We start from the raw sequence: 143752 nt of genomic DNA, 5'->3' as shown, positions 1-143752 counted from the left end.
CCCTCCCTAATGTGCGTGGGCTTTATCCAATCAGTTGACGACCTGAATAGAACAAAAAGGCTGACCCTCCCTCAAGTAAGAGAGAATTCTTCCTGGCTGAATTCTTTCAAACTGGGACATCAACTTTTTATTTTTTTCAGACTTGAACTGGAACATCAGCTCTTTTGGGGTCTTAGGCCTCCTAGCCTTTGAATGGGAACTACACCATCAGCTCTCCTGGGTCTCTAGCTTGCTTACTTACCCTGCAGAGCTTGGGACTTGCCTTCCTCCATAATCATGTGAGCCAATTACTTATAAGGAATAAATAAGTAAATGAGTAAATAAGTAAATAAATAATTCCTATTGATTCTGTTTCTCTGGAGAACCCTGACTAATGCAGAATAATATTGTCATGATTGGTTCAAAGCAGTTCTGTCCAATAGAAATATAATGTGTCACATGTTTAATTTAAAATCTTCTAGTAGCCACATTAAAAACATAAGGAGATGAAATTACTTTTAATAATATATTTTATTTAAACAAATCTTTTCAAAATATTATCACTTTGACAGGAAATGAATATACAAATGAATAAGGAGATATTTTACTTTTTCTGGCATTCAATCTTCAAAATCTGTTGTGCAGATTTATACGTACAGCACATCTCAATTCAGACGAGCCACATTTCAAGTGCTCAATAGGTACATGTGGCTAGGTCTTACCATATTTACCAGTGTAGGTTTAGACCATCAAGATACATTACCTAGGGCTGGGCATATTTCTACCCCAAGGAAAGTTGGGAGCATTGTTAGGATATTGGTCATGAAACTAAAAGATGAACTTCAGATATTCAATATGTATTTGTTGATTTAATAAACACAAATTATCCCATGATTTCTGTACCCCTAGGCAATGGTAACTTCCTCTCTATCTTCCACATTTTGCTGAACGTAACAAAGGTAAGATTCACACACACACACACTTCTGTCAAGATGGACTGGATTTATAGTCCCACCTGAAACAACTAAAAAACTTGAAAAAATATGAAACAATGGCTCTAAAGACATTGAACATTAAACAATAAAGGACAGTGATCCTTGAGAAAGAGGAAAGAAATTAGTGACCACATTATTGTCTAAAGATAGTGTCCAGGCTGCAATTCAGGACACTAGAACTTGCCCAACAAAGCCTAAAGGAAGACCTGAAAATATCAAACCATTTCTAACCAATTTAACTATATCCAAGAACAAAACTCAAGAAATTTCCAGATGTGCTAAAAATCTGGGGAGATGACCCATTAAGGAGGGAAAAAATAAAACCAACCCAGAAAAACACAGATAATAGAATTAGTGGACAAGGAAATTAAAATAGTTATTGTGATTGTATTCCATATGGTAAAGAAACTAGAGGCAAGATTGAACATGATAAGTAGGGACATAAAAGATATTAAAGAAATGCAAATCAAATTTCTAGAAATGACTACTACAATGTCTGAGATGAAAAAGGCACCAGATATGATTAATGGTAGATTAGATACTGAAGAAGAAAATTTTAGTAAAATTGAAGACATAGAAATAAAAACTATCCAAAAGGAAACAAACAGGGGAAAAAAGGACTGAAATTAAATAAATAGAGCATGAGTGAACTGTGGGACAACTTTAATCAGCCAAATATATGTATAATTGGAATCCCTGAAGGAGATGACTGAGAAGAGGGAGTTGAAAAGATATTTGAAGAAATAATGGCCAAAATGTTAAAAAAAAATGACAAGAACTAAAGGCCTCAGATCCAAGAGCACAATAAACCCCAAGCAAAAGCAGCATTAATAAAGCTACACTAAGCATACCACAATCATATTTCTTTTTAAAATAAATTTATTTATTTATTTATGTTTTTAATTTTTGGCTGCATTGGGTCTTCATTGCTGTGGGGGGGCTTTCTCTAGTTGTGGAGAGCTGGGGCTATTCTTCACTGTGGTGCACGGGTTTCTCATTGTGGTGGCTTCTCTTGTTGCAGAGCACAGCTCTAGGCATGCGGGCATCAGTAGTTGTGGCTTGTGGACTCAGTAGTTCTGGCTCATGAGCTCTAGAACGCAGGCTCAGTAGTTGTGGCGCCTGGGCTTAGTTGCTCCACAGCATGTGGGATCTTCCTGGACCAGGGCTCGAACCCACATCCACTGCATTGGCAGGCAGATTCTTAACCACTGCACCACCAGGGACGTCCCATAAGCATATTTCTTAGAAGCAGTGATGAAGATAAAATCTTAAAAGCAGTTAAAAGAAATAAAAAGATACATAGCATATGGAGAAATAAAGATAAATTTTAAAGCAGATTTCTGGTTGGAAACAGTGCAAGGTACAAGACAGTAGATTAACATCTTTAAAGTACTGAAAACTTACCAACCTAGAATTCTTTTCCCAGAAAAAAACATATTTGAAAAGTAAAGACAAAATACTTTTTCAGATATACAAAAGCTGAAAGAACTTTTCACCATCAGACCTGCACTACGAGAAATATTAAGAGAAGTCTTTCAGGCAAAAGGAAAATGGTGCCAGATAAAAACCTACACAAAGGCATGAAGAGCACTGGAAGTGACAACTACATGAGTAAATACAAAGACTTTAAAAAATATTGTTTAAACCTTTCCCTTTAAAAGATAATTGACTGCTTAAAGCAAAATAAATAACAATGATTGTGGGATTTATTACATATATAGAACAAAATGTATGACATTTCCAAAACACTGAAGAGGGGGGACTACTTCCCAACTAATTCTCTGAGGCCAGTATTATTCTGATACCCAACCAGGGACTGATATTACAAGAAAAGAAATGTTCAGACCAATATCCTCATGGACATGTATGTAAAATTTGTGTTAAAATTTCAGCAAAGCAAATCCAACAATATGTAAAAACAGTAGTAGATCATGACCAAATGGGATATTTAATAGGAATGCAAGGTTGGTTTAACATTAGATTGTCAATTAATCTATGACAAAGGAGGCAAGAATATATGATGGAGAAAAGACAGTCTCTTCAATAAGTGGTGCTGGGAAAACTGGACAGCTATATGTAAAAGAATGAAATTTAGAACATTCCCTAACACCATACACAAAAATAAACTCAAAATGGATTAAAAACCTAAATGTAAGACCAGATACTATAAAACTCTTAGAGGAAAACATAGGCAGAACATTCTTTAACATAATTGCAGCAATACCTTTTTGGATCCACCTCCTAGAATAATGAAAATAAAAACAAAAATAAACAAATGAGACATAATGGAACTTAAAAGCTTTTGCATAGCAAAGGAAACCATAAACAAAATGAAAAGACAACCTGCAGAATAAGAGAAAATATTTGCAAAGGAAGTGACCAACAAGGGATTAATCTCCAAAATATACAAACAGCTCATGCAGCTCTATATATTTAAAAAACCCCAATCAAAAAGTAGGCAGATGGGGGGGTGGGATAGGGAGGGTGGGAGAGAGGGTGAAAAAAAAAAAAAAAAAAGTAGGCAGAAGATCTAAATAGACATTTCTCCAAAGAAAACATACAGATGGCCAAAAAGCACATGAACAAATGCTCAACATCACTAGAGAAATGCAAATCAAAACTACAGTGAGGAATTACCTCACACCAGTCAGAATGACTGTAATCAAAAAGTTTACAAACAATAAATGCTTGAGAGGGTGTGGAGAAAAAGGAACCCTCCTGCACTGTTGGTGGAATGTAAATTGGTGCAGCCACTATGGAAAACAGTATGGAGGTTCCTCAAAAAACTAAAAATAGAACTACCATATGACCCAGCAATCCCACTACTGGGCATATATCCAGAGAAGACCATAATTTAAAAAGATACATGCACGGACTTCCCTGGCAGTCCAGTGGTTAAGACTTTGCCTTCCAATGCAGGAGGCGCTGGTTCAATCCCTGATCAGAATCCCACATGCCTCAGGGCCAAGAAACCAAAACATAAAACAGAAGCGATATTATAACAAATTCAATAAAGACTTTAAAAATGGTTCACATTAAAAAAAAAAGATACTTGCACCCCAATGTTCATTGTAGCACTATTTACAATAGCCAAGACATGGAAGCAACCTAAATGTCCATTGACAGAGGAATGGATTTATTACTCAACCATAAAAAGAATGAAATAATGCCATTTGCAGCAACTTGGATGGACCTAGAGATTATCATACTAAATGAAGTAAATCATACAAAGACAAGTATTACATGATATCACTCATATGTGGAAAATAGTTAAAATTTATACAAATGAACTTATTTACAAAACAGAAACAGACTTACAGATATCCCAAACAAACTTATGGTTACCAAAGGGGAAACATGGAGTGAGGGGAGGGATAAATCAGGAGCTTGGGATTAACATACACACACTACTGTATACAGTAAGTCCCCTACATACGAACCTTCAAGTTGTGAACTTTCAAAGATGCAAATGTGTGCTGAAGACCTGATGGAATTGGAGGCCCAGAGAAAGGGTGAAGAGAGACAAGAGGAAGAAGCAGTGACTGAGAACTGAAGAGATTCATGACACAGGAAATGGCAAGGGGATTTTCTTTATTTGAGGAGGCACTGTTAGGTTCTGAGGCACAGGACCTGAACATAGAGTGGTACATGAAGGTTGCAGCAGCCGTTCAGAGTGCAATCCAGTGCTACCGTGTCATCTATGATGAGAAAAAAAGAGCTACTACCCATATATCACTGGATTCTTTTTTCAAGAGGGTAGATAGAATTGAATCCAGCAAGGAACCAGAACCTGTGTTATCAGTGTCAGGCGTGAGTGAAATTGCAGCTTGCCCTCCAAATCTTATTGCTGACGATCCTTCAGCTCTACCATCTCCCACCTCCTCTCTCTCCTGCAGTCAGTAACTCTTCTTGCCTGTTCACTCGGTTCCAGATGGTGTGTCCCAGCTGTTGTACTGTACTACTGTACTTTTCAAGGTACTGTACTGTAAGATTAAAAAGGTTTTCTTTACTTTTTGTGTTTGTTTTTAATGTATTATTTGTGTGAAAAGTATTATAAACCTATTACAGTACAGTACCATAGAGCCGATTGTGTTAGTTAGGTACCTAGTCTAACTTTGTTGGACTTACAAACAAACTGGACTTACGAACGCACTCTCAGAATGGAACTAGTTTGTATGTAGGGGAATTACTGGTTAAGATAGATAACCAACAAAGAACTACTGTATAGCACAGGGAACTCTACTTAATATTCCATGATAACATTTATGAGAAAGAATCTGAAAAGAATGAATATATGTATATGTTGTATATACATATATGTATATATGTATATAACTGAATCACTTTGCTATACACCTGAAACTAACACAACATTGTAAATAAACTATACTCCAATAAAATTAAAAAAATTAGATTGTCAATTAGTGTAGTTCACTATATAAATAGACTAAAAAAGAAGAAATATATGACCATTCCAATAGATGAATAAAAAACGTTTGACAAAACCCAACATCTATTGCTGATAATAACTCTCAGAAAACTAGAAGTAGAAGGGAAATTCCTCAACCTGATAAAGTGCATCTATGAATAACTTTCAACTAATATCATACTTTGTTTTAAATAATAAATACTTATAATAAATACTTAATAATAAATACTTTCTCCCTAAGCTCAGGAACAAGACAAGGATGTGTTCTTTATTTCTCCTTGACATTGTGTTGGAGGTCCTATTCAGTGCAACAAGGCAAGAAAAAAAGACATACAGATTGCATAGAAGTAAGGCTGTCTGTATTTGCAGATGTTAAGTCATCAAGTTATCTGATTGTTTACTTAGAAAATCTTATGGAATCTACAAAAAAACTACTATAATTAATAAGTGAGTTTATCAATTTTGTAATATACTAGATCAACATAAAAATCGATTTTATTTCTCTACTAGCAATGAACAAGAAGAAATTGAAATGAACAAAAACAAAACCACTTACAATAGGCATCAGGAATATGAAATGCTTAACGGCTAAATCTGACAAAAGATGTGCAAGACGTGTACACTGAAAATTACTTATAAGAATTAGTGGACGGCTTCCCTGGTGGTGCAGTGGTTGAGAGTCCGCCTGCCGATGCAAGGGATATGGGTTCGTGCCCCGGTCCGGGAAGATACCACATGCCGCGGAGTGGCTAGGCCCGTGAGCCATGGCCGCTGAGCCTGCGTGTCTGGAGCCTGTTCCCCACAACGGGAGAGGCCACAACAGTGAGAGGCCCACGTACCGCAAAAAAAAAAAAAAAAAAAAAAAGAAGAATTAGTGGAGCGACATGCTGTATTCCTGACTTGGAAGACTTGATATTGTTAACATGTCACTTATCTCCAAATTGGCCTGTAGATTCAGTACAATACCAATAAAAATCCCAGAGAAGTTTTTAAAAATAGAAATTGGCAAGCTTATTCTAAAATTCATACAGAAATACAACAGTCCTAGAATAACTGAAACCACTTTGTAAAAGAAAAACAAAGTTAGAGGACTTACACTACTTGACTTTAAGACATAAACTGACATTAATCAAGACAGTGTGGGATTGGCGATAAGATAGGAAAACAGATCACTGGAATATTATAGAGTCCAGAAGTAGACTTACACATATCTGGTAAGTTGCTTTCTGACAAAGGTACAAAGGCAATTCACTGGAGAAAGGATGGTATTTTCAAAAAATATTGCATGACCAGTTGGATATCCATATGCAGAAAAATGAACTTTGATTCATACATGGCAACATAAAAATATGAACTCAAAAGTGATGAAAGCCCTAAATTTAAAATTATAAAATGATTAGAATAAAACATAAGAGAAAAAATATGTGACTTCGTGTTAGGCAAAAAATTTCTCAGAGAAAAACACCAAAGCACAATCTGTTAAAAAATTTGTTAAGTTATACTTCGTCAACATTAATAACTACTGCTCTTTGAAAGACACTTTTAACAGAATGAAGGCAAGCCAAAAACTGGAAGAAGAATATTTTCAAATTACATAACTGATAAAAGACTTGTATTCAGAATATATTTTTAAAAACTCTTAAAACTCAATAATAAGAAAACCAAGAACTCAACAAAAAATGAGAAAAGATATGAACTGATACTTCACCAAAGAAGAGATACAGATGACAAATAAATGCATAAAAAGATGCTCAACACTCAACCTCATTAGTCATTAGGGAAGTGGAAATTAAACCACAATGAAATCTCACTATATATCTATTAGAATGACTGAAATAAAGAGAAAGACCATACCAAGTATTGTTGAAGGTGAAGATCAACTGAAACTCTCATACAGTGCTGTTGGGGATGAAAATGGTAAAACCACTTTGAAAAAGAGTTTGGCAGTACCTTAAAAGGTTAAATAGTACTTCCCTGGTGGTCCAGTGGTTAAGACTTCGTGCTCCCAATGCAGGGGTCACAGGCTCGATTCCTGCTTGGGGAAATAAGATCCTGCATGCTGCAGGGTGCAAACTAAAAAAAAAAATCTGAAAAAAAAAAGGTTAAACATATACCTACCATATGATTAAGCCATTTCATTCCTAGGTATTTACCCAAGAGAAATGAAATGTTCATACAAAGACTTGTATGTGAATATTCATAGCATCTTTATTTGTAATAGGCAAAAATTACAAACAACCCAAATGTCCATCAACAGATGAATGGGCAAACAAATTGTTGTATAAAATGGGATACTGCTCTGGAATAAAAATAAATTATTGATACCTGAAAAAACATGGATGAATCTCAAAATAATTTTGCTGAGTGAAAGAAGCCATATTAAAGAGGACATTTAAACTGGTCCAAGGTGACAAAGCTATGACAGATGGAGAAGGAGGTAAGGTATGCATCTTAAAGAAATAGCCTTGGGGGTCATGTGTGGAGTTAAGACTTTAAGGGCAGGTCCTGTAAGATACGATCCCCTTAATGGCAGCTCAATAATAGATCAAGTCCAAGTGTAGATTTTGATCCATTCAGAGTGATAATAAACATGATCTGTTTGCTCATTTTCTGGCTTCATATCTCTTACTATGAGGATCTAACAAGACTGAAGCTAGAGCAGTAATTCTTACACTTGGCTGTACACTAGAACCATTTGGGAACATTTAGAAATTATTTTGCCATCTGCAGAGATTCTGATGTAATTGGTCTGGGCTGCAGCTTAGGCATCAGATTTTTAAAAGCTCCCCAAGGGAACAACCGTGTTTGAGACCATGGCTCTGGAGGATGGTTAGAAAAACTATGCCTGGACCCTGAAGGAAAGAGAAAGAAACAGTTAAGAAGACCCTCAAATCTAGAAAACACTGTTGGCCCTAGACATGGCAGAGAAGGAAAGAACCTAAGAAGTAGGTTAAAATGTTCAAACCCAGCTGGTGGCCTGTTCCTCAACAAACTTTCATATGATATTTTGAGCATCCATTGGAAATCCTTATTCTAATTATTTTACTGGGGGTTGCAGGATTGTTATTTACTTATTCTATCAGTCCTTTGACATTTGTTTATTATTAGTTGAATTCTTCTTTACTTTCTCTTTTGTTTTGAGTATCACTATGAATTCATGGATTTTTTTAAAAAAGAATGTTTTATAATCAATTATAGTTATTCTTTTTGATACTTAGAATGTTCCAGAATTGGTCAATGGAAAATCCCTTCAAGCTAACACCTTTACCTTTTCAACATCACTCCATGGATTTTTGAGCACTTCCTTGCTCTCTGCACTAGGAGATGCCAGGTCCAGTGGGAACAGAGCATTTATGTGATGTGAAATTAACACCCCCATCACTTTTTAAATTGTTATGGGAGAAGCATTCCTATACATTAGAAAGATCTGGTGGTCACCATCTGTATTCACTTTCTAGGTCTGTCTAACAAATTACCACAAACTGGATGGCTTGAAACAACAGAAATTTATTCTCTCATAATTCTGGAAGCTAAAAGTCTGGAATCAGGAGGGTTGGTTTGTTCTGGAGGCCTTGAGTGAGAGTAAGTTTTGTGACTTCCTCTAATTTCTGGTGGTTGCCAGCAATCCTTGACATTCCTTGTCTTATAGATACCTCACTCCTATACCTCTGTCATCACATGGTGTTCTTTCTGTGTGTCTCTGTGTTTTTGTGTCCAAATTCCCTCCGATTTTATAAGAATACCAGTCATGGATTAGGCCCAGTCTAATCCAATATGACCTCATTTTAGCATGATTACATCTGTAAAAATATTTTTCCAAATAACATAACATTAACAGGTACTGGAGATTAAGATTTCAAGACATTTTTGGGGGGGCACACAGTTCAACTCACACCACCTTAACTAGTGATCAAACTTAACATCATTTGTAGTCAGACCACTGAACATTGTGAGTGATTCTCCTGATATAATGCAATACGATGTCATAGTACCATCTTTGAAATACTCTTGCTAAAACTGTTTAGCCCAAATCTAATTAAGCCTATTGAATTAATTTCTAGATTATAAGAAATATAGAGGGTAGAAAGATAAGGTAAATGACACCATGAAGAAGGAGTCTAACAAGCCTGGAATGGGGACATTCTGTTAAGACAACTAGGCTGGTGTCCTCAAAAAGCCAATGTCACAGGTAAAATAAGGTGGTGTGTGTATGTTCAGCACTGTCCAATAAAGTGAACCACAAATGTGAGTCACGTATATAATTAAAAATTTTCTAGTATTCACACTAAAAAAGAAACATGTAAAATTAATATTAATAATCAATTATTACCAATTATTAGTATTAATTAACAATAAATAAGTATTCCAATGTAGTAGTTTTCTACTGCTGCTATATCAAATTCAGTTCCTTAAAACAACACAAATTTATTATCTTACAGTTCTATAGGCCAGAAGTTGAGTATCACTGGACTAAAATTAAGGTGTAAGTAGGCTCTCTGGAGATTCTAGGGAGAATCCATTTCTTGCTCACTTGGGTTGTTGGAAGAATTTAGTACCTGCTGTTAAATGACTGGGGTCCTAGTTTTCTTGGTGGCTGTGAACTGAGGGCCATTCTCAGTCTCTAGAGGCCACTGAATTTCTTGGCGTCTGGCCCTTTTTCTTATCTCTGAAGCCATCACTGTTCATGTTGAATCACCCTTACTCAGTTGGGAAAGGTTATTTGCTTTTAAGGATTCATGTGATTAGATTAGACCCACTTGGCTAACCCAGCATAATTCTTCCACCTCAAGATCTTTAACTTTAATCACATCTGCAAAGTCCCTTTTGCCATGTAAGTTTCCAGAAATTAGAACATGGCCGTCTTTGGGGGCGTTATTCTGCCTGCCGTACTAATATATCTCAAAATGTTATAAATTCTACATACATATAGAATATGTATATATAAAATATAAAAATAAATTTAATAATGAGATATTTTACTTTTTTGGTACCACTGTGCACTTTACACTTACAGCATATCTCAAGTTGGACTAGGCACATTTCAAGTTCTCAATAGCCACTTGTGGCTAGTAGTTACTGTACTGAATGATGCAGTTCTAGATTAAAAGAGACTAAAGAGAAAGAAACTAAATACAAACAATGATTAGGTCCTCATTTTTAAAGACCAATGCGGCTATAGAAGATATTTTGGAGATAAATGGGAATTGTATATAGACTAGATAACCAGCACCACTTACTGTTAATTTTCTTAGGATTGATATCAGCATTGGAGTGATGTAAGAGAATGTTATGACTTTTAGGAGATGCGTGTTGTTGTGATTACCCCACAGATATAGGGTGGACTCCCCTACCCACCCACAGTTTTGTACTTATGTTGAGATTGATGATGCTGTACATCAAGAAGGTATGAAAAGGTTTATTACTCATATAATGAGAGCAGGGCAGGTGAGAGAACTGAAGTGGTGACTGGCTTGGTGTTTTGTGTGTGTGTGTGTGTGTGCGTGTGCATGTGTGTGCGTGTGCGTGTGTGTGTGTGTGTGCATGTTTGTGTTTGGAAGTGAGGGTGGGATGAGGATTCCTACCCATGGGCTAGGGCTTGCATGGGTTGAACTTTCTGCCGGCACCTAGGGAGGGCGCACCTGGACGTTTTGATTGGATTGCTCAGATGTAAGGCAAGTGGGGTAAAGGGAGAATGGGTCTCCACAGTTGTCAACAATGAAACATCAAAAATGGAGCCAGACTCTTTGTTACCACTCACCTTTGATGTGTGACTGATGACTGAAATATGCCATGTTTCATTTGATTGAATTTGAACTTAAGTAAGCCATTATGGTGCTCTGTGAGACCTGCAGTCTGAGGCTGATAAGGGATGTGAAAGTTCTGTTGGATGTCTTATTTAAGAGTCCAGTGTTCATTGTCACAATTAAAAGTGTTTGTGCCTCAAAGGATACCAGAAGAAAGTAAAAAAACAACCCACAGAGTGGGGGAAAAATTTTGCAAATCATATATCTGATGAGGGATTTATCTAGATATATAAAGAACTAGAATCTTTATTCTAGTATCAAAAATATAGAATCTAGTATCTAGACTATATAAAGAACTTTTACAACTCAATAATAAAAGACAAATAACCCAATTTAAAGAAATGAAGACTATCAATAGAGTGAGAAAGCCACCTATAGGAGAAAATATCTGTAAATCATGTAAAGGTCTCATACCCTGAATATGTAAAGAACTCCTGCAATCCAACAACGAAAAGACAAATGACTCAATTTAAAAATGGGCAAACAACTTGAAAAGACATCTCTCTAAAGCAGATATACAAATGGCCCATAATTACATGAAAAATTGCTCAATATCATTAATCATTAGAGAAATGCACAACAAAACAACAATGAGCTACCATTTTACACACACTATGATGGCTGTAATTTAAAAAATGGAACATTACAAATATTGGTGAGGATGTGGAGAAATCGAAACCCTTGTGCATTGCTGGTAGAATGTAAAACGATACAGCCACTGTAGAAAACAATTTGGCAGTTAGAATTACCATATGACCCAACAATTCCACTCCTAGGTATATACCCAGAAAAATGAAAACAGGAACTCAGACAAATAATTGTATACGAATGTTCATATCAACATTATTCACAATAGCCAAAAGGTGAAAACAACCCAACTGTCCATCAACAGATGAATGGATAAACAAAATGTTGTATATCTATACAATGGGATATTATTCAGCCATAAAAAGGAATGAAGCACTGATACAGGTTACAACATTGATGAACCTTGTAAACATTATGCTAAATGAAATAGGCTAGATACAAAAGGACAATATTGCATAATTTCAATATTGTATGATGGGTGAAGTAAGTCAGACAAAGACAAACATCATATGCTATCACTTACATATGGAATCTAAAAAAAATGATACAAATGAACTTATTTACAAAACATAAATAGAGGGACTTCCCTGCTGGCACGGTGGTTAAGAATCTGCCAGCCAATGCAGGGCTCAAGGGTTCAATCCCTGGTCCAGGAAGATCCCACATGCTGTGGAGCAAGTAAGCCCGTGTGCCACAACTACTGAAGCCCTCAGGCCTAGAGCCCATGCTCCGCTACAAGAGAAGCCACCGCAATGAGAAACCTGCACATCGCAACGAAGAGTAACTCCCGCTCACTGCAACTAGAGAAAGCCCACGCACAGCAACGAAGACCCAACACAACCAAAAATAAATAAATAAATTTATTTTAAAAAACCAAACAGAAATAGACTCACAGACATAGGAAACAAACTTATGATTACAAAAGGGGAAAGGGGGGAAGGATAAATTAGGAGTTTGGGATTAACAGGTACTACTATATATAAAATTGACAAAACAACAAGGATCTACTGTATAGCACTGGGAACTATATTCAGTATCTTGTAACAACCTACAGTCGGAAAGAATCTGAAAAATTAAAAAAAATACATATATAACACTATATGCTGAGAGAATTAATAAGCAATTAAATTTTTAGTAAATTTTGCCACTTGAAATAACCTTTTTTTGGGTAAATGTAAACTGGTTACATTACTCCCAGTAATCTTGGTAAGAATAAACACTAAGACAGCAAATGTGCACTTATTACTGCATGTGAAAAGGGAATTCACCCGCTGTCTTTTACCAAAGAAATACTCACAAATCAGTGTAACTGAAATACAGCTCCCATCTGAATTAGTATCAACTACAAAAGCTACCAGGTATTTTCTGAGCCTCAGAATGGGGCATTGTAAACCATAGAGCTATTTAATTTGAACTTTGGTTTGGAGACATCTCTTTTAACTATGGCAGTGTTTGCCAGAGTTAACTGAACATGAAAAAAATTTTAAAGTAATAATTTACTGATGGAAAAGTATCAGGAATTAATAGTTCTATGTACACTTGAAGCAAAGAAAACTAGAAAAATGATCACATTGATGAAATAATTAATACATAATTTACATATGCTTAGGAAAATTTTATAATGATAAAATAACGAATTATTAGAATTACATCATTTTCTGTTATTAAATACAAAAGCATTTCCATGCAACTTACAGGTATTCTTGTGTTTGGTATACCATGTCTTTCTTAAAAGTGCATTCTTGCATCATAACAACATAAAGACATTATGTTTTTTTATGTATTTATAAATATATTTTATTTCAAATCTATCAATAGTGTATGTAGCTTATAACACATTTTGGGAAATGTTAGTTTATATGGCAATATTGTTTTATTTTGGATTGTTTTGGATTGATTAAAATAAAGTTAGAATGAAATTAGGAGCCCAATATAATGATTAAAATAGACATCCTCTTGTATAGTATTCTTTAAAATGGTACCCCATTGAGTCTTGAATAAAATGGAAGATAAATAGAATTTTAAGAGGTATGTACGATAGATTTTCTATTTGAATAAAAACTATTATTTTCAAAAGTGTAAAATAATTGTATGACTGTATGTAGTTTGTATAAAAAATATAAAATATGTAAATTCATAGAGGCAGAGAGTAAATTAGAGGTTTCCAGGAGCTAAGGGGAGGGGTAAACAGGGAATTATTGTTTAATGGGTACAAAGTTTCTTTTTGGGTGATAAAAAAGTTCTGGAAATAGTGATGATGGTTGTTCAACATTATGAATATACTTAATACCACTGAATTGTACCTTTAAAAATGACTAAAATGGTAAATTTCATATTATATAATTTTTACCACAATTAAATTTTAAAAAATAGGCAGAATTGAATAGACATTTCACCAAAGATGATATACAAATGGCCAGTAAGCACATGAAAAGCTGCTCAACATCATTAGCCATCAGAGAATTGCACATCAAAACTATGAGATACCACTTCACACATATACAGGTGGCTGTAATAAAAAAAGATAGACAATAACATGTGTTTATGAGGATGTACAGAAATTAAAATCTTTATACACTGCTGGTGGGAGTGTAAATTAGTGCCGCCACTTTGGAAAACAGTCTAGCAGTTCCTCAGATGATTAAACATAGAGTTATCATATGATCTAGCAATTCTTACTCCTAAATACATATTCAAAAGAAATGAAAATGTACAAACATACAAAGACTTGTACATGAATATCCACATCAACATTATTCATAATAGTTATTCACATTGAGTTGTGAATGTCCATCAACTGATGACAGGATAAGAAAAATGTGATACATCCATACAATGGAATATTATTTAGCCATTAAAAGGAATGAAACCTAATACATGCTACAGTATGGATGAAACTTGAAAACATTACACTATTTATATATAAAGAATTCATATACAAAAGACCTCATAGAGTATAATTTCATTTACATGAAGTACGCAGAATAGACAAATCTATAGAGACAGAATGTAGATCGGTGGTTGTGTAGGGCTGGGTGAGGGATGAGGAGATAGAGGGGTGATGGCTAAGGCATACAGAATTCTTTCTGGAGGAATGAAATGTTCCAAAATCGATTATGGTGATCGTTGCACAAATCTGTGAATATACTAAAAGCCATTGACTTGTACACCTTAAGTGGGGAATTATATGGTATGCAAATTAAACACCTTAATAAAGCTGTTTGTTTTTGTTTTTGTTTTTAAAGCTGAGTATTGTGTATTCTGAGAAGAGAAATGGGTAGCTTGGTAACTATCAATGATGCCTGAAATTCCTAAGGGGATAAGGAATGTTTTGATGAGGCATTGTAAACTTGTGGTTTTAGTGTGTGTAGAAATATGTGTGACTTTGATTTACATTTTGAGTATCTGTGAGGCAAGAAAGTCTCAGAATTCTTTATCCCAAAGGGGGGTGACCTTGGATAAGGAATTGTTGCTGCCATTGGTTAGACCAAATAGCAAGACCACTGGCAGTGGTCCAAGAGTCTTAAAAAGTGTGTAGATAGGGCCAATTGTTGGCCAAAGTATCCAGTGCTAGGATGAGTACCTGAAGTTTGGCCAACTGTGCTGACCCTTGAGTCCTGTCCCTTATCAGGGTTATCCTGGTTAAGGTATGAAAAGCAGCAACTTTCCATTAATCTCTGTTTTGTGTGATGGTGGGATGGTGTCTTTAAGATATATGGACTACCTTTCCTATTTATTCATTCGATTCCATGGGCTGACCAGGTAGCCAAGGGGTGACCTCATTCAGCATCATGGCCTTTGGCAAGGGACTGAGGACAGGGGCGACCACTGCCTCCTGCAAGTAGTACTCACCAGAGGGCCCCAATTTAGCTCTATTCTTTAGGTACCATTTCTGTTTTTGTAAGAAGGCCTCGGTAAGTTATGCTGAGCTTTTGGGGGGGCTGCTTCCATGACCCAAAGCATAATGGGCAGCTGGGTATGGAGGGTCACAGGCTCAGGGTCTGTGAGAGCCTCTGTTTCCAGAAGAGTTCTGTATGCAGCCAGCACTTGCCATTCTAATGGAATATGGGGCAAGGGAGGGCAATGCATCAAAAAAACCCCATGTACAATTCATGACCATTGTGGTTGGTCCAGAGACTTTGGGAGGCATGAGAAAGCCTCTATAGTGAAGGAGTCTTTGGGGGAGGGTTATGAAGAGGAGTGCCTGTTGTAATGCAATTTGGACATGTTCTAGAGCTTTTTTGTTGTAGGCTTCTCATTCAAGGTGGGCTGATTTGTGAATAACAGTATACAGGGGCTTAAGAAAAATTTGTCAATGAGGAATATGTTGCTTCCAGAATCCAAAAAGACATAAAAGATATTGGGCTTCTTTTAATGTTGTAGGTGCTATAGAGTCAATAGCTGTTTCTTAACAGTGTCACGGACAAGGTGATCTTTGGATGACCAGATAAATTCAGGTGATGGGTCTTGTACTATGTGTGGGGCAATGGCCTATTCCCTTAGTTGTGAATTCCTTTGTATTTTTATGTTCTGAATGAGTGTGTCAAATGAATTTCCTTGGAGGAGGAGGATGTCACCAGTGCGATATCATGCCTGTGCTCCTGGAAAAATTGGATGTGGTTAAGATCTTGCCTGGAAAGATTGGGTGTGATGGCAGAGCTGTGGAGGTACCACCTCGGAGCCAGGTAAGGGTGAATTGTTTCTCTCTGAAGGGGAAGAAGCTGTTGAGATAGGTACTGAACATTAGCCAAATCTCTAATAGCAAAATATGTTCTAGTTGCTGATTGGATTTGGTCAGTAATTTAAATATTGGATATGGGGGTCTTATTGGGCAAGACCACAGTATTAACATTATGGTAATCCACTGTGAGGGACCATTAATTCTTTCTAGGTTTATGAACAGGCTGTTAAATGGAAAAACAGTGGAGAATCACCCCTTCTCTAAAAAAGTCTTGTATAATGGGTTTTAAAAAAAATTTATTTATTTACTTTTGGCTGCATTGGGTCTTTGTTTCTGTGCACGGGCTTTCTCTAGTTGTGGTGAGCGGGGGCTACTCTTCGTTGTGGTGCATGGACTCAACTGCAGTGGCTTCGCTTGTTGCAGAACACTGGCTCTAGGCGTGTGGGCTTCAGTAGTTGTGGTACGTGGGCTCAGTAGTTGTGGCACCTGCGATTAGTTGCTCCACGGCATGTGGGAATCTTCCCAGACTATGGCTCAAAACCATGTTCCCTGCATTGGCAGGCAGATTCTTAACCACTGTGCCACCAGGGTTAGGGAAGATGGAAGTATATTGGGTTCCATTTTGCCAAGCTGATTGTTAAGTGCCAAAGACTTAATTAAATTGTATCAGCCATTGGGTGAGAGCATCCATGCCCACCATGGAATATTTTAGGGCAGTGGGTGCTATGACTGTAGAAAATTTAGTCAAGGCAATGGTTAAGGTGAGGCATACCTGTTTCTACTCTTTTTTTTTTTTTTTTTCGGTACACGGGCCTCTCACTGTTGTGGCCTCTCCCGTTGCGGAGCACAGGCTCTGGACACGTAGGCTCAGCGGCCATGGCTCACGGCCCAGCCGCTCCGTGGCATGTGGGATCTTCCCGGACCGGGGCATGAACCCGTATCCCCTGCATCGGTAGGCGGACTCTCAACCACTGCACCACCAGGGAAGCCCTCTACTCTATTTTATGTTTAGTGACTGCCCCTAAGATTATAGAGGGTATCTCATTTAAATTTAGTGTGATTCCCTGGTGTAAGTATAATCTGAACTCTGGTCTTAAGGCATGAAAGTTTGCCAGTTGGTGATCATCAGCAGATGTGAAAGTTAATTCAGAAATCATGTTGCAGACTTGCAAAAACCTATTAGCGCCCTTATATCTTTTTACTGTATATATTCTTTTTTTCTAATCATTTTTATTTCATGTTAAATTCTTTAAAACTATTTTCAACTATGAAACATTTTCAACATACATAAAAGTATAAAAATAATATAACAAATACCTTTGTACTCACCACTGAGATTAATAGAGGTCAACTTTTGTCATATTTCCCTTAGAGCTTTTTTAAAAATAAATTTATTTTATTATTTATTTTTGGCCGCATTGGGCCTTTGTTGCTGCACGCGGGCTTTCTCTAGTTGTGGCAAGCGGGGGCTACTCTTCGTTGCGGTGTGAGGGCTTCTCATTGAGGTGGTTTCCCTTGCTGCGGAGCCTGGGCTATAGGCTCGCGGGCTTCAGCAGTTGTGGCTCATGGGCTCTAGAGCACAGGCTCCGTAGCTGTGGCGCATGCGCTTAGTTGCTCCGCGGCATGTGGGATCTTCCTGGACCAGGGCTCAAACCCATGTCCCCTGCATTGGCAGGCGGATTCTTAACCACTGCACAACCAGGGAAGCCTGCCTTAGAGCTTTTTACAATAAAAATACTGAAAGTCATCCTCTTCTCCCTCCCTTTCTCTTTCCCTCCCTAGGTGTTACCATTACCCTGAAATTCCTGTGTCATATCCATGCATGTTTTACGTTTACATTTACTTTTTATATTTACTTAAATGTACTACATTTAAATAATATAGATGTGAAATTTTTACATAAAGTATTTTACATTATATGAATCGTTTTGCAACTGTAAACAATGAAAAATGTAAAGCATCTAATTGTCCCTCAGCAAACAAAAAAGTAAGCAAACTATGATTTAATCATACTATAGAATGTTTAATAGTAGTTAGAAATGAATGAACTAGTCTATTTTAACAACATGATAAATGAAAAAGGCAAGTTGTGTGTATTCTTTTAGCAAATTTTGGATTTCCAGTAAGGTCATTTCCAATTTGGACTTATGTTTTTGTTTTCTCCCCCTGTATCCAGGTATCTTGGGGGAGAGGTGGTTAGTGGGGCAGATCTCCTCTACCCTTCTCATATTTATAAGTTTCTTCCTCTAGAGAGCCTCAAATTAGCATCATCAGGGTTAGAGGCCTCCTCCCGGGCAACTGTCACCTTATTGGCTAAGGAACCACAGCCTAAGCAGGGAGCAGAGTTGTGTTGATAAGACATCACACTCAGTTGATGCCAGAGTCTTTTTTGGTCCCTTTTACAGTTGTTCAATAGGGTCATGGTATCCTCTAGCCCTTTAAGAGGGGCAGGGATAAAGCATTTGAGGCACTTTTCACAAGGGTTTGTGCCTTGGGGTGCCATGGTGTCTTCTCCATCACCTTTTGCACTGACAGCAGCAGCAGAAGCACTTGAAGCTCATAGGTCCTAGTGAGCCACCTGCTTTTAGGAATGTGGTCCTCAGCAGGCCACATAGTGACTGTCCTCTTTCACATGAGAGAGCATCACTGGTTCTGACTATTGCACAGGCCACTGGTGACACAACCAACAGTTACAGTGTAAGAGTCATTCCCCTGAGCCTAGTGTCAGCCGTGGCTTTTGCTGGAATTGAGACACATATCTAGGTCCAGGCCAAGGTACACAACCCAGTACCATTTTAAGGAGGGCCCCAATCTCATACCTCTGTCCCTAAATGCCAATGATTGAAACTTCCCAACATAGGCTGGTAAAATCTATAGCTGGTGCTCATTAGGACTCAGCAAATGAAGCACAAACACCATAGCTCAAAACACAAGCTAAAAAGCAAGCAGCAGAGCCAGTTAACATGCCAAAACAAGAGAAGAGAGACCTCCTGTAGTTGTGGTCATCACTTATACACCCTGCTTGCTATTCTATGCTGGGGTTCATCCTGACTCCCTGGGTTGACAGCACATGTTGAAATATTGAGGAATGATGTGTCATGATGTCTGCAACTGGCTTTGAAAAGCTTCACCCTGAAGGCAGTGGGGAGCCATTGAGGGCTTTAGGCAGAGGAGGGACAGGTTGATTGGGCCAGAGAAAAATCACTAGTGGAGGGGAGCAATGTTCTGCAATGGGGAGGAAGGGATGGAAGTGGGAGAAGTGTGGTGGAATGAGTTTCAGGTACCATTTGAAGAGTCCAAGAAGAGCTGAAGAAGCTCCCACTCTGTGGTGGTGGGTGATGGGGAGGGAGGCAGTACTGGGGAGGGAATGAGGGCAAGACTCACTCATTTTGGGGAACATAGTACTAGTGGCTCAAAAAAAAATGTAGCTTGGAGCCAGACTACTTGGGTTCAGGCAGCAACTGGGCACATTATTTAACCTCTGTGTGCCTCAGTTTCCTCATTTGTTAATGGGATGTATTCATTTACAAGGGCTGCCATAACAAAGTACCACAAACTGGGTGGCTTAAGCAACATAAATTTATTTTCTCACAGTTCTGAAGGCTAGAAGTCTGAGTTCAAGGTGTCAGTAGGCTTGGTTTCTTCTGAGGCCTCTCTTGTTGGCTTGTAGATGGCCATCTCCTCCCTTCTCTTCATATGTTCCTCCCTCCATATGTGTCTGTCCAAATTTATTCTTCTTATAAGGACACCAGTCATATTGGTTTAAGGCTTACCCTAATGACCTCATTTTAACTTTAACATTTTTTTTGATGTGGACCATTTTTAAAGTCTTTATTGAATTTGTTACAATATTGCATCTGCTTTATGTTTGGTTTTTTGGCCCTGAGGCAGGTGGGATCTTAGCTCCCCCAACCAGGGATTGAACCCGCACGCCTTGCATAGGAAGGCAAAGTCTTAACCACTGGACCTGCAGGGAAGTCACCTCATTTTAACTTAATTACCTCTTTAAAGACCCTATCTTCAAACACAGTCACATTATGAGCTTATTGGAGGTTAGGACTTCAAATGTGAATTTTGGGGAGACACAACTCAGCCCATACAGGAGGATAATAACAGAATTTACTTCACAGACTTGTGAGAATTAATTGAATTAGAACATGTAAAGTGCTCAGAACAGTGATGAAAAATGTTTTCTATTGCTAAAGATGACATATGAAATGACGTGGAAATGAGGCAGCCATTTCACAGATGCCCCAAAGCTCCTGCCCCCTCTGGAAGTGGCTGGTTTGAGTCCTAACAGTTCTCAGAGCTCAGAACCTTCAGAAGCATTCCCCGTTTGCTTTGGATGTCTCTGAGATTGTAGCTCTCAAGGGTCAAAATCCTCTTTAATCCCCTTTTTCCCACAGGGCAGCCTGACAGGGTAGTCCCTTGAAAGCAACTAAGCCTGTGGTTCTCAAAGTGTGGTTTCCAGACCATCAGCATCACCTGGAAACTCGCTAGAAAGGCAAATTCTTGGGCCCACCTCAGACCTACTGAGTCAGAATCTCTGTGTTTTAATAATCCCTCCAGACGAGAACCCTCCAGGGTCGCTCTAAGCGCAGTTTGAAGGGATCAAATCTGTTGAAATACCACTTGGGGGCAGCACAGCACTGTGAGGTAAGCACAGGCTCATTAAAAGCAACCCACTTTTGCTTTTAATGCAGGAGCCTCCCCATGCCTTTCCTGACCCCAGTCTTGCCCCAAGCCCCACTCAGTTCCCCCCACAAGGCCAGAGAAACCTCTAGAAACCTCAAACCTGATGGTGACACTGGTCAGAATTCTTCAGCAGCTCCCTATGGCACTAAAGTTCTTTTACTTCCCAGTAGCATCTCCTGTCTCCCGCATCTTGCTCATCCTCATGTTCTCTTTGTATCTTCCCTAGAGTCGGACTGACCTGGGTTTGAATTTCGGCTCTGCCATTTACCATCTGGGTGTGGCTTGGGCAAGACACATCATTCTGAGCCTCAGTTTCCTCATTGGTGAAATGGGGGCAATTAATAAGACTTTTCTCATAGGGCTATTATTAGAGAGAGCTTGTTTATAAAGGAATTCTGGCCTAGGGTCTCACAAACAGGGCTCAGTATGCAACATCTCTGCTTCCCCTCATGTACTGCCAAGCACAACATACAGTCAGACTCCACAGGCTCAGGTGCAGTGGATGTTATCTGAGCCCCACTCATTTCCCCAATGTTATGACTGCCACCAGCCAGCACCTGTATCTCTGTCTGGGGCTTTTACTGGCTTCTGTACCCACTGTGGTGCCAAGACCATAAAACTTTGTACAATGGAGGTAATACTAGTGCCTACCTCATAGCACTGCTAGGAGAGCCTTGTTAGTGCCTTGCATAGAATTTTGCTGTTGGGGAGACATAGCACTTGCTCTTCTCTTGCCCATCTCTGTACTCCCCTACCCACAGGAGTGGCCGTGTAAACACATCAGGCAGTGAATGAGGGATGGGAGACCTGAAGGGGTCTGGCTTTCTGGTGGCTCCTTGCTCTACCATTCCTGACCTCCTGCCCTTGGGCCACCCAGGGTGGCTCCTGTCTACCCCCTTTCAGACACCTAAGATGCTTGAGTTGTGTCATAGGATGTAAGAGGACCCCAGGCACTGGGGGCTGCCAAATAACCCTGGCACCCTTGGCAAGGCAGTTAGTGCTGTGTGCGCTCTCAAAATATGGACAATCTCAGGCTGAAAACCTAGAGGTGATACAGCCCCTCAGCCCACAGCCTGCAGGGCCAAGGGCACACCACCTTCTCCAACAGTCACTGATATCAGGATGCCACTCTTCTCTGTGGCTGCCTCCCGGGGTTTGTTTTGCCTTTGGTCTTCATGTTCTTGGTGGAGCTACCCTGGATGCAGTAGGCATGCATCTACCTGGCCTACAAGGGACTCCAAAAGCATACTCCCCACCCCCAGCCTAAATATCTCCTCTACCAGCCTGTCATATTCTGACTCTGCATGAAACCCTGTGGGTAAGCATTGCCCTCTTCCAGGTACTTTGAAAATGTTAGCAAACTGCACTCAGGACCAGCTGTATAATTTGTGGAGCTCTGTGTAAAATGCAAATGCCTGGGTTCTTGTTCAAAAATTATGAAGAATTTCAAGACGGTGACAGTGGAGGGTTAAGCCACGTGCAGGGCTTTGTGTGACTGTACAGATTACACACACATGAAGCTGCCTCTGATTGCAGCCCTTACTTCTTAGTGTGATGGAGCTTGTCAGCAACTTTACTTGTACCAAGGAGGAGCCCTGGAGCTGCTCAGAGAAAAAGTCAAAATGTGTCCTTTACTCAGCTCAGGACACCTATTGTCTCCGAGATACTTGAATCAAGTGTTCTCTGCCCACCTAGCCTTTCTCACTGGGCTGCCTCCCAGGCTCCCGGAGTACTGGTAGCATATAGGGCCTTTTCTGCCTCTGGCCTGGCTGATTCCCAGGTGGGTCCTTACTCACCTTTCTCTACTGCTGTGTTTGCCTTGTCTGCTCTGGGATGTGGGTCTGATCCCTTGAGTTCCCGTTCCTCTGGACTGGCCACCATACCTCTGGATTTAGATCTTAGCAGCCCCTGGAGAGTACCCCCAGACAGATTCCCCATGCATAGGGCTCCTTTAGGCTCTCTCCAGGCCTACTCCCTCAGCTTCTCACAGCCCAAGAGGCTGATCTGTGTGACTACTCCAGTGGGCTGCCTTTACTCTGGCTTCTGGTTGGGTGTGACTAATCCTGTCAGCAGCAGGAAATTGCAGGGAGGGAGAAATGAGAGAAGTGGAACATTTATTCCCCTGGCTCCCTCCTGGAGCCTCCCGGGCCCTGACTGTGTCCCTCTCCTAGGTCACAACTTCTTGTCAGGCAGCCATCTCCATGTAGCCCTCTCTGCCTCCAGGTTTTAAACCTCCTGGTTAACAACTCCCTCCCCTTGGCCTGTCAGGACCGGGGTGGGGTGGTCGTAGAATCCAGCTGTCTCTACTGTTCCTTCCCTTGAGATTTTCCCATATGCTGCCTAAACTTTTGTAAACAGTCCCTTTATTAAACTCTCCCAGAATTATCCTAATTTGAATTTTGCATCTATTTCCTTCTGGGACCCTGACTGATACTGAAACTGAGTGCCCCTAAAGCGGAGTTCCTCTGCTGAGTTTATGGTTAACCTCTCTATCCAAAACTTTATTCCCTTTCTTGTCCTGCACCTGTTCCCCTCAAGATTGAGGAGCATCAAAGGGTGGATTGAAACTGAGCAGGACCCCTCGGGGCCCTCCCATATATAAAAGCCTTTCCATGACCCCCGTGTCTTGTTTCTAGGAAAAAGGCTTCAGCCTCCTAGACTTTCTCTAAGTTCCAAAGGGCATAATTAGGGGAGGAAGAGAATGCAGAAACAAAGGAAAAGCAGCCAAGAAAAAATAGTGCAGCGATAAAGGAGAGTCCAAGTTCCTTCTCAAGGGATATACAGAACAATCTGATACTTGCCTTTGAGTTGTTCTGCAGCAACTATGCCCCTCCCGCCCACCCCCCCACCCCGGCCCCGGCCAGGTGGAGGAGGTAACTACATGCTGAGACCCCAGACTGGTTGGAACCAGAAGGTTGATGACTGAGATTGCTGGAACACCACCCTGTTACCTCACCACCAACCAATCAGAAGAAAGTCATGTACCCTGCAGCCTTGGAGAATTTCGGGTCTTTTGAGCTTGAGCCACCCTTACAGTAAGTCTTCTACATACGAACGAGTGGCATTCTGAGTGCGCGTTTGTAAGACCAATTTGTGCATAAGTCCAGCAAAGCTAGACTAGGTACCCAGTTAACACAATCAGCTATATAGTACTGTACTATAATAGGTTTATAATACTTTTCAGACACAAACAGCTCAATATCAAAAAAACCAAACAACCCAATCCAAAAATGGGCAGAAGACCTAAATAGACATTTCTCCAAAAAAGATATACAGATTGCCAACAAACACATGAAAGAATGCTCAACATCATTAATCATCAGAGAAATGCAAATCAAAACTACAATGAGATATCATCCCACACCAGTCAGAATGGCCATCATCAAAAAATCTACAAACAATAAATGCTGGAGAGGGTGTGGAGAAAAGGGAACCCTCTAGCACTGCTGGTGGGAAAGTAAATTAATACAGCCACTATGGAGAACAGTATGGAGGTTCCTTAAAAAACTAAAAGTAGAACTACCATACGACCCAGCAATCCCACTACTGGGCATATACCCTGAGAAAACCATAATTCAAAAAGAGTCATGTACCACAATGTTCATTAAAGCTCTATTTACAATAGCCAGGACATGGAAGCAACCTAAGTGTCCATCAACAGATGAATGGATAAAGAAGATGTGGCACATATATACAATGGAATATTACTCAGCCATAAAAAGAAATGAAATTAAGTTATTTGTAGTGAGGTGGATGGACCTAGAGTCCACTCTGTAGAAGGATGGACCTTCACTACAGAGTGAAGTAAGTACAGAAAGAGAAAAACAAATACCATATGCTAACACATATATATGGAATCTAAAAAAAAAATTGGTCATGAAGAGCCCAGGGGCAAGATGGGAATAAAGACACAGACCTACTAGAGAATGGACTTGAGGGGATGAGGAGGGGGAAGGGTAAGCTGGGACAAAGTGAGAGAGTGGCATGGACATGTATACACTACCAAACGTAGGGTGGATAGCTAGTGGGAAGCAGCCGCATGGCACAGGGAGATCAGCTCGGTGGTTTGTGACCACCTAGAGGGGTGGGATAGGGAAGGTGGGAAGGGAGGGAGATGCAAGAGGGAAGAGATATGGGGACATATTTATATGTATAACTGATTCACTTTGTTATAAAGCAGAAACTAACACACCATTGTAAAGCAATTATACTCCAATAAAGATGTTAAAAAAAACACAGAAAAGAAAACACTTTTAATCTTACAGAACAGTACCTTTTCAAGGTACTTTTCAAGTACAACAGTACAGTACAACAGCTGGCACACACGGGCTGGCATCAAGTGAACAGGCAAGAAGAGCTACTGACTGCAGGAGGGAGAGGAGGTGAGAGATGGTAGAGCTGAAGGATCATCAGCAATAGGAGATACCAGCTATATCACCGCTGCTACATCTTAACAGTACCAGCTACATCACTGCTGCTTTTACCCTTGCTTCCGGACATCGTGGGCTTGAAATAAAGATACTGTACTACTGTACTCTATACAGTACTGTACAGTAAAGTACACAAAAGCACAGCCACTTGCAGAGGATGCATGCATGTGACAGTGTATGCCAGACATGTGAACTAACTTACATGATTGAACACATGAATGCACGTTTGCATCTTTGAAAATTCGCAGCTTGAAGGTTTGTAAGTAGGGGACTTACTGTACTCCTAGCTTGGTATGTGCAATAAATCCTATACTTTCCTCACCATAACCCGGTGTCAGTAAATTGGCTTTGTTGTGTGGCAGGTGAGTTGACCTAATTTTGGTTTGGTAACAGTACAAGGACCTTTGTTCTCTGTTGTATCCCCTATCTATCTTTGTAGCACCCAATCCCTAGAAACAGCCAAGTTAAAGTGTGAGTACCCAGGAACTCAGTTACTTGGAAAGCACCCAAGGAGAAGTGGGGACTCTCCCTCATGTTGCCCCAGACTTGTCTACCATACCTTCCATCCGTAGCTAATTGAGAACCAGGGCGCTAGACGTCGTGTCTTTTCCTTCTTCAGCTTCAGGGTCTAAGGGAGACAAGATGGGTCCTTCAACCAGAGCACCCTACCCCCGAACAGGTCCCCTTTGATCAGGCTAACCTGATCAAAGGTAACCAGACAAGCAGAGAATTAGAAAACAAGACCACCAGATAACCAGACAACCAGGCAAGCAGAAAAGTAGGCAGCATTCTCTGAGGTGCATATCTGCTGGTTTTGCGGTTCCACTTCCATTCTACCTTTTCCTAGTAGAAGATTTTCCCTTGGGGAGCCTCTCTTTCCTCACTCTCAACTCCCTAGCTCACCTTCGACCTAGGCCTAAGCCAGTTAGCCAGTCAGGCTTAACCAAAACTGATCCAGGACCTGAGTAACCAGAAAGTGTTTCTTTCTTGTTGGATCTGCTAAGAGGCAGTGAGATCTGGAGCTGCAGCCACCCTTTTAAATCCAGGGTGGGAGCCAACCTGGGGGAAGGCAAGGCTGAGAGACAGTCATTGTTTGAGCCCTGATTAAGCCATTCCTGAAGCTGGTTACCCTGGAACCTTTCAGTTATATGAATCAATGAATTCCCTTTTTGCTTAAAGCCAGTTTATACAGAGTGTTCATTCCCTTGTGTGTGATAAGAAATATACACCCTTGAACAACAAGGGTGTAAATCCAAGTATAATTTACAGTTGTTCTGAGGTTTCTTCACATCCTCGGAGTCAACCAACTGCACATTATGTTGTCCTGTAGTATTTACTATTGAAAAATATCCACGTATAAGTGGACCCACACGGTTCAGACCCACGTTGTTCAAGGGTCAACTGATCTTTGTTCCTGGCACAGAGCTCCTAAAACCTCTGTAATTTCCTAAGTGATGAGTGTCTGTTGTTATTAATAACAAGCCCTTTCTATCACACTTGAGTTTATGTTAATGAGGTAACTTAGGGTAGGGTCCCCACAGAGTCTCTGGATAGGGAATATTTCCTGACGTCACCCAGTGTACCTCTTCATCTGATTGTTCATTTCTATCCTTTATAATAACCCAGTAATCATAAGTGTTCCCCTGAGTTATGAACCATTGTAGCAAATTATAAGAACTGAGGAGGCAGTTATGGGAACTCCCTATTTATAGCCAAAATCCATTAGAAGTATGGGAGACCTAGAGTTGCAATAGGCATCTGAGGTAGAGAGTAGTCTTCCCCTCCCCACCCCAGCTTTATTGAGATATAATTAACATAAAACATTGTGTAAGTTTAAGGTGTACAATGTGATGATTTGATGCAAAATGATTATCACCATTTGTAGCCAACACCTCCATCCTGTTATATAGTTTCTTTTTTTTTTTGTGGTACGTGGGCCTCTCACTGTTGTGGCCTCTCCCGTTGTGGAGCACAGGCTCTGGACGCGCAGGCTCAGCGGCCATGGCCCACAGGCCCAGCTGCTTCACTGGCATGTGTGATCTTCCCGGACCGGGGCATGAACCCGTGTCCCCTGCATCGGCAGGCGGACTCTCAACCACTGCGCCACCAGGGAAGCCCAAGTTTTTTTTTTTTAATTGGAGTGTAATTGCTTTACAATGTTGTGTTAGCTTTTGCTGTACAATGAAGTGAATCAGCCATATGTTTACCTATATCCCCTCCCTCTTGGACCTCCCCCTCATTCCCCCCATCCCACCCATCTAGCTCATTACAGAGCACTGAGCTGAGCTTCCTGTGTTTTATAGCTTGTTTCCACTAGCTATATATTATTTACAATAGCCAGGACATGGAAACCACCTAAATGACCAACAACAGATGAATGGATAAAGAAGATGTGGTATGTATATACAATGGAATATTACTCAGCCATAAAAAGGAACATAATTGGGTCATTTGTAGAGATGTGGATGAACCTAGAGTCTGTCATACAGAGTGAAGTAAGTCAGAAACAGAAAACCAAATATCATATATTAATGCATCTATGTGGAATCTAGAAAAATGGCACAGATGAAGCTATTTGCAGGGCAGGAATAGAGATGCAGATGTAGAGAATGGACATGTGGACATGGTGAGGAAGGGGAGTGTGGGGATGAATTGGGAGGTTAGGATGGACCTATATACACTACCATCCTGTCACATAGTTATCTTTTTTTTTTGTGGTGAGAACATTTAAGATGTACTCTCTTAGCAACTTTTAAGCATACACTATAATATTATTAGCCATGCTGTACATTAGGTCCCCAGAGCTTATTCACCTTACAACTGGAAGTCTTTGACAAACATCTCCCCATTTCCCCCACACCCCAGCCCCTGGCAATCACCATTCTACTCCCTTTTTCTCTGAGTTTGGCTTATTTGTCCTTCTCTGTCTGACTTATCTCACTTTGCATAATTAATGTCTCAAGTTATTGCAAACCGCAGGATTTCCTTCTTTCTCATGGCTGAGTAATATTCATTGTATATATATGAGCAATATCTTCTTTATCCATTCATCCATTGACAGGTAATTAAGGTTGGCTCCATATCTTTCCTTTTGTAGGTAATACTGCAATGAATATGGGGGTGCAGATATCTCTTGGAGATCCTATTTTCATTTCTTTTGGATATATAATCCAGAAGTGAGATTGCTGGAACCCGCAGTAGTTCCATTTTTGACTTTTAGAGGAACCTCCATACTGTTTTCCATAGTGGCTGCACCAACTTACATTCTGAAGTAGGGGGCACAGTCTTAACCTGTGGGGTCTGATGCTATCTCTAGGTAGAGAGTGTCAGAGTTGAGTTAAATTATAGGACAACCAGTTGGTGAAAAAACCCACACATCTTGTGTCTTAAGTGTTCTTTTTTGGGGGGAGTGGTGTGGGATCTTAGTTTCCCGGCCAGGGATTGAACCCAGGCCACTGCAGTAAAAGCGCCAAGTCCTAACCACCGGACCGCCAGGGAATTCCCTGTTGTCTGAAGTGTTCTGTGTGAGAATGTAGAGAAAGTTTTCCCAGATCTTGCAAAGGAAAGAACCCTGGATGGGATGAGAGCCACTGAAACTTTGCTCCACCGACCTGCTGTTGAGTGTGAGAAGGATCAGGACAAAACTACACACATGAGAAGAGACCTCTCCATGCTTGTGGGAGTCTCTTGGGAGGCTTGGGCTCAAACCTGGGTCTGCTTTTAATGAGCTGGGTCAATGGACATGTCCCTTCTCCTCTCAGGGCCTTGGGCTTCTCACGGGTAGCCAAGGGGGAGACCTTCCTTCCCTGCTTTGCCAGTGCATTGGTCTGAGTGTATCATTCCCTGGGAGCCGCTGGTGGGGTGTGGAGGCCAGGAGCAGCTGAATCAAACCTGGCTCTCAGATCATGAGGCCTTGTTCCATTTGGGAGAGGAGCCAGGGCCCTCCTGCCCCCATTCTTTATTGAGAAAACTTGGGCTCCCAGCCAGGGTGAGAGCCTCATGCTGTGGCAGCTGAGCCTTCTTCTTTGCTTCTGGCCTTTCTCTCCTCTGTGCTCTTTCCCTAAATCCTGTCCTGAATCAGTGGTCAGGGAAGCTGAGCACAGGATGTTAAGAATGACTTTATCAGGAAAGCCCATCTGCTCTCACAACTCAGCCTTTAATTATTGGGAATTGCCTGTCTCACATGCGAGAGCAGTGGTTCTCAAAGTTTGGACTCCACACCAGCAGCAAGAGCAACACCTGGGAACTTGTTAGGAATGCAGGTTCTCAGGTCTCATCCCAGGCCTTCATAATCAGGTACGCTGGGGGTGCAGCCCAGCAACGTATGTTTGAAGGAGCCCTCCAGGGGATGCTCCCTCCAAGTGTGAGAACTACTTGGATCTCTTCTAGAACTAGCTTGGAGCTGTTGCTCATACAAAAGATGCAGGAGGGGATGGTCTGGTACTTGCCTAGATCCATTTTAGCTGCAGATACGCCATTCCTCAGCTACTATGAATGAGGCTGGCTGCTAAGGCCTCCAGCTGGCCCTTCTCTTGAGCATTGCCTTGTGCTAAATCCCTATGCCTAGAAATATCTGAGAGATTATGTACTTACCCATCATATGTGGGCCACAGCCAATGACTGATGGATGGGGTATAACAGGCTGACCGCTTGTCTTAAGATGGGGCATTCTGGTGTGAATTACTCTCTGGAGCCCCTCTGTGAATTAGGTCAAGTCTAGACTTTAATTGCTCCAAGTTGCTGCTTATCCCAAATCCCAGGCTCTTGTTAGTACAATAGGTATGAATTACCACACAAGACCCTGGTGTAAAAAGAAAATGTCACTTGGTTTGCCTTGGAAAACTAAAAATAAACCTAGCTCTGAAGCCCTGTTTGCCAAGATGTCTATGCTTGGTACCCTCCTTTGAATGCTTGTTTGCAGTCAGCCAGGAGGGCCTCCTGAAGTCCGGGAAGCTGAGGAGGGCCCTGGATCACAGGCCCTGGTGGCCACAACTGCGATGGGCCCATTTTCCTCTTGGTCTTAAAGAATCAACTCACCTACCCTTGATCCAGACATCAGGGACATGTTTCATAGGGAGCCCAGGAAATACAAAAAAATTGTCAATGATTTTCCTCCCCAAACTTTCCTTCCTGAGAGGAGAGAGAAGGAAAATATTTACTTTTTGTCCTCAATAGAAAAAAAAAAGGCAAGACATGAATTAATTTCCCCAGTTAGCTTCTGGGAGTTTCAGAGCAGATGGCAAGTGTGTGTGTGTGTGTGTGTGTGTGTGTGTGTGTGTGTGTGTGTGTAGGGGTATGTTTGCATATTGTGTACACAGAGATGTGTTTGCATGTGTGAGACTAGGACTTGGGTTCCAGTACTGAGAGACAGTAACCAAGGCCAGAGACCTTATCACTCCCTGAGAAGGTGTCCATCTCTCCCCTAGTCCCAGTTTTCTGCCTCAGGCCTTACAAATGATACAGCTCTCATCTGCAACCCTCTTGGAGCCTATTGGGAGCAACAGAAAGTGGCACTGGACAGGACAGTGGGATGACTTGTCTAAGTTCTAGCCACCTCCCTGCTTTGGCACTTCAGGGATATGGGGTTCTGACTCTTGTTGTTTGCTGTTTTTGCTGTTTGGGAGACACAACAGCAAAACCTGGGTAATTATGGTAATATAGTAAAACATTTACAGCATTTTTTCCCCTTGGGAGCTGTGGTTATGGGTGGTTTCTATTTGATGTGTTTGTGTTTATTTGCATTTTTGAAACTTTCTACAATTGACATGAATTATGTGTATAATAATTAAAAATGAAACCATAGAATAATTATAAACACCTATTCCTTGAGTGTCAGCTTCCTCTCCACCCACATCATCAATGGAAAGCTTGTATTTCCTCAACTTTGTATTATGAAAATTTCTTGGCATACAGAAAAAATTGGAAAGAACAGTATGACAAACACCTATATAAATTTTCAATATACCTCACCACCTAAATTCAAAATTGGAAATATATTTTTATATTTGATATATTTATATATATTAAAACATATACTTTTTTTCCTGAAACATTCTGAAAACAATGAAAACATTCTAAAACAATTTGTAAGTAAATTGCAGATATCATGATATTTCACTTCTAAACACTTTTGAATGCATCTCCTAAGAGTAAAGTTTCCTGAGAATCCATCTCAGTTTCTTGTGGAATGTCCTACAATCCAGCTTAGTCACTGTCGGCCCTCTCTCCTGGGCCACTTCCCTCCACGGAATGTTTCCCTGCATGGCTTCACCTGCCCAGACTGTCTGCAGATTCAGGGTCTATTGCAAACCTCACCTCCCTGACATTATCACTTACTCTCCTCTTTTGTTATATCACTGTTCATTCTACATTTCATGAGTAGAACAGTTCAGACCAAGATGCAGTTCTGCTCTCAGGGAGCCTGCAGTGCAGGTGTTGGGGGCACGGAACAGGTAACTCTGCAGTGTGAGGGGCTGAAGGAGGCACTGGGACTCGGTACTCTTGGAGGTAGAGGAGTTGTGTCTCCCTGAGGTTGGGGGTGGCCAGAGAAGGCATTTCAGGGAGGCAAATGGTGTCTGACCTGGGAGCTGAAGGGTACGTGGGAGCAAGTGGAGCCGGGGCAGATCAGGATTGGTACAAGGTGCCTCGGTTAGATTTTCATGTCAGGAAAATTTCTCTGCCCACATAAATTTCTCTGCTCTAAGAAATATTGTTTGAACAAATGAATCACTGAATGGAGAACGGATTGGAGAAAAACAGGGACTATTGGGGAGCTATGGCAGTAATCTGAAAGACAATCACAGTGTAACTTGAGTAGATGGATATTAGGGTTCTTAAGGGGTTACAATCAGCAGAGTTTGGTTATTGAGTAGATGTGGGAGGATGAGCAAGGAGATAAGTCAAAACTGGATAAAGCAGCCGAATTTCTGGCTTGAGCAACTGGACCGACACTGGTGCCTTCAATGAATCAGGTAATTTGAAAAAAGAAATAAGATTTTACGACTGGGTGGAGGAAATGAGCTTCCTTTCTCACGTGTTTTGTTTGAATTTCCTGAGGCTTATCCAAGTGGAGACATCTGATAGTTGGGAGTTTATATGAAAGGTCAGGGGACTCAACTAGAACCAGGATACAGACTTGTGGGGCTTCAGTGTATGCATGGCAAATGACACCAGACCTAGGAAATGAGTGTGGCTTGAGAGGAGAAGTGAGCTGAGCCCCAAACCTGTAGGAACCGCCCCATTTAAGAGCTAGTCAGAAGAAGACTGAGGTGTGGCCAGAGAAGTGAGAGGAAAGCCACAACCTGGTGCCAAAGAAACCAACAAGACTACCAAAGAAGGATGAAATGGTTAGTGAGCCAAATGATCCCAAGAGGGTAAGACAGATGAGGATGTACAAAGGTCCATGGAAGATGATATCATTGAAGGACAGTATCATTAGAGTGATAAGGGCAGAAAGATTCCAGGGGCTTGGGTGATAAGCAGAACCCAAGGCAGGGAGATACCAATGAGGGTATGCTTTGTGAGCAAAAGGAAGGAATTGGAAGCAGTGGATGGGTGGATGGAGGAAGGGAAAGCTCTTTGAAATGGGGTCTCCAGCTAGTGAGAGCAAAGCTGTGATGGGACCTAGGAATGGAGGAGGATGGTGGTAACTGCCAAATAAACACACCATCCAGGGAAACCAGCCAAGGCTTGGCCCAGAATCTCTGGAACGGAACCCATCTTCCGTCTTCAGCAGGAAATGGTGTTGGGAGCTGAGTTTACTGTGGAATTTCCGAGCAGTGAGGATGTTCCTGGTGAATTCTTTTTATTTATTTATTTATTTATTCATTCATGAAAAAGAGTTGGAATTAAGTCATCAGCCACCCCCCACCCCCCAAAAAACCCCATTCCCTCCCACAGAGGAAGTGCTTAATTTAGCCTTATGTTCCTGTCAAAAAATATCCCTGACGTTTGGAAGATTCTGCTGGTTGTTTGTCACCCTTGAATATGGCAGGATGTTAAATGCATATGGCAAGATTGGACTCTTTGTGCCTTGATTTCAGCTGCGGTCTGAAGAGAATAGGTGGCACCATCCCAACCTCCACACCAAGAGGAAGTCCTGTTCAACCATCTATGCAGGATGTGGAAAGACTGTCTCTAAAACCAGCTTTAGGAACCTTAGATGACCCTTCCCTCTCTGGCCCATAAAAGAGGTCAGCACGGCAGAGAAAGAGAGTTGAAATGAGTGCTATGGGTCTATCTCCCTTGGGCTGAGGTAGGGGGTGCTATCCCTTATGTAGAGTCAAATGAGAGGGTCTTCGATTGCACCACTCAGAAAGCTTGATATGTGCCCCTGGAGCTTGCAGGACATAGCAGACTGGCATCTGATTCACTGAAGAAGGTTGATCTGTGAAAGACTGTGCCTCGAACTGACTGCCTGAGATCTAAATGGAAATGTGACTGTGTTTGGGAAATAACTGCAGCCTGTGAGGTGGTGGGTCAAAGGAACTAGTCTTTTTGTACCAGATGTAGCCACACACAAGAGGCAAAGAGGATTGTTTAGGTCCTTCTCCAAGGGCTACCTGGCATAACAGGGTGATCCCAGCATAAGGAGCCTGAAGGTAAACCACCCCAGAACATGGGTATTTAAAGGAGGTGGCTTTGAAAAGACATTCTAAGCAAGTGTTAAGACTGGGACCCCAAGGCTTTCTCAAGCATTTATAGGAAGGGTTCTTGGCTGTACAATGAACATCTGTCTAGCAGCAAAGATCAGAATACAGCTGTTGCCTTCATATCTGTGATACTGTGATTTAACATGGAAAGTATATATTTGGTCTTTGTCCCTGGTTTCTGGTTATAAAGCTTTGAAAACCTTTGGGATTTCTTAAGTGATAAGAGCAATAAAGGTATCTTGATATTCATAACAAACCCCTTTCAACTTCACCTGAGTTTATGTTAATTAGGTGACTTTTGGAAAGCCCCTAAGGATGGAGGAGGGTTTCCAGGGCAACCAACTTTCAGTCCCATCCTCCCTGACTTCCAGAGAGGGGAGAGGGGCTGGAGATTGAGTTCGATCACTAATAGCCAATGATTTATTCAATCACACCTGTGGAGATGGGGAGAGTGGCATACCTGGATAGGGCATGGAAGCTCCTCACCCTTTCTCCATACCTTGCACTATGCACCTCTTTTGTCTGGCTGTTCTGGAGTTATATCTTTTTATAATAAACCAGTAATATAGTAAATAAAATATTTCCATGCATTCTGTGAGCAAGAACTTAATCAGATCCAAGAAAGGGGTTGTGGGAACCTCTGATCTGTAGCCAGTCAGTCAGAAGCACAGGTGAAAACCTGGACTTGCAACAGTTGGTATCTGAAGTGGGAGGGCGGCAGTGTTGTGGGACTGAGCCCTTAACCTGTGGGATCTGACGTTATCTCCAGGTAGATAGTGTCAGAATTGAGTTGAATTGTAGGACACTCAGTGAGTGTCCTCCACGAATTGAAGAATTGCTGGGTGGTGTTGAAATAAACACACACATTGAAAAATCCAAGTCTATTGTTTCATAGGCCTTAGGGAACTGCCATTAAGCTAAATAACAGAGGGTGTCAGAATACAGAGGCCAACGAATAAAAGTCAAGAGTTTTCAAATGTAAAAATAAAAAAAAGAAGGAAGAAAGGTTGTTATTTGGTTAAGTTTAACATCAAATTGAGTGTGGATAAATATACACCTGAAGGCTTCTAAAGGTTTGATGGGACTGGACTGCTAAAGAAATTCCAAGCCTGGTCTGCAACCCTTAAAGCAACATCAGACCTGCTGCACCAGTCAGAAGCCAGTTGTGAAAGGTATGCAGAACCCAGGGAGGGCACATGCTTCAAAGTCCGTTTCATTATTTATTTATTTAGGCCATGCTGTGCAGCATGCAGGATCTTAGTTCCCCGACCAGGAATAGAACTCATGCCCCCTGCATTGGGAGTGTAGAGACCTAACCACTGGACCACCAGAGAAGTCCCAAAGCCCATTTTAAAATGGAGAAAAATTAATCTCCAAGTGGCAATTCCAAGGCCAAAGAGGAAAAGTGCAGAGGCAGGTGAGCGAGCCGAGAAACTCAGGGCAGAAATTTCACAGCTCCTGTCCACCAAGTGCGGCTTGATCATAGCTTAGACCACTGACTGCTGAGCAGGTTTCCCATTCTCCCATTTTTCAAATGAGAGTTTTTGTTGCAATTATCCTATTTCTACTTCAGCATTGTATACATCACCATGTGTGGTGGGGCTGGATGATTTGTCTTTTATTTTATAGGTCACTGAATGCAGAGAAATTTATCCAGATCTGACGGGGAAAGCAGCACATCTCCCCTAGACCTGGACTTTGAGCTGGAATCATTCATTGGATAGGACTTTGGGGTCATCTTCCTTGGGGAGAGGCAAAGGTTTTTCCATGTATGGGCAGAAGGGTTTACATGGCCAAAGTGGTGGGCAGTTAGAAAGATTACTAAAATGTACCCCATATTCTCTATTTTCCTTTTATTTTATGGCAGTAGAAGTAGAAGTTTTTGCTAGGCACTTGATTGCTCATCTAAGACCCCACTTCCCAGATTCTCCAGCAGCTAGATGTGGCCATGTATCCAGGCCTATGGGATATTTGTGGAAGTGATGCATATAATTCTCTGGTTGTACTATTAAAACAAAGTTTACTTGTGTTCATTCTAGTTTAATCTTCAATTCTGAGATGATATTTTATTTCAAATTCTCTCTTGAGTGCTCTCACCTTATTTCTAAGTTTTTCTATTCTGATTTATGTTGCTATTTCCTATCTTATATGATCTTCTCATTATCTTTTAGCTCATTTTGGTATACTACATTACATTTTGAAATCTACTTTGTGGACACGTCCTTCTGGCTCATGTTCATTATCTGTAGGGATGTTACTTTGCTCCTTATCCTCTTTTTTTTTTAAATAATAACACTGTATGGGATTTGGCCTTGATAATTTTCTATTGCTTATTTCTATGTGGAGTTAGTTTTCCTGAACTTTTTGAAGGAGGCTGGCCAGGACTTCCTGTACCAGCTGAATACAACCAGTGACTGTGGGTTTTCTTGTATTATTCTAGAATTTTAAGGGTAAAAATTTAATGTTTCTCCATTAAGTATGATTTTTTTAAAAAGTATTTTGGTAAATATCTTTTACCAGGTTCAGGTAGTTCCATTCTGTTTATTTATTTATTTTTTAACATCTTTACTGGAGTATAATTGCTTTACAATGTTGTATTAGTTTCTGCTGAGTAACAAAGTGAATCAACTACACGTATACTTATATCCCCATATCTCCTCCTTCTTGTTTCTCCCTCCCACCCCTCTAGGTGGTCACAAAGAACCGAGCTTATCTCCCTGTGCTATGTGGCTGCTTCCCACTAGCTGTCTATTTTACATTTGGTAGTGTATATATGTCAATGCCACTCTCTCACTTCATCCCAGCTTATCCTTCCCCCTCCCCTTGTCCTCAAGTCCATTCTTTACGTCTGTGTTTTTATTCCTGTCCTGCCCCTAGGTTCTTCAGAACCATTTTTTAAGATTCCATATATATGTGTTAGCATACGGTATTTGTTTTTCTCTTTCTGACTTATTTCACCCTGTAGGACAGACTCTAGGTCCATCCACCTCACTAAAAATAACTCAATTTCGTTTCTTTTTATGGCTGAGTAATATTCCATTATATATATGTGCCACATCTTCTTTATCCATTCATCTGTCAATGGACACTTAGGTTGCTTCCATATCCTGGCTATTATAAATAGTGCTGCAATGAACATTGTGGTACATGACTCTTTTTGAATTAAGGTTTTCTCAGGGTATATGCTCACTAGTGGGATTGTGGGGTCATATGGTAGTTCTATTTTTAGTTTTTTAAGGAACCTCCATACTGTTCTCCATAGTGGCTGTATCAATTTACATTCCCACCAACAGTGCAAGAGGGTTCCCTTTTCTCCACGCCCTCTCCAGCATTTATTGTTTGTAGATTTTTTGATGATAGCCATTCTGACCAGTGTGAAGTGATACCTCATTGTAGTTTTGATTTGCATTTCTCTAATGATTAGTGATGTTGAGTATCCTTTCATGTGTTTGTTGGCAATCTGTATATCTTCTTTGTAGAAATGTCTATTTAGGTCTTCTGCCCATTTTGGGGTTGGGTTGTTTGTTTTTTTGATATTGAGCAGCATTCCTATACACTAATGATGAAAAATCTGAAAGAGAAATTAAGGAAACACTCTCATTTACCATTGCAACAAAAGAATAAAATACCCAGGAATAAACCTACCTAAGGAGACAAAAGACCTGTATGCAGAAAACTATAAGACACTGATGAAAGAAATTAAAGATGTTACAAACAGATGGAGAGATAAACTATGTTCTTGGGTTGGAAGAATCAACATTCTGTTTTTAGATAAATAAGAATTTTTATTTTTAATGGGTGTAAGTTAAATTTTTTAAAATTTGAGATAATCTTATGCATTAAAAAAATTTAACAATGTGGTGAATATTTAATACATTTTAATATTTAACCATTTCTGAATTCTGGAGGTAAATCTAACTAGGGTATGATGCATTGTTGCTTTAAATACATTGCTGGATACAGTTTGTAGAATTTTATTTTGAATTTTTATATCTATGTTTATGAGAGATATTGGTCTGTGATATTTCTTTCTCATTTCATTCTTGTTTGATTTGGACATCAAGGATTTTCTAACCTCATAAAATGAATTGGGGCATGTTCTCTTCTTATCTTCTGGAACAGTTTGCATGAGATTGGAATGATCTGTCCCTTGAATGCTTTGAAGAAACTGCCTATAAAACCATCAGAGACTATTTTCTAATGGGTAGATTTTTAAACTTTTGACTACATTTTTCAAATGGTTACCAAATTATTTAGCTTTTCTATTTCTTCTTGAGTCAGTTTTGGATAGATATAAAATGAGGATGTCACCCATTTCATCTAAGTTTTCATCTATGTTTAGTAACAAAAAGTTGTTCATAGTTTATAGTTGTTTGTAGTTTAAATTTCTGTTTTTTCTATCATTATGCACCTTTTTCATTTTTAATATTAAGTTGTGCCTTTTTCTTATATATTGTATATGTATTTAATTCCTTAATTTTATTATTTAATTCCTTCTGCTTCCTTCAGATTTATTCTATTATTCTTTTCCTCTTGTCTAATGTTGGCTGATTAACTCAACAATTTTCAACCTTTCTATATGTGGAATCTAAGAACTACCACAAACTAGTGAATATAACAAAAAAGAAACAGACTCACAGATACAGAGAAAAAATTAGTGGTTACCAGTGGGGAGAGGAAAGGGAGGAGGGGCAATATAGGGGCAGGGGATTAAAAGGTACAAAATTATTATGTGTATTAAATAAACTATAAGGATATATTGTACAACACAGGGAGTATAGCCAATATTTTATAATAACTACAAATGAAGCATAAACTTTAAAAATTGTGAAACACTGTATTGTACACCTGTAACTTATATAATATTGCACATCAACTATACTTCAACTAAAAAAACCCAATTTTCAGCCTTTCTTCTTCTCTAATATTATCATTTATGGTTATATATCAATCTTATGCCATGTTTCCTAGAAGTAGAGCCTAAGAAAGGGATTCTTGTATACACGATTTATTAAGAGAGGGCTCTAAGAATAACGGAGCTGAGGGAAGCTGGATAAAGTAGAGGAATGAGCTAAGCAAGGATGTGGGCTCAGCTGGTCTACTTGGGCCTGATATATGGGGAGTTCTAGAGCATGCCTGGCCATAGAACTGTTCCCACCTTGAGGCAAGTGGGCTGGACATTTGTACTCCTATTTGAGTCAGTGATTGGCTACAGACTGCTGGTGGGAGTGGTAGATGGGGGCATAATCTCCCAGGTGAGATAGATCCCATGAACTGAGTGAGGGCAATTCACTGGATAAGGGGCAGACATGAGCTGCTAGTAGGATACTCATAGACACTGGAGATGGGCACGTTGACCTGTTAAAGGGGCATCAACAGCAGCTACTACATCCAATAATATATAGGTAACATTTTTATTATTTCATATTTGTACTACTATATGATTTTATACTAAATTTATTTTATCTATAACTGATTTAGAAATGAGTTGAAAATAATTTATAAATGTGGTTTTTAGTTATCTCTGTCAGATTTATAAATTAATTGCTTTGTATTAAGATAACATTTATGATACTCATTCTTTGCCATTAGTTTTGAAATGCTTTATTCTGTGATCAATTTTTTTGTAAATATTGTATATGTGCTTGAGAAGAATGGTGCTTTTTTTATCTCTTGTTGGGTGCTAGATTCTACATATGCCTTAGATCAAGCTTACTAATACTATTGTTCAAATCATCTATATTCCTTAAAAATGTTTAATCTACTTTTTTCTCAATTATTGAAAGAAGTTTGTTAAAAAATTTACCCTAAGATGATTGATTTGTTAATTTCTTCTTATAATGCTATAAAATTTTGTTTCATCATATTGCATCAATTCTAAGATGTACATTTTTTTCACATTTTAACATTTCTGTTATTGGGATACATTTCACAATTGAAGGTAAATTGTGATTGCTTTTGGCCTGGTGGAAGTCATGATGAAGTTGTCATTGTCTGAGTATGGATGAACTTGGGCATCGTTATTCCTATTGCCATCATTTCACTTGAGTGACATGCATGTTGGCATATCATGTGTGGAAGTTAATGTCCATTTTACATTGCCTAACAATATTTTATTAACTCAGCATTGAAATAAAAAGTTGTGTACATTCTATGTGCAGAAAGAGAGCAGTAGGCAAAAGCAGCTAAATGATGTTGAAGTAATTATCATAATTCTTTTTTTTTTTGAAAAACAACAACCAGAGATTTTATGAAATAAAATGAAGATATCCATAAGCAGATGAAGCTGTGTTATGACTAAAAAGCTTGCCTGTCACTCACCAAGCAATGTAATGAAAGGCAGGAGAAATTCCCAAACCCCTCAAATTGGATGAAAGATGTTTCAAAACAGTGAGAAACTGGTATGACTGATGTGTCACGTGGAAATTATTGCTAAAGCTTTGGAAATTAGTTTCCCAGAAGCTTTCTGCTTTGAATAGAAGCTGTTTAATTTCTTGTTATGTGATTCAGTTGGGAAAAAAGATGAAACTATGAATTTAGGCAAATAGAGAATGATGGCAAAATCCCACATTCTTTAAATACCTCAAAACTGTATTGTCAATTCTAAAAGTACTAAAGAAATTAATATCATAAGCATAGGTTACCAAAACAAGGAAATCACTGTGATGTTATATGTAGCTGCTGCTAACCAAAAGATGTCAATATACTTAATATGAATAAGGTGTTTAGATGTGTAAATTTCCAAAATAGAATACTTCAGAGAGTAAAAGAGAGAGTTATGGATTCCTCTTTAAGGATAGCAAGGACTGTCCCAAGTAAACTGGGTCACCTTAATTTTAAATTATAAAGCAATTTCTGAGGATATTTTCTCAAAAGATGCATAAAATAATGGAAGGATGCTGGCTGGGCCAATGGAGAATGAGCTAAAAGCCATCTAGAACAGATATAGAGGAGCTGTGGGCAACCAATCCACTTAGTACTTTAGTCTTGATGCATTTTGTGGGCATTTATTTGAACAGTGATATAATAAGCTTAAGAGATGAAAACAATGAAAATATAGATGAGAGGGCCAGAGACTGAGAGAACACAGTGAGAAGTTCTAATATATATTTAATCAGAGTTCCTGAAGTTGAAGACCAAGATAGAAGATGGGGACAGAGGCAATATTTGAAGAGACAGTAGCTGAAAATTTTCTGAAACTACTGAAAGATACCTATCCACAGATTTAAGAAGCTTAGTTCCAAACAGTCTACATAAGAAGAAATCTTCACTTAGATACATCATAGTGGTGCTACAGAGAACCAAAGACACAGAGAAAAATCTTAAGAGCAGCCAGAGAGAGAAAAAAAAGAGAAAGATTACTTTTAGTTAGCTGACAATAGAAGTGAGAAGAAAGTGGAATGATATTTTCAATGTGTTGGGGAAAAAACCCCCATAGAATTCTATATCCAGCTAAAACATCTTTCAAGAAAGGTGAAACAAAGTCATTTCCATAAAACAGAACATCTAAATTATGAGTTTATCCCCAGCAGAACTTTACTAAAGATTGTTCAGTCAGTACTTTAGGTAGAAGGAAAATGAACTCAGATGAAAGGGTTGAGATGCAAAAAATAGATGAAGAGAAAAAAAGTAAATGTGCTCATGTGTTTTTCCATTGTATTCACTTCCCAATATCATATGCACTCTCTTGTTATGGCTTTCCCACTTGCCCAATTCTTATGAGCTTCTGAAATGGAAAATAAAACCACTGCTACCAAATGCATTTAGGGGGTTGAGAGAAAGTCATTTCAAGGCCAGAGTATTGGCTGTCTTCAGAAAGATTATGACTATGTTTATTTTGAAATTTGTGATGGAAACCAGAGAGAGAAAAATATGGCTTTAAGCCATATTTTCCTTTAAGGAAACACATTATGGAATCATTTCAAGGCTTTTTTACTGTTTAAAAAATGAAATCTAAAAGGAGCTCTCAATTCAATGATAAAACAAACAACCCAATAAAAAATGGGCAAAGGATTTGAACACTTGTAAAATACCCTGAGGAGACCTGCATTTTTTCCTCTTTTTTTAAAGGTATAAATTCCATATAGGAATGCTCACTCTTTTTCATGTGCAGTTTTGCAAGATTTGAAAAACTCACTACCGTTATGTTATCTCCACCACAATCAACATATAGAACAGTTTCCCCACACCCTTTGGTAGTCAAACTACCAAAGTACTACCTTTGACTACCTTTGGTAGTCAAACCCTTCCCCTTGCCACACGGCATGCCACACGGCATGCACATTAGAAGATACTCAACATCTTTAGTCATTATGGAAATGCAAATTAAAGCTACAATGATCTGTAACTAAATACCTACCATATGACCCAGCAATCCAACTTCTAGGGATTTATGCAATACTGGATAAATCTGTTCACACATAAATCTATATGGAAATGTTTTATTCATAATCTCCCAAACAAGAAATAACCAAAATGTCCATCAACTAGTGAGTGGATATACTGTGATATAGCCATATAATGGAATACTACTCAGCAATAAAAAGGAATGAACTATGAATATACACAACATGGATGAATGTTATATGTATTAGGCTAAGGAAAAAAAGCCAGTCTCAGGGGTTACCTGCTGTAAGATTCCATTTTTTTCCAGAAGAGGCAAAACTATAGGGACAGAAAACAGATCAGTGGATTCCATAGGTGGGGCAAGGGGAAGGGTTTGACTACCAAAGGGTGTGGGGAAACAGTTCTATATGTTGATTGTGGTGGAGATAACATAACTGTAGTGAGTTTTTCAAATCTTGCAAAACTGCACATGAAAAAGAGTGAGCATTCCTATATGGAATTTATACCTTTAAAAAAAGAGGAAAAAATGCAGGTCTCCTCCGGGTATTTTACAATCTCCCTCTCTTTGATGGAAATAAATGCTGTTCATCTCTCTCTCTCTCTCTCTCTCTCTCTCTCTCTCTCTCTCTCTCTTAAACACACACACACACACACACACCCCAACCCCCCCCCCCCAAAATATTGGTCATTGTCCTGTCAAATTTCCAGAATCATTTCCACTGGCCTTCTCTCTTCTTTTAGCAGCTGACTTTCCCACCTACTGTACCAAACAGAATTGGATTAGATGAACACATCTGACCTTTCTCTCCTCCACCTCAAGTTGTTTCTTCTTACTCATGTGAGGGCATTTGCATTCTAGTATGAAAAATAATTTCATTTATTTATTTAAAAAAAAATTTTTGGCAGTGCCACACGGCATGCAGGATCATAGTTCCCTGACCAGGAATCAAACCTGCGCCCCCTGCATTGGAAGCACATAGTCTTAATTGCTTGACCACCAGGGAAGTCCCAAAAATAATTTTTAAAATTATTAAAAAGTAGAATAAGCTCAGAAGAAAGTATAATGACTTGGTGGTATGACCAGACACTGGCATCTCTTGGTGTTCAAGATTATATGAGGACTAATTAACCATTTAAGGCTAAATGGAAGAAGTCAATCTAAAAATGTTACATACTGTATGATTCCCACTATATAACATTGTGGAAAAGGCAAAACTATGGAGACAGTAAAACGATCAGTTGTTGCCAGGGGCTTGGGAGGAGAAAGGGGTGAATTGGTGGAGCACAGGGAATTTTTAGGGCAGTGAGACTATTATTCTGTATGATACCATAATGGTAGATGCATGTCATTATACATTGGTCAAGCCCATAAAATGTACAACACCAAGAGTGAACCCTAATGTAAACTATGGGCTTTAGTTAATAATGATGCATCAATATTGGCTCATCAATTATAATAAATGTACCACCATAATGCAAGATGTTAAAAACTGGGAAGATTACGAGAAAGGGTGAGGGGGTATATAAGAACTCTGTACTTTTTGGTTAACTTTTTCTGTAAACTTAAAACTGTTTTAGAAAGTCTATTAATTTTTTAAAAAGTGATACAGAAGAGTTGAACTTCAGTTGTGAAATTTTAGGAATAACCAATTTTACTTCGCTTGAAATTTATTCATTGGTTCTAAGACACACATTAAATAAATCGCTGAATCAGGACACATCTTAAAATAGATGGCATTTTAGATTTGATGAAATATGGTTTGATGAAATATATATGTCTAAATACGTCTAAAGGAGTTCTCAATACATTTGATAAAATAAAATCTAAGATTAGAACATATTTGTTTCGTAGTTTAATTGGTGCCGTTTTTCTTTTTAAACAACTTACAACTGATGGTGTCTCAGATTAGGTGAAATATAGTATAAGTGCACACTATTAAAATTGGCTAAATGATGCATATTTAATTTATCTATTGTTGACTCTGGTGGTGGGATTAAGAATTGTAATGCTTTATTTCTTGTATTTAAAAATGCTAAAGCAACTGACATAAAATGTTAACAATGATTAAATCTGAGATGTAGGAGCATGGTATTATGTCTTTTTTGGCTATCTTATTTTCCATATTTAAAAATTTTAAACAACAAAACAGAAATAACTGAAAAAATAAAGTTGAAGAACAACAGCTCAGAAACTTATTTGCTCCGAAGGGGAGCAACTGGGGGATAGTAGCACTTGAGGGAGGAAAAAGTTGGGCAGGCAGACAGAAATATTACATGATTCCACTTATATGAGATATCTAATAATAGTTAAGTTCATAGAAACAGGAGAATAGTGGTTACCAGGGGCTAAGGTGAGAGTGGGGGTGGGGGGAAGAGAAGCTTTTATTGAACTGTTTGGGATGATGAAAAAGTTCTGGAAATGCATAGTGGTGTGGTTATACAACATTGTAAATATACTTAATGTCACTGAATTGTACACTTAAAAATGGTTAAAATGGTGCATTTTATGTTATGTATATTTTCTCTCACACACACGCTAGTTGGGCGGGGGAAATCAAGTGTTTTATTTTGGGTATGTTGAGTTTGAGATGCTCAAGGTAGTTGGACAAAAATCCAGGCATGGGAGAAGTGATCATGGGCTATAGATGCAGATTTAGCAGACACCATGTTGGAGCCATGGGGCTAGAAAGAGTGTAGGGAAGGGAAGGTGGTCAGTTCCAAGACTTCCAGCACTCAGGAGGCACATCCAGTGAGGTAGGAGGAAAACCAGGGGAGGGTGATACCAAAGAAGCCAAGAGCTGAAAATCTCAGCAGAAGGCAGTAGTCAGCAATCTTGAATATTTCTGAGAGATTAAGTGAGTGAGGACCACAGGATTTGGGAATGAGGGAGTCATTGGGGTTTCAGCAGAGTGCAAAGGAAGGAAGGCAGACTAAAGTGGGTTGAGAAAGGAGGAAGTGGTGATGGGAACCATCCATAATATCTTGAAGAAGTTTTGCTTTGAATATTAGGTGAGGAATGTTGTGGTAGCTGGGGGCAGATACAGAGGTCTAGGAAAGCCCTTCATCCCCCCTCCTTTTATTTAAAGATGGGAAACGCTGGAAGATGTCTGTATGCTTGTGAGAATGGTCCACTATTCCCATAAGAGAGAAAGTGAGGGAAGAAATAGGAGAGGAGAGAGAACTAAAGGAGGAGGGACACAAGTGATGTGAATGTTTTTTGATGTGTGCAGGACCTCCCCTGTGTCTGAGCAGGCTGGGCAGAGAGAGTGGGCCCTGAAGGGGGTGGGTCTGATGATTTAGTGGTGGGAAGAGGGTGGTGTCTGCTTCCTCAATGAAGAGTGAAGTGATGAAGAGGTTCGTGTTTGTTTCTTCACTAGGTGGGCTGGGCACACGAGGGGGTGTTGGAGGTTTGAGGACAGAGGAGAAGGTGTGAACCAGTCATAGCAGAGAGTGGGAGAGGCAATATGCACAGGAAGTGCAGTGTGCCCAGCAGGCAGTGCAGAGTGCCCTGTGGCCCTGGATGTGAAGGGAGACCAGTGCCTAGACTGAGTGACTTTCCCAGCAGCACTAGCTATCCAAGTTCTCTGGGGTGTGTGCAGAGAGTGCAGGCAGGTGCAGCTAACTCAATCAGTTATTCTCAAAATGTGCTTCATGAATCAGCAGAATGAGACTCACCTGGGAACTTCTTAAAAATGTAAAACCTATTGGTGATCAGGCACCACCCCAAACCTATTGAATCGGAAACTCTGGGGTAGAGCCCAGCCATCTGTGTTTTTCACGGGCTTTCCAGGTGATTCTGAAAGCTTGAGAAGTTCTGAACTAGAGTGAAGGAACTTGAGGGCACTGGGGATGATCTGCAACTTGTAGGTGAGAATGGCTACCATTCTCTGCGGCAGAAGTTCCTAGTGCTGTGAGCTCCAGAGTGTCTTCTCTCTTAACTAGTGACAAATCTATAAACGAACACTGCGAATTGCCAAGAACAGAATGCTCTTTAAAGGAGCTCTGATCTTTCAGATGAAAGATTATTTCACAAGGCAAACACATCGTTCAAATGTACTTTTTATTTTTCTGAGTCTGAATTTGAATGTTTTGTGTATCTTAATCTTTGCTCCTGCCACAGTGTTTTGGAAGGACCCTGGACTCTCCTTTCTCTCCCCAGGTCATGTCTTCCAGGGTTGTCACAGGGACCTGCTCCACCTTTCCACATGGCTCAATTCCAGCTTTCAAGTCTGTGGGGAAACAATGATGAACTGGCCATTATCCTATGTGTGAGGCCTTTTCCTCCTCCACTAAATAAAGACAAGGATGAGTCAGTCTCTGCCAACCTCCAGGATCTCCCAGTCCTCCCAGTGACTCAGAGGATGGTCTGTTTCATGGGTAAGTGATCCTCCCAGGAAGTTGGCAGCCCCAGCCTCCACCTACCTGAGTCACCAGCCCTGGGTGCTCCTATTAAGACACAGAGACCCAGAGAGGCAGGCCACGAAAGACCAGGGATAAGTGGACCAGGAAAGAGGATAGGAGATGAAGGGTTAAAATGCAGGAGGCTAAATTTGTTCATTTTCTGGTGGCCCTGGGTGGAACAACAAAGGGCTCAGTGTCCCTATTTGAAAACGGGAGAAATTGAGTATCCTACAATATTAATAGACTCAGCAGTGGCCCAAAAGGAGAGAGTTGAGTCCTCCAGGAATATATCTGGCTGGAGACAGACACACTTTGGAACTTTTCTGTGCAAAAGGGAGGGAGCCCTGGAGGTGGTTTATCCTCAAGGATTTCTAGGACAAGCTATAGCCTGATCAGGGCCTGCAGGAGGGTGGGGAGGCCTGCATGGGAGGAGGGGCAGGAGGTCAGATGTGGGAAGGCAGGCCTGAGGCAAGGGAGCTTGGCAAGTAGGGGGACCTCTGGGGGCACAGAGCAGCTGGTGGAAACACAGCAGCCCAAGACTTTGAATTTGGTACTGCCTATGATGCTGGCTCTGGTTTTCTTCTCTCTGTTTCCTTCAGTGCCTCTCTGTCCATCTTTGTTTTTCTGTATCCATTCCTCCCCTCTCTCCTACAACACAGAGAGTAGTGAAGGTTCCCCTCCCCATGGGTTGAATGTTTTCTTTCCTCTTTAGATGGTGACTGGCATCTGTTTATGGAGGCAGTAATCAACCCATCCTGTTTACTTGTCATTGACACAGTGCGTTGTGGTCAGCAATGCTGTCTGCCACAGCCCCCCAGGGTGGGGTGGGGGCCAGGATGCTGACACACACAGGCACACACACTCAGCCATGACCAGGTCAGTCTGCCCCACCAGAGCTATGAGGTCCTGGGCTGTCCCACTCTGATGTCTGGGATGTTGTGAGACTGTCACCTGGACTGCGCTTGGCACAGACTCAGGGCTCAGAAAATATCTCCTGACTGAAGCTGAGTGCACAGTGCACAGCTCTTTAGTGGGTGAGGGAGGTCTCAGAAGCCAGAAGGGCAGCCCCCAGAGGGGATAATGTTAGAGGGCATCTTGCTCAGAGCTCCCACTTCTATATGAGGGCATTAGGACCAGAGATGGCAAAGAGCCTGGAAAATGGTTCACCCTTAACCACGTCCCCTCTCTGCTCGCCTCTCTTGACTAGTTCATGTGATTGAGATACACATCTTTGTTTTTCTTGGTTTCCCCAAATCCTGTGCAGTGGCTACTATACAGGGTTAGGCTGGAGATTGACAAGGTTTCTAGGGGTTGGTGGTACGAGTGGGGAAAGGGAAGGAGTAAGGCTAGATGTGTGGGGGACAGATGGTGGTGGAGGCATGGAGGAATCGAGGCCAAGAAGATGGTGCTCTGTTTTCAAGGTGATTGCCTAGGCTTCGACCGCTAAGCTCTGAGCACAAGAACCCAAGTAGACAAAGATGGTCAAACAAACAAACAAACAAATCCAAGGAACAAATAAAACCCACATAAGCTTAGAGTCTAGGTGGATGCCCTTTGATGCTTTGCAGAATTCCTGAGGTCATCTGGAGCTCGCCAGAGTCTACGTCCTGGCCTGACTGCATCCAACTATGATGGTGAAGAACCAGACAGACATGGGTTCAGGGGCACAACTCCATCACTGATTACTGTGTGACTCGGGCCCATGCTTCCACGAAGAAATGACTCATTGTCTGAAATTCAGATTGAACTGGGTGTCCTAAAGTTTTATTTGCTAAATCTGGCAACCCTTCCAAACCCTCCAAAAGTCGGCCCCCACCTCCAACCCGAGGCCATCGGTAGCAGACCCTGAATTACTTTGAAGTCTTGGATTTCATCTAAAAAACTCACATAAAATTTAAGTTCATCTCCATGTTTCTATCCTTGTTTTGATATAAAACAGGTATTAAACTATTGGGTTAGAAAGCAAGTATATTTCACTTATTTACACCTGGTTGTGGAGTTGTTAAGGCCTTCTCATCTCAATGGCCAACTTTCCAGGTGCACAGAAGGAGGCCCTGGACTGCACGCGGGGCCCTGGGATTCTTTGCACCAGGTACCAGTGAACTAGGAAAGGAAGAGCAGGAGGGTGGGACTTTCACAAGGTCATGTTTGTTCAGTTTAAAGGACTTCATTTTTGTCTTCTTATTTTACCTTTTTGATTGGTGTTTAACTGTCTCTTCTTTCACAAAATGGGAATAATTTTAGTTAAAAAAAATTAGATTCCCTTACTTGGTTAAGTAAAGGGTAGGCAGGCAAGCAGAGCCAAAGCCTCCAGAAAAGCAGGGAGGAGGCAAGAGGGCACAAACCCCCCTGAAAACAGCAGAGGGTGTTTTCAGAGCAGTGGCTACACATTGGAATAATCAGGATGCCCAAGTGGCACCCCAGACCCCCTGCATCAGAACCTTTAGGGGTGGGACCCAGGTGTCAGTGCTTTTTAAAACTTCCTAGGTTTGTTCCATTATTCAGCTAAGGTTGATACCTTTGCTTTGGAGCTTTGCTACTAAAAGTCTGTCCTGAGGATCAGAGGCATCAGCTTCACCTGGGAGCTGGTTAGAAATGCAGAATCTCAGGCCCCACCCCAGACATGCTGAATCAGAACATGCATTTAACAGAGTCCCCCAGTGCTTTGTACGCAGTCTGAGAGAACCTGCTTTAGTGGATCTGTCAGGAGCCTCATTTTTAAAAAAAATTTTTAAATTTTTTAATTTTAAAAATCTTTATTAGAGTATAATTGCTTTACAATGGTGTATTAGTCTGTGCTTTATAACAAAGTGAATCAGCTATACATATACATATATCCTCATATCTCCTCCTTCTTGCATCTCCCTCCCACCCTTCCTATCCCACCCCTCTATGTGGTCACAAAGCACCAAGCTGATTTCCTGTGCTACGTGGCTGCTTCCCACTAACTACCTGTTTTACATTTGGTAGTGTATATGTGTCTATGCCACTCTCTCACTTAGTCCCAGCTTACCCTTCCCCCTCCCCGTGTCCTCAAGTACATTCTCTATGGCTGTGTCTTTATTCCTGTCCTGCCGCTAGGTTCTTCAGAACCAATATTTTTTTTTAGATTCCATATATATGTGTTAGCATATGGTATTTATTTTTCTCTTTCTGACTTACTTCACTCTGTATGACAGACTCTAGGTCCAGCCACCTCACTACAAATAACTCAATTTCATTTCTTTTTATGGCTGAGTAATATTTCATTGTATATATGTGCCACATCTTCTTTATCCATTCATCTGTCAATGGACACTTAGGTTGCTTCCATGTCCTGGCTATTGTAAATAGAGCTGCAATGAACATTGTGGTACATGACTCTTTTTGAATTGTGGTTTTCTCAGGGTATATGCCCAGTATTGGGATTGCTGGGTCGTATGGTAGTTCTATTTTTAGTTTTTTAAGGAACCTCCATACTGTTCTCCATAGTGGCTGTATCAATTTACATTCCCACCAACAGTGCAAGAGGATTCCCTTTTCTTCACGCCCTCTCCAGCATTTATTGTTTGTAGATTTTTTGATGATAGCCATTCTGACCAGTGTGAGGTGATACCTCATTGTAGTTTTGATTTGCATTTCTCTAATGATTAGTGATGTTGAGTATCCTTTCATGTGTTTGTTGGCAATCTGTATATCTTCTTTGTAGAAATGTCTGTTTAGGTCTTCTGCCCATTTTTGGACTGGGTTGTTGTTGTTGTTGTTGTTTTTAAACATCTTTATTGGAGTATAACTGTTTTACAATAGTGTGTTAGTTTTTCCTTTACAACAAAGTGAATCAGTTATACATATACATATGTTCCCATATCTCTTCCCTCTTGCATCACCCTCCCTCCCACCCTCCCTATCCCACCCCTCTAGGTGGTCACAAAGCACAGAGGTGATCTCCCTGTGCTATGCGGCAGCTTTCCAATAGCTATCTAATTTACATTTGATAGTGTATATATGTCCCTGCCACTCTCTCACTTCATCACAGCTTACCCTTCCCCCTCCCCATATCCTCAAGTCCATGCTCTAGTAAGTCTGTGTTTTATTCCCATCCTACCACTAATCTCTTCATGACATTTTTTTTTCCTTAGAGTCCATATATATGTGTTAGCATATGTTATTTGTTTTTCTCCTTCTGACTTACTTCACTCTGTATGACAGACTCCAGGTCTATCCACCTCATTATAAATAACTCAGTTTCATTTCTTTTTATGGCTGAGTAATATTCCATTGTATATATGTGCCACATCTTCTTTATCCATTCATCTGTTGATGGACACTTAGGTTGCTTCCATGTCCTGGCTATCGTAAATAGAGCTGCAATGAACATTTTGGTACACGACTCCTTTTGAATTATGGTTTTCTCAGGGCATATGCCCAGTAGTGGGATTGCAGGGTTGTATGGTAGTTCTATTTGTAGTTTTTTAAGGAACCTCCATACTGTTCTCCATAGTGGCTGTATCGATTTACATTCCCACCAGCAGTGCAAGAGTGTTCCCTTTTCTCCACACCCTCTCCAGCATTTATTGTTTCTAGAGTTTTTGATGATGGCCAATCTGACCAGTGTGAGATGATATCTCATTGTAGTTTTGATTTGCATTTCTCTAATGATTAATGATGTTGAGCATTCTTTCATGTGTTTGTTGGCAATCTGTATATCTTCTTTGGAGAAATGTCTATTTAGTTCTTCTGCCCATTTTTGGATTGGGTTGTTTGTTTTTTTGTTATTGAGCTGCATGAGTTGCTTATAAATTTTGGAGATTAATCCTTTGTCAGTTGCTTCATTTGCAAATATCTTCTCCCATTCTGAGAGTTGTCTTTTTCTCTTGTTTATGTTTTCCTTTGCTGTGCAAAAGCTTTTAAGTTTCATTAGGTCCCATTTGTTTATTTTTGTTTTTATTTCCATTTCTCTAAGAGGTGGGTCAAAAAGGATCTTGCTGTGATTTATGTCATAGAGTGTTCTGCCTATGTTTTCCTCTAAGAGTTTGATAGTGTCTGGCCTTACATTTAGGTCTTTAATCCATTTTGAATTTATTTTTGTGTATGGTGTTAGGGAGTGTTCTAATTTCATTCTTTTACATGTACCTGTCCAGTTTTCCCAGCACCATTATTGAAGAGGCTGTATTTTCTCCATTGTATATTCTTGCCTCCTTTATCAAAAATAAGGTGACCATATGTGCGTGAGTTTATCTCTGGGCTTTCTATCCTGTTCCATTGATCTATATTTCTGTTTTTGTGCCAGTACCATACTGTCTTGATTATTGTAGCTTTGTAGTATAGTCTGAGGTCAGGGAGCCTGATTCCTTCAGCTCTGTTTTTCTTTCTCAAGATTGCTTTCAGGAGCCTCATCTTGATGGGGTGGTCTTAGCTGCAGCTGGCCTCCTTTAATGAGAACCTGAAGGCCACAGGTGCTGGTCCCTCCATTAGAGTCTGCTCAGTATCTCCCGCTGCTGGGTGTACAAAGTTGAAGACTTACTTACAGCAATGGAGCTTGTATCCTTTGGCTGTGTCTGTTAGTGTATTTTCATTAGTGCATCATTATCCCATCAGAACAAATGTACAGTGACCAAGGATGTTGGCTGAAGATCAGGGAATCCTGTCCTGGAGGAGAAACCTAAGGACACCAGTCAGGATGTGTGGCGAGGACAAGATAAAGTATACAGTTTGGCCTTGACTTCAGATGCAATATTCATATACTGCATGCCCGGTTTTGAGCCAAGTACTCTCTTGTTTTCAAACTCTTTCTTCAATCAGATGGAATTGACATAACTTGTAAAAGGATGGGGGTGGGGAGCGATGATACTCTCTTTTTGTCCTTCTATATCAGCAACTATTGCCACAACAGTGCTGTGCAACAACCATGAAACCTCGGTGGCATACAACAACTAGTATTTATTTCTCATGTGTATGTGGGTTGACTGAGATGACTGTTGATCTCTTGTATCTATAAGTTGGCTGGGTCCTGGCTTATCTAGGCTTGCATCAGACAGGCACTTCAAGATAAGTGGCCTTAGGGAGTTTGGCTCTAAGTGCTGGGTTGAGCTCTGGTCTGCTTCTTGTGTCTTCATTCTGTGGCCCCAGACTGAAGGGCAGTAGTTATCCAGGGGAGCGTTTCTAATGGAGATGGTGAAAGCATAAGAAGGAAGCAGAAACATGCAGGAACTCTTAAGACTGAGGCTCACAACTGACACACTACCACTTCTACCCCATTTCATTGACCAGAGAAAGTCATACGGTCAAGCCCAATATCAGTGGGTGGGAAAATATACTCCACCTCCCTGAGTCCATGGCAATAATATGGGAGCACAATACTACACAGGGAAGTGAAGAATTATGGCCCATACGTCAACTCACTGCATCCTCCAACCAGAAACTATACTGCCTTGGGAATATGTGACCCATCCCTCCTAGAACCTTATAAACTCCCCCATGGAAGAGGCTGATGGATGTTCACCAAAAATCACTTTTCTACCCTTCCTGGGCTCCCAGCTAGAACACATTTCCCAGCCTTCCTTGTATTTAGGTGTGACTATGTGACTTGTTTTGGCTAATGGTATGTGAGTTGAAGTAATGTCATTTTTCAAGCTAAGGCTTTCCTCTGCTGCTGGCATTGTGCAGATGACTATAAGGCTCTAATGGTTGCTGAAGGCACAAGCTGAAATGAGCCTAGATCCCTGAATCACTATGTGGAGGAAGGCCATTATGAAATGAAAACACTTCTTTATCATGTGGGTAAGATATACATTTCTATTATGTTCGAACCACTGTACTTTTGGGTCTCCTTGCTATAGCAGGCAGCATTATTGTTACTAATACACTTCTTAAAGCCCTTTTCAAGGGCTCTGTTCTCATAACACAGGGAGACCCAACTCCCTGTGATGGTGGGTATGGAAGTACCTTGTAAACTGTGAAGTTCTCCACACACATGAAGTCTGACTATGATTAATGCTTCACTAATGTTTCAACTCAAAATGCAGTGTAAGTCGGCTGTAGTGACGTGGCAGTGACTGATGTTAATAATTACTGATATCTAGAGGGGGGCCTGATGGTTTAGACATCAGTTTTCACATCCTTTATTCTTTTAAATTTTCACCACAACCCTGAGAGACAGGCTTTTATCACTACCCCCATTTAAAGGATGACAAAAGGGAATCTGGCAAACTTGCTAAAGGCCTCACAGTTGGTCAGGTGCCTGAGCCTGACCTTCTTCCTCTTGTCATTCTGGGAGAAAACAATGAGGAGCTGTCTTACCTCCAGGCCACTTTGCACCAATCAGGCTCCAAAGTCTCCCTTGGGGGGGACAGGAAAACAGGTTATACCCAAGGCTGATGCTGGTGGCTTGATTTATAAGGAGAATTTAAAGTTCCAGGCCCTAGTTAAAACTGCCTACCCAAGGAATCTGTTCTTGAAAATAAGAGAGAGGTATTTCTTGGGGCTTCTGCTTTGTGGTAGATTATCTGCAAAGATGGTTCCTAAGGATTCCTTCTATTCCTGTATGCACATTTGTCACGGGTTGAATTATGTCCTTCCCAATAGACATCTTGGATATGTTGGAGATATATTGGAGTCCTAATCCACAGGACCTCAGAATGCGACCTTATTTGGAGATAGGGTCTTTACAGAGGTAATCAAGTTAAAATGAAGTCATCAGGGTGGGTGCTAGTCCATTGGTGTCTTTATAAGGGGGAATTTGGGCACAGAGATAGGCATAGGCACACTGGGAGAACTCATGTGAAGATAAAGGAATGAAGGCAGAGACTGGGGCATTGCATCTACAAGCTCAGGAACACCAAACCATCAGAAGCTAGGAGAGAGGAATGGAACAGATTCTCTTTCTCTCATAAAAGGAATCAACCCCCCTGACACCTTGGTCTCAGACTTCCAACCTCCACAACTATGAGACAATACATTGATTAAGACACCCAGTTTGCGGGACTTTGTTGCAGCAGCCTTAGTAAACTAATATAACACCCCACTTCCTCGCATCAAGAGGTAGAGTCAGTTTATCCTCCCCTTGAATCTGAGCTGGCTTTGTGACTTTCTTTAGCTAATAGAATGTGACAGAAATAATGAATTGGCAGTTTTAGGCCTAGGTCTTAAGATGCCTGGAAGCTTCCATTTTCACCCTCTGGGAAGCCACGCTGTCATGTTGTTAGTATATTCTGTTGGAGAGGTCACATGGAGAGAGAAGCCATTTGGATTGTTGCAGCTCCAGACAAGCTTCCAGTTGATGTCCCTAGTCAACACTGAATGCAGCAGAAGAACAATCAAGCTGGGCCCAGTATGCCCAAAGAATTGTAAGGAAGAAATCATTGTTCTTTTAAGCCACTAAGTTTTGGGGGTTTGTTATACAGCAATAGACAACTGAAACGTGCGCTTTCATTTTTTTTGGCAGGTACTCCAGCACCTCTGCCACTGTTGCTCCTAAAGCCAGGTGCCACCAGTACCATTCTCCTCCTGAATGGATTCTGGGTGATTCCTGTCTCCAGACATTGCTCACTTCCATATGAAAATTTGTAATAGTGCATCTGGTTGGCAGGAGTTGGATGATGCCAGGAGATTGGGAAAGAGTGTTTCTGGCTTTGAAAGTAGGTGGTGCAGGAAAGCCTCCCAAACATAGAAGAATGTTCAAAAGGTAGTGGGCACCCCTGAAACATAATGAAGGTCTTCAATAATGGCCAATATTTTTTTGTGAACCTACTGTGTGCTTGGCACACAGTTTGGGGTCCATTCATCTTCTAATGGTAAACAGTGCCCTGACTTCACCCTTCCTCACTCTCCATCCCTGTGGTTTAGATGGGGTCAACCCCAGGGTTGGGCTTGTGATTCAGGCCCCAACAATGACATGTGACCCAGTCAGAGCCAACTTGGTGTAACCTTTGCTTTTTTCTGGGACAGCTGAAAGAAATGAGGACTTGGGCTGTGAGGATGGAGCCCAGAGCTGCTGGCAGCCATCCTGCTGCTGCAAAGAACAGAGATGAGAGATGAGAAGAGGAAGACCAAGTCTTGATATTTTTTGAGCTTCTTGGTACTGGATCAGTCATACCATTGGAGTCTTCTGTTATGTGAGCCTGTACATTTACTATTTGCTTACAACAAGTCAATTTAAATAGTTTCCCATCATTTGTAATTTGTGAAGTCCACCTTTTTCTTTTTTTTTTTTAAAGAGTGTAAGATTTTTATTTTAATGAATTTATTTTATTTATTTTAGTTTTGGCTGTGTTGGGTCTTTTGTTGCTGCGCACGGGCTTTTCTCTAGCTGTGGTGAGCAGGGGCTACTCCTCGTTGCGTTGCGTGGGCTTCTTATTACCGTGGCTTCTCTTGCTGTGGAGCATGGGCTCTAGGCATGCGAGCTTCAGTAGTTGTGGCTTATGGACTCTAGAGTGCAGGCTCAGTAGTTGTGGCACATGGGCTTAGTTGCTCCATGGCATGTGGGATCTTCCAGGACCAGGGCTCGAGACCGTGTCCCTTACATTGGCAGGCAGATTCTTAACCACTGCACCACCAGGGAAGCCCTGTCAAGTCCATCTTAATCTTGTTTAATACAAGTCTTTGGAGTAGAGACCATTTTACGGATGAGAAAACTGAAACAGGTTAACTTCCTCAAGGCCACATGGAGGCAGAATCTAAACCCAAGAAAGCTAATCCTGAGAGCCCACTTACAAACATTCTTCTCTCCTTGGTGACAGGGAAGGATTCACAAAGGAGGGTGTGACATTTAACCTGACATTTAACTCCAAGGGGACACAGGGGTTTGTTAGGAGCAGGGAGAAAGGCTTCTAGGTGGAGGGAATAGCTTGGGCAATGACAAGGACTTTGCACTAAGAAGAAACCTCACCTGAAGTTCACCTTGTCCCTGGCCTGCTGTCTGTACTCAAGAGTGTCCCTCTTTCAGGGGAGCATCAAACTCCATTTCTGCAGGAACACCTCTGTCTTCCTGGCCTCTGGACCCATGTGGACCTATGCTCTGCACTGGGGCCTGGTGGGTTCACTGTGGGGTCCAGGTTAGGTGGGGCACCCTCCTCAGCTTGAAAGACAGTTCAGGCGGGGACCCAGCTTCCACAGAAGGCTCGTCCCCGTTGGACTGGATCTCTATCAGCCCTAGGAAGCCCTGGAGATGCTCATAGGTTAAACAGAATGAAATTGTCAGAGACCACTTCCCCCTACCCCCCCCCCTTAAAGTAGAACAAAGAAAGACTACCGGGGAGCAGAATCTCAAATAGAAAAAGAATAAATAAATAACCTCCAAATCTTTGTGTGTTTTTTGTTTGTTTGTTTGTTTTTTTTTTTTCGGTACGCGGGCCTCTCACTGTTGTGGTCTCTCGCATTGCGGAGCACAGGCTCCGGACGCGCATCCTCTGCGGCATGTGGGATCTTCCCGGACTGGGGCACGAACCCGTGTCCCCTGCATCGGCAAGCGGACTCTTAACCACTGCACCACCAGGGAAGCCCCTTTGATGTTTTTTTAAGGAAAAAAATGACCCTCATACTTACAGTTGCTTGGGGTTTTATTAAATTCAGGACGAGGCAGTAGGTACCAGTGAAAGATATTTCTTACAGAGGCCACCTCCGCTCAAGGTCGTGGCTGTGAAGCGACAGGCTCCAGCGATTTGAATGCCCCCTTTTCCCTTGCAGTTGAAGGTTCGAGATTAATGCGAGGAAGGGAGGGGGTGGTGGTGGCTGGGTGCAGCAGTAGTGTTGCAGAGAAAATGAGGTTGGAGGTGGCCCCCTGGGGACGAGCCCTCTGACCCCAGCTGAGATCCAGTGGAGGGTCTGCCGGAGTGAAGGCAGATCCGGGAGGAGAGAGAGGCGCCCCTTCCTTTCAACAGGAGGGTTTCGAGTTCTGCGGGTAAACTGAGGCCTGCATTCTTGCTCTGCTCGTCGCCTGGCAGGCAGCTTCGGCTCCACGTTACGCCCAAGCACAGGGCGCGCAAGGCTGGGCTGCCTGCTTTTCTTTTGGTGACAGGTGGGGACGTTCGGCGCCCAGCTTGAGGAGGGGGCCGTGGAACCCAGGTGGGGACCGCTGGGCCCGGTTCCCTCCGCAAGGAGGGTCACTGAGGTTCTCTGCCAACGCAGCCTCCAGCGTCCCCACCCACGGCGGGGCGGGGCGGGGGAGGAGCTCGGCGCGTCCCCGCCCCGAGGCGGGGCGGGGGCCGGGCCTGAACAGACGGGCAGGGGTGGGCCGGGGACGCTAGGCGGAGCGGCGCCCCACACAGGCCGCGGCGGCTGGCTCGGGCCCCTACGGTCCGGCGGCGGCTGGAGGAGGAAGCCAGGCGGCTGAAGAGAAGGGGAGGAGGAGGAGGCCGAGGTGGAGAGCCGCTCGTCGCAAACTCACTTCCCCGGCTCAGCAGGGAAAGGTACCACGCGTGCCTGCTCTCGGCTCCCCGACCGCCGGCCCCACTCGAGCGCAGGATGGGGCTGCGTCCGCCGCGGGAGGGTGAGGGGCCCGCCGCGGACCCGAGGGCTCGGCCGGCCCGGGGATCCGGCAGCCGGAGAGGCGCTCGGGCGGGAGGGCCAGGGTAGGGTGCCCGGCATTCCCGGAGGCCGGCGAGGGCGGTGGGCGCCGCGCCCCTTCGCTCGCGTCGTGGGAGGCGGCGGTTAGGCAGGGTGGCGGTGGTCCCGAGGCGGGGGGCTGTCGGAGGGTGGAAGGCAGGCAGGATCCTGGGGCTGCGTGCAGCTGGGGAGCGCCCGCGGCGCCCGGCGGGCGCGCTCCGTGGGCGCAGACAAAGCCGGGCGCGGACGCCCCGCGACGGCTTGGGCCGCCCAGAGCATGGGCACTGGGGAGGGAAGAGGAGGCGCCGGGGCTACGGCTGGGACAACGAGAAGAGGCAGGGCCGCCCTCCCAAAGGGCGTCCAGATGGTCTCCTCGGGGTGGCCCCCGGACAATGTGGGGAGCAGCTCTCTCCGAAGAGCCAACTAGGGGCTCACGGGCTGCGCTGGGCTAGGCGAGAGCCAGGCTCGGAATGGGGTAGGGAGTGACGAATGCTCAATTTGGTGGAGGGACTCAGAGAAGCCACTGCCCAGGGGTGGGCGCTGGGGCTCTGGTAGAGCCGGTGAGGGGCCTGGGGACCCCCTCGGAGCTTGCACCAGGAAGCGGGGTATGGCCTGATAAGAGAAGCGCCGTGGCTGGCACCTGTGGTGAGATGTGTCCACAGGTTGGTTGAACAGTCTGACGGTGGTGGCACATCCCGTGCCAATCCGCGGAGGGGGTGGGTAACTTGTCCGTGTTTGGAGCAGGCAGCAAAAACGGCAAGTGTCTAGGGGGGTCACTGGAATGAGTAGGCGTGCATCTGAAAGTGTGTATAGTGAAGGCCCCACATCTGCGTTTTGCATCTTTGCCCCCCTCCCCTTTCCTCTTGTTAGCTGAGCTCCTGCCACAGGCCAATGCCTAATTAGGGTTCCAAGATGGTCTGCTCCCTGTCCCCCATTCTTCAAGTTACTTCCGCTCTCTCCAGTATTGAAAGTGGCTACTTTCCCCCTGGATCATTCATAACAGTGTAAGAACATGCTTTGCCACCCCTCCCCTCCATTTTATGGCCCCCCCTTTTTGCCTTCATTCCTCATTCTCCCCTAGCTACAGACACACTTCTCCACTTCCCTTCACAGCAAAACTTCTCCAGAGAGCTGTCTGTACCTATGGTCCCTGGGTTCTTCAGATCACCTGACCTGGCTTTGGTCCTACCGATTCACTGAAACTACCCAAGTAAAGGTCTCCTGTGATTTACACTCCCCCACAAGTAGGTCTTCTTTGACTTCCCTTGGTCTTGATCATTCTCTCCCATATCCTTTCTTGGCTTCTCCTGGTTTTCTTCCTTACCAATCCCCCTTTCCCCCCACCAAAACCCTTCCTTACTTGTCTTTAAGGACAACTCCTTCACTCACTCTGAATGTTGGAGGATCCCTGGGCTCAGTTCTCAGCCCCCTCCTCTCCCCTGAGTCCCTTCTATTTACATACCCCTCAAGCTCTCATTTTTTCTTATAATTTTAAAAATCAAACATTAATTTATAAACACAGGTCTTAAGTGTATATCATTTTCATTCTCATGATTTTAAGTAGCAAATTTTATCTCCAGTCCCAACCTCTCTATCCAGCCACCCATCTGATGACTTATGGTGTCATAGGTATGAAAAAGTTAATATGGGTGAAACAGAACCCTGACTGCACTCCCCAAGCATGACTCTCTGCAGGCCTTCCCATCTCAGTAAAGGGCCCGTAAGCCACCCACCATTAAAGACAGGAAACCAGGTGGCATCATCTCCTCCCTTTTCCTCCCTCTCCACATCTAGTGCTACAGCAAGTGCTTTTGGTTCTTTTTGCCAAATCTATCTCAGGCCTATTCTTCATGCTCTGACTCCACTGCTGCTGCCCTAGGCTACTGCCCCAGGCCAAGCCACATTTTATATCTTTCCTGAATATTGTAGTAGCTTTTGCCTGCTTTCCCTAAGTCTGCAATTGCCTCCTCAAATCCATTTTAATAGAGCAGCAAGAACAATTTAGAAAAATATTTAGTCTCATTCTTCTAAGACCCTCGATAGCTCCCTGTTGCACTTGGAATCAAATTTCAAAGCTTTCCCCTGGCCTTTCAGACCTTCCAAGGTCTGGTTACTGCTGACCTCCCCCAGCCTTATCCTAACACTGTCCACTTTTCATCTTCCTGACAGCCACACCTGAATCACTTCTGCCCCTTGAACACCTAAGCTTTTTCCTGCCCTGTGTCCTTTGCCTGTGCTGTTTTCTCTGCCTGGAATGTTCTTCCAAGGTTTTCTACTGGGCTGGCTATGCTCCTTCTTATTTTTCAGGTCTCAGCTTAAATATGCCTTTCTCATATGCCTTCCCAGTCTTGGTAGAAGCCCATCATTCCCTGTAATTCATAGTAGCACCTGGTTTACTTTCTTCATTGTATTTATCACAGTTCATAACCATTTGTTGCAGTTGTCTGTTTACTTTTTCTGGCTTTCTACGGGCTGGAACCTTGACTGAATGGCCCACTGCTGAATCTAGAGCATTTAGCACAGTACCTGGCATGTAGCTGATACTCAGGAAATCTTGAGCCAGGTGGAAAGGTCAGGGCAGTGCAGGAGCCCCTTGTAAACCTCAGGTGATCCTAAGGATTTTTATTTTCTTTCCATGAAAGCAGTTGTGCAAATCACTGCAAGAATCTGAGGGGGTCAGTGGGAAAAAGGGAAGGCTCAAAGGCAGGCCTGTATGCCTAGTGGGAGATTGGGTGGGTCTGGGGTGTGTGTGGAGTTGCTGTGGGTTGCTGTGGGTTGGGGAGAAAGGATTTCCTTTGCTCTCTTTGGTGGAAATCCAGACTGGGTCAACAGAGGGGTGTGTGCCTGTGTGCTTGTGTGTGTTTTCTAACTCATGAATTGGGGATGGCCTGGGCAGCTAGAGCTTTATTTTACCCAATCTCTTGGGTGACTGCTGGGCCTAGCCCTCAGGGCAAGGAGTTGAAGGGGAGGAAGAATCTGGAGTTGGGGGTCTCTATAGACCCTTGTCTTTCCACCCACAGCTCCCCTTTTTGCACAGAGGAGCCAACTGAGAATTGAGCTGTTTGGCTAGTGCTCTCAGAATGGAGAGCTAAGAACTGAGGGACCTCAGATCTGGGAGAGGGAAGCTTGGCCCTGGACAGGGGGACTGGTGATGGACCAAGGTAACATTGGGAGGTGAGCGCTGGAACTAGGGGATCGGGGTTCAGATCAGGGCTGGGCTGGCTCACCTAGGAAAGGCTTTGAGCTAGGATAGATGGAAGAAAGGAGGGTGTCCTGGGTGGGAGAAATCAGGCAGAGGCCAAGAGGCTAGGCCAGGGCCCTGGTATACTCACTGCGTGTCAGGCAGTGTTCTAAGGACTTTGCAAATATTAGCTCCTTTGATTCTCTTTTCTTTTTAATAAATTTATTTATTTATTTATCTTTTTATTTTTGGCTGCATTGGGTCTTTTTTGCTGCACATGGGCTTTTTCTAGTTGCAGCAAGCGGGGGCTACGCTTCATTGTGGTGGCTTCTCGTTGCAGAGCACGGGCTCTAGGTGCATGGGCTTCATTAGTTGTGGCATGTGGGCTCAGTAGTTGTGGCTCGTGGGCTCTAGTGCACAGACTCAGTAGTTATGGCACACAGGCTTAGTTGCTCCGTGGCATGTGGGATCTTCCCAGACCAGGGCTTGAACCCGTGTCCCCTGAATTGGCAGGCAGATTCTTAACCACTGTGCCACCAGGGAAGTCCTCCTTGAATCCTCTTAACAGCTCTGTAAGGTAGGTCTTATTCCCATTTTACAGACTGGAAGACTGAGGCACAGTCATACAGCTCGGTAGTAACAGAGTAAGGATTTAAACTTAGGCAGCCTGGCTCCAGAATAAATGCTCTAAGACACTCTACTCTGGCACTTCTTTCATGCCTCTCAGATATGTGCCAGCTGAAGTCTTCTTAACAAATGTTTTTTCCTGACCCGCAAAGGTGCCTGGCCTTGGGGCTGGGGAGGTAGGAAAGAAGTCACACCCTGTAAGGTAGAAGGGGTCCTCATTCAGAGTGGGCAGCTGAGTCTCTCTGTTTCTTCGAGGAGGGGCTCTGGGCCCAGGCCAGGTAGTTGGGTGTCATGCACACTGTGATTTCCGGGAGCTAGGGAGGACACCTACTTCTCGTACAAAAACAGCTCCCTGCTTGAGATGCCACCATTGGAATGTCATTTCTCTGGGTTCAGCATTGCCACATTGCCCTCTTCATCTGCCTCTGGAGAGCCCAGAGGGGTCAGGTAGGAACTCTGCAGATAAACTGGCCTGTTTTGTATTCCATCTAGGACGTTGTGAGGTGGAGCTTCAGACTTGGCCTTGGGAAACCTGGATGGGGGTCTGAGTAGGGCTGGACTGAAGGTGGGAGCAGAGCTGCGGGAACAGAGAAATGGGAACTGAAAAGAGCTTAATCCACTTCAGTATTGGCCCTATCCTTACCCCTTTTTGTCTGTCTATAAAATGAGATTAGAGAGACTTTTGTTTTTTGCTCCCCAGAGGTTGTAGAAGCCAGGAACTCCTTGAGGTTACATGCTTGAGTACCTTCTTGCAGACCCAGGGTAAAGAGTGAGGACTCCCCATGGGATGCCCATCTGTAGGAACTGGGCCAGGAAGGAGGGAGTGGGGAGGAGGGTGTGGCAGCCTTATCCTTTGAGGCTTTCCTGTTTGGTCATGAGGACACCTCTGGGCAGGTGACTTGGCCTCCCAGGGGCCTGGCTAATAGTCTGAGAAAGGGTTTGCTGACCACACAGGGCTGGAGTCTCTTTGCTGCAAATTCTGACCCCAGGGTTTAGGGGATCTGCTCATCTATCTCAGATCCTCCCAGCCCCCCAGGAAAGGGAGGCAGACTCAGTGGCATTCTCTTCTGCATTTTGGGAAACTGAGGCCCAGAGCAAGCACATTGCTGCTGGAAGCTCACTAGGCCCATGTTTCTGAGGAGTGCTCCTTCTCTGGAGTATGCAGGAGGCTTGTCCACACTGCTTGAGTCCTTGTCTGCTGAGTTGAGGTGAAGGCTGTGGCAGAGCCTGAGTCCAGCAGGCTAGAGCTGAGGGTGGACTTTCCAACAGCTGGACACTGGGCCTTGTTATCTGTGGTTGGCATCTGGCATCTTCTATGCCCCACCCTGGTGTTTGGGGCCACTGGAAACACAGGACAGGGTCCCCACTCACCAGGAAATAAGAATGAGCCATGCTAGATGTGATGTAATGAGGTTCAGTTCAGACCAGCTTCTTGGAGGAGGTGGTGCTTTTAGATGCTTTTAGAGTGCCCTGAAGTCTTTGGTAGCTTTGACCGACACAGGAGGGGATGGCATTCCTGAGGTGGAGGGGGAGCCCTGGACAAGTCAGTCAAAGCACTGATTGTCAAGCCACTGAGTCTAGACTTGATTCACTAGGCCGTAGGGAGCCATCGAAGCTTATAGGCCATAGGTACAAAGAGTTGATTAGAGCAATGGTCTATAAAATTACTTCCCAAACTCTAGCATACATGTGGACAGCTTGTTAAAATTCAGGTTCCAATTCAGCAGGTCTGGTGTGGGGCCTGAGACTCTGTGTTTCTAACAAGCTCCTGGGTGGTGTGATGCTGCTGGCCCATGGGTTATCTTTGTGTAGTGAGGGTTGAGACTGGGAACTTTGGGCCAGGCAGGTACAGGGATGGGCACAGATCAGGTGAGACCCGAAACGGATAAAGGGGACTGTCCTGGCTCCTGTGAACTGTGTTGGGGGAGGTGTATAGACTGCTTGTATGGGGGCAGGGCAGAGGGGAGCATGTGGAGGGTATGGGATGCAGGGGCTACTCTGTTGGGGGGGTGGGGCTGGGTGAGGTGCTTCTGGGGACTTGGGTCTCAGGCTGGGAGCACAGGCCTGATTTCTAGGGTGCCTGACTTTGAGGAGCTCCCAAAACCATGAGAAAGTGTCTTAGGCGACTGCCCCAGGGCAGGGTGACATGCAGGAGGCATGTAGGGCATCTTATCTTTCCCCACAGCCAAGCCCAGCCCTGTGGTTAGCCAATCTGGGGTGAGCACTCTTCCTCCAGCCAGGGTTGGGCCAAGGAGATTGGGGAAACAGCTGACTCCAGCCTTAGACCTGCCATCTTCTCCTGAAAGCCCCTGAAGTCCCCCCAGCTGCTGAGCTCTCACCCCCAGCGAGCATCCCTGACCCCCATCTGGCCTGTGTGAGTCCTTGTAGCTGCCCTGATGGTTGCATGAACTGCTGTTGGGGTCTTATCCCACTCAGGCCACCTCCCCAGTGCACCTGGAAGTGGGGAGGCCTGGATGCTTCATTCTGCTCTGCCCCTGGCTGAGACACTACAGGCAAGTGTCTGCTCTGCTCTGAGGACTCAGTTTCCTCTAAATTGAGGGATTCAGTCCCCTCTGGGGAGCAGGGGGGAGAGTTTCAGGGTTTGTTGAGTAGAGCACTGCATCTTCCCAGAATGGCAGCTTAATACATTTTAATTTTGGTTTACTATCGAAACTTACGTGCTGATGATGGAGTAGAATGAGCAGTTTGCCCAGAAGAGCTGTCCAGCTTGATTTGGGGATCTCCTGAGACCCCTTGTTCTCTGGGCTTTGCAGAGCCTGAAGGGTGGTATCTGAGACCACTGGTCAGATGAGGTCCCTCTAGACCCTAGCAGGAGGGTAGGCAGTCATCTCACCCAAAGAAAGGTGGGAAGGGCAGACACTAAAGGGAGAAGTTCTGTTGCCCTGGGCAGTGCCAAGAGGGGCTTTCAGACTAAGCTCTCAAAATGTCACTCATAACTCCTAAAAGGATAACCCCCCCAACCCCCCCCTTGATTCCTACCCATGTGCCCCCTGCTGTGCCAGGCTGTCCTGAGGGGGTGGGAGGAGGTGGCATTTCTCAAAGACTGTTCTGAGAAACCTCAAGGGTTCAGGGAACAAACAAGGGTAGAAACTGGAAAATCCACTCCACTATCCTATGGGAGATTCAGAATGCATTTAAGAGAATTAAAGGCTTTGACAAGTCCTGTAGAAAAGAAACTGGTGTTTTCTAAACTGATTTGACCATAGACAATTATTTTTTTTGAAGACATCCTAATAATGACCAACTGACCAATAGAACACCTGGTGGGAAGGGCTGATGTGGGAGGATGCTGCCCCATGAGAGACTACAAACACGGGTGATGGGTGGGCCCAGAAGTGCCAGGGAGGGAAGGTAGGATGGAACAATAGCTTCCTGGGGGAGGTGGACTTGGTGGGATGGGTACATTTGGAGAGTTAGTGGAAGAAAAGGGTACTGTAGAGGGAGGGATGGCCTGGAGGGGTCTGGGGCCCAGAACCAGCCCTGGGTTCTAGTGGCAGCAGCTTTGCTTCACTGGGTGGGTGGGCAAGGGACCCAATAGTAGCCAGGCCTGGGTCTTCGGATTCTGTGAGGGCCTCCTACCCTATCCTTCCCTCCCATATTCTTGCCCTGCAAGTTCTTTCCCAGCCTCTCATCTCAGAGAGTGAGGTTGTGATCCCTGGGCAAGAAGGTAAAACCTCTCTGTGCCTCACTATCCTCATTTGTACCATGGGGATAATGTTACCTCTCTCATAGGGTTGTTGTGACACCCAGATTCTTGTTGGCTGCTCTTAATGTGATTGACATGGCTGCAGGCAGTGTCTCCAGGAAGGACCCAGGGAAGGGGACACTCGTCAGGAATTTGAGAGGCACAGAGGTCAGCAGAGAGCGAGTAAGGCTCAGGGTAGGGTCTTGATTAGAACAGAGGGGTAATTTTCCAGAATGGCAAGAACAGAGTGAGGACTGACTTCCTGGAGGAGTGGCTAGCAGGGTGAGGATATCTGGGCAGAGTGAGGAGATTTCACAGGCCACCCTGGGCCCTGTGGGCCTAGTCTGGGTATGGGAGTCCTGGGGTCCAGTGGGTATATGTAGGAGACAGGGGGGCTGAGGGCAGGGAGGAGGTGTCAGGGACCTGCCTTCATTCATTAGGCCGCTGGGAGCCATTGAAGGTTTTTGAGCAGGGCAGTGGTTTGACCAGATCAGTGGTTTAGTGAGAAAAGTGGCAGGATGTGATGGTGGGTTGGGGGTACAGGACCCCTCCCCCTCATTGGGCTTCCTCAGAGAATTGCTGTGTGCTTTCATGTCTCAAGCATGGGGAGGGGCGAGTTGCTCATATGACCCTCAGATTATCAGAGCTCTGAGTCATTTTCCCAAAAGTTTAGGAATCTCACTCTTGTCATCTTCCTGGAAGGGTGTCTAAAGTGTAGGACAGGGAGAGTCCCCGGGCTTGTGCTCCTCCTGCCTCCCCTGTCGCTGGGAGAGAAGGTCAGTGAGGCCACTCTGCCTTGCCCCTCACCACACCTCATATCCTCTGAGGTGTGAGGACTCTGTTCAGCAGCTCAGGTGGAAGTGATGGGGTGGCAGCATTTCAAACAGTGACCCAGAAGTTGCTGTAATGGTGCGATGTGGGTAACAGGCCTATGTGGTGGCAACAGCCCTCAGGGAGGCCCTGGTAGGGGGTGCTCAGCGAGCTTTCTTACCCAGTTCAGCTGCACTTTTTTCTTCCTTTGGCCCTGTCTCTTTCTTCCTCAAATAGGCAGGAGCCCAAGGCTTTTCTTGCTCTCTCTAAATCAGGGGTCAGTAGGAGGGAGTATGAAGAAAAGCATTTGGGCTCTATCAGACCAGGGTGGCTTGGCAGCGGGGGTAAGTCCAGTACCCCTGCCCCTCAGTCCAGATTCCTTTATCATCTAGCTGCTTCTTGCGGGAGGGTGTTAAGGAAGGTGTGATTTAAGACCAAGAGAAGCAGCACTTGGAAATGAGTTGTAATTTATTAGGAAACAGAACAAAGAACCCAGCCACCCTCTGCAGCCTTGTGCCAGGCCCTGGTAGACCCATAATTCCTGTCCTCCCCATGTGGCCCACGGGGCATGAGCTATTTCACAAATGGGAACACTGGCAGTGCCAGCAAATGGCATGACTGGGTCTCAAGCCCAGGTTCTAGGACATCTGGTTTCATGCCCTTTCCTCAAGTCACAAGACCCCTCAGAGCCCATCTCCTTACCTTCAACCATGCCTTCCTATCCACAACCAGACCTCTTCCCCAAGCCAGCCCAGCCCAGCTCCCCCAGACTACTGACTCTAGGGAGAAGAAACTGATGGATGCTCCTAGTAGACTGGCAAATAACTAGACCTTGAGTCAGCTAAGTAGGAGACATGCAGGACCACCAGTGGGCAGACATTCATAGGAAAGATTTTTAAATGAGGCCTTTAAATGTTAAACAAACATATCTCTTTTATCTTTTCTATTTTGGAAAATTAAAAAATCATATACAATTAATGCAAAACTTTTGAGTTAATCTGAGAAAGTAACTCAAGAAAAGGTGGTAAACTTGATTCATTCCTCCGTTTTAAAAAAAGAGTAAAGCCTGAGCCTTAGTATCTTACTGAGTATATATTGGAGTGCCTGTATGTTAGATGACAGGTTGTGGAAACTCTCTGAAACTCAGTTTCTTCCTCTGTAGAGGGGGGATAGTGACATGAAGATTAACCGAAATATTCCACGTGAAATGCTTAACATTGCCCTCTGTACCTTGGACGTACTCAGTGAAAAATAGTGGTAACAATAATGATAGAATTATAAGAACAGACATTTCTTGATTCCAAAAGCTAGTCAGTTACTAAGTCTCTCTTTGAACTCAATAAAATAACTTGAAGAATATGTTTATTGTCTAAGCTCAGCGTCTTAACTCCATAGGTGTTTTATTGATTGAATCATGGGGCCCATGGGTGCATTTTGAAATGAACATCATTGGCTTTTCAGACCTAGTTCCCGCTCTTTCTGAGGTTGGCAGGGGTGGGGGAGGGTGGTGTTCTGCTTCAGGGTTGAACTTTATGAAGAGCCCTTTATTGGGTGATCCTGTGTCAGGAGATCCTGTGCTAGGACTTGTTAGGAGAGCACAGTTAAACCACCTTGGAGTTACCAGGAGGGGAAAATCTTGGGCCAGATGACCAGGAGGTGACTGTTTAGAGGGAATTATCATTTAGTTGCTCTTAGAATTTTCTTTTGTGCTGCCAAAAGCCATTAGACCACTATCCTTGTCACTCTTTATGGAGGATAAAATCAAGGGCAAAGGGCTGTGGTCTGGCAAGCCTTAAGCCAGTCCCTGGTGGGCAGGGAGACTAGGGTGGCTGGCCTGCAGCCCACCTGACTAATGCCCTGGCCAGGAGGCAGGTGATCTCCTGGCGGCAGTCCCAGTTTTGGCAGTGTAGCTGGGGTAAGCTGCCAGGCTTGGGGATACCTCCTGCTAGCCCTGGGTGCCTGGCACAATGTGTGCAGTGTCAGTGTGTGGGGATGGGTAAGACAGAAGTGCCAGGCTGAGGGCCTGGCACCTCCTGAGGCCTGCTGCCCCAGGAGGCTGAGTGAGGGCCTGAGAGGTGGGGAAGTGCTGGGTAGAGAGAGATGAGCTGACCATTGTCGAGCCCTGCTTTACCCCTCACTCTGTCTGGGTGGCCTCCATCATACCTGTGAACCTTTCTGATGTTTCCTCATCTATAAAATGGGCACCAGGGTGTTTGGGAGGATTAAATGATGCCATGAATGCAAAGTGCCCAGCACGGGACCTGGCACATGAAGGGCTTAATAAATAGAGATTTGCTATGGGGTTTATCTGTTGACTGGATTTTGGAGGGATGTTTTCTTTTTTCCATGTTGTGATCATGCACGCCACCTTTGTTCTGTGATAAACCATGCTGAATGAGGGTTGGGGGTGGGGGATGAGCATAGAAGAGGGAGCTTTGCAGGAAGAGAGTTTACAGTGGAGGGGACCCTCTTCCCACAAGTACTGCCTGAACCCAGCAAAAGCCTTGGACAGCCCAGCCTTGCTGTCAGGGCTGTGGTCTGCCCTGTGGGCCAGGAGCACGAGTCCTGGGCTGGGCAGAGTGGGGACCCACCCGTGGCTCAGGAGAGAGGATTGGCCTGCAGGAGACCCCCCTCCCTGCCTCCCCTCCCCCAGGGGCTGGAGCCAAAGCACAGACGGGCTTTGTGCAGAGTCACGAGGGGCCAGCTAGGGGGAACTGCACCGGCTGAGCTCACAAGCCTCAGTTCTTGTCAGTGGTTTTGAAAGAGTCGGGGGAAAGTGCTGACTGTGCTGTCCTTCTTCCCTCCAGAGCTGTGAGGCCTGTGGCTCCTGGCAGGGAGAGGGGAGAAGCCTGCCGGGAGGCTACCTTTTCATCTGCCAGCTCCCACCTCCCAGGCTTCAAGTGCCCCATCTGCTGAATGGGTGGATCTCCATGTTGGGACACTAACCCAGGTCAGGGGGTGGTCAGGGCCATGTCTGCATGTGATGCCCTATGCAGTGGGGCTGGGAGAGGGGCCCTGGGCTGTATGTTTGGAGGCAGGCTCAGCCCTTCGATGGGAGACGGCCTGGAGAAGCGTTCCCAACTCTTGTGATAGCCCCAAGGAGAGAACTGGGCTCTGGAGTCGGACCACCGGGGCCCTCCTCCCACCTGTGGGTCTTGCACCAATTTTTTGTCTTTCCTACCTCACAGGCTTGTTGTGAAGGGGGAAGGAGATGACCACTTGACACAGAACTTGTAAGGGTTGGTCCCTGGTGTCATGACTGGTCACCCGAGTCATCCTGACCCCATCCTTGCTCTTACCCCCATATTTCGTCATTCAGCGAGTCCCTAGGAGGTCACCACAACACTTTGGTCCTCTGGTCCTCTCCTGCCTGTCACTTCCTCTGTTCTGGTGTCCCCTTGTCAGAGAGGCTTCCCTGACCTCCCTACACAGAGCAGCTGCCTCTCCCCTTTCCTGCTTTGCTTTGTGGCACCTGTCACCCCTGATCCTCCAAGGGGAGGCATCTGGCTGTTTCAGTATCTCGAGTGCCTGGTACAGAGTAGCACTCACTCAACTTTTTGTTATTGTTCTTGTTGTTTTTATTGTGGTAAAATATACATAACATAAAATTTATCATTTTAACCATTTTTAAGTATAGAGCTCAGTGGTATTAAATATATTTACATTGTTGTGCTACCATCACCACCATCCATCTTCAGAACTATTTTTCGTCTTCCAAAACTGAAATTCTGTATCCTTTAAACACTAACTCCCCATTTCCTCCCTCCCCTGCCCCTGACAACCATCATTCGACTTTCTGTCTCTGTGAATTTGACTACTCTAGGTACCTCATGTAAGTGGAATCATACAGTGTTTGTCCTTTTGTGACTGGTTTATTTCACTTAACATCATGTCTTCAAGGTTCATCCATGTTGTAGCATGTGTCAGAATTTCCTTTTCAAGGCTGAATAATATTCCATTATATGCGTGTACCACATTTTGTTTATTCATCCATCGATGGACACCTGAGTGGATTCTACCTTTTGGCTATTGTGAATAATGCTGCTATGAAGGAGTGGGAAGCTGCCTTGAGGGAGACAAAGCATAAATCTCTCTGAAAACTTCTGAGTGGTAGCCTAATACCCATTAGAAAGCAGAGCAGGTGTGATGGCAATACCCATTTTGCAGATGAGAAAACAGAATCTTCCCTGGTTCACTCAGAGTTAGACCCCATCCCTGCACCCTGGGTCCTCTCTGAGGGAGCAGTCTCTGTGAGCAGAGATACATTACAGGTGTTCAATGCAGAGCACTTTGGGAGTCGGGCAGCAGCTGGGGAGGGAGGACAAGGGAGACCCTCAGCCTAAGCTGGAAAGTGGGGAGTGGACCTTGGGTACTGCCTGGCCTTTCTGCTCTCTCTGCCTCCTCTACTCCTGTACAGGCAGATCCCAGATGTTCTGGGCTGGCTTGGAATCTGCTGTAGAGAAGTGATTCTTAACCTTGGCTATATGTTAGCATCATGTAGAGTCCTTAAAAAATTTCCATGCTTGAACCCCACCTGGAAGGGTCTGATTTAGATGACCCAATCTCCGGGCTTGGTATCGGTCTTTTGTAAAAATCTACAGGTGAGTCTAATGCACAGGCTGGGAAGGCATTCCTGTCTCCTGGGCCTTGTATGCTGTAGGGCCTGGGCCAGGCTCTCTGCTCACTCAACCCCAGCCCTGAGTTTTAGAAAAGAGGGAGCTGGGACCCTGAGTAGGATGAGGAGTTTACCTTGGGGTCTCTACTCTGAGGGGTCTCCAAGGAGAGAGAACTGCTGACTGTTAGTTACCTGGTGCTATGTAACAAACTACCCCAAAACTTAGTAGTTTAAAATGGCAATAAACAGTTATTATCCTCATAGTTTCTGTGGGTCAGGAATTTGGAAGCAGTTTAGTTGTTTCTCATTTGAGATCTCTTAGGAGGTTGCAGTGAAGGTGTTGGCTGGGAGTACAGTCATCAGAAGGCTTCACTGGGGCTGGTGGATTTGCTTCCAGGGTGGTTCAGTCACATGCTTAGCAGGATGGTTTGGTTGATGGTAGGACTCAGTTCCTTGCCTCTCAGTGGGCTTATGTGGGTTTCTTCACAACATGGTGATTAGCTTCACCTCTTGTAAGCAGTCTAAGAGAGCAAGGTGGAAGCCACAGTGTGTGTTATGCCCTAGTTTTGAAAGTCACACTCCATATTTCTACAATATCCTATTGGCTACAGAGATCAGCTTGGGAGGGGACTGTAGGGCATGAGTACCATGAGGGGAGAATCATTGAGGGCCATCTTGGAGGCTGGTGACCATACAGATTGTCCTGTTTTTTCAGTTTCAGCCTCACAGACCTTGCCTGGGAGGAGCAAGTGCCCCCAGTAAGTGGTGTGGCCCTTCTCTCTTACTTGTCTATTCCTCCCCATCATCAGACCATAGCAGTGCCACTGTGGGGTGGTGTAGTTCTGAGGCCTGGAGGTCTTGCTTTGGAGTCATCGTGCAGGAGGGTCTGTGACCTCTCTACTGGCTGGATTTCCCATCTCCACCCATGTCTGATGTCCTGGCCCAGCCATCCCTGTGGTGACCCCACTAGTGTGCAGACTTAGGCCTGTAGGAAAACTAATATAAAAACCATTGCTGCTACGTGCCTGGCTCTGGGCTAAGCACTCTGCATTGTCACACTCAACCCTGTGAGGCAGGGACTCTTTATCCCCATTCTAATGATGAAGAAACTGAGGCTCAGGTCACTCATCTAAAAAGTTGTAGAGCCTCAAACCACTGGTATTCAAAAACAAGGGCCTGTATGAAAAGCATGGTGCAATAAGGTATTCCCAAAGGAGGAGGCTATTTAGCAAGCTGAGTCATCAAGGGAAACATAAGGAAAGTGTGAGTGTGTGTGTGTGTGTGTGTGTGTGTGTGTGTGTGTGTGAGAGAGAGAGAGAGAGAGAGAGAGAGAGAGAGAGAGGAGAGAGAGAGAGAGAGAGAGAGAGAGAGAGAGAGAGAGAGAGAGAGAGAGAGAGAGAAAGACCAAAGGGAGGTGGGGAGAGAGGGAAAGGGAGAGAGAGGAAGAAAGGTGTCTGTCTTCCTGGGGTTCCCCAGGGGCCATGGTGACTTGGGTGCCTCAGAACAGGGCTGGTATGGTCTTGAGGCTGGTTTTCTCTTTCCAGATTCAGCCTTTCCCAGGGTAGTAAGTGACTGTGAGTACCATCTCCCATCAGCCCTTCCCTGCTCATGGACTGATTTGATGTCACCAGGGGCAGTCTCGCACCAATGTAGTCACTGGCATAGTAACCAGTTCTGTGGTCTCTTACATTTCTGTGGTTGATGACTTCCTAGGGGGGCGGGTTTAGAGTTTGGGTGTCACATCCTGCTCAGAGGGAGGGAATCCAGGCCATGAGGTCTCATCCTAAGGATTGCTAAAGGGAGCCACAGTGAAACCTGTGCCTTTAGGACTTTGCTGAGGAAAAGGAAACTGGCTAATAGGGTCTGGGGTCAGGTCTGGCCTCATTCAAGGTAGGGGTGACTGTTCCCATTCTACAGATGGGGTGACTGAAGCTCAAGTGCTAATGGACTCACCCAAGGGAATGCTGATTAGGGACAAAAGCTGCTGTCTGGGCAATTTCATCTTCTCCAGGAGTGGCAGCCATCATGTCAGACCCCTGACCTCTCTCTGAGCTGAGGGAGCATGGGCTGTGCCTGCCTCTGAAGATCTGGGATCTAAGGGGAAGAATGTGGGCCTTGCTTGCAGAGAGGTGACCTGGCCAGTTAGGACCTCTGTGTGCAGACACACACAAAGATGGGAAACCAGGGCATACATGGATCAGAGATGGAAGCTGAGCTGGTGGGGCTGGCCCAGATTTTGAAAGGTTCATAGGAGATGTTTAGATGACTAGTACCTGATCTGATCTATTGTCAGAGCGTGATCCATTCATTTTTGCTGAAGGTGGATGGGATCTCTAGGATGGAGTTTGGGATAAAGCTCTTTGGGTGTGAGTATGGGGGCAGGAATGCAGTCCTGGACTCTGCCCTGGTCCATCTCCACCTCTGTTTCTCTCTCCACTGCTAGCTGAGCTTTATGCCCATCAGAAAGATCCAACCCTTTCTCTGACTTCTGTCCATGCTTTCTTCCCTTCCTCCACCCCCACTCAGGTAGTCTCCAGTTTCTGTCTCTGCAGGCAGCTAGAAGCTGGGGTCCTGAAACAATTCACTCAGGTCTATCCCACCTTGCAGAGCATCAAGGGGAACAGAAGCCAGCCAGAGCACTCACCTCTCCAGGAATACCTTCCCCTCCTGCCCACCAGTGCCTTTGTGGGCCATGCCTTTGGCTCTGACCTCCCCTCCCTCAAACACTGAGTTTAGGGCTGTCTTTTTCCATGCAATACAGGCTCCCCACTTCTCTTCTGAAAAAGGCATACAAAGCCTTTTAAAATTGTGTTTTTAGGGACTTTACGCATCTGGTTGCAGGGAAGAGGTGTGGGTAATAAAGACATTGTGCTTGGAGAAAAGTCTAAGTGCCAGGAAGGAAGATGGGGCCCCTAGAGTCCCTTCCTCATGTCGGCCTGTGAGGGCCAGAGAACACTGCTGGTTGGAGGGCTCTGCAGAATGAGGCCCCTGTGCCTTGTCTCTTTTATTGATTGAGCTTAGGGTTGGCTAACGGCCACTGTATCTGATGCCTACTCCCCACCCCTTGCCTGGCCAAGACTGGTGGGATGGTCAGGCTGAGTCAAGGTTGGGGGTCAGTCAAACACAGGCTGTGGGATAGTCTGATTGATGTCAATATCAAGGTCCACTGTGATATTAGGGTTGGGGCCAAGGTTGAGGCTGGAGTCTAAGCTCAGATGCAGACTTGGGTTCTTTTACACATGAAATGGAGCTCTGGGTCCTAGGAGAGATGGCTCCCTCCTCCGTACTAGTCTCTTTGGGGACTATCCTCCCTCTACCTCCCACTCTGAGGTGGCCCTGGCAGGTGGCTACACCTTTTACCTGTACTATCATTTAATTCTCCCAGCAGTCCCACCAGGTAGCTGTACCCCCATTTTACAGATGGGAAAGTTTAAAGACTGAAGGAGGCAGGCAGTTAAGCATCAGATGGGGCTTAGATAACTATGTACAGGAGGCGGGGTACAGATGCTGTGTCCTTGGGGTGAGTTCAGAGGTATTGGCCAGGTGGGGCCCAGAGAAGGGAAGACACTGGTCTGGGGTCACCTGCCAGGAGAGACTGAGCTGGGGCCCGAATCCAGGTCTCTGGGCTCCCACGCCAATGTTCTCTCCCTTCCCCCTGTGTCTTCTGGGCTGACAGGCTGCTCCTGCCCTGTCCCCACGTTTATCCACCCCAACCTACCTTCCGTGGCTGGCCAGGCCTGGCCCAGAAATCCTACTTCTTTCACCTCCTGGCTGGCTGGCCTGGGTGAGGAGGACTGGGAGGGTCTGGCTGGAAGGAGTTCAGGCTCAGTCTCTCCTTGGGTTTAAGGGTGGGAGGAGCCTCATGGGCAGACACAGAGCCCCTTTGTCTGGGCCACTGTGCAAAGCAGCTGGTCTGGGATTTCTGGGCGTTTTTTACATTTGAAGAATAATTGCATTGTCTGGGGGGTCCTCGAGAATCCAAATCCGCAGCTCCCCCTCACCCCCACCCCGTCCCCGAACTGCCAGGCAGTCCAGAGATATTCCTCAGGACCAGTACCCCAGCTTCCTTCCCCCTCCCTTCCTCCTGTTAGAAGCCTGAGGCAGAGAGGGATTCCTTCAGGGAAACTGAGGTTGGGTTGCTGCCCTAGGGCACTAGGAGTATCTGTTGGGAGGTGACACTTGTAAGTCCCTGATGGGGAAGGTGCAGGTGGCCCCCAAAGCCCTGGACAGAGCTCACATGAGCAAATGTGTGGCTTAGAGGAGAGAAGCCTGCTTATTGGAAAGGGTGGGCCCATTTTTAAAAAATTAATTAACTTTTTTTGTCGCACCACGTGGCATGTGGGATTTTATTAGTTCGCTGCCCAGGGATCCAACTCATGCCCCTTGCATTGGAGGCACAGTCTTAACCACTGGACTGCTAGGGAAGTCCTGGGGTGGGTCCATTTTGGAGTGCTTCAGCTGTTGGAGTCTGGACCCTAAGGTCCAGGTGGGTTAAATGCCTTGGCCATGCTCTTCTCTGGGAAATGGTCATTCATCCTGGAGTGACCTTGAGGAAGACAGATGTATTTGGGAGTAGGCTGTGTTCAGAAGGGAGCCAAGGATGGGCAGACTTCTTTTGTTTCTTCTGAGGGGCAACTCTGGAAGGGTATGGGGCACCTGGGAGGCTGGGCCCCTTGTGGCATTGTTTTTGTTGTAGTGGTCACTGTTAGGGAGGGAAGTGACCTGCTGATTGCCTGATGAGCTGAAGTGGACTCCAACACTGAGGAGGAAGAGGTGTCCTGCACCAACCTGGGCCACTGACCCTCCTTGTGATTCACTTCCAGGGCCTCCTAGTCTTCATCCATCCTTCTTTGGTGACCCTGCCATGGGACAGGGCCTTTCTTCCCACTTCTTTCCCTGTTGCCTTCTTTCCAGTTTGGTTTCTTGAGCAGGTTCTGTCAGGGCAGTGTTGGCTCTGGCCTGCAGGGGGAGGTGGTGGCCTGCAGGTCAGAGAAGTGGGGGTAGGGGTGGAGCGGGGTGGGGTAAGGGTGGGAGGCAGTGGGGCATTTGGGCATGTTGAATGGGGGTGGACCTGATTTCTTGAAGCTACTAGGAATGGCCTGCCTGGGGACACGGCGGCCCCAGCCTCCCACCCCTATTTTGCCTTGGAAACAGGAGCAAGTAGGCAACTGTCTGTTGCCCTGTGCCTCCCTCCTCCCTACTCCCCCTCCCTGCCTGGCTGAGCCAACACTTTTTTCTTCTCTCCTTTATCTGCTCAAAAAAGTACAGGGTGTTCTGTTTCTCCTGTGCATACAGATCAAGGAGGGGGATGTTATTTATTTATTTTTTTTATTTACTGAAGGCAAGAGAAGGACAGGGAGGCACCAAGGAGCATTAAGTGATTCTTCTTAGGCATTTTCTCATAAGATTAAAAAAATTCCAAAGGAAGAGATGACACAAACCAACAGAAAACAAAAGTGCTCCCCCCCCAATCCTGAGATAAGAGGGCCTAAAAGTCCAGTTATGCATTTAGCTGAGGGCCCAGCACACAGTAGGTGTTGCTACATACAGTTTTCTCTCTTCCATTCAGTTTGGACCCCAGGCTACCTTGGCTCCATGGGCCATTATGGGGGACCATGAGGCAGACGCCTCATTTTTGCCATCTGTGGACTGTGCATGTGGCTTCTCTGGCTTCTTGCGGGGGCCCCAGGGGTTGACAGGCTCATCTGGGACAAGGCCTGTGGAGAGACAGAACTATGGGGTTAGCAGTGAGGGCCAGGGGAATAGGTGACCTATATAGTCCCTGTTTACTTGCTCCCACCATGGCACCACATGTGTGTTGTCTATTTGAGTTGAAAGTTTCTAATATGTTGGGAACTTGGGGTCCTTTCTGTGTTCATCTTAAAGGCAGACTGCCTGCCTGCATTTCCCACAATCCATTCCTGAAGCCTGTACCAAAGGCAGTGTATTCATAATTTAGCTTCAGAACTTTACAAATGATTTTCCCACACAAGGCTATTAAAAATGCTGACAATCTCTTGACATCCATATAGGGCCTTATTTAACTGTCACAATAATGCAGTTAGGACAAGCTGGGCCACTTCAGAGAGAAGGAAAGGGAGGCTGGGAAGCCAGGAAGTTCAGGTAGCCCCCTGGGAATGCACCACTGCCCCAAGCATTCCTTACCTCTACCCAAGGCTGCAGTTTATCCTAATCCCCGGGTTTTCATAGGTGGTGCTCCAGGGAGCCTGGGAGGTTCTGCCATGAGACCTTAGGGACATCAGGAGGTAGCGGGAACTCCAGTTTCAACCCAGTTAACACCCTGGTCTCCACAGGAGCTTTTCGAGAAGGGGTTCCACCAGTAAGGTCTGAAAACCACTGTAGCGATCCCACCCCTTTACTGTGTAAAAGTGGTTGTTTTGGGGAGGGCGTCCTCAGGCTGGGGGTGGGGCTGGAGGCCCAGAGAGCAGTGCACAGGTAGAGCCCCCCAGTTCTGGGGAACTGGGGCGTGCGGGCGAGGTGGGCAGTCTCGACTCTGGCTTAGCATAGCAGGGTGCCCAGCTGTTGAGGCCATTAGCATCAGCTCTGAGCTCCCTGTGTATTTACAAACCTGACGCAGAGCACGCTCCTTGCCTGCGCCGCGGGGCTGACTCTTCCTCCCTGCTGGCCTCTGGTTCAGGCAGCCACACCCTCACCTCTAATTTTAGTACTCTAGTCCTCCGCCAGAACCTTGGGGAGGGAGGGGAAGGTGGCAGAGGGGGAGAGGAGGAAGGGTAAGGGGGAGGGGAGGAAAGGGCTTGCACCAGCTCTGACCTCCATGCTCCCAGGAGACCGAACAGAACATCACTGGGACGGGGGTAGTGGGTGGGGTGGACCGCAGAAGGACAGAAAGACTTAGGAGGGAGGAATGGGAAAGCCGGACACAGGCTCTCCTAGAAGAAGGCAGGGATCCAGGCTGTGTGGGGAGCCCCTGCCTCTGAGGGTATCTGGGCCTCGGGCGCCACCTTCCGGCCCTCTAGTGAACCAGTCCCGCACCGAGTAGGCCGCCTGGGGGTGGGGGGTGGGGTATAGTTTGGAGGGAGTTTGGGGGCAGGAGTGGGGTGACATTCCTGTCCGTGCCCAGGTGTGGCATCGGCAGGTGAAGTGGGCGGGGGAGGTGCAAGGAGCAGCTTCTCGGACTGAGAATATTTAGAAAAATAGCACTTTTAAAATCTGTGATCCAAAGATGTTAGGGGTGGAGTGAAAACCTAAGTGGTCAGACCTTGAGGCGTGTGAAGGAGGAAGTTAGCACACAGATTTTATTTTATTTTTTATAGTGAACCAGGAATGAATATCTGAATAGTTATTGAGATGTATATACATACATATATGTAGTGAGTGGCACACACCCTAAGTATACAACTATGTACATTGTATAGCCCCCATTCATATAAAGATACATATTCCTTCCACCCCAGAAAGTTCCCTTCTGACCCTTTTCACTCATTCCCCTCCTCCCAGTCTCTCTTCTGTCATCACAGATTCATTTTACCTCTTCATGAATTTCACATAAATGGAGTCATACCCTATGGTGCTCTTTTGTCTCTGGCTTCTTTTGTTCAATGTAATGTTGTTGAGAGTAGTTTAGTTCTGTTTATTGCTGAAGAATATTCCCTTGTATGAATATGCTACAAATAGCACAACATATTTATCTATTCTTCTGTTGATGGACCTTTGGGATATTTGTTTTTGGTCATCATGAATAAAGCTGCTATGAACATTCTATGTCTATTTGGTGGAGTATACCCTGTTTCTCTTGGGTGTATTCTTAGGAGTGGGATTGCTGTGTCATAGGAAGGGTTTTACTTAGCTTTATTAGGTATGGGTGACAGCTTTTTATATGCCCCCTGTCCACTGCCCAGCAACTACTTTCCACTCACATTCACTCCCCTGTTGTTAGGTCCTGGATACTATGGATTGTATGGATAACTAACTGGACAGTATGCAACTTTTGCCACTGAAACCTTAGGCAGCTTGGGTCAGGAAAGGAATGGGAACAGGATCAGATCTGAGTGGCCCTTTGGGATGGCCCACAGACACCTTCAAACCCTTGTAGTCACTCCAGGAATAGAAGGGTAGCCTCTCCCAGCCCTGGGGCCAGATTCAGGGACCCCCCCCCCGCTTTGGCATCCTGTCAGCTCCCTAGGCTGGCGTCTCTGAGCAAGCTGGCTTAGTGTAACTGTCAATTTGATGTCTGGCCTCTGCTGCCACGGGTCCTCACGGTCCACTGTTTCCTGGGCTCTTTGCTGCTTTGTGGTGACTGAGGGGCTGGGTGGCCTGGGAAAAAAAACTGGAGACCTACCCGGAATAGGAGAGGTTCATTCGATACCAGCCTCGTGGCACTTTCTGGGGGGAGGGTGGGACTGTGTCCTGCCTACCAAATTGCCACATCATTGAGGCTGTGAAAGACTAGCTGAAAGCAAGAGGAGAAGAGAAGACAGGGTAAGGGAGAGTGAGTGCCAGGGAAGGGCCAGGGAAGGGAGGGAGAGCAGAGGGTCTAGTGCAGTGTGTGCAAGTATCCTGGGGTTGGCCCCAGCACCCTGAGGTCTGTACAAGCATCCTGGGGTCCATGAGAGCATCCTGAGGTCAGTGTGAGCTGGACCACAAGAGTGGTACTGGGCTGTGCTGGGCTGTGCTAGGCTGTGTTAGTCCAGGGTTAGCAGCACCAGGATCAGTTTCTCCTGATTTTGACCTTCTTGGTCATAGAAGACCAAGACTCTTGTCTTGCTGACTCTTGTCTCATCCTTGGGGAAGAGGCGGTGCCTACTAGGTTTGAGATGGGATTGATGGATTTCAGGGGTTTGGGGTGGGCTGTCGGCTCTCCTTTTTGCTGATGGGGGCCCACGGTGCATCCTCCCTTCCTGTTTCCTTCCCTGTGGCTCCCTCCCTCCTTCCCCACATCCTTTGGAGTTGGCTCTTCTTGCCCAGGGCTCAGGGTCCCCCCTTGAAGGCAGAGCCTATGAGCATCTCTTGGGGCAGGTGGGAAGTGAAGGCAGAGCAGGTGAGCTGTGACCCCCTGCCCCCTGCAGGTTCCTAGGAGGCGAGTGTGGACGGTATGCAAAGTTGTGAATCCAGTGGTGACAGTGCGGATGACCCTCTCAGTCGTGGCCTGCGGAGAAGGGGACAGCCTCGTGTGGTGGTGATCGGCGCCGGCTTGGCTGGCCTGGCTGCTGCCAAAGCACTTCTGGAGCAGGGCTTTACGGATGTCACTGTGCTTGAGGCTTCCAGCCGCATTGGAGGCCGTGTACAGAGCGTGAAACTTGGTAAGTGCCTCAGTTCACCTCAGTCCAGTCATCTCCTAAGGTCACTTCTTATCTCCCAGTGCCCTGGCCTAGCCTGAAATCTCGTTATTTTATCTTCTTCCTGGGGGTTAGTGTTCTATCACGCATGCTGCCTGGGCATTTTCCCTTCCTTTGCCCCTCTCAGCACCCTTCTGAGGTGGGCAGGATGGGGCTCTGGCCTCTATTTTTGGAACACGATCTAGAGTTCACAGTGTTTAGGAGGTAAAGGACACCCAGAACCAAACTTTGCAGTGGGTAGACTGGTTTCTATTTCACAAGAAGGGGAATTCTGCAAGTTTCTATTAGTTGTTAACTTTTGAGTATGTATTAGTATATCATGACTGAGAACTAGCCCTGGGACAATAGGAGCTAAGGGCAGTGGAGGTGGAAGAAGACTTTGGGCCTCCTTGTGAGTGATGGGCAGGTCTTAGGATTGTCTAGGAAGAGGGTCTGTCCAGGTTGCAGAGAAATAAGGCCTCTGCAGAAAGCAGCCAGATAAGAGACATACCCTAGGGGTGGGCAGGTTTTGCCAGGGGTCCTAGAGGGTGGGAAGTTGCCTGAAATGCAGGTAGAAGTCAGGGGACTTTCCAAGCCCGGGGGTCTGACCATGAAAATGGCCCAGTGGGACCACTCATGGTGGCCTGGAGTGTGTGGGCTACACTGACCCTCCAGAGGATTTTGTGTCTATTGCTACATGGGCAGCAAGGCCAAGCAGATTCTGTGTGTTTACTTTTGATGAACGGGGCAATTGGCTCAGAGGTCTTAGAATAAGCAGAGGTGAGGAGCAGCCTTCTCTCTTCTTTCAAAAACTTTGATCACATTAGAAGTCTTCCCTTAGAGTATTTCCTGGAAGGTGTATGTGAAGTTATGTCTGTCTTCCCCTGGCACACACAGGAGTATGTGTTGGCAGTGAGGATGAAAGTGTAGTCCAAGGCATGTGCAAACCTGGGGACAGCCAACTGGGAAGCCCTGAGACTCTTTGCTCAACACCTGATTGGCTGACTAGGAGCCTTAGGGATGGGATGGCTCCATTTGTGTTTCTTGAATCTTGATAAGACATTCAGGGTCTGACATAAAAGCAGAAGACGGGAGGACAAACAGCCCAGTTTCAGTGGTAGTTGACAGCCGAGACGTGCTGTGCAGGGAAGTGACGGTAGAAGTGAGGGAGGTGGAAGGGATGGGGCTGCAGGAGGCTGAGGGGGGATGTACATGGCAGGAAGCCTTCCTCAGAGGGGAGGGAACTTGGGTGGGCCTCAGGTGATGAGGGGAGTTGGATAGGTAGTGAAAAGAAGGAAGGGGGTAATTGCACACATGGAATTGCACACATGATATATGTAAAGAATCAGATCAAGGCAGACCCTGCCAGGATACGGGAGAGCAAATCCAGGCAAGGGCGTATGTGTGTGTGTTGTGTGTGCAGACACCCAGGGCTGAAAGCCCAGGCTGCAGTTGGACCTGCAGCAGTGTGAGATGCTAGCTGTGAATCCCGGTGGTAAGGGCAGCGGCGATGACCAGAAGCCCCAAGGACACCGTGAGGTAGATGTGGAGATGGTGCCTGGTACCCTTTGGATGCAGGATGTAACAAGGATGACAAAGGTGAGAGGCCTGTGGGAGAGGGCAGGAAACATCCTCAGACTGAGGTGTACTCTGGGCCACCCCACCTCCTTGTAAAGCTTGGGGGATGGGGTGGAGCACTGATCTTGCTGCTGACCTTGAGCTGCTCACCTCATTCCTGCTTATGCCTGGATACCCCATGCCTGGACATCACTGCCTGGTGACTATGACTTGGAGCTCCCTGGTGTACCCTGGGGAGGGTACAGGCGCCTTTTGCTCCTATTGGGAGCTCAAACCAGGCAAAACACCTTGGGGAGCCTGAGGCTCTAAAGGAGAATTAGTAATAAATGTCCCCAGTGTGCCCCACCTCCCAGGAACCCTGTGGAGGAAGAAGGGCACTGGGTTTCTAGCTTTTCGTGCCTTCTGGTCTGCCCACTTTCCCTGGACAAAGGGACCCACACATTCCTGCCTCTAATTCCAGAGTCACCAGGAAATTCTGTCTTGCTGGCTGTGGCTTGAGGTTGTGTTTTCTCTTGCTCTGTGTTCGGCACATAGATACACACAGGGCTTTTTTTTTTTTTTTTTTTTTTTAAGTAACTGATGGTTTAATTAGAAGCAGCCCAGGAAAGAGAAGACACAAAAAAGAGAAATGCCCAGTTCCTGGGGTGAGGGGTGAGTGTTGTCTGTTATAGTGTATTAGATAACTATTGCTGCATAACAGACCACCCTAAAATGTAGTGGCTTAGAACAACACCATTTTATTTGCTGATATTCTGTGGCTCCAGAAATTTGGGTTTCTCTTCATGGTGGTCACAGTCTAAGAGGGTGAGAGTGGAAGCCACAAGGTGTCTTGAGGCCTAGGCTCTGAAACCACAAGCATTGCTTTCATTGCATTCTATTAATCAAAGCAAGTCACAAGCCAAGCCCAGAGTCAGGGGATGTGGAAAGACTCCATCTCTTGATGGCAGGACTGGCAAAGTCACGTTGCAAAGGGCCATGTGTGTAAGGATAGGAGGGATTATTGTGACCATCTTGGCAAAAAAGTTACCACACATGATGTCTTGAATCAGGCCTCCAAAAACAAAACAAAACACCAAAAACTGTTCCTTTCTGTTTTCCTTTCATTGTTTTAGCTTCCCTGGGGGCTAGGCAAGGGAGGAGACAAATGTATCACAGCATGCAGCATGAGAAAAGGAAACTGAGGCCCAGAAGAGGAAATAGGCACAGGCACAGTGACAACTTGCCTCAGAGCATCTGATACCTTGGCTATGGATGGGGTGGTAAAATGAGCTACCAGCCCTGTCCCAACTTGGGCCGAGGAGTTTCCCTCTGCCCCAGTCAGACTCTTAGGGTTCTGCCACCTGTGCCATAGGATAAGAAAGCTTAGTTTTCTCCAGAAGTCTGTTTTAGACTGCCTTGGGGAGGAATCTTCCAAACTGGAATGTTTGCCCTCTTTCTTCTGCCCCAGACTGAGTTGGGAGGTGACCATTTTCCATCTGGCAGAGTGGCTTAGACTCTTGGGCCACTGGATTTTGAGGAATTGGAATAAGGCCAAATGGAGACCTTGGTCTGGAAGGCTGAGCCTCCTCACTGGGTATTTCAAGTACCCTTCTCCCCTCACTGGGCCTATTGTACCCACTGGTACTCATAGAAGTTCTCCTGAGGGGGGAGGAGAGGTTTGTTGTCTGGTGTTATCTTAGGAGAGTCTTCTAATTATTCCACTGATATGACTTGGTGTCAAATCATAGAGTTATTCAGGGTGGAAGTTAGCTATAAAGTGGAATCCATTTTGTGCCACATGTGGTTTCTACTGAGATATTTTCACTGAAGATTTTGGTTCGTTGCTAGAGCAGGACCTAATCCCCTTCCTTCCCTCTGTTGTTGGGGATGGAAGGATCCTCTTGGAGGAAGGAGGGTGAGGCAGTGTTCTGGCTCTCTTCCTTGCCCCTATAAGAGCCTATTGTCGCCATCAGGACACGCCACCTTTGAGCTGGGAGCCACGTGGATCCATGGCTCCCACGGGAATCCCATCTATCATCTAGCAGAAGCCAATGGCCTTCTGGAAGAGACAACTGATGGGGAGCGCAGTGTGGGCCGCATCAGCCTCTACTCCAAGAATGGCGTGGCCTGCTACCTCACCAACCATGGCTGCAGGATCCCCAAGGATGTGGTTGAGGAATTCAGTGATTTATACAACGAGGTGAGGTATTAGGGGGATAGTTGGGCACAAGGGTTTGTGGGGCAGGGAGCGCCCTGGCAGTGTGTGTGTGTGTGTGTGTGTGTGTGTGTGTGTCTGTGTCTGTGTGTGTATGTATCAGGCATGAGGGGGCTGGGTGACCTGCTGGGGTCTTCTATGATCCTGGTCATGTCTGCACATTCTCTGGGCCCTGCATTTGGAAAATCAGGACAATTTGAGGGTAGAATGAAGACAAAGAGTGGAGCAGTACTAGGTAAGAGATTATTGATACTCATGATTAAATATTTCCCCAGAAAGTCCTTAAACATCTTTTATTAGATTTATTACTAGGGAAGTGGGTATGATTATTGTTATTGCTCTTGGATACTCTTTTAAATGGTAATTTTAAAATACTTCATTTTCTAATTGTTCCCAGTGTATAGAATTATAACTGCATCTTTTTTTTAATTGAATTGTAGTTGATTTACAGTATTATATTAGTTTCAGGTGTGCAGCATAGTGATTCAACATTTTTATGCATTATACTCCATTTAAAGTTATTACAAAATAATGGTTATATTTCCCTGCTGTGTGCAATATATCCATGTTGCTTATTTATTTTATACATAGTAGTTTGTATCTCTTAATCCCATACCCCTGTCTTGCCCCTCCCCACTTCCTTCTCTCCACTGGTAACCACTAGTTTGTTCTCTATATCTGAGTCTATTTCTGTTTTGTTCTGTTCATTCGTTTTATTTTTTAGATTCCACATATAAGTGATAACATAGAGTATTTGTCTTTCTTTGTCACATTTATTTCACTAAACCTCTAGGTCCATTCATGTTGCAAATGGCAGATTTTCATTCTTTTTTATGGCTGAGTAAAATTCCATTGTGTGTGTGTGTGTATATATACATTATATATATATATATATATATATATAACTATATAACTATATATTTTATATCTATCTACGTGTCTATCTAACATCTTCTTTATCCATTTGTCTGTTGATGGGCACTTAGGCTGCTCCCATAGCTTGACTATTGTAAAAAATGTTGCAGTGAACTTTGGGGTATAAGTATCTCTTCAAATTAGTGTTTTCTTTTTCTGTGGATATATACTCAGGAATGGAATTGCTGGGTTATATGGTAGTTATATTTTTAATTTTGGGGGGAACATCCATACTGTTTTCCACAGTGGCTGCACCAATTTACCTTCCCAGCAACAGTGCACAAGGGTTCCCTTTTCTCCACATCCTCACCAACATTTATTATTTGTGTTCTTTTTGATGATAGCTGTTCTCACAGGTGTGAGGTGACATCTCATTGTCATTTTAATTTGCATTTCTGTGTTGATTAACTGTGCATTGAGCATCTTTTCATGTGCCTGTTGGCCATCTGTATATCTTCTTTGGAAAAATGTGTATTCAGATCTTCTGCCCATTTTTTAATCGGGTTGATAGTTTTTTTGATATTGAGTTGTATGAACTGTTTATATATTTTGGATATTTACCCCTTATTGGTCATATCATTTGCAAATACTTTCTTTCACTCAGTAGGCCGGCTTTTTGTTTTGTTAATGGTTTCCTTTGCTGTGCAAAAACTTTTAGGTTAAATTAAATTAAATTTGTTTTTGCTTTTGTTTCTTTTGCCTTAGGAGACTGATTGAAAAAAAATATTGCTACAATTTACATCAAAGAGTGTTCTGCCTATGCTCTTCTAGGAGTTTCATTGTTACATTTAGGCCTTTATTCCATTTTGAGTTTATTTTTGTATATGGTGTGAGAAAGTGTTCTAATTTCACTCTTTCACATGTGGCTGTTCAGTTTTCCCAACACCACTTATTGAAGAGACTGTCTTTTTTCCATGTATATTCTGCCTCCTTTATCAAAGATTAATTGTATGTGGGTTTATTTCTGGGCTTTCTGTTCTGTTCCATTGATCTGTGTGTCTCTTTTTGTGCCTGTACCATGCTGTTTTGATTACTGTAGCTTTGGAGTATAGTTTGAAGTCAGGGAGTGTGAAACCTCCAACTTTGTTCTTTTTTCTCAAATTGCAATGACAATTTGGGATCTTTTGTGGTTCCATATAATTTTTTTTTTAAAAGAAGATGTTGGGGTTAGGAGTTTATTAATTTATTTATATTTATTTTTGCTGTGTTGGGTCTTCATTTCTGTTGCGAGGGCTTTCTCTAGTTGTGGCAAGCGGGGGCCACTCTTCATCACTGTGCGCAGGCCTCACACTATCGCGGCCTCTCTTGTCACGGAGCATAGGCTCCAGACGCGCAGGCTCAGTAGTTGTGGCTCACAGGCCTAGTTGCTCTGTGGCCTGTGGGATCCTCCCAGACCAGGGCTCAAACCCGTGTCCCCTGCATTAGCAGGCAGATTCTCAATCACTGCACCACCAGGGAAGCCCCCATATAAATATTTTAAGACTATTTTTTCTAGTTATGTGCAAAATGTCATGGGTATTTATAACTGATTTTTATTTATTGATTTTAGCTACCTTGCTAAATTATTATTTTAACTCTAATACTATATCTGTTAATATACCACATTAATTTATGTTCTAATGGTATTTTGGAATTTTATGTATATAATCCTATACCAAAAAAATGAGAATTTTGCTTTTCCTTTCTAATTCTCAGACCAGCGTTGTCCAATAGAATTTTCCATGATAATGGAGATGTTTTAGACATCTATCCAGTATGGCAGTCACTAGCCACATGTAGCCTTTGAGCTCTTGAAATGTAGCTAGTAATACTGAGAAACTAAATGCTTAATTTAATTTTAAATTGCTATAGAGATCTAGTGACTATTGTATTGGACAGCATAACTTAAAACTATTAATTTTTTTTTCTTGTCTTACTGCACTGTCAGTCTCCAGTACAGTGTTGGATAGAAGTGTCAATGGCACACATCCTTGTCTTATTCAGGTTTTAAAAACGAATGTTAATATTTTTAGTAACTTTCAGTGGTGCTGTGAACTGCAAAGAACAAGCAAGGTAACATGTAGATCTTGCCTTCTGATAGCTTGTCATTTATAGTGTAATGACCCTTCACTTCAGGTCAGTAAATTGGTCAACAGCCACCTATTGTACATTTTCTATGTCTTTTGGGCATGGGAAAGGAGAAATGACTCTTGCTTTGGGGTCATCCCTGCTCAATGGAGGGCAGGCACACTCACTGTCTTATGTGTGTGTACCCACATAGTATGTTATGTGCAATCCTATAGTGTTGTGTGTTCTCACTTCTAATATTATTATTAAGCAGGTAAGAATTAGTCCTGATTCCCATGTTATTGTGAGTGCTTCAAGCATGGATGCCTCTTGAGAATGACTTTCAGGGTCCATGACTTACTTGTTCTTTTAAATGTCCTTCAAAGTAGATCATCATCAACTTCTGCTTGTGGGTTTGATTTTTGAAAGCCAAGAATGTGAGTCATGGAGAGTAGGATGGATAAAGGTGGGTTATCACTCTGGGTGGTGCTGCTTTGGGTCAGAAGGAAGAGGTGTTAACCATGAAGTCAAAAGAGAGTTTTCCTTATGTAGCTGTTAGACAGTGCTGGAGGCCATTCTGAAGAGGTGTGCTCTAAGAATGTGAAGCCTTGCCTGAGGGTGGTTTCATAATAAATATGTAGCCTCCCTCCCAAGGTGATGACTTTGAAGGGCTACTCATTTGAATGTATTATATTTGTTAACAAATAAATGAGTTTGTTCAGTAGTTATCATATAGAGCATAATCTCTGTAGCAAGATTACCTTGATTCAAGTATTGGGTTGGCCAAAAAGTTCATTCATTTTTTTCCGTAAGATGGCTCTAGTAGTACTTTGTTGTCTTTAAATTCATTCAGAACAATTTTGTTAGATTGTATTGTGACAGCTGTCATATCAGCGTGCATTAAAAAAAACTTATCAAAATTTGTGAATTTTTATGTAGCCATTTTAATATTGAAGATGGAAGAAAAATAGCAACATTTTCTGCATATTATGGTTTATTATTTCAAGAAAGGTGAAAATGTAACTGAAACGCAAAAAAAGTTTTGTGCAATGTATGGAAAAGGTGCTGTGACTGATTGAATGTGTCAAAAGTGGTTTGTGAAGTTTCATGCTGGAGATTTCTTGCTGGACAATGCTCCATGGTTGGGTAGACCAGTTGAAGCTGATAGTGATCAAATTGGGACATTAATTGAGTATGATCAACGTTATATCACGCAGGAGATAGCTGACATACTCAAAATATCCAAATCAAGCGGTGAAAATTGTTTGCACCAGCTTGGTTATGTGAATTGCTTTGATGTTTGGGTTCCACAGAAGTTAAGCAAAAAAACCTTCTTGACTGTATTTCTGCATGTGATTCTGTACTTAAACATAATGAAAATGGTCCGTTTTTAAAACAAATTGTGACAGGCGGTGAAAAGTGGATACTGTACAATAAAGTGGAACGGAAGAGATTGTGGGGCAAGCGAAATGAACCACCACCAACCACACCAAAGGCCGGTCTTCATCCAAAGAAGATGATGTTGTGTATATGGTAGGATTGGAAGGGAGCCCTCTATTATGTGCTCCTTCTGGAAAACCAAATGATTAATTCCAACAAGTACTGCTCCCATTTAGAAAGCAGCAATCGAGGAGAAGTGTCTGGAATTAGTCAACAGAAAATGCATAATCTTCCATCAGGATAACGCAGGACCTCATGTTTCTTCAATGACCAGGCAAAAACTGTTACAGCTTGGCTGGGAAGTTCTGATTCATCCGCCGTATTCACCAGACATTGCACCTTTGGATTTCCATTTATTTTGGTCTTTACAAAGTTCTTTTAATGGAAAAAATTTCAATTCCCTGGAAGACTGTAAAAGGCACCCGGAACAGTTCTTTGCTCAAAAAGATAAAAAGTTTGGGAAGATGGAATTATGAAGGTGCCTGAAAAATGGCAGAAGGTAGTGGGACAAGATGGTGAATACGTTGCTCAATAAAGTTCTTGGTGAAATTGAAAAATGTGTCTTTTATTTTTACTTAAAAACCAAAGGTACTGGGACTTCCCTGGTGGTGCAGTGGTTGGGAGTCCGCCTGCCAATGCAGGGGACGTGGGTTTGAGCCCTGGTCCGGGAAGATCCCACATGCCTTGGAGCAGCTGGGCCCGTGCGCCCCAACTACTGAGCCTGCGAGCCACAACTACTGAAGCCCGTGTGCCACAACTACTGAATCCCGTGCGCCTAGAGCCTGTGCTCTGCAACAAGAGAGGCGACCGCAATGAGAAGCCCACACACCGCAATGAAGACCCAACGCAGCTAAAGATAAATAAATAAAATGAATAAATTTATTAAAAAACAAAAAAAACACCGAAGGTACTTTTTGGCCAACCCAATACCAGTTCTACCATTTATTAGCTGTATAATCGTGAGCAAATTATTGAGCCTCTCTGAGCCTTACTTTCCTCACCTGTAAAATGGACACAGTTATACCTACTTCATAGTGTCACAATGGTTAAATGAGATCCCAATGAAAAGTGCTTAATGAGAATTGGGGTGAGTATTATTAGCTGTTACAGACCTGTCCCATTTCCCTTGCATCACATTGGGAAGATGTCATTTAACCCAGGACAGGAGACTGAACATGACAGATGCATGTTCAGTTAAGGCTGTCCTAGTCAGTAGTTGACACAAAGAATCACATAGATGGACTAAATTTGTTTGTCCTCAGTTGGGCATTTTGGCCTTTAGTTAACATAAGCTGACTAGCTGCTGTGTTGCTTATCACCGAAGGGAAAAACCCAGGGTGGGGAGGAGGCAAGTTGAAAGCCTGACTCCTTGGGTGAGGAATTTGCTGAGGATTCCAGTTAAGACCAAACGCCCAGCATCTTGTGACTGTAGGGAGAAGAAAAGGGAATAATTTAAGTCATTTTCTTCTTTATATTTTGTATTCAGAGACATGTTTAATTCATGTTTCTATCTTATGTGGAGGCTTTTCCCTTGAGTGGAGTGGTGGGGGATGGGCCATGCCACCTTCCTTCCTCTACTCAGCAGCCCCAGGGCCGGGTTGCAGGGCAGACATATTCCTATGAATGTGTGTTGACCAAATTCAGACCTACTTTAGGAGGGGAAACATGCCATTAATCAGCATCAGCCACAGATGTTTGACCAAGGAGCCCAAACTTGCCAGTGTCCTGGGAGGGAGAGTGGGCTCTCCCACTCTCAGGCTCACAACCCTTCAGTGATGCCAGGGTCTTTTTTTTTTTTTTTTTTTAAATACATTTATTTATTTTTGGCTGCATTGGGTCTTCGTTGCTGCTCACGGGCTTTTCTCTAGTTGCGGTGAGCGGGGGCTATACTTCCTTGCGGTGTGTGGGTTTCTCATTGTGGTGGCTTCTCTTGTTGCAGAGCATGGGCTCCAGGCACACGGGCTTCAGTAGCTGCGGCACGTGGGCTTCAGTAGTTGCAGCGTGTGAGTTCAGTAGTTGTGGCTCGTGGGCTTAATTGATTCGCTGCATGTGGGATCTTCCTGGACCAGGGCTTGAACCCATGTCCCCTGCATTGGCAGGTGGATTCTTAACCACTGCACCACCAGGGAAGTCTGCCAGGGTCTTAGATAAAGTCCAGGGTCCTTGATATGACTGTTAGTCCTTCGTGCCCTGGCCCCTGCCTGCCTTTCCAAAGTCCTCTCTTGCAGCTGTCTTTCTCCTCACTGCCCACTTCAGCAAGACAGAGCCACTTTGCATCTTACACTCTCCCTCTCCCTTGTCTTTGAATATGCTGTTCCTTCTGCCTGAAATACTTTCCCTCTCCTTTCCACTGCTTACTTGGCTATCTCCTGACTGTCCAAGGTTGTCTGAGCTGAACTCACAACCCCTGGGTTCTTTCTTGTCACAGCACATCATATAGAAACAGCTCAGTTACAATATCTCTCCAGCTTGAGTGAGGACAGGAGCTTGGTTCCATGTCTGTCTTCTTCAACATTACAACTTGTGTTGGGCACATAGCCCAGTAAATGTTTGTTGAGTGAGTGTTGGGGCTCAGACCTTGCCCTTTGGGGATCCCAGCCTGACTCAGGACTGGCTTACTTTCCTCAGGGAGACCTGCCCAGTGTTTGTTGGGAGTTATGTATCAGGCAGGCAGGGGAGGCAATAGGCCCCCACTCCAAGGGACTGTTCATTGCTTTTTGTTGATGAAGTATGGTTTGGAGTTCTTGCCAAAATATGCCCGTGAAATGTACTTCCATTCCTTGGTGCACTGGGGCCTCCTTCCTCTCCACATGCCCTACCCCAACATGGCCATCTTCCTTAAATGTGTCTGGGTCCTGCAGTAAAGGGGGCACTTTGTGTGGATCTGAGTATGATTGGGAGGGTCTCCTGAAAGATCAGATTTCAGGGCCCCTTCTGCTCCCTCTTCTCTAAAACACTGGCCAGGCCACAGCTCCAGACTGCCCTCCTGGGATAGGGTAAAGCAGATACACTTGAGCAGGAATGTCAGGGGAAGAATTTGTGCATTTGGTTCTTGGAAAAGGGAAATGTGTGTAGACCTGGGTTCTTCAGTGGGCAGTATGCTCAGCCACGTAGAGCACATGAAGGGGCAGTTCCTTCCCCGCAGACTGTATAGGCACCAGACATTTCACTTTGTTCTAAGCAGGGGCTCAGCAAGAGAGCCTCTGGGACCCATCCCACCTCCTGTGTGTGGAGGCAAGGAAGCTGACTGCCCAGGTTCAGCCCCAAACCTCGATTTTGTTGGTTCAGCCTCAGTGCAGCACTGAGCACGACGTTGATTTACCAAAGGAGAGGCCCCGTGGGCTTAGCACATCCGGGAACACCTTGGAGGTGGTGACTACTGAATTGGAGCTCTTAGGTCTGAGATGGAGGTGGGATTAGTGAATGTGTTTTCAGTCTCCTGGGGTCTCTTTGTAGGTCTATAACTTGACCCAAGAGTTCTTCCGGCACGGTAAACCAGTCAATGCTGAGAGTCAGAACAGCGTGGGGGTGTTCACCCGAGAGGAGGTGCGCAACCGCATTAGGGACGACCCTGATGATCCAGAGGCCACCAAGCGCCTGAAGCTCGCCATGATCCAGCAGTACCTGAAGGTATCTTTGCCATCTCGGAGCTCTGTTGAGTACAAATGCCAGAGTGAGGAAGACTGACCCTGGGGAATCTGGGTCCGAGGAGGGCGGCACTGCCCTAAAGTCCTGCTCCTACCCCTGCCCAGCCTTGGCGGTCACCTGGCTCCCCTCTGGCTCTTCCCACAGGTGGAGAGCTGTGAGAGTAGCTCGCACAGCATGGACGAGGTGTCCCTGAGCGCCTTTGGGGAGTGGACTGAGATTCCCGGTGCCCACCACATCATCCCCTCGGGCTTCATGCGGGTTGTGGAGCTGCTGGCTGAGGGCATCCCGGCCCACATCATCCAGCTGGGGAAACCCGTCCGTTGTGTTCACTGGGACCAGGCCTCGTCCTGCCCTCGGGGCCCTGAGATTGAGCCCCGGGGTGAGGGTAACCATAATCATGACACTGGGGAGGGCAGCCAGGGTGGAGAGGAGCCCCAGGGGGAGAGGCAGGATGAGGATGAGCAGTGGCCGGTGGTGGTGGAGTGCGAGGACTGTGAGGTGATCCCGGCGGACCACGTGATCGTGACCGTGTCGCTGGGCGTGCTCAAGACGCAGCATGCCAGCTTCTTCCGGCCAGGCCTGCCCGCTGAGAAGGTGGCTGCCATCCACCGACTGGGCATCGGCACCACCAACAAGATCTTTCTAGAATTCGAGGAGCCCTTCTGGGGCCCCGAGTGCAACAGCCTGCAGTTTGTGTGGGAGGACGAGGCGGAGAGCCACACGCTCACTTACCCACCCGAGCTCTGGTACCGCAAGATCTGTGGCTTCGATGTCCTCTACCCGCCTGAGCGCTACGGTCACGTGCTGAGTGGCTGGATCTGTGGGGAGGAGGCCCTTGTCATGGAGAAATGTGATGACGAGGCTGTGGCCGAGATCTGCACAGAGATGCTGCGGCAGTTCACAGGTGCGTCCCTGTCCCTGCCCTGCTGCCTGCTACATGGGCCTCGCTGCGTCTGCCCTCCTCCACTAGACCCTTTGAATCTCCTGAACTGTGTGCTAGCATCCTCGTCCCTAGGTTGTGACACTGAGGTGGTGTGCCCACTGGAAGAGATGCAGTAGGGTACTGCGTCTTGGCCTTGGCCTCCTAAATTGCAGGCTCTCCCCCTGCTTGGAACTTGAGACACTCAAAACCACAGGCTCTGTATTTCTTCTCTGTTTCTAAGGGCTGTTGGTGAAAAACTCAGATTTCACCGCAAAACTTCAGATTGCCGATTTCCTACTCATGTTGTCTTGCTAAGAGATGGATTTGTGGGTTTTTTTGTCTGATTTTTAGTTGAACATCTTTCCTCCACTATCCCAGAAGAGCCTCACAAGAACCCCTGAAGTTGGAAGGGGGAACATTATTATCTGGAATATTTTTTTTTTTTTTTTTTTTTTTGTGGTACGCGGGCCTCTCACTGTTGTGGCCTCTCCCGTTGCGGAGCGCAGGCTCCGGACGCGCAGGCTCAGTGGCCATGGCTCACGGGCCCAGCCGCTCCACGGCACGTGGGATCCTCCCGGACCGGGGCACGAACCCGTGTCCCCCGCATCGGCAGGCGGACTCTCAACCACTGCGCCACCAGGGAAGCCCTGGAATATTTTTCAGATAGGAAAATTAAGGCCCACAGAGAGGAGGTATTTTGCTGGGGGTCACAATGAGGCGTTGAGGGGTACACAGCTTGAACCCCAGCCTCCACCCCTCCATCCTCCATGTTTATCTGTAGCAGCCTGGCCTTCCTGGAGCCCTAGAGGTAGAGTGAGAGTTGTCTTCTCAGGGGTGTCTTCTGTGTGCAGCCATTTTATATTCTCCCTCCCCTTGGCTCTTCTCACTCCCCAACAGGGAACCCCAACATTCCAAAGCCTCGGCGAATTCTGCGCTCGGCCTGGGGCAGCAACCCCTACTTCCGGGGATCCTATTCATATACACAGGTGGGCTCGAGTGGGGCAGATGTGGAGAAGCTGGCCAAGCCCTTGCCATACACAGAGAGCTCCAAGACAGCGGTGAGTGTGGGTGTGCTGGGTATGTGAGGGGTGCAGAGTGAGGGGATCTGTGAGGGGTGTGGTGGGCATTTTGTATGTGTGTTTGGTCCAGGGGAGGAGTGGAGGGTAGTGTTCACTGAGGAATGCCAAGGTAAGATAGATGGAGTAGCTCCCATAATGAAGGAGAAAACAAGAAAATGTGCACTTAACATCTGGAAGAACAGAGTCAAATTGAGATGTGTTAAACTTTCTTGAGGTTATAAAAACTGAGCCATTTAATGCTGTGCTATCCAATATGGTAGCCATTAGCTTTAAAGTAATAAATCCAACATTTTGTTTGTCAGTTGCACTAGCCACCTTTCAAGTTTGAGAGCCATCTGTCACTCATGGTTACCATGTTAGAGTGTGTCACTATAGAGCATTTCTGTCATCGTGGAAAGTTCTTTTGGACAGCACTGACTGAGTATGTTTTGTTTATTTTCCCCAATATGTTTTAGAAAATAAAATTGAGAATACTGACCCTCTCCCAAATTACATCAACTATGTAATAATATACACAGAAAAATAATAAATTGAAAAGAAATTATATATTTCTGTTCCCATGAAGTAAATTTTGAGTTTCCCCCACCAAGCATACACATACAATAAATGTTAAAACCCCAACAGAATTATATTTAAAATAATTCTTTGGTGTAATTGGTGAAGAAGTTTGTAGTCAACCAATATGTGTTGTGCCTGCCCTGGCTGTGCTCAGGGGGAGAGAGGAAAAGGCCTTCACTGCTGCTATAGCCATCCTCCTGAAAAGCACACCTTTTCTTGTCACCTGCAGCAGTTAGGACTAGTGCATATAACAAAAAGTAAAACAAAACAATCTGTGGTTTAAACAAGATGGAACTTTACTTAGGTCACATAAAAGGAAATCCGGAGGTAGGTGTCAGGGCCCAGTATCAGTAGTACCTGGCTCCATCTTCCAGGCCACCTCGTGGTCCCAAGAGGGCTGTGGAGGCTGGTGCTCTCACTCTCATATCTGTGACAGGCTGATGGGTAAAAGAAGGGAACCCCTGGGCTGAGTCACTGTTTCTAAGCAACAGTGCACTTGAAGTTGATTGGCTAGAACTTAGTCACATGACTCCACCAGCTGCTAGTGGGATACTAGGTTGGGATACATCTTTTTTTTTTTTTCCTGGATGGCAATGGAACCAGTTAAAAGACAGGATTTTTGTTACTGAGGAGAAAGAGAATGGATGTGGGAGTAGGGAGCTTTCCCTCTGCCACAATATGTGCCCCCTTTTCAGCTTAACCACCTCTGTGGGCTCTTTGTTAGTGGGTTAAAACCTCACTACTTAAGGTGGGTGGTCCATGGACAAGGAGCAGTGGCATCATGTGGGAGCATGTTAGATGTGCAGACTCTCAGCCCACCCCAGACCTGATGAATTAAAAACTGCATCCTACCAGGGTCCCCAGCTGGTACCTTTGCACATTCAGTTTGAGATGTACTGGAATAAAATCCGAACTCAAGTTTGGAATGCAAGCATTAGTTCTTTGCTTGGAACCCACCTAAACAGCCTCCTTTCTTAAGGTTAAGCCCTGGCTATACCAAAATTCTCACTGTCTCCTAGACCAGGCCTGTTTTGGTGCATTTTTGCCCCCATTTTTCCTTCTTCCTGAAACGTCCTTTGCCTGTTTATTTATCCAGCATCTTCCGAGAAGAAGCCCAAAGGTCCTGTCCTCTGGGAAGCTTTGTGTGATCTCCCTGACAGTGGGCCTCTTTCCTGGGCTCTCAGCACCTCGCCCAAACACCCATCACGTCACGTATGACGCCATTTAGTAATTGGGTTTCGTGTCTGGCTTCCCCACCAGCAAGGAAGCTCCTCAAAGCAGCTGCCTGGTCACCTTTTATCTTCCAAGTGCCCAGAACAGTCCCTGGAACCTAATAGAGGCTCCATAAAGGTTTGTTAAATTACTGCCTAACTTTATTGAGTGCTTATATTCTTTCAGGTTCTGAGTCCTTTAGATACATTATTTCACTTAATTCTTACACCCACCCTCAGAAGTAGAGGGTATAAACCCATTTTGGAGATGAGAAAATCAAAGCTTAGGGAGGTTAAATCATTCCCTGAGTTCACTAGTAAGAGGCACAGTGAGTCTCTGAAATTGTAGAGACAGGACTCATGAAAGCCTCAGAGCAGAAAGGACTGAGGCCTGGATGTTTGGGGAAGAAGCAGGGGAAGATGGGCAGGGGGATAGGCAACTCCTCATCCTGTGGAAATAGCAGTACCTGAATCTCAGATGCCTGCTTATTACTCTCTGACTTGTAGTATGGATGGGTGGTTCTGGGGCAGACAGGTAGCCTTTCTTGCTCCTCCACCTTCACTTCCCTGTCCCCTTGCCCAGCCCATGCAGGTGCTGTTCTCAGGTGAGGCCACCCACCGCAAGTACTATTCCACCACCCATGGTGCTCTGCTCTCTGGCCAGCGCGAGGCTGCCCGTCTCATTGAGATGTACCGAGACCTCTTCCAGCAGGGGACCTGAGGGCCTCCTTGCTGCTGAGCGTGTTCCTTAAAGAACCACTAACTTGTGACTGTCAGCCCTTCCCCTTGCTGTTGTGTACTCCTCATTTCCTAATCCTCTGGAGAATGGATTTGTATCTTTTGTAGAGCTAGACATCTAAATGGCTTCAGACCTGGCCCTGTAGCTTTTCCTTTTCTCCTTGCTGGGTGGTGACCAGGGTGGGGTCTGTTGATTTACCTCTGTGCTCTGACCTCTGACCTCCCCATGCCTCCCCTCATCTCCGAACTTGTTATTGTAAGTGCCTTCAATACTCTGCATTTTGGGATAATAAAAGAGGCTTGCCCTTCCTGTGCTCCTCAGCTTCTCTCTTCCGTTTTCTTAGCCTTGTGTGTGTGTGTGTGTGTGTGTGTGTGTGTGTGTGTGTGTGTGTGTACGTGTGTCTGTGTTTATCTGTCATATCCTCTTTGAGTGAAGGGATGGTGGGGGGCGCTGTGGTCTGGCTAAACCCCCAGGAAGGAAGGTGCCTGCCTTTAGTGGAAGGGGCATCCCCTCACCCCAATCTGTTTGTGGTTGTTTCCTTTCCTGCCTGTGAGACCCCTCTGGAGTAAGGGCCCCTTACTGCCCAGCCTCAGCTCCTTCAGGACAGGCCTGGGTCTGCCTGTTGGCCATTTGCCAGACTTCTCAGAGCCTGATCGGGTAACATGGCCACATGGAGTGAAGGTGAGTTTTATGGGAGGGGACACCTGTTGTGGCTCCATGTCAAGCTCAGATGTGTTAATTATTAATCAGTGTCACCTGGCCACAGGGCCCTGGGTCTGGCCCTTGGCTTAGCTGCTGTTGACTTCTAGGAAGGTGGATAGTCTAGCCATTTTTCTGCTGAGTGAAAACACACACACTCACATATACACCCCTTATATACCCCCACACATGTACATCACTCCCACACAGATACACTACCCCACAACCTTACACCTATACGCAACTACACCTATGCACATGCATAAAACCTTAAAGAACATTTAGTCATTTTCTTACTCCAGATTTCTAGTGACAGAGTTTGAATTCTATAGGGTTGAGGGGTTGGGTAGTGGAGGAAGTGATGAAAAGTCAGGTGCACCCAATGGTCTAACTCTGTATGAACTTAGGTTGGGTCCACTCTTCAGAAGTTTAGGACAGTGCCCTTGATATGACTCTACATCCTTTCTGCCTTCACCTCAGGTTGTGATGGACATGTCTAACACATAGATATATCTCTACACACCTCCCTCCACCTGCCTGCACATCCCTACATGCACACCTTCCTACATGCATATACACCCCTACACACACACCTACATGGACATATCTAATAGGCATCCTTGCTTTGCCAGGGTTGACCCACCAGACATCCCTCTTGGAGTTTATGTCAGGGATTCATGTTCACCTGATGCATAACTTGAAAAACTGTAAGTATATATTAAAAAAATTTTTTTGAATAGAGGATCTTTCAATGTAGTTCAAGCTCTAAAGTCATAAAAGGACACACTGAACAACCTCCTCCCACGCCTGTCCCCAATACCATTGCCACTTCCAATGGCCCCATGTTATTAGTATCTTGTGTATCCGTTTTTAGATGTCACTGTAAATGTATACTGTTCTCTTTCCTTTTTATGCTAAAGTGACAAAGTATTCATCCTGATCTGCATTTTGCTTGTTGTAGTTAACATAATGTTGTAGTTAACATATCTTGGAGATATTTCCATAACCATACTTAAATGGACAATGTAAATTTGCATCTTACTTTGGTCAGAGAGTGTCTATCTCCTTCCTGGCCAGAGTTACTTTGCAGGAAGCACCTTCTATTAACTTCACCTTTGGAGGCACTGATCCAATCATGGACCCTCCCCATGTCCTGGATTTTCCCCACCATCTGTGCTGGGGAAAGTGGTGACAGAAGTGGCTCATCCCATAAGTATGGGGGATGAAAGTAATACGTAGAGTCTCTGGATCACAGGTGTAGGAATTTTGAAGAACTCTATGAGGGTGAAGGGCTGGAAATGTTTATTTGGTGATTGCATGTTGGGGAGCTTCAGGTGTGCGCGTCAGGAGGGTAGTCGTTAAGTGCTGGAGGTAGAGTCTCTTAATTTGGCATGGATGCCAGCTCAGGCTGGGGAGGGTGATTCATCCCATGGGGAAGCAAAACCTCCAGAGAGTTAAGTAATGCAAGTAATGTGCTTAAGATCACTCAGGTAGGTGGTGATGCTGAGACTTGATCCTAGGTCTGTTTGGTGCTACAGTGCAGGCTTATTCTAGTTATTATGTGATAAAAAGAAGAGGCTGGTGCCATCAAAAAAAAATTAGGCCATTACCAGACAGAGTGGAACTGGGTACAGCCACACTGGGAGACTGTGGTGGCAGATTCTACTAAAGCAGGCCATGTGCCTGCCAGCATTTCCACTCCTGGGTATATACCGAAGAGAAATGAGTGCATATGCCCACCAGAAATATGTACCAGAGACTAGATGTACCAGGGACACAGGATGAGTTCCTTGCTGTGATTAGGTTCCTGAAACAGCCATGGCATTGATTGAAACTCAAATGACTCTTAGTGGTGTCTAATATGGCATGCTTAGGCCAACACCTGTGCCTATGCCTGCTATACAATTTCTGTCACCTGTGGGAGGTCACTTGAGAGGAAAGTTCTTTCCTGGCACTGGATTCTATGTAGAATTTGTTGCATGGTTTCTTGTGCTGTGGGCATTAGTGAATCCATGGGCATGGTGTTCAGTTGTGGCTTTGTGGAAGCCTCAGAAATGTTCCTTCAGGGGGCTGGGTTACTTGGCAAATAACTGTCTCTTTCCACTGTTGCTGCTCTGGAACAGGTGAGCAGTATTAGCTCCCCCTTCATGGGACCCACTTGGAGCCTTACCTACAAACAAAGGTAGGAGTGAAGTGCCTTTGGTTTGAGTCACTATGCATTTGCTCGGGCTGTCAGGATGAGCCCACAGGTGATCCCAAGGTGCAGAGTGAGGTGGGCTGCTGGTTCAGTTCTAGAGAACTGCCTGTCTAATTAATGGTCTGCCAAACATAATGGTATATTCACATGAAAGCCGTGTTTTCTCATAATGACCAGCTGGTGTCCCTTCTTCCATGCTTGGCCCTTTTAGCCTGTTCTCCACACAGCAGCCAGTGTGACCCTTTAAACTATATGAATCCAGTTATGTGCTTCCCTGGTTTCCAGTGATTCCCATCATACTGAGCATAAAAGGTGATTTCCAATGTCCTGTGTGATCTGTTCTGTGGCCCCCACTTCCTTCCGTGGCCCCCTTCTGTTGGCCCTAGCTGTCCCCTTTATCTGGAATGCTTGCCCCCAGGTAGTGCAACTCTTTCCCTCACTGCATTCAGTTCTCTAATCAGCTGTCACTTCTCTAGGAAAACTTCCCTAAGCACCCCATTTCACAGCACTCCCAGCACTCTTTGTCCCTCCCCTTGCCTGTTTCTTCATAGCCCTTCTCTTTCCATGATGTCATATATTTTTTTGTTTATTTGTCCATCTGTCCCCCCCACCCCTTCCCCAGGATGTAGGTTACATTGTCCAAAATAGTACCTGGTATATTGGGTTATCAATGAATATTTGCAGAACGAATGAACAAGTGAGTGAAGAAGCTGAGCGGAATGGCGTCATCCCCCAGACCCACCCTTGGTGCTGGCCAGCAGTCCTCATGGGCTTCCCTTATCAGCTTCCCTTCAACTCTGACACCTCTCCTCCCCCACCAACTGTCAACAGGCACCATAGTCTCCTGCTTCATGGACAAAATAGAAGCCACCTGGAGGCAGCTTCCTCAACAAATCTACAAACTGCTAGCCTTCACATCTGTCCTTTTAGACCAGGGATCCCCAACCCCTGGGCCAAGGACCAGTACTGGTCCATGGCCTGTTAGGAACCGGGATGCACAGTAGCAGGTGAGTGGCAGGTGAGTGAGCGAAGCCTCGTCTGCCGCTCCCCATCGCTCCCCATTGTTTGCATTACCGCCTGAACCATACCCAAGCTCCGCTGGTCTGTGGAAAAATTGTCTTCCACGGAACCGGTCTGTGGTGCCAAAAATGTTGGGGACTGCTGTTTTAGACCTTTCCCAGGCATGATGGAAGTGTGTGACCCATCACTTGTGCATCCCATGCCCCAAACTCAGGGACTTTGCTTGTCCTTTCCTATCCCCATTCTCTCCACTCCATGCTTGCCACCCACATTTCAGTGTCCTCACATCTTTCCCATCACCAACCCTCATCTTACTCCCACTTTTCATTGCCTCTCTTTTGGCCAAGCATCACGTTAGCATTTCCTACACTTGCATCCTTACTATCCTCACCCTAGCAGTGGTTGGTGGGGGTCCTCAGGCTGCAGAGGGAGACACAGGAAGGACTGGGCTGGCTCTCCTTTCCATGGCTGGGAGGACCTGTAGGTCTGTGGAAGGACAACCTCATGGGCTGAACCACATCCTTTGGCGCCATCTGCTGGCCATTTTGGAATGCAACCCTCTTGCTGCACAGGGAACATTTGTGTCCTGGATTCGGTGAGCTTTTCTGAATAAAAAAAAAAAAAATTCAGTGAATCATAGAAAGTACCTTTAATTATTGCTGAATAAGTTAATAAAGTAAGATTGCAACTTATTCTAGAGCACCATTTGTTTTTCATTCTTAACCTTTTGTAAAAAGGGGCCTTGTTGGCCCCCAAGATATTTTCTTTTTCTTTCTTTCTTTCTTTCTTTTTATTTTTTTGTAGTACGCGGGCTTCTCACTGTTGTGGCCTCTCCCGCTGCGGAGCGCAGGCTCAGCGGCCATGGCTCACGGGCCCAGCCGCCCCCACGGCACGTGGGATCTTCCCAGACCGGGGCACGAACCCGTGTCCCCTGCATCGGCAGGCTGACTCTCAACCACTGTGCCACCAGGGAAGCCCTATTTTTTTATTTTTTATTTTTTTCGGTACGCGAGCCTCTCACTGTTGTGGCCTCTCCTGTTGCGGAGCACAGGCTCTAGATGCGCAGGCTTAGCAGCCATGGCTCACGGGCCCAGCTGCTCCGCGGCATGTGGGATCTTCCCGGACCAGGGCACAAACCCGTGTCCCCTGCATCGGCAGGCGGACTGTCAACCACTGCGCCACCAGGGAATCCGATATTTTCTTTTTTATTCATTCATTCATTCGTTCATTCACTATTTTGTTCATTTAGCAGACTTCTGTGTGTCAGCTTCTGTGCTAGAAAGGTTTAATTATGCTTCAGTAAATAAGTTTATTAAGTAAATAAGCAGTATGAATTTATTTTATTCCCTAAGTGAATCTGGACTGTATGATTTCAATTTTTTTAAGTTTGTTGAGGTTTGTTTTATGGCCTAGGATATGGTCTATCTTGGTATATGATCTGTGGTGCTTGCAAAGGATGTGCAGTGTGCTGTTGTTGGGTGGATTGTTCTGTAGATGTTGATCAGATACTGCTGGCTGACAGTGTTGTTGATTTCCTCTATATCCTTGCTGATTTTCTGTCTAGTTCTATTGATTGTTGAGAGAGTAGTTGAAGTGTCCAATTATAATTGTGTATTTCTTTATACTTTCAACTCTATCAGGTTTTTTGTATTAATAGACTTTTTTAAGAACAGTTTTAGATGTACAGAAAAAGTGAGTATATAGACCCCATCTCCATTTTCCCTATTATTAACATTTTACAGGACTTCCCTGGTTGTCCAGTGGCTAAGACTCTGCGCTCCCAATGCAGGAGTCCCAGGTTCGATCCCTGGTCAGGGAACTAGATCCCACATACTGCAACTAAGAGTTTGCATGCTGCAACTAAAGACCCCACATGCCACAATAAAGACCCTGCATGCCACAATTAAAGACCCCACATACTGCAACTAAAGATTCTGCATGCCGCAACTAAAAGATCCTGCATGCCGCAACTAAAACAGATCTCACGTGCTGCAACTAAAAGATCCCGCATGCCGCAACTAAAAGACCCCACATGCCGCAACTAAAAAAAATCTTGCATGCTGCAACTAAAAGATCCCCATGCCGCAACTGAAAAAGATCTTGCATGCTGCAACTAAAAGATCCTGCATGCTGCGATGAAGATCCCATGTGCTGCAACTAGGACCTGGTGCAGCCAAACAAATAAGTAAATAATAAATAGATAGGTAGATAGATAAAATATTTTAAAAATCCAACTACAGAAAAAAATCTTATATTAATATGGTGCATTTGTTATGATCAATGAACCAATATTGGTATATTATTACTAAATAAAGTCCATAGGCTAAATGAATAAACTAATGTCTTTTTCTGTTCCAGAATTCCATCCAGGATGCCACGTTACATTTAGCCATCATGTTTTGTTAAGTTCCTCTTGGTTGTGATGTTTTCTCAGACTCTCCTTGTCTTTGATGATCTTAACAGTTTTGAGGAGTATAGTCAGGTGTATTGTAGGATGGACCTCTATTAGAATTTGTCTGATGTTTTTCTCATGACTAGACTGGGGTTATAGATTTCTGGAGGAAAACCACAGAGTTAAAGTGCCATTTTCATCTCATCATATGACCTTGATCACTTTGCTGAGATAGACTTTGTCAGGTTTCTGTACTGTAAAGTTATCTCCACCACCCACCTCCCACCCCGCACCATCGTACTGTCCTCTTTGGAAGGAAGTCGCTTTGCAGCCCACACTTAAGGAGTTATGCTCCCCTCCTTTAGAGTAGAGTATCTACATAATTTATTTGGAATTCTTCTACATATGAAAATTGTCCCTTCTCTTCCCTTACCTCTCTCTATTTATTAACTTATTCAATCATTTATTTATATCAGAATGGACTCATGGATATTTATTTTATACTTTGGATTGTAATCTAATACTACTTTATACTGTTGTTAAATTGTTCCCACTTTGGTCTCTGGGAGCTCTTTCATTTGGCTCCTATGTCCCTTTGACATGGCCCCATCAATGTGTGGGATTTTGTTCTTTTGGGGGCACTTCCTTACTTTCTGGCACTATAAGATGCTCCAGGCTTATCTTGTATATTTCCTGCTTCTTTCATTGAAACAGCCATTTCTCCAGGGAACCCTGATTCCTTTTAATAGAGCTTGTTCTAGTTCCGGGCAAAAGCTAGATTGGTTGCCACTTGTGGTTGTTAATGGCAAAAGTGACCTCAGTTCTTCATTTCTCCCTGCTTTGCTGTGTGATCTTGCATCTCCTCCCACTAAAGAGGTTGTTATTGGCTGAATTATGTCCCCTCAAATTCATGTGTTGAAGTCCTAACCCAGCTCCCTATAATGGGTTAAAGATTATTCAGCAATTATTCAATCGCTTTCCTCTTCTCTGGGAGCAGAATATATTTTCCTGCCCCATGGACTTTGGGCTTGGCCATCTGACTTGTTTTGGCCAACAGAAAATGAACAGACATGATATGGTATGAGCAGAAGCTTCCAGCATGCTTGCACAGTTGGGTTTGGCCTCTCGTTTGCTTGCCGTTTGTCATAAGAAGAACAGGTCCCTGATAGCTGATGTTTCAAGGAGAATATGGAGAAAGGGGAATAGATGTGAGCCTACAGAAGCCTGGAACCAAACCTACCGCCTGCAGACAGACACATAAACAAGAAAAACAAATGCTTGCTCTTATAACAAGAGTGGCTTGTTTTGCAGCATTATCATGGCAATAGTTGACAGTTACACCTCTCTATGGGGGAGTCATCTAGCACAAGAGGGATATTTCTAGGCACTAGTGATAGAGTGAGCAATGGCCCATAGACTGGGAAGCCACCCATGGTACAGGGTGGTACAGTTCCAGCAAAGGGGCCTGGCAGGAATGGGCCAAGGGATTCAGATTCCTGGAGGATTCACTTCATGGCTTGACTCTGGCTTAAGGAGCTGGAAGAGATAGAAGCCAGTGGCATTTTTTTAGTTTGGTTCTACCAGACTGAGGAAAGATCTTCTAACTGCCACTGCCCAGTTCTCAGCTCACAAGGAAGAACTTTGTTCTAAAAATTCAGAGTTGCTGCTACTCCTCTTCCACCAAATGGAGCACCTGAGAAACTACAATGTTTCCCTCTGCTCTCAAGGTCCCTTCTGACCCAGACCCACAAGCTTGGACAGTATTAAAGTCTTTGCTGAAGGTAGAAAGTTCCTGCAGGGAATCAGGAGGGTGGGTGATCATTACTGTGTTCTCAGCTGCTCAGAAAACAATTCTTGGCAGTAGGACAGTCCTCGCTAATCTGATCATACCAGGTCTCCTCCTAAGTTAGGACTTTGCACCTGCTGTTCCCTCTGCCTGGAATTCTTTCCCCCAGCAATCTGCATGGTTTACATCACTACCATCTTCAGGCCTTTTCTCACACATCACCTTCTACCTGAGACCTTCCCTGGGTACTCAAACTGAAAGTGCAACATCCTGTAGCCTCAACACTTCCTGTTCCCTTTCCCTGTTATATTTATTTTGCTTATCACCATTTACTATATGTTTTGTTGTTATTACCTATCACTCCTGTCTCTCCTGAAATGAGAACTCCATGGAGACTGACATTTTTTTTTTTTTTTAATGAATGTATCCCCATTGACTGGGCACATAGTAGGTGGTCAGTAAATATTATAAAATACATGCATTGTTTATTGACTGTCACCTGGCCATTTGTTACTGGTTGAGAGGCATCAGAGGGCACCTGGGCCCATCTGAGCAGGTGTATTTCCCACCTGGGGTTGGAGGAATACCAAATGCCTAATCTGTAAGAGGCCCAGGCATTTGGCACTTGTAGGCTTGTCTACTAGGGTGACTATTCCCTAAGAGCTTGGACATAAAATCTCTCAAGACTGGCTTTTGAGGGTTCCACTCTGAAATGGACCCATGATAAATGAGATTAGAGACAAGTAAAGCAAACTTAAAGGTACAGAGTAAGACAAAAGCCTGGGATTGAAGCATGAGATGGGAGGATGGAGAGGGATATATATGGAAACAGAGGCACAATGCACTGGGAGATGGAACCCTGGCCTGGGGACTGATCTCCATGCCTGGTGCACTAAATAAGTGACTCTCCCCTTTAACTTCCTGGCTTGGCCTCTGAACTCACTAGTGGCTTTCAGACCACAGTTTGGCTTCCCATCATGTTCATATATCATCATGAGGACATTGGCTTGTGTGATAGTTAAATTATAGTTCCCATTAAAAATGAGCACATTGGCTTTGGGCTTACGATCTTCATGTCCTAGTGAGTTAGGCCATCTGTGTCAGCTTATATGAGACTGTGGAACACTGACCAGACCCATTTTCTAGACCTGTAATACTGAGAACCTGCCCCGTGGCTGGGGGCAAGTTCATTAAGCAAATAATACCTCATTGAACCTTTTGGGGCACAGCCAGCCAGATGTTTTGTTGTGTCCCCTTTTACTTTTTACTAGTCTCTTTCAAAATCCCACACATTTGGTCAGTTAGGGAAAATGTCCTTGAGGTAGAGAGCTTCCAAAAAAAACCCCCTTGTGTTTTGTTTGTGGTGAGAGGGGGAACTCTTAGCTTATGCTGTTTCAGATTAGATAACGGACACAGGCTTGCAGTGTGGTGACTCGCCTATGTGACAGACACTGAAAGCTGCCTGCCTGATATCCATTGCTTCCTCCTGCTGCCAGAATTGTGATTTTGTTCAGAACAGCAGTGTTTCCAACGGGAGGCAATGATCCACGTTGCCCTAAAGCAGGGTCGACAAACTTTTTGACAAAATTTTTTTTTTTTTTAATTTAGGCTTTGTGGGCCAAGAGATAACTTTCATACAATACACCTGTCATGAAATATTCTCTTGACTTTTTTTTCTCCAACCATTTAAAAATGTAAAACCCATTCTTAGTTCATAGGCTGTGCAGAGTCAGGTGGTGGGCTAAATTTGGCCCACTTTACAGACCTGTGTTCTAAACCAATCACTCCATCTGGTTTTTTATTTTACCAGTCTCCCTTGCAGGGTGGGCATGGCACCCACTTCTGGCCCTTAAGACCTAAGTGGAGGTGTGCTGGGGAAGGGTGGTTTGGGGCAAACTTTATTATCTTGATAAAAGGAGGCAGATTCCACAGCCCAGACCCTTCTCCTTTTTCCTCCTCATTGAATATGAATGTGAGTTATGGTGCCATTGGTCATGGTGAAGCAACAAGAAGGATAAAAACCAACACACCGAAGACTATGAAGCAAAGACAGAAAGAGCTTGTGTGTGTGACTTACACTGCCAGAAACTACCTACTTCATAAATTGTCAGGTGAGAAAATTAATGACCAATGTTTAAGCAGCTTCCTTATTACTTGCAGCTGCATTTTTAGCTGATCCAGTGTGCTAGAGATGTCCTTCATTATGTGCTCCACCCCTCCCCCATCTAGGAGAATTACTTTACCCACAGACACTGGTACCCAGACAGCTGTGTTCTGTATCACATGCTCCATCTCATTCCCATCTGCCTGCTTAGCTGTTCAGACCTGACCTCAAATTAGTCAATCCATAGGCTGGCTAGTGAACCATGATCTTTGTGGCTGGTCTCGGGAATGAGAGCTGAGACTCCTATGGTTTCTGGCAGGACAGAAAAAGGTGGATGCAAACAGCATGATGGAGTCACATGAATGGTGAACTCCTGGAAGGAACGTCCACGAATGTCATGGGTGAGGTACTCCTCCAATGCATCCTTCCCTCCTGCTCCTGGCTCTAAAAGCTCAGTCTGTTGTGGCCCCAGTTCCCAGATTTCTTCTTGGTTCCAAATTCACCCCGGAATTCCTGCTTCGTTCTTCTCCAGACAAGAGCAATTTGAGAATGTAGGCCAGGGGCTTGTTCAGCACTCCCTTTGTTTCCCTGCTTCCACCAAGGGGTGGATGGGGGAAGGGAAGAAATGCCAGCCCAGACCTGCAGGAGAACTGAGTGAAGCCCCACTTTCCAAAGGTACCACCCCCAGCACCACCTGGGTCCACTGGGCTCCCCAGAGAGCTATTCTGAGCTGAGAGGCTACGGGACGGATTTAGCCTTTACAAGCATCTGGTTTTGTACTTCGCTGAACCACAAGAAGAAGAAAAAAAAGGAAATTCTTTTCCAAGTGGACAGTGAACATGTAACCTCCTGGGGGTATGACAGGATGGGAATAGAAACAGGGTCAGGAGGGCACTGAGGAGTCAGGGATCTGACAGGTCACCAAGGTCCCAGACCTTTCCCCAGGACCTGTCAGTGCCTGGAACAGGAGGGACTAAGGGACTAGCTTGTAGTGGTGGTAGTGGTGGTGAGGGGTCTGCAGGGGAGAGTGGGGCTCCAGGTGGGAGGGTTGGGTGGGCTGCAGGGCACCTGCAGCAGGAGGACTTCTTTCTGCAGAAGTCCAGGGTGTAGCTGGCTCTCAGGCTGGGGAAGAATACAGGCTCTAGCCCCTTGAGGATTGGTGGAACCAGCTGGGGGAAGGGTCTTGCAAAGATGGTGATGTCAGCCAGCTATCAGGTTGTTACTGGGGCAGTGTCCCAGGCAAGGGTAATGGGGCAACTCCATCAATCTAGGATTTAATGAACACTTATACCTAGTCTTGAGAAGCCCTGGGTCAGACAGTCCACTTCCTCATAGTGAATGAAAACATGGATTCTATCACTGGACTCTAAGCCAGGATGAGCTTGGTGTGAGCTACTGGAGAAGGCTGAGGGCTACTCAGGGCTTAATTCTGAACGGGGGGTCTGGGAAGAAGGTCTTGGGAAGATAATGGCGAGTGGAGAGGGCGGGGAGGCTCAGGGCCTCTGGGAGCGTGAAGCCTCAGCATCAGTGGCCTTGTCATGCCTGCATGGAGTAGAGGACATGGCTTTGCAGGAGGCTGGTGGGCTTGTATTTGAGGTATCTGGGGTCATCCAGGGGAGGGTGAACACACATTTAGAGCTAGAGTAGACCCTTGGGATCCATTTATGTACAATGGTCATTTAGATAATTTGGAGTGGATGAGATTGGGTAGCAAGTTGAGATAAGAAAAAAGAAAACCCTGGGGGACACTTAAGGGCATAGAGAGGCACCTGCACAGGAAGGGGAGAGAGAGAGAGAGAGAGAGAGAGGGAGAGGGAGAGGGAGAGGGAGAGGGAGGGAGGGAGAGAGAGAGAGAGAGAGTATGTGGTCAGGGGACCAGAAGATCCCAGGGGTGTGGTTCAGGCTGGGAGAGGAATATTTCAGGAAGCAGGGAGCAGCCACCAGTGTGGACTATGGCAGAGACGGGGGTGGAGAGGAGATTGGGGAAGTGAAAGGTCCCAGGTGACTTGCAAAGGCAGCCCTGGGGGATGCTGGGACAGAGGTCCTGGAAGGAGTGTGGGAAGCAAGCAAGATGGGTGGCAAGAGCCCAGCTGGAGAGGGAGGGCAGACTGGAGCTGGGGCCTTGGGAGGGAAGTGGGAATGCAGCTTTCTAAGGAATTACGTGTGTGTGGGGGGGGGGCGGGGGGGATTGGGCAAATACCAGTGCCCTTGGAGGCTTGCTTCTGTTTCTGTCACATTTCACAAGACCATCCTCCTTCCCACTCACAGAATCCTTCAGGCTTCACTCCATCCCTTGAGGATTGTGTAAAGGAACTCCTAGTCCCATATTGATGGGTACTGAGAGTCTTCCCCGCTCCCCCAGTCACCTTGACATTCCACAGGGGCCTCCTGCAGTCTAGGGCCCCATTTTTTATATGCACCTCAAGGACAGTCTCTTTAATCAGTTGTATGGGCTGGGCTGGGGTACCTGAGGACCTTCTCCCAGATGTCCCAGAATCACTTGCAAGAGACTACCTCCTCTAGAAGGGCTGTTGCTATTCCCTCCATTCCTTTTGGCCACTCCAGGACTCCTTGCCATGTCCTGAGAACAAGGTCAGCAGCTCAGTGTTTTACTGATGATTAGAACTGGGATGCTGGATGCCTCTGCTGTGGCACAGCCTCTCTGGGGCTCTGTAGCCCCACCCCCCTCTCCTGAAGGCTCCTTCCCTGTTGTGGAGGGCACAGAAGGAGGCAGCTGTGTGCAGAGAGTCCCGTGTGCAGGAGACACGAGCTGAGGCTTAAAGGTCAGATATGTTTTGCTGATTTATCATCAAGCCTAGAGAAAGTACTGGGCAAGCTGCTGACCCCACCTGCCTCTACACCCACTGTTATCCAGGACAGGGAGGCCCCCTAAAATCCTTCTGATGAAGGCTCCCTCCCTACATTTTTCCCTTGTTCTCACTGTTGACCTCCTGTGGGCTCAGCTGCCCTGGCATGTGGGAACCCTCTCAGAGACCCTCCCCTGCTGTTGAACCCCTGCTGGGGAGCCCAGAGTTCAATCCTCTGACACTAGGGTCTGCCTCCTTGCTGACCTTTGCTTTGACGATGGCCCCCACCTCTGTGAGAAGACTGTGGGGGCTGTGCCCAGTGTCCCCAGCTTTAGGGCAGCCAGTGTGCTGCAAGATGGGGCCCTCTTTGGGGTGTGCAACATGCTCCCAGTACCTGCCTTTAACTGCCCCTCCTGTGCCTTGTGGGGGTTAACCAGGCCTGAAAGTCCAGTACCTGCTGTAGACCCACAGTGTGAAATTTCTGCTCCCAAGTCCAGATATTGGCTGTCTTTTTACCTTGTAATATTGGGATGAGGGATCTGAAATTGTGGTGACCTTTTAAACAGACTACCTCCCTACTATAGGATGGAAGCTTTTGGCTCAAAATACTGGTTCATGTTGGCCCCAGCAGTTGGTTCTTCCAGTTTCAGAACACCTTCACTCCAGACAGCCCAGGGTATTATCTAACCAGCTCTCTTTCCAAGGGTCCATTGGGCTACAGTCATCATTCCCATGCTGGTTGGATGTATGTGGTTGATATTATCTAGCTGAAGACTGAACTACCTGTAGTCTCTTGGGAACATGACAAGTGTTGGACATTTTACTCAAAGCCAATAAGCATGGTTCCTAGGTAGATGTTCTCTCATCATGTATACCTGTCTACTTGGGCTTGTACATTTTTTCATGTAAAGTAATGTTTCACCCATTTAACTGATGGCCACCTTCCAGACTGAGGCCCTCAGAGCATCACAGATATATCTGGTGAGACTGAAAAAGTGAAACTTTGTGCTTATAATTACTGTTTGTTCCCAAGACTAATCATGTGAGTTTTAAAAGCCAACAAAATGCCCAAATCTTTTGGTTATGCTGAAAGTCCCAAAGGACAGCAGCCATCAGTTAAAGAGACAGGTTGAAACTAGAAAGGTGAACACAGACCCAATTTATCCTCTTGTGGGCCTTTAGTACTTGAAGGATTTTAGAAAAACAAAAAGTAGTTCTTTATGGGTTGTAAGCCGAAGATGAACAGTTTGCACAGTTTGGACAAAATAGAAGTACTCTGACCAATAAATATGTCTAAAAATGACAAAGTTCTCCCCATTTGATGGTTCCAGAGCCCAGCAAGAAGTGATGGGCACAGGCACAAGGAGCTATATACAGTGTAAACAGTAAGGCCCTTGGGGAGACAAAGTGAGGGGCAGGGCGGAGCCTCAGTAGGGCAAAGTGGGCCCACAGGTTAATACAACAGGCTTGTAGGACAGTCATCCAATCTTCCACCAAAGTTTGTGGGTGGCAATGGCAGGACACTGGATTCCTCCAGTCTGCAGTAAGGATAAATTGTGTCCATTGAGAAGCTTTGGCCCCACTGACTTTTTCCGGAGGGGAGGTATTGGGGGCAGCCAGGCAGGGCCCCTGTGCCCTTTCCTCCCCAAGAGGAGGGTCAGGGCTGCCTGGCCATACTTGGGGCCATCTACCCAGGGTTCAAGGCATGGATGGGGCAGTGTTTCTCAAACAGGGATTGGAAGCAAATGGTCCCAAGGAGCCCTCAGCCTCTCCCTTGAAAGGAGGAGCTGGGGGCATCTGTGTCCAGGAGGGTGAGCCATAACTTTCCGCCCTTCAGGGGCTTCACCCACACCTCAGTTCCTCAGGGATTCTGGAGAGCAGTCGCCCTGATCAATTTCTGGGTCCTTGGTTCTCACTGGCCTCTTGAACAAAGCCAGCCTCCATCTCCACACACTTCTCCCACCCCAGCACACTCCTCGGCCTAACTCAGGGGTCCTTAAATATCAGTCTCCCGGAGATGGCTAGAGTTTGCCAATTCATAGGCCTGGCAGGTGGTGCCCTCAGCTGCATCACTGGGGACGCCTAAGGACACAGATTCCACCTCCAAGTGCAGGGCGCACGCAGCCTCTCTGGTGTGCTTCTTTTGCGACAGGCTGGAGACCTTGGCATGCAACTGGGTGGTGGGTCTCCGGAACGGCCCGAGAAGCCTCCACTTGTGAAAGGCGCAGGGCGGCTTTCCACGGCCGACGACCGGAGCGTGTGCCTTGGGTGTGCCTGGGGAGCTGGGAGCTGAGGGTGCGGTGAGGGCCAGCAGGGCCCCGGAGGGCGCGGCGCCTGGGCCAGGAGCGTAGTCAGGGCGCGGGCCGCCATTTGAGGCTTGCCAGTGGTGACCGTAGATGCTCCAGAGGGGGCGGTGGTGCTGGCGACTACGATGGCATTGGCAGCGCAGGAGGCGGAGGAAGGCCCGCTTGAACTCCCGGCTGGAACAAGGGTAGATGAGCGGGTTCACGCAACTGTTGAAGTAGCCCAGCCAGAAGATAACCTTGAAGACGCCCTCTGAGGGCTTCAGCTGTGGGAACAGGGAGCCTGTGGGAAGCAGAGACCCAGGCTGATTAGATGCTCAGGGAGAGGGAGTCCCAGGCAGTGCCTGGTGCAAGGGAGCCACCCTCTCTGCACTACTCCCACTCCCCCCACCTCTTTCAGGGGCCCTGGCCATTCATCAACCAGTGGCTCTCAAGATATCTCTCTTCAATGAGTTCCTGATATAATTCGAGGGTGTCCATGAACTTGAATGAGAAAAAATAGTCATCTTCAGTTTTACTCACATTTACCTGAAATTGAGCATTTCCAGCGAGTGTAAGCAACAAACCTGAGTAGAATTAGACAAAACGATATGAAAACACTGTTTTGTAGCTCAAAACTGGTGCAGTATTGGCAGTTTACCCCCTAATATTAGCAGTTGCTACAGATATTTTGGAATATTGTCTATGCTTCTCACTATTTGGAAGTGTCAGTCACTAGAACACACCACTAGATCTTGGTATTTAAAGCCTTCACATGGAAACATATTGGAGACTAAATCACAGATTTCAATTAAATGAAGTCGATTTCATCTGCAATCTTTTGTATTTTATTTTTTGCATTTGAAAAGAGTAACTCTGAGAAAGGCTCCATACACTTTGCCAGATGCCCAAGTAGTCCCTAGCATAAAAAGGGTAAGAACTCCTGAATTAAATGTTGACCAAGGCGTGCCCTTGAGCCAGGCACTGTACTGGGCTCTCATAAAACACCCGAGGCCTTGCTCTCCCGGTAGCAATGGATCACATATCATGGGAATGCAGGTGGGATGATGGTGGCGCTTAGTATATTGGGGTGGGGGGCTTCCAGGGTCTCAGGATGGACAGGAGCCAGGCAGGATGAGGAAGGGCAGAGGGTATCAGGAGTGGAAGGGACAGGTGGGCAAGAGGATAACAAGTTTGGGGCATGGGAATGTCCTGTAGAATATGCTCAGAAAACTTCATTTGAGACAAATGGTGAAGGGCCTTAATTGCTGGGAAGTTTGGCTTTTATTTTGTGGGTAGTTAGGAGCCATGGATATTTTTGAACAGGCAAGAGATAGAACCTAGAATTAAGCCTCAATAAACACAATGCCCATGAGCTGTCAGAATGCAGGATAGTGGGGCTGTCCCAGTGTAAGTGGGAAGTAGTCAGGAAGGCTTCTGGGATAGCTTTGAAAGGGAGCAGAGTGCCAGGCAGGAGGAGGTGGGGGCACTGGGGTCAGCTGTGCCAGGAAGACCCTCCTCCCTGCATACCTTTCCCCTGTCTTCCCCACCATAGACCTCAAGGAGTCATGTCTCCAAAGGTACCTAACAAAATGCAAAGACATCATCCAGGAAGCAGAGGCCACTTTGTCACCCTCACTATCCTCAACATCAGCAGGGGTTGGGGGTAGGCGGCAGGAGTGTCCCATCCCAGGCAAAAGCTTCAGGTGTCTGCCAGGCTGAGCAGACCAGGGGTAGTGGTCCTTGACAAATCATGGGACCTGCTTTCTTTTCTCCTTGCCCTCAAAGAAATAAGAGCAGTGTCCCCTACTGAGGGAGCAGAGGCACCATGCCCCCCTCTTTGACCTGGGGACCCTTGCATATAACCCACCCCCCACCCAGTGGGATTCCTGATGCTAAGAGACACTGTGGAGGAAGAGGAGTGTCAGGCAGTATTGCGTGGCACAGCATTTTCAAACCCTGGTCACACAGCCTTGAGCAAGTTATTTGGCCATCTAAGTCTCACTCTTCTGTGAGATACACACAACAATTTCTCTGGAAGGGATTTTGTGACGATTCATAAATTTCAGGGCACAAGACGTCGCAGGTTTGTAGTAAATACTGGAGTCTGTTCACTCCCCCTTTCCCTACTTCTGTGGCTTTTGAGAGAGGAGACCTCAGCCCTGGGAAGGGACCCCGTTCCCAGCTCTGGAGAGTGGCCAGAAACAGTAGCCAAGACCTGGTGGGTTTGGGGGAGGCTGGGGCAGCAATCAGAATGTGTTAAGGAGATAATTTCCCTTGGGAGAAGAATTGGGCAGTTGTCCCTGGAATGTGGGGGCCACCAGCATTGACCTTAGCCTCCAGGAAGGCAGCCTTCTGAACAGTATCCCTTAACGGCTGCAAAATAAGACAGAGTGCTGAAAATAACTTTCTGACTCAGGCTAGAATTCTTTTATATTTAGCCCAGGATGACAAATCAGGGGACTATGCTTTAAGCAGTAAGCCAAAAGCCAGCCAAAGGGCTTTGTTATTGGTGTGGTTTTGATTCGGATTGGTGGGCAACATGGCATATAGTAGTGTGGCCTGGGCCTTGTTTTAAGCATTAAAATTCTAATTCATGCTCAACCAACCTATGCAGAAGCCTGCTGCCAGCTGGGAATTCCTTACACACAAAGGAGCTGGGATACAAACTCAGCCTTTCAGCCCCAAGTTTTTCCTACTGTGTCCTGCTGAGGGTTCTGTCTTACTTTGGGCTCTCCCAGAAGCAGACCTGAGACAAGGATTCAAATGCAAGTTGTTAATTTGGAAGGTAAATGAAACACCAGTAGTGAAGTGTGATTAAAAAGAGGGGAGAGAAGGAAGCCAATAAAAGGAGAGTTAACAAGTTAGTCACTGCTGTGGGCAGCTGGGGTGCAATCTCACTGGGAGCTCCTGGAGAACAGGATCAGTAAGGTGAGGGAGGTGGGGTATCTATACTCCCATTACCATAAGCCAGTGTTTGGGTTGCTCCCTCACGGTGTTATTTTTCCATACTTCCTGCTTGCTGTGTGGGTGGACAGTGAGGATTTTGCTGGTCAGAGAAAGCTGCAGGCGAAGATATGGAGGCAGCTGCTGGGGCAGAAAGTGACCCATGTTCACGGGGGATGGGTGGGGCACTGACAGCAGCCGCCACAATTTTGTTTAATTGCTGTCTGCCCTCTGTGCACAGACATCTTGCCTGGAAAATACAGACATCTGTGCCTTGGGCTCCAGCTTTCACGGGCAGGAGCTCCTAAGAGACTTTTACTCTGTTCCTTTCACATATGGCAGTCCTGAGCCTCACACCTACTTCTGCCCAGAGTGCTGCAGTCTACCCCCTACGCCTTCTTGCACCCTGCCTCACTCTTTGCTGCCTGCCTGCCCCAACGTTCTCTCTTCTGCCCACAGCCTCTTTCAAGGATCTCTGGGTCGGGGGAGGGGCGCTTGTGGGCACTTCCCTCCCCTTTGCCATGGACGAGGTGGGTAACTGTCCTGAGACTCCCGAGGGTGCTCACTGGCATTATCCCTGCAGCCCTGCCCTGCTGTCAGGGCATCAGTGGACAAGCACCTTCTCAGCCACTCCGAACTTTCTCCTCCTCCAGCCACTCTGAGTTATGGCCTCTTAGGTCGACCACTTGGTTTCACCTCTCTTGCCTTCTCAGTCCTCTCTAGCTGCCCAGCACAAGCCTCTGCCAGCCCCGGAAATCCTCAGCTACAGGAAAGCCTCAATGGGTACAAGGGGGCTCTGAGGCAAGGCCTCTGTCTCTCAGTACCTGGCACTCCCCTTCTCTGTCCTGAGCTGGTTCCCTCTCCTACTCCCCACATTGTCCACAGCCGTTCTTGCAGGCATAAAGCACAGCTGTGCTAACTCATCTTGGCAGTTGTCACTGGAAACAGGTGCTCATGGGACCCTCCTCTCTCGGCCTCCCGCCATCCAGGCGCCCAGCACCACCCCCTTGTTCTCCTTTTTCTTGCAATTCCCGCTTCTCTTCCGTCTTCATATGCATCAGCTAAGTTGCCACACTGACTGCTCACTGCCCTCTGGCCACAGTGGGTTCCCCAGTCTTGTCTCTGTGCTTTTGTACAGGATCATCCTGGACTGCCCTTCCTCCTTCCTCCACCTGGTAGTGCTGGCTCCAGTGGCACCTCCTCCTGGGAGCCTTCGTCACATCACCCCCTCCCGACCCAGCAGAGTTAGTTGTATTCCCCCCTCCCCTCACACATCTATTTACTTTTCAATGCCAAGAACACTTCGAGTAACTACCGGTTTCCCATCTATCTGATCCTTAAATGGAGAGCTCCCCACACCATCCTTGGCACATCGTAGGTGCACCACATGTTCTGACCCCTCTCTTTCTGTCACACTCTGCATCCCGTCCATCACCAACTCCTGTTAGTCCTGAATCCCCCACTTTGCACCATCCCCTGTCACCACCCTGGTCCCAGCTACTGTCATCATCTACCTACAGTGCCCTTCCAAGTGGGCTCTGCCCCTGTGCCCCCCATAGTACCCTGTTCTCCACATAGTAGCTGGGGGTGTGTCCTTTTAAAACATAAGGCTGAGCAGTTCATTTCTTCACTTAAATCTATATTCCACTGCTGACTGCAGCTTTCTGTCCTCTCTCTTTTTCTCATCTGAACTTTGACCTGCCAGCCCCTTGGATTTCTCCTATCATCTCTGCTTAGCTGAGACTTCTCCTCACTTGCACCCCAGCCATTCTTTTCTCAGTCCTTCCATGCGCATGTCCTTGTGGATTTGGGTTGTATTTATCCAGCCAGAGCCTAACTCTGGAGAGATTCACCCACACTCTGAACACGCTTAGGGTCTCCAACCTCAGCTCTGTGTCCTGGCTTCAAGCAATCTTGCCACCCATCAGCCCACTCCCCACCTACCTATTCCTGCACCAGCTCCTTTGAGCCTTTACCCCTCTCCACAGGCTCTGCAGTCTGCCCCTTTACCTTCTCCAAAGCAGTTGATCTCACTTTCTGTTTCACAGAGAAAACAAGACAAAGAAGTTGGGCACTCACTCAAACCTTCTTCACCTGTCTTCCTCCTTGGTAAGAAAGAAGTCTCTCCTCCCACCCAAGGTTCATGTCTCTACTTGTGTTGTAGAGCTCTCGACCCATCAGTCACTTGTGAGCTTGCCTGTGTCACAGCTGCACCCTCTTTGCTGGTTCTCTGGCTATGACTTCATTCTCTCCACCCTTTCTATCCACCCATGCCATCTCCTCTTCCCCACCTGCTTTTCACTCCACTGTTTTGCCCCACTGCCCCACTCCACCCCAGCCCTCCCACATGCAGATATAGCTCTCATCCATCCTGGACACTTCTCATCTCACCCGGGGCTTCTGGGGTGCCATTCTCTTGGATTTTCTACTCCTTGTCAATTGCCTTTGCTCCTTCTTCCTCATGTCCCCACTGCTACGTGTAGGAGTGCCCTTATAAGAAGAGTCTTGTAATCTATTCTCCTGGCAATTTCATCCAGGCTCACTGACTTTTGGCTGGTAATGCCCACAGTTCTATCTCCAGCTCAGTTTGCTCTCCCAAATTCTAGACTCATAGATCCAAGACTCACTGCCTCCCAGACATTTCCATTTGGATGTCTACTGGCATCTCACACTTATCCTGCCCTCATAAAGCTTACATTTCATAGGGCAAGACCAGCAATACATATGATAAACAAGGAAAATGCAAACGTATCAGATAATAAAACATGCTAATAAAAAACAAAGCAGGGAAGGAAGATACCTAGTGTGTATTTATGTATGTGTGTGCGTGTGGCTGGGGGTGGTGCTATAAATTTTGGGTAAAGTGGCCAGAGAAGGCCTGCTGAGAATGTGACGTTTGAGGAAAGAGCTGAATAAGGCATGTGGACATTTTGGGGAAAAGCATTCCAGGTAGAGGAAACAGCAAGTGCAAAGGGCCTGAAGTGGCCCTGGTATGTTTGCAGAACAATGACAAGGCTAGTGTGGATAGAATGGAGTGATTGAGTGCACAGCAGAAGGGGATGAGATTGAAACTCAACCACTACCCTCCTCCCTGTGCCCTCCTACCCTGTCTAAGACACAATCACCTCTCCCCTTGAGTAATTCAGCAGTCTCCCGACTGTCTTTTGGGTGTACCCTTGCAGCCTGAAATCTACCCTCAACTTGGCAGCTAGAGTGATCCTTTAAAAATATTGGGTTGGCCAAAAGTTTTGTTCAGTTTTTTCCGTAAAATTGCTTGGATAGCGCTTAGTTGTCTTTAACTTCATTCAAAACAATTTTGTTAGATTGTATTGTGACAGCTGTCATATCAGCGTGCATTTAAAAAAAAAACTTATCAAAATTGGTGAGTTTTTATGTAGCTATTTTAATATTGAAGATGGAAGAAAAAAGCATCATTTACAGTGTATTATGCTTTATTATTTCAAGAAAGGTAAAAATGCAACTGAAACAAAAAAAGATTTGTTCAGTGTATGGAAAAGATGCTGTGACTGATCGAACATGTCAAAAGTGGTTTGTGAAGTTTCCTGCTGGAGATTTCTTGCTGGACGATGCTCCATGGTCGGGTAGACCAGTTGAAGCTGACAGGGATCAAATTGAGACATTAACTGAGAACCATCAACATTATACCATGCGGGGAGACAGCTGACATACTCAAAATATCCAAATCAAGTGTTGAAAATCATTTTCACAAGCCTGGTTATGTGAATCGCTTTGATGTTTGGGTTCCACAGAAGTTAAGCGAAAAAACCTTCTTGACTGTTTTTCGCATGTTTTCCACATGCGATTCTCTACTTAAACGTAACGAAAAGTTTCCATTTTTAAAACAAATTGTGATGGGCAATGAAAAGTGGATACTGTACAATAATGTGGAACGGAAGAGATGGTGGGGCAAGCGAAATGAACCACCACCAACCACACCAAAGGCCGGTCTTCATCCAAAGTAGATGATGTTGTGTATATGGTGGGATTAGAAGGGAGTCCTCTATTATGAGATCCTTCTGGAAAACCAAATGATTAATTCCAACAAGTACTGCTCCCAATTAGACCAACTGAAAGCAGCACTCAACAAAAATAATCTGGAATTAGTCAACAGAAAATGCATAATCTTCCATCAGGATAACGCAAGGCCGCATGTTTCTTTGATGACCAGGCAAAAACTGTTACAGCTTGGCTGGGAAGTTCTGATCCATTGACCGTATTCACCAGACATTGCACCTTTGGATTTCCATTTTTTTCAGTCTTTACAAAATTCTCTTAATGGAAAAAATTTCAATTCCCTGGAAGACTGTAAAAGGAACAGTTCTTTGCTTAAAAAGATAAAAATTTTTGGGAAGATGGAATTATAAAGTTGTCTGAAAAATTTCAGAAGGTAGTGGAACAAAACAGTGAATATGTTGTTCAATAAAGTTCTGGGTGAAAATAAAGATGTGTCTTTTATTTTTACTTAAAAACCGAAGGAACTTTTTGGCCAACGCAATAGAACTAGATCATGTCATTCCTCAAGCTCAAAACCCTCTAAGGGCTGCCATTCCCCCTCACAGCTCGACATGTGGTCCCCTGACCCCCTGACATCCTCTCCTACTCCCCTCGACTCTGTTCCAGCCACACTACCCTCCTTTTGCTTCTTGGACATGCCAGACACGCACCCACCTTGGGCCTTTGCATTTGCTTTTCCCCATAATCTTCTTCCCCCAGAAATCCACATGGCTCCCTGACCTCCCATCTAAAGTTGCAGTGTGCCTGGAAACAACCCAAGGATTGGGTTGTATAAACAATGGACTATTACTCAGCCATAAAAAGAATGAAATATTGCCACTTGCAGCAACATGGATGGACCTAGAGATTGTCATACTAAGTGAAGTAAGTCAGAGAAAGACACATATTATATGATATGACTTACATGTGGAATCTAAAAAATAATACAAATGAATCTATATACAAAACAGAAACAGACTCACAGACATAGAAAACAAACTTATAGTTACCAAAGGGGAGAGGGAGGGAGGGAGGGACAAATTAGGAGTGTGAGATTAACAGCCACAAACTACTATACATAAAATAGATAAGCAACAATAATTTACTGTATAGCACATGGGACTGTATTCAGTATCTCATAATAATCTATAAAGGAAAATAATCTGAAAAAAAAACCTGAATCACTTTGCTGTATAACTGAAAACAACACGATATTATAAATCAACTACAATAAAAAAATTGCAGTGTTCCCCACCCCATACTCCCCATCTCCCTCAACTGGCTCTATCTTTGGCCCTTATTACCTTCTCTTGTACTACTTGAATTATTCTTCATTTTGTCTATCACCTTTCTCCCTGCGGTAAGAGTCCATGGGGCAGGACTAGTGTCTGTTTTGCTTGGTGCTGCACTCCCATTGCCCAGAAGACCTCATGAACACGCTGAACACAGTAGGTGCTCAACACTTGCTGAGTTTGCTGAATGAGTCCCTCTTTTCTATCCTATACGTCACCATGTCTGGTACATTCAATATTCTCTCTAGTGGGGTCCGTCCCTTCACCTCATTCCTGAAGCCTTTGCTGACTCTGGCATCTCATTTTGTTTACATGACTGTGACAGCCCCCAGTGGTCCCTTGTCTCCTCTACTCTGCACACAGCTGCTGGAGACTTATTGTAAAAAAAAAATGGTTTCTCTCTTTTCCCCTCTGAAAACCGCTGGTGGCTTCTAATGGCTCTAAGGAATAAACCCAAATTTTCTTGTGTTGCATTCAAGTCTTTTTATAATCCTAAGCTGTCTTCAGCTTACCTCCCTTCCCAATTGGCCATACAAAGCCACAAGCATGTCTTCCCACAGAGGCTGGGCTCCTTCTGCCTTCCTGCGTGGCTCTAACTGCTCCCACGGTGCTTTCTGCTTCCTTCCACCCATCCCTCCAGCCCAGGTCAGGTGTCCTCCCCCACCAAGCCTGGGTTAGGTGCCCTTTTATGCACGCCTGCATCTTAACAAATAAAATTTGTTACTGCTCTATCTACTCTCCTAGACTCTAGGTTTCTTGAGGGCAGGGATGGGATTAATTATTCTTTTCATCCCAGCCTCTAACATACTTGCCTGATCCAGAGCAGGAGTCCTAAAGTACCTGTTGGGTAAGTGAATAAGTGCTGTTTGGGTAGATGTAGGTAGCCTCTAAGGTGACGAGGAAGGAAATGGGAGCTCACGCTTGCTTTCTGAGTGTTCAGCACCTACCAGGCTGCATGCTGGGCCCTGTATGTAGCACTTCTCATTTAATTCTCATGGCATTAGCATCCCACTTTGCAGAGATTCTAGTTATCTCCGGAGGGCAAGTGGCAGCATCAGGATTTGAACCTGAGTCAGTCTAGCCCTAAAGTGCTTGGTCTTTCCATGACATCATGCAAAGATAGAAAAAAACTTCCCCTGGTCTTCCAGGGGTCCTGGGGTCAGGATCCACAAAGACTCACTTAATACCTTCCAGCAGCTGCTCCACAAGTAGCATGCCCATCCCTACCTCTGGACTTCTGTACATTTGGCCTGGTCTGGAGGATGGCCCTCTTCCTTTCTCCATAGCAGGTCTCTCCAGTTCTTCAGACTTGGGCATAGAACCACCTCTCCAGGAGCAGTTCTGTGATTAATTCCACTCTCGGGGTCTGCGGAGGTGAGAGTGGTTTCTGGAGTGTGTGCCTTGAGCACTTCTTGATTCTGCCTCCACCAGGTGGCATTCATTGGCCTTCTCTATGGCCTTTAGGGTGGCCCGTGGGGGCTGCCACATTGAATTTGGTTCCTGTGCACGCATGCCCATCCAGAACACTCAGAAAGGCTGGGCTGTTGCCTGCTTGCTGCATCTCAGGAAACAGACCCCAGCCTCCTGGGAGGAGCCCCAGAAAGCCACTTGGCCATCTCCTTCCCCTTCTTCAAGTCTTTGCTCAAAAGTCACCTTTAAGGTTTGAAGTTGATGCTATTAGTGCCCCACCCAGGTGCCCCTGGTCCCCAGCTACTGTGAGTGTTGGCTGCTAATGGCTTATAGTTGGCTGCTAATGGAGAATTGCCCTTGACCAATGGGAGCTGCTTCAACTGGGAGATGACACCTTCCCACCAAGGTGGCAGTCCACAGCCAGTGATAGACTGAGCAGGGATGGAAAAGGCCAGACTCCTTGTCTCGAGGTGGCACAATTCTCTGCTGTTGTTCTTGTTCCAGGGATCAGGCTGAGGCCAGACTTTGAGACCACATCCTGGGTTTAGCTCTTTTCTGACTTATCCTGCTTCCCTCTCTCCCAGGTACCTCCTGAGAGCTTCCCTCAGTCCATCACTTGCATAAGAACTCCTGTCTCAGGCTCTACGTACAGGGACATGACCCAGGACACTCTGCATGGATGTGTCTTCAAGCTCTCTTGATTGGTCCTAAACCTATAATCCAGGGATTAGCTCTTGGTCACTGTTTCAACTCTTCTGCCCACTGCTGAGAAAGGCAGGGCATGAATTTGCATGTTCATGTCCATTTCTCTCCACTCAACAGGCAGGCTGGAGCACAGGAGTGAACCCATTGACCTACCTATGAGGAGAGGTGGTCAGGATGTAGGTAGCAGATGACTGCAAACACAACTCTTACCTGCTTCCCTCTAGTCCTCGGCCTTTTCTTGCATGTATTCATCAAGCTTGCTCCCACCTGCCTTCCCCTATTCCCTGTTTTGGGGTTCCTCTGTCAGGAGTCTAACCTAATGTCTAGGGATGTTGAACATCCACTAGTCAGAAGAGGCAGGGCCTCTCTTGTGTCAGCAGGTTACCCCACTCTTTGGCATGTTGGCTGGGCTAGCCTGGCCTGCACACTGTTGGGGAAACTAAGGCAGGCTGAGATTGGCGGCAGAGGTCTGCAGCCTTATCACAGGCCAGTCCCCTCTCCTAAGTAAGAGCAATGCCCAGGCCCAGGAGATGCTGCTTAGATGCTGGTTGAGGCTGGAACTGGCCAATCTGGCCAAGCCTCGCTGAGAAGTGACAGTGCTGAAGCCAAGTGGGGACTGTGTGATTAATAGCACTCTTTTGGCGTCACCAGAAGGGAACTTGTTCTTGGCAGAATGTCAGAATTCACAGCCAGTCTTGTTCATAGCTTGCAGCCAACCGTGAACTATTAGGCTGCACCCCAGTCTTTCCCCTTTCCCACCTCCTCCCTCAACAGTGACTTTTCTATCCACAAGCAGCCATTTTCTCTAGCCAGAAAGAAAGAGGGGTTAAAAATACCATGTACCATATTCAGGTCTTTCCCTGCCAACAGAGATGGAATTCCCAGTCCTAGACTCCCTTTCTCTCTCCTAGTTCTTTCAGCTGCTCACTTAGTGCTTCTGACTCTAGAACTCAATTGCACCTTCCCCAAGAGAGGCTGGGAAGCAGCGGACCTCTTTGCAGTATTTTAAAGGGTCGGCCTCTCTCATAAGGCACACTTGAGCTGAGACCTGAAGACCCTCTGAGGGAGTGAGGCATGCATCTACCTGAAGAAAGAGAATTCCAGACAGAGGAGAGGGCATGTGAAGAGGCCCTGAGGCAGCAGGGTACCGCACAAGTTCAAGGACAACCAAGAAGTTAGGACTGCTGGAACAGAGAAGGGGAGGGAGAGATGGTAAGAGATAAGGCCATTTTGAAGCAGAGACAATCATGGAAGGCTGTCAGGAAGAGGTGACCTGAATAGGTTCCAGGTCTCAGATGGATTATAAAGACACGGAGTTGAGGATATTGTGGGGCTAGCTGTGCCAAGCCAAATCTCTTGAATTCCTTGCATTGCCAATCTTCCATGGTGAGAGGTAACGAGTGGGTCCTCTGGCTTGAGATAGACAAGGAATAGATCACAAGTCCTTCTGTGTTCTGTGTTTGCCTCAGGATCCTTGAGCTCTGTGGGGCTGGCCTAGAGCTACTGGTCTGGCCCTGGACATCCTTCTGCAGCTGTGTGGATTGGCAGGGAGGGGTAGTTCCTAGAGCCACAGAGGCTGCCTGGTGGGGCCCAAGGCAGGGAGATGAGTCATAGACATGTTCAGTGTCCTACACTGGACCCTACCCATTCCCCTTCAGCTCTTCTCCCTCCCCTTCTCACCCCCCCTCCATCTTCCCTCTCTTCCCCTCTTTTCCACTCTTGTTGTCACTTCTTAACTCATTCCCTGCTCTGTGGCCTTGGAGTGGTCACATCCCAAGCTTTGCGTGCCCAAGGCTGAAGTCCCTGCCAAATGGCCCTTGTGCTCGGCTGAACATGACCCTGATCTGAACATGAACCTTTCAGTTCTCAGGCCATACTGACAAATGGCTCATGAGTTGGAGCAGATCAGTACTTTTGCCAGAGGAGAGAAGTTCCCAGACAGTGGTCACTCTGTCCAGGAGTCTCAGCACTGAGTTGCTGGGGCATTGCCCACTATGTCCCAATGCTGGCTCTCAGGGGCCCAGGCCAATGTTCTGCTGGGTCACCATCTGCAAAGGAGGGCAGGCAAATCCTCTAGCATTCAAGGAGACCTTTTTGGTGGGCATATACCTCATGAAGCAGGATGGGGCAGGGTTCAGGTGGGGTCAGAGGTAGGCTCAGGAACTCAGAGACTTTCCCATGAGGTGTGGGCTCAAGGGCTCTGGTCGTCTGGGAGGATCAAGCCACACAGGAAGTGGTCATGTCCTATGGGAATGCTCAGGGCCCTCATGGCCAGGATCTGGGGCAGAAGCGAGCCTGGAACTGAGCCTGGGGAGGAGGTAAGCAGGTGCTGAGGCATTTGGTGAGATTTAAAGCTTAAAGCATGGCTGTCAACTGACCCTTAACCCTGACTTCAGTTTGACCTCTGATCTCTGACCTAGTCAGGAAGTAACAAGGACTCTAGGGCCAAGGGCACCCATTGGCCAACCCCAAAACAGTGATGTCTATAATGTGTGACAGATTTAAAAATCACTTTTAACATGGTACTAAAAAACCTATTGGTCCTGTTTGGAAAGATTGCTAGGAAATTGACTCTTCTTTTGATAAAGGAGAGCATCGGGCAGCTCTCCTGATTTTCCTGTATGGACTCTATTTCAAGTGACCAAACAGCTAGTGGTGAATTCTTTTTAGAATTTTAGTCTACAAGTGCAGAAGGAATGACAGAATTTGGATATCGCCACTTTCAGTCCCAGTGATATAATGTGTCCAGGCCATAGTCAATGGCTGCTAAAACTAGCAGATGAAAGGCTGATGGAACATTTTATAATGAATGAATCAGGCTGACTGCATCTGAACCCCTGATCAATCTTAACATCACAAAAGAAAAGAAATCTTGTCCCAAACACTGAAATTGAATCTGATCAAGCCAGTTTATAGGAAGTACAGGGAACAAGGGGACACATTAAATGGCACTAATAGGGATGCAAACTCCAAAATGTGGGCAACTCCTTTGGGACAAACAATCTGGTTTCCTCACCAAATAAGCTGAAAGGGAAAAGGTGGGGGTAGGGGAATCTTATTAATCAAAGAAACTGAGGAGACAAATCAAGTGCATGCAATGTATGTACTTTTTTTGGGACCCTGATTCAAACAAATAAACTAAAATTTTATGAGGCAATCAGCAACATTTGAACACTAAGATATTTGGTACTATTAAACAACTATTTTTATGTGTTATATGGATTGTGGTTATTTTTTAAAAGTTCTTCTAGAAATATACATTGAAGAATTTACAGATGAACTGATATGGTGTCTGGGATTTTCTTCAAAATAATAAGCAGTGGTGGAAAGTGGGCGGGGGTTGAAATGAACGAAGATCAGCTTTGGGTTGATACTTGTTGAAGCTGGGGCCATCACACCATTCTGTCTACTTATGTGTTTGAAACTATCCATGATTTTTAAAAATGGAAAATAAAACCCCTAGCTCATTGCTTGTTCATAATAATCACTCAATAAATGTTAGCTGTTATGTTTAAAAACTTTTTTAGGTCACATAAATGGGGAGTCACCCCCAATGCATTGTGAGTAAGCAAGGTCTCTGCTTACACAGAGGCTGTTATACTAAATGAAATAAGCCAGTCACAGAAGGACTGCATGACTCCACTTCCATGAGGTATCTAAAATAGTCATAAATTCAAAGAAAGAGTGGAATGGTGGGTGCCAGGGGCTGAGGGGAGGGGGAAATGGGGAGTTGCTAAACAATAGGCATAAAGTTTTAGTAAAGCAAGATGAATACATTCTACAGATCTGCTGTACAATCTTGTGCCTAGAGTTAACAATACTGCATGCTTAAAAATTTGTTAAAAGGGTAGATCTCATGTTGTGTTCTTACCACAGGAATAATAATAATAATAATAGTAAAGATAGACAGCTGAGCTTTGTCAACCAGATCCTTGGCACGGAAGGATGTGAAAAGGCCATGGCTTCTGCCACTTATTCCTTCTATACACACACTGACCAAGCATCTACTATGTGCCAGGTGCCACGAAGGCACAGATAGGAGATGTAATGCCAGCCTCTTCTTCAGGTTTTTGGGCCAGGGAACAGTAATGCCATTCCTGAGAACTTGCTGCAGTGCACCCCCTGCCTCTCTCCCTGAGTCTGTGGACCCTGCGTCACCTCAGGGAGCCTGTGGAGATGGGTCCTTCGGCACTTGGCTAGCACTCTGAAACGCAAACGCTGAATCTACCCTCCACACCTGGCTGCCAAAGTGTGCTTTCCAGCCTGGACACCAATTCCTCAGATGGCTCACAGCCTCCTCCTGCCTCCTCCCGCCTTCTCTCCCTCTCTCTCTCTCATTAAGGCATAAGATACTGACAGTCAAGTTTACAAAGTGTGTACATTTTAAGAGTACAGACTGATGACTTTTCATGTATATTCACCAATGTAGTCACTGCCTAGATCGAGTCACAGACAGGGAAACGGAGGTGTGGGGGACACCTAGTCCCTCTCTGAGCCCCTCAGGATTTTAGGTGCCCTGTGCTTGTGTCCCATTCTTTCCTGCCCAGCAACTTGGGCCCCAATGGCCCCACAGGTCAGCATACCTTGTCTGTATCTCTCTCTGCTGCAGCTCTGGCTTGACTAAAACATTTCAGGTGATAGATGGCTGTTCACGGCCCCCTGTGCCAGTGTACCCCTGGGACCCTGGGCCCACTTCCTAAAGCTTTTGATATACTCTGGGCTATTGGGGCTGCTCACTGGCCATGTCACTGCTGTGGCTGGGGCTTCAGCTTCCACTTGGCTTTGTGTGTGGCGATGTGGGTGAAGGGCACCCTGGGTCTGCTCAACAACCCCAGGTTGTGGCCCTACTGGGCACCTTCATTTCCATGGCCTGTGGCCCTTGCTGGCACACAGTGCTTTTTCTCAATCCTCCCAAGTTTGCTGTTCCTCATACCTGGTGTGGGAACCAGGGCCTGCAAGGAGGGCGGTACCACCTTCTCCTGGCTGCCCCCTTCTCTGCCTCCTTCTGGGTTCTTTCAAAGTGGGTACTCCCCAAGGCTCCTTCCCCAGCCCATCTCGTCTCTTTGTCCATCCATCCCCTTTCTGGGAGACTGTACCCCACACTCCTGCTTCTGCAACCATATCCATCCTTGGTTCACTTATCTAAGTTCCCAATATCCTCTTCCCCCAAGCACATACTGGCACCTCCTACCAAAATATGCCAACCCCTTGGATTCCACATTCAACCCCAAAAGTTGCTGCTCAGAATGTTCCCCGTTCCTCCAAAGATGCCCTCCTCCCAGGCCTGGCCCCAGAGCTCCTGGTGGGGGATTGCTCCTGGCCCCCCTTCTTCCTGCATAACCCTCAGACCACTCCTGCTTGTACCACAGGCTCTGTCCTCCTGTTCTCTTTGCTGTCCTGCCCTCCAAGCCACATCATGGCAGATCAGAATATTCTGTTTCCCTGCTTGGCCTCTGTCCTACTTGCTCATTATTGCCAGATTCCACTAAATTCAGCTCCATTGTGGCCCTGGGCTTTGTTCTAGAACTTGGTGAGGTGCCATGGGAGGCTGGGCACAGTGCAGACCGGCAGGAAGGGAGAGGCAAGATAGCCCCAGGGTTCCCACACTAGGTGTGAAGAGCAGCAGAGATGAGGGGTTGAGGAAGAGCAGTGTCTGCCAGCAAGGGCAGAGGCCATGGAGATTTAGGGATGACTTTTTGGAAGAGGGAGATGTGATCTCGACCTCAAAAAACAGTAGCCTTTTGCAGTGTTGATTGTAACAGTGAAAAATTAGAAAAACTGAACACTCAGCAGGAGACTGAGACACACCATGGCATACTCTCAAACAGAATACTATACTGTTGCTAAAATAACCAGAATGGATAAATCTCAACGACAAAACATTGGGTGAAAAGGGCAAACTGAAGATGGATGTGCACAGCTGGTGCAATTTATATAAGTCCAAAGGACACACAAAACAATACTATTTATTATTATGGATTCAGGTGTTTGTAGTAAGAGTATAAACATGTGTGGGAGTGATAAACACCAGATTTACCTCTGCGGGAGAGAGGGAGAAAATGAGGAAGGGACAGGAGGAGGGAACTTAGTTGTGGCTGTTCTGTTTATCTGAAAAGAGAGAGAGGTAGTGATCTGAGGCAAATATGGTGAAATGTTATCATCTGTTCAATGTGGGTGATTACAGGTACATGGGAGGTCCTGGCTTGGGCTGGCTGGTTGCACCTGTGGGTGAAGTGACTCAGGGCAAATGCAACCCCACAGATGCTGTTCCCTTTCTTCTCCCTGTGCTGACCGAGCCCCAGGGCTTCCAGGAGGCGCCTCAAGGCATGGGAGGAAGATCCTGAGAACAGCTGCCCACCTCCCAGGACTACAGGAAAGCCTGTGAAAGAAATAGCAAAGTTCTCCAGAAGTGCTAGGACTCCATAAATTTAAGAAACTACGATGAACAATATTAACTTTCCATTTGATAAGATGCCCTTTCCCTTTCTTTCTCACCCCCACACAGACACCCCCCCCCACCAGGAGGAGATTTCAGAAATGAGAGCCCATGGCATTCACAAATACCAGCTGGGGAGGGCCTCCCAGGGGGGTTCCCAGCTTCCAAACTGAGAGAAAGCAGGTGGCTTCCGGTGTCTGCTGATGTTCACGTAGACTGGCCAGGGATTGCTGCTCATGAATGAATGTAGGCCCTGGTGGTGGAGGGAGGGAGATATGTAGACAAGCACATACACTGCTCGCCACATACTACAGGAGCAGATGCCCGCACAGATTTCCACTGACCTTTTGTATTTAGAGGAGTTGGGAGTGTAAAACAAGCCCAGGGCTTGTAATGGCAGTGAAGAAGTGGGAAGGCCAGAAAAGTTAGAAGCTCATAAAACAAATCCTGCAAGCATGAAGAGTGTATTTTTCTCCCACAAAGCAGCACACGCACGTGTCTAAGAGACCAGGCAGGTTACTAAGTAAACCTTCCATGTTCAGGTGGAGAGTCACCCTCCACTGGGAAGGGCCATCCAAGTCTGGGTGCCAGGAAGGGACGGTCACAGGCTCAGGGAGGAAGAGAAGGGGCTGGTGGGAGACGGGTCACTCACCCAGTGGCAGGACGAAGAAAAAGGGGAACCAGCAGAGCACGAAGACGCCCACGACGATGGCCAGCGTCTTGGCTGCCTTCTTCTCACGAGAGAACTTGAGCAGACGCACCGACAGTGAGCTGCGGAAGGTGTGGCCCTTGGCGCTGCGCATCCCACCGTGGGCTCCGTCTGAGCCAGTGCTTGCGCCCCGACAGTGGATGCGCAGCACCACCTCTGAGGCCTTGCCCCGCTCGCGCTTGACTCCCGCCTCCAGGCTGCGCGTGGTGCTTCGCGCTACCACATACACGCGGCAGTACATGACCACAATGACGGCCATAGGCAGGTAGAAAGAGCACAGGGAGGAGAAAACAGCGTATCCCACCTCCTCCGTGATGCCGCAGAAGCGCTCGTCAGGGGGCACCGGCTCCTTCCAGCCCAGCAGTGGCCCCACAGACACCACGAGGGCTACGGCCCAGAGCAGCGCCAGAATGGCGGCCGCCTTGCGCTCCGTCATGATGGCTGGGTACTTGAGCGAGTGGCGCACGCCCACGTACCGGTCCACCGAGATTGTGCAGAGGCTGAGGATGGAGGCCGTGCAGCACAGCACATCCACGGCGGCCCACACGTCGCAGAAGGCCCGGCCGAAGGCCCAGAAGCCCAGAACCTCCATGGTGGCCGAGAAGGGGAGCACTGTGGTGCTCAGCAGCAGGTCGGCCACGGCCAGGTTCACAATGAAATAGTTTGTGACCGTCTGCAGGTGGCGGTTGCAGGCCACGGAGAGGATGACCATCAGGTTGCCCGCCACGGCCGTGAGGATGAAGGCGGCCAGGAAAACGCCCACGCCCACGCCCTGCGCACTCACCACCAGCCCCCCGACTGCCGCCGTACCGTTCACCTCGCCGCCGGCGCCCGTGCCTCCCGGCTCCCCAGCGGAGCTCCGGTTGTCCTCGCCGTTGCCCGCGCCCACCACGCCGCCGCCGCTGCCACCGCCTGCGGTCACCCGCACGCCGTCCACCGCCCGGCCCTCCGAGGCGGCCGCGCCGCCCGCGCCACCCCCGCCACCGCCCGCGCTGGAGCTCCCGGCGCTGCTGTCGGAGCAGGGTCCCTCGAAACTGACGTTCAGGAGATAGCGGAAAGTCATCTCAACGCGCGGCCGTCGGGGGCCGGGCCTGGGCGCAGGACGAGCGACTGGTAGGGCTGGGGGCTCTGGCTCCAGCCCCGCGCGCTGGTCCTGTCGGGGTCCTGCCTCAGTTCCTGTGACGTGGAGCACTACTGCCCGCGAGCGGAGCGGGCGGCCGCGGAGTGGGACCGAAGAGCCGGGGCTGGCGAAGCGGGCCGCTCTCGCAGCGTGCCCAGGCGAGCGGGCAAAGCGGCGGCTCAGGGCCGCGCGGTGCGGGCGGCGACCACTGAGGCGCTAGCTACTGGGCGCGGGGCCGGGACGGAGGAAGGGCAGCGCCGGGGATGAGGCGGGGGCGCCACACTTGCCGTAAGAACGGGATCTGCGCTCTGGGCGAGCTGGCGTTCCGGGGTCCCAAGGGGCGGTGGCGCTGGCTCGCGCTCCGACCCCGCGGAAGCCACCCCCGCCGCGCCGCGGGTGCTCACGCCCGCCCTCTCCCCTCGCGTTCCGCTCCCTTCCACCTCCCGCGCCCCTCCCCGGCCTCCTCCCTCTTACCACTCAGCTAAGTCTCCCTCCCGCCCTTTCCCCAGCGTCTCGGTCACTGCTGGTGCCCTTGGGCGCGCCGAGTGTAGAAGGTGCGATTGCCGGGTTCCCGGACTCCCGGCTCCGGCCGCCAGAGAGCAGCAAGCGCCTGGGATCTGCAGCCTGCTGACTGGACGGCGCCATGCCGCGGCGGGTCTCCTCCAGGGAGAGCCCGGATGGATCTGCTGCACCTCCTTCTTTCTCTCAGGGGACTGGACAAAGGAGGGTCTCAAACACCTGCGTGCAGAGCTCCAGAGGGTGTTGGGAGCTTTGCGGGCCTGTGATGGGCGAAGGAACAAGAGACTACTTATATGGTTACAGCCTTCAGACCCTGCCCAGGACACACTGGTCTGCATACACCAACTTCTGCACTGTTACTTTACTTCATATCGGATGTCTAAATAAAACTTCCCATTGCTACACTAAATAAGTGGCCTCGTTCTAGGGAGGGAGGGTTTAAATGCTGGAGGGTGGGAAAGGCCACTTGGCGGGATGGTTAAAGGAGGTGGGGCAGACAGTCTGGCTCCAAATCTAGGCTCCGCCCTATGTTAGCTGTTTGACCTCTTTGTGTCTTAGTTTCTCATCTGTAAAATGAAGAAAGAGTAGTGTCTACCTACCGGCGTGAAGACTTAATGAATTAATGTCTGTTAGGGCGCCAGAGCAGTGCCTGTATTTGTTAGCTGAGTGAGACTATGCAGGGCAGGATTTGAACAGGTAGGACAGAGGAAATGTGGAGCTGGTATGAACCCAGGCCACAGGTGAGGAGCCTCTTGTTGACTAACAAGACTGGGTAGGGAGAAACAAAAAGAGACCATTCCTTTGTCCAACATACAATTACTAACCAGGCTGCTGTCATGTGTCAAGATATGTTGGACACTCTGGGTGGCAGGGGAGGGGGGAATTTCAGGGAGATTAATGCCACCAAGTAAGTGCAGGATGAGGAAGTCTTGAGCAATGCCAGGGAGATGAGGACCTGTTTAGAGAGGTATCTGGGAGGGGGCAGAGAACTCATGGCCTCAGTGCCCACTAGCTGTGAATGACATTTCAGGATGTATGAAAGTCCTAGATGAGAAGGTGCTTTGGAGAAGAGCAGAAAAATGGAAGAAATGGGAGAGATGGGTAACCCCCCCTCCCCGTCCCCTCCCCGCCTAGGAAGCCAAAGATGTTACAGTCATAGCTTAGAAACAGCTCTTCCAAGGCCCTCAGCTTCCCATTACATCTTCCATCTTTTACTTGGGTCTTTGGGAACTTACTGTGGAGAGTTGAAATGAAAGCAAGGTGCCTTATGAGGATTATTTGGAAGCTGATCAAAAGCAGAACTGTGGGTTTGGGCTTCTTTGAAGGGGAGGGGCAGAGGGCTCTGGAAGGAGAGGCCAGGAGCTTCTCACCTGGGAGTGTCAGGTGGCAGGCTCTGTGTCTGTGACTGGCTGCCATCTCATAGTGTAAGACAGGGATAACCCTTGTAGAGTGCATCTGATTCTGGGCTTGGTCAGTTTTCAAGGATGACTGGGAATAGGAGACAAAGTTAAATCTAAGCTGGGCCTGGGGTGGTAGGGGGCTACCTGACAGGTGTCACATAGAGATCTGTGCCTGATTCTGGTCTAGAGAACCAGCATAAGGCTGGCTGGAGGTATACTTGCTAGCAGGGTGAGGAGAAATTTTGGGATAGTGTGCCTGGAAGGAGATGGGGCATCTTTACCACATTTCAGATCTTGGTCTACAAGAGGGCTTTGGAGGTTCTAGAGCTCTAGGGGAAGAAACAGGGAAAGGCAGAAGGTGTGAAATTGTGAGCTTTCTCTACCAGTTTATTATGCTCAAATCTGGGAAGGGATCAAATTGCTGGACCTGTGAGCCCTGGAGACCTGGCTGGCCCTTGGGTTCTTTGTGATCCAGCATCATGGCTTCTAGTGTAAGAAGGAAAACTAAGCACCTGTGTGTATATCCTCTCCTTTATGAGATTCCTTTAGAGTGAGAGTAAAGAAAAAGGAAAGGTTTATCCCACAACTGAGAAGTTAACTCCTAGGCTAAACCGGAACTTTAGCCCTTAAAGAGGAGGTTTAAAGGAACCCTACAAGAGGTCATGAGAGGTTTGAGGAGATTTGGACTCTCATGGAAATGGTGCAGGGCGGTTGTTTCTTTCAGTCAGGGTGTTGTATGGGAGAGAATGCAGGCATTCCTGACAGATATCCTGTTTGTGGGGGCCAGCCAGTCAACCCACAGTTCCTTCCTACCCCACCAAGCCTGGACAACTTTTATTCATTCATTCAACACAACTTAAATAAGCACTAGCTATATGCTAAGAACTTTTCCTGGCACTGGGGATATGATGTTGTATAAAGTAAAATCCCTGCCATCCTGGGGCTTACATACAAATTGTAGAAAGTGCTACCCAGAAGAGTTAAGAGGAGATCTTTCCCATGGACAAAACGTTTTCTTTGGGTTTGGTATCTGGGTCCTAGAGTCTCTTTTCAATTAAATTCTCAAAGAAAATCCAAATGCAAAGGGCTGTGTTTGCTTCTGCCCCAAAGAGATATTGTTTTTTTCTTTTTATTTTCTTCAGGAGAATAAATAAGCTGGGCAGCAGGATATTGGACAAAGCCACAATGCGTGGCTCCTCTATTTCCTAGAGCCCTGGAATTCTCCAGGGCCCTGGAGACCTCTTCTAGATTGTCTACACCCACCTGCCCAAAGAAAAAAGGGATTCCTTTTGTGGAGGATTATGTAGACATTTTAGGAGTCAAGCACAGCGCTCGTGTCTAAGCTCATGCCCCCACTTAGATGCAAGGGAGAAATGTGAGTCAGCCAAGTGCTCAAGAATAGGGAATGGACTTGATGACCATTCAGCCTGCAGGACATTATGCTGCAGGAAAGCAAGAGTCCCAGGAAGACTCCATTTGAGCATTAATGAGGCAATTCCCCATGGGTGGATTGTGAAAAGAGCAGGTAGATGGGCTGATCTGAACTACTGGCTAATATTCTACCCAGGCCCAGCAGACACTCTTTATGTGGCTATTCCTTCTAGACCAGGCCCAATGTACATATTTCCAGTATGGCTTACTAAAAAAACATTAGAGTTGAGAGTGCCATTTGGGAATGCGCTGGTGACAATGATAATTCCAATTCACTCCGCTCTGGGAATGCAAAGGGAGAATTAAGGTGGGCAGTGGGAACTCAGCTAGCATTGCTTTAACCTCCCTGGGGAATAAGCAACCCCTCTCTAATAGAGTCCACCCAGTGCCAAGGGGAATCTCTTCCCTTCCTTTATTAGTGCCCCAAATCCCACCCTTACAATCTAGGTCTTCTAACTCCAAGCACCAGTGTTTCTCATTACTTCACAAATTCTTTGTACCTCCTAGTAGAGGTGACATATAAGGTTACCATCTCCTCCAGCCCCTGAGATCTGATTACCCATTGTGGGATGTGGAACTGGGAGGAGTGGGGAACAAGTTCCATAGGGATATTCTGTGGTAATGAAAAGAAATATGAGAAAATTCTAGGTATAAACTTGGCTAACCTGACCCCCAAATGGAGCAGCAAATGCTAATGAGGAAGATTTCCTAAAACAGAATCAAAATAGGCCAGTCAGCTCTGAGGAAGTGACATGTAATCAACTTGAGAGGCCTGGCAGGGTTGCATGACTCCAATCCCAATTAGGGAGGCTGAGGCAACTCCTTCTAGGATATTAAGCTTCCAGCTCACAAATAAGATGGCACAGAGCTATTGTCTATTTCCTTTCTCCTGGGGCAAGATTCAGTTTCTGGAGAAGACTGTGAAAAAAGGAGGATTTCCCTTGACAGTGATTCCTTGGCGGAAAGGAAGGATGGAGGAAGCAAAAAATCTCAAGTGTCCCAGGAGAAGGATTAGGAAGTGAGGCTGGCTCTCCCCACTTTAGTGTTCTCCATGCCTTATCTCTTGGGCTTCTACCAGTTCTCCCTTCCTCTGTCCTCTGTGGGTTAGTCACTTAATCTCTCTGATCCTTCATTTCCCCATAAGTGTAAAATAGTGATAATAACTCTGACCCACATGATGATTGTTTGCAAAATCCCATTTACCTCCTCCTCTGGGTCCCCAGTATCTTTGATTTATTCCTCTGTTGATTAGTGTTTTGTAATGTCATTGTTTACCTGTGGTAGCTGGAGATAGTGAAAGTATGAATCAACAAATGAAGGAATGAATAAAAGCATGAAAGCATGAGGGACTGTGCACCTTCGAGTGTCACTGGTGGTTAGAGTATATGTCTCAGTCCCAGAGTTCCAGCCTTTTGCAATAGATGACTGGGGAGGGTTTTCACACATTCTAGGGAGCCTGGTCTGTTAGGGCAGGCATGAGTACCTTTCTCCTAGGATGAATGCTTCTGAGAGGCATCAACAGGGATGAGGGTGACCATCTATATTTATAGTTAATATACCTTGGATGTTTAGGGGTAAGACAATATATTGGGTGCATTTTCCTTTCTTGTAGCACCTTCATTGACCTAAATTGATGGACTTTTATTTGTCTTGGGTATTTTTTTTGTTTGTTTGTAAAATGGGATGATGTTTTACCAGTGTGCATTCTGTTTACAATATTGACATATGTCCTTATTAACAAAGGTGGTCAGTTGGGAAGTGGGCCATCTAGCTCTTTGATCTGCAGGGCTGTAGCAGTCAGGTTTTCCAGAGAAACAGAACCAATAGGAGGGAGGTATACATATCTGTAAATAAATAAATAAATTTAGAAGTCTTTATTTAAGCTTTATTTTTATTTCAAGGAATTGGCTCACTCAATTGTGGTGTGTTGGCAAGTCCAAAATCTGTACTTAGGGCAGGCTGGAAATTAAGGGTTGAAGTTTCAGTCTTGAGTCTGAAATCTGTAGGGCAGGCCAGCAGGCTGGAGACTCAGGTAGATTTTGCTTTTGAGGGGAAGGTGCTTTTTATTTTTTTATTTGTTCTGAGGGGAAGGTGTTTTATTTATTTGTTTGTTTATTTATTTATTTTTAATTAAAAAATGTATACCTACCTTACATCATTAAACCTATCTTACAACCAGTAATTTGTGCCTCCCACTCCCCACCCCTATAATGCCCCTCCCTGCCCCTCCCCACTGGTAACTACTAGTTTGTTCTCCATATCTGTGAGTCTGCTTCTTTTTTGGGGTTATATTCTCTAGTTTGCTGTATTTTTTAGATTCCAGATACAAGTGATATTGTACGGTATTTGTCTTTCTCTGTCTGACTTATTTCCCTTAGCCTAATGCCCTCCAAGTCCATCCATGTTGCTGCAAATGGCAAAATTTCATTCTTTTTTATGGCTGAATGGTATTCCATTGTATATATATATGTGTGTGTGTGTATATGTGAGATTATATATATATATATATATGTATATATATATATATATATATAGTCTCACATCTTTTTTAGGCATTCATCTGTTGATGGACTTAGATTGTTTCCATATCTTGACAATTGTAAATAATGCTACTGTGAACATTGGGATCCATGTATCATTTTGAACTAGCATTTTTGGTTTCTTTTTGGATATGTACCCAGGAGTGGAATTGCTGGGGCATATAGTATTTCTAATTTTAGCTTTTTAAGAAACCTCCATCCTGTTTTCCACAGTGACTGAACCAATTTACGTTCCCACCAACAGTGTATGAGGGTTCCCTTTTCTCCAACTTCCTCACCAGCATTTGTTATTTGTGTTCTTTTTGATGAAAGCCATTCTGACAGGTGTGAGATGATATCTCATTGTGGTTTTGATTTTCACTGATGATTAGTGATGTTGAGCATCTTTTCATGTGCCTGTTGGTCATCTGCATTTCCTCTTTGGAGAAATGTCTATTCAGTTCTTCTGCCCATTTTTTAATGGAGTTGTTTTTTCTGTTCAGTTGTATGAGCTGTTCATATATGTTGAAGATTAATTCCTTATCAGTCATATCATTTGCAAATACTTTCTCCCATTCAGTAGGTTGTCTTTTCGTTTTGTTGATGGTTTCCTTTGTGGTGCAAAAGCTTTTAAGTTTAATTAGGTCCCATTTGTGTACCTTTGCTTTTATTTCCTTTACTTTGGGAGATGGATCCATAAAAATATTGCTGCAATTTATGTCAAAGAGTGTTCTGCCTATGTTATCCTCTAGAAGTTTTATACTATCTGGTCTTACATTTAGGACTTTAATACATTTTGAGTTTATTTTTGTATATGATGTTGGAGAATGTTCTAATTTCATTCTTTTACATGTAGCTGTCCAGTTTTCCCAGCACCACTTATTGAAGAGACTGTCTTTTCTCCAGTGTGTATTCTTGCCTCCTTTGTCATGGATTAATTGGCCCTAGGTGTGTGGTTTATTTCTGGGCTCTCTATTCTTTTCCATTGATCTATGTGTCTGTTTTTGTGCCAGTACCATACTGTTCTTTTTTGTTTTGTTTTTTGTGGTACGCAGGCCTCTCACTGTTGTGGCCTGTCCCATTGCAGAGTGCAGGCTCTGGATGCACAGGGTCAGCGGCCATGGCTCACGGGCCCAGCCGCTCCACGGCATGTGGGATCTTCCCGGACCGGGGCACGAACCTGTGTCCCTTGTATCGGCAGGCGGACTCTCAACCACTGCGCCACCAGGGAAGCCCACCATACTGTTTTGATTACTGTAACTTTGTAGTATAGTCTAAAGTCAGGGCTCATGATTCCTCCAGCTCCGTTCTTCTTTCTGAAGATTGCTTAGCTATTGGGGGCTGTCTTTTATGTTGCTGTACACATTCTAAAATTATTTGTTCTAGTTCTGTGAAAAATGCCATTGGCATTTTGATAGGGATTGCAATGAATCTGTAGGTTACCTTAGGTACTATGGTCATTTTAACAATATTCATTCTTCCAATCCAAGAAAATGGTATATCTTTCCATCTGTTTTGTCATCTTCTATTTCTTTTGTCAGCATCTTATAGTTTTTGGAGTACAGGTCTTTTGCCTCCTTAGGTAGATTTATTCCTAGGTATTTTATTCTTTTTGATGTGATGGTAAATGGGCTTGTTTCCTTAATTTCTCTTTATGATAGTATGTTGTTAGTGTATAGAAATGCAACAGATTTCTGTGTATTAATTTTATATCCTGTAACTTTACTGAATTTATTGATGAGATCAAGTAGTTTTCTGGTGGAGTCTTTAGGATGTCATCTGTGAACAGTGATAGTTTTACTTCTTCCTTTCCAATTTGGATTACTTTTATTTCTTTTATTTTTCTGATTGCTGTGGCTAGGACTTCCAAAACTATGTTGAATAAATGTGGCCAGAGTGGGCATCCTTGCCTTGTTCCTGATTTTAGAGGAAATGCTTTCTGCTTTTCATCATTGCATATGATGTTACCTGTGGGTTTGTCATATATATGGCCTTTATTATGTTGAGGTATGTTTCCTCTTTACCTGCTTTCTGGAGAGTTTTTATCATAAATGGATGTTGAGTTTTATCAAAAGCTTTTCCTGCATCTAATGAGATGATCATGTATATGGTTTTTACTCTTCAGTTTGTTAATGTGGTGTATCACATTGATTGGTTTGTAGATATTGAAAATTCATGCATCCCTGGATTAAATCCCATTTGATCATGGTGTATAATCCTTTTACTGTATTGTTGGATTTGGTTTGCTAGTATTTTGCTGAGGGTTTTTGCATCTATGTTCATCAGTGATATTAGCCTCTAATTTTTTTTTTTTTGTCTGCTTTTGGTATCAGGGTGATGCTGGTCTTATAGAGTGAGCTCAGAAGTATTCCTTTCTCTGCAGTTTTTTTGGGATGGTTTCAGAAGGATAGGTGTTAACTCTTCTCTAAATATTTGGTAGACTTCACCTGTGAAGCCATTTGTTAGGAGTTTTAAAATTACTGATTCAATTTCATTCCCGGTAATCAGTCTGATCATATTTTCTATTTTTCTCTGGTTCAGTCTTGAGAGATTGTACCTTTGTAAGAATTTGTCCATTTCTTCTGGGTTGTCTATTTTATTGGCATATAGTTGTTTGTAGTAGTCTCTTATGATCCTTTGTATTTCTGTAGTGTCATTTGTAACTTATCCTTTTTCATTTCTAATTTTATTGATTTGATCCCTCTCCCTTTTTTTCTTGATGAGTCTGGCTAAAGGTTTATCAATTTTGTTTATCTTTGCAAAAACCAGCTTTTTGTTTCATTGATCTTTTCTATTGTTTTTTTAAAGTCTCTATTTCATTTATTTCTGCTCTGATCTTTATTATTCCTTTCCTTCCACTAACTTTGGGTTTTGTTTGTTCTTTTTTCGCAAGTTGCTTTAGGTGTAAGGTTAGGGTGTTTATTTGAGGTTTTTCTTGTTTCTCGAGGTAAGATTGTATTGCTATAACTTCCCTCTTGGAACTGCTTTTGCTGCATCCCATAGGTGTTTTTGTTTTCATTTTTCTCTTGGTACTTTTTGATCTCCTCTTTAATTTCTTCAGTGATCCATTGGTTGTTTTGGCCATCCATATGGTTTGGCCTCCACGTGTTTGTGTTTTTCACAGTTTTTTCCTTGTAGTTGATTTCTAGTTTCATAGTGTTGTGGTTGGAAAAGATGATTGATATGATTTTAATTTCCTAAATATACTGAGGATTGTTTTGTGGCCTTGCATGTGATCTATCCTGGAGACTGTTCCATGTGCACTTGAAAAGATTGTGTATTCTGCTGCATTTGTATGGAATGCTCTATATAGATATCAATTAAGTCCATTTGGTCTAATGTATTAAGGCCTGTGTTTTCTTATTGATTTTCTGTCTGGATGATCTGTCCATTGGTGTAAGTGTGGTGTTAAAGTCCCCTACTGTTATTGTGTTACTGTCAGTCTCTCCTTTTATGTCTGTTAATACTTGCCTTATATATTTATGTGGTCCTATGTCAGGTGTATATATATTTACAATGTTATAACTTCTTCATTTGATCCCTTGATCAGTATGTAGTGTCCTTCTTTGTCCCTCTTTTTGTTAACATATTTATTGGAATATAATTGCTTTACAATGGTGTGTTAGTTTCTGCTTTATAACAAAGTGAGTCAGTTATACATATATGTATGTCCCCATATTTCTTCCCTCTTGCATCTCCCTCCCTCACACCCTCCCTATCCCATGTGTCTATGTGGTCATAAAGCACTGAGCTGATCTCCCTGTGTTATGCGGCTGCTTCCCACTAGCTATCTATTTTATGTTTGGTAGTGTATATATGTCCATGCCACTCTCTCACTTTGTCACAGCTTACCCTTCCCCCTCCCCTTGTCCTCAAGTCCATGCTCTTAGTAGGTCTGTGTCTTTATTCCTGTCTTACCCTTAGGTTCTTCATGACTTTTTTTTTCTTCTTAGATTCCCTATATATGTGTTAGCATACGGTACTTGTTTTTCTCTTCCTGACTTACTTCACTGTATGGCAGACTCTAGGTCCATCCACCTCACTACAAATAACTCAATTTTGTTTCTTTTTATGGCTGAGTAATATTCCATTGTATATATGTGCCACGTTTTCTTTATCCATTCATCTGTTGATGGACATTCAGGTTGCTTCCATGTCCTGGCTATTGTAAATAGAGCTACAATGAACATTGTGGTACATGACTCTTTTTGAATTATGGTTTTCTCAGGGTATATGCCCAGTAGTGGGATTGCTGGTTCGTATGGTAGTTCTATTTTTAGTTTTTAAAGGAACCTCCATACTGTTCTCCATAGTGGCTGTAGCAATTTACATTCCCACCGACAGTGCAAGAGGGTTCCCTTTTCTCCACACCCTCTCCAGCATTTATTGTTTGTAGATTTTTTGATGATAGCCATTCTGACTGGTGTGAGATGATATCTCATTGTAGTTTTGAGTTGCAATTCTCTAATGATTAATGATGTTGAGCATTCTTTCATGTGTTTGTTGGCAATCTGTATATCTTTGGAGAAATGTCTATTTAGGTGTTCTGCCCATTTTTGGATTGGGTTGTTTGTTTTTTTGTTATTGAGCTGTATGAGCTGCTTGTAAATTTTGGAGATTAATCCTTTGTCAGTTGCTTCATTTTCCAAATATTTTCTCCCATTCTGAGGGTTGTCTTTTGGTCTTGTTTATGGCTTCCTTTGCTGTGAAAAAGCTGTTAAGTTTCATTAGGTCCCATTTGTTTATTTTTGTTTTTATTTCCATTTCTCTAGGAGATGGGTCAAAAAGGATCTTGCTGTGATTGATGTCATAGAGTGTTCTGCCTATGTTTTCTTCTAAGAGTTTGATAGTGTCTGGCCTTACATTTACGTCTTTAATCCATTTTGAGTTTATCTTTGTGTATTGTGTTAGAGAGTGTTCTAATTTCACTCTTTTACATGTAGCTCTCCAGTTTTCCCAGGACCACTTATTGAAGAGGCTGTCTTTTCTCCATCGTATATTCTTGCCTCCTTTATCAAAGATAGGGTGACCATATGTGCGTGGGTTTATCTCTGGGCTTTCTATCCTATTCCATTGATCTATATTTCTGTTTTTGTGCGAGTACCATACTGTCTTGATTACTGTAGCTTTGTAGTATAGTCTGAGGTCAGGGAGCCAGAGTCCTCCAGCTCCGTTTTTCTTTCTCAAGATTGATTTGGCTATTCGGGGTCTTTTGTATTTCCATACAAATTGTGAAATTTTTTGTTCTAGTTCTGTGAAAAATGCCAGTGGTAGTTTGAAAATGACTCTACTACCCAAAGCATTCTACAGATACATACATATGTATGTAGATACATATGTATCTACAGATACATACATGTATCTGTAGAATGCTTTGGGTAGTAGAGTCATTTTCACAATGTTGATTCTTCAACTCCAAGAACATGATATATCTCTCCATTTATTTATATCATCTTTAATTTCTTTCATCAGTGTCTTATAATTTTCTGCATACAGGTCTTTTGTCTCCTTAGGTAGGTTTATTCCTAAATATTTTATTCTTTTTGTTGCAATGGTAAATGGGAGTGTTTTCTTAATTTCACTTTCAGATTTTTCATCATTAGTGTATAGGAATGCAAGAGATTTTTGTGCATTAATTTTGTATCCTGCTACTTTACCAAATTCATTGATTAGCTCTAGTAGTTTTCTGGTAGCATCTTTAGGATTCTCTATGTATAGTATCATGTCATCTGCAAACAGTGACAGCTTTACTTCTTTTCCAATTTGGATTCTTTTATTTCTTTTTCTTCTCTGACTGCTGTAACAAGAACTTCCAAAACTATGTTGAATAAGAGTGGTGAGAGTGGGCAACTTTGTCTTGTTCCTGATCTTAGTGGAAATAGTTTCCGTTTTTCACCATTGAGGATGATGTTGGCTGTGGGCTTGTCATATATGACCTTTATTGTGTTGAGGAAATTTCCCTCTATGCCTACTTTCTACAGGTTTTTTTTTTTTTTTTTTTTTTTTTATCATACATCGGTGTTGAATTTTGTCAAAAGCTTTCTCTGAATCTTTTGAGATGATCATATGGTTTTTCTCCTTCAGTTTGTTGATATGGTGTATCACGTTGATTGATTTGCATATATTGAAGAATCCTTGCATTCCTGGAATAAACCCCACTTGACCATGGTGTATGATCCTTTTAATGTGCTGTTGGATTCTCTTTGCTAGTATTTTGTTGAGGATTTTTGCATCTATGTTCGTCAGTGATATTGGCCTGTAGTTTTCTTTCTTTGTGACATCTTTGTCTGGTTTTGGTATCAGGGTGATGGTGACCTCATAGAATGAGTTTGGCAGTGTTCCTTCCTCTACTATATTTTGGAAGAGTTTGAGAAGGATAGGTGTTAGCTCTTCTCTAAATGTTTGATAGAATTCACCTGTGAAGCCATCTGGTCCTGGGCTTTTGTTTGATGGAAGATTTTTAATTACAGTTTCAATTTCAGTGCTTGTGATTGGTCTGTTCATATTTTTTATTTCTTCCTCATTCAGTCTCAGCAGGTTGTGCATTTCTAAAAATTTGTACATTTCTTCCAGATTGTCCATTTTATTGGCATAGCATTGCTAGTAGTAGTCTCTTAGGATGCTTTGTATTTCTGCCGTGTCTGTTGTAACGTCTCCTTTTTCATTTCTAATTTTATTGATTTGAGTCCTCTCCCTGTTTTTCTTGATAAGTCTGGCTAATGGTTTATCAATTTTGTTTATCTTCTGAAAGAATCAGCTTTAGTTTTATTGATCTTTGCTATCATTTCCTTCATTTCTTTTTCATTTATTTCTGATCTGATCTTTATGATTTCTTTCCTTCTGCTAACTTTGGGTTTTTTTTTGATCTTCTTTCTCTAAT

At 45.1% G+C, this 143752-nt stretch overlaps 2 protein-coding genes across 17 annotated transcripts; one reads left to right on the top strand and one right to left on the bottom strand.

Annotated features, from left to right (window-relative positions):
- The first annotated feature begins 58191 nt into the window (after positions 1–58191).
- On the top strand, positions 58192–119772 carry SMOX (spermine oxidase). 14 transcript variants are annotated; one of them, XR_010836607.1, is made up of 10 exons: positions 58204–58383; positions 80506–80739; positions 84285–84511; positions 92384–92557; positions 92720–93479; positions 94395–94555; positions 102743–102798; positions 103359–107289; positions 117366–117426; positions 118783–119766. XR_010836607.1 is itself a non-coding variant. In XM_067013636.1 (9 exons), exons 3-9 carry the CDS (start codon positions 80532–80534, stop codon positions 97064–97066), a joined length of 1758 nt encoding a protein of 585 aa, XP_066869737.1. In that variant the 5' UTR covers positions 58204–58383; positions 69651–69793; positions 80506–80531; the 3' UTR covers positions 97067–97404. The 14 variants fall into 14 exon arrangements, 7 of the variants coding, with proteins under 7 accessions (XP_058894879.1, XP_066869740.1, XP_066869737.1 ...); XR_010836606.1 differs by lacking the exon at positions 117366–117426 and having other exon boundaries at positions 118783–119772; XR_010836605.1 differs by lacking the exon at positions 118783–119766 and having other exon boundaries at positions 117366–118665.
- Positions 111243–131414, bottom strand: ADRA1D (adrenoceptor alpha 1D). Of its 3 annotated transcripts, XM_067013641.1 has the most exons (3): positions 129827–131414; positions 129303–129427; positions 129024–129117 (listed from the first exon to the last, which is right to left on the bottom strand). In XM_067013641.1, the coding sequence occupies exons 1-3, from the start codon at positions 130944–130946 to the stop codon at positions 129106–129108; spliced, it is 1257 nt and encodes a 418-aa protein (XP_066869742.1). In that variant the 5' UTR covers positions 130947–131414; the 3' UTR covers positions 129024–129105. The 3 variants fall into 3 exon arrangements, with proteins under 3 accessions (XP_058894885.1, XP_066869741.1, XP_066869742.1); XM_059038902.2 differs by lacking the exons at positions 129024–129117; positions 129303–129427 and adding an exon at positions 111243–112675; XM_067013640.1 differs by lacking the exon at positions 129303–129427 and having other exon boundaries at positions 128685–129117.
- Positions 131415–143752: the final 12338 nt, after the last annotated feature.

Source organism: Kogia breviceps, chromosome 14 (genome assembly GCF_026419965.1).
Source record: "Kogia breviceps isolate mKogBre1 chromosome 14, mKogBre1 haplotype 1, whole genome shotgun sequence".
NCBI lineage: Eukaryota > Metazoa > Chordata > Mammalia > Artiodactyla > Physeteridae > Kogia > Kogia breviceps.
Note: the sequence above shows the minus strand (reverse complement) of the source record. Positions and strands in the feature narration are given on the sequence as shown.

What these genes read in the sequence shown, in the direction of transcription:
- SMOX (XM_059038892.2), top strand. Translation starts at nt 80,532, where the DNA reads ATGCAAAGTTGTGAATCCAGTGGTGACAGTGCGGATGACCCTCTCAGT. An exon ending in TGTACAGAGCGTGAAACTTG is followed by an intron (nt 80,740 to 84,284) that starts GTAAGTGCCTCA and finishes TGTCGCCATCAG; the next exon opens with GACACGCCACCTTTGAGCTG. An exon ending in GATGCTGCGGCAGTTCACAG is followed by an intron (nt 93,480 to 94,394) that starts GTGCGTCCCTGT and finishes ACTCCCCAACAG; the next exon opens with GGAACCCCAACATTCCAAAG.
- ADRA1D (XM_059038902.2), bottom strand. Translation starts at nt 130,946, where the DNA reads ATGACTTTCCGCTATCTCCTGAACGTCAGTTTCGAGGGACCCTGCTCC. An exon ending in TTTCTTCGTCCTGCCACTGG is followed by an intron (nt 112,676 to 129,826) that starts GTGAGTGACCCG and finishes TGCTTCCCACAG; the next exon opens with GCTCCCTGTTCCCACAGCTG.